Source organism: Panthera uncia, chromosome X (genome assembly GCF_023721935.1).
Source record: "Panthera uncia isolate 11264 chromosome X, Puncia_PCG_1.0, whole genome shotgun sequence".
In the NCBI taxonomy this organism is placed as follows: domain Eukaryota; kingdom Metazoa; phylum Chordata; class Mammalia; order Carnivora; family Felidae; genus Panthera; species Panthera uncia.
The window spans coordinates 103,171,057-103,315,235 of record NC_064817.1 but is presented as its reverse complement, the minus strand read 5'-3'; the positions used below and the strand labels follow the sequence as shown (position 1 = coordinate 103,315,235).

Below are 144,179 nucleotides of genomic sequence, written 5' to 3'. Positions count from 1 at the left end.
TTCTTCTCTTTTTTTTTGTTAATGTGATGTATCACGTTGATCGATTTGCGAATGTTGAACCAGCCCTGCATCCCAGGAATGAATCCCACTTGATCATGGTGAATAATTCTTTTTATATGCTGTTGAATTCGATTTGCTAGTATCTTATTAAGAATTTTTGCATCCATATTCATCAGGGATATTGGCCTGTAGTTCTCTTTTTTTACTGGGTCTCTGGTTTAGGAATCAAAGTAATACTGGCTTCATAGAATGAGTCTGGAAGTTTTCCTTCCCTTTCTATTTCTTGGAATAGCTTGAGAAGGATAGGTATTATCTCTGCTTTAAATGTCTGGCAGAACTCCCCTGGGAAGCCATCTGGTCCTGGACTCTTATTTGTTGGGAGATTTTTGATAACCGATTCAATTTCTTCGCTGGTTATGGGTCTGTTCAAGCTTTCTATTTCCTCCTGATTGAGTTTTGGAAGAGTGTGGGTGTTTAGAAATTTGTCCATTTCTTCCAGGTTGTCCAATTTGCTGGCATATAATTTTTCATAGTATTCCCTGATAATTGTTTGTATCTCTGAGGGATTGGTTGTAATCATTCCATTTTCATTCATGATTTTATCTATTTGGGTCATCTCCCTTTTCTTTTGGAGAAGCCTGGCTAGAGGTTTGTCAATTTTGTTTATTTTTTCAAAAAACCAACTCTTGGTTTCGTTGATCTGCTCTACAGTTTTTTTAGATTCTATATTGTTTATTTCTGCTCTGATCTTTATTATTTCTCTTCTTCTGCTGGGTTTAGGCTGCCTTTGCTGTTCTGCTTCTATTTCCTTTAGGTGTGCTGTTAGATTTTGTATTTGGGATTTTTCTTGTTTCTTGAGATAGGCCTGGATTGCAATGTATTTTCCTCTCAGGACGGCCTTCGCTGCATCCCAAAGCGTTTGGATTGTTGTATTTTCATTTTCGTTTGTTTCCATGTATATTTTAATTTCTTCTCTAATTGCCTGGTTGACCCACTCATTCGTTAGTAGGGTGTTCTTTAACCTCCATGCTTTTGGAGGTTTTCCAGACTTTTTCCTGTGGTTGATTTCAAGCTTCATAGCATTGTGGTCTGAAAGTATGCATGGTATAATTTCAATTCTTGTAAACTTATGAAGGGCTGTTTTGTGACCCAGTATATGATCTATCTTGGAGAATGTTCCATGTGCACTCGAGAAGAAAGTATATTCTGTTGCTTTGGGATGCAGAGTTCTAAATATATCTGTCAAGTCCATCTGATCCAATGTATCATTCAGGGCCCTTGTTTCTTTATTGACCGTGTGTCTAGATGATCTATCCATTTCTGTAAGTGGGGTGTTAAAGTCCCCTGCAATGACCACATTCTTATCAATAAGGTTGCTTATGTTTATGAGTAATTGTTTTATATATCTGGGGGCTCGGGTATTTGGCGCATAGACATTTATAATAGTTAGCTCTTCCTGGTGGATAGACCCTGTGGTTATTATATAATGCCCTTCTTCATCTCTTGTTACAGCCTTTAATTTAAAGTCTAGTTTGTCTGATATAAGTATGGCTACTCCAGCTTTCTTTTGGCTTCCAGGAGCATGATAAATAGTTCTCCATCCCCTCACTCTCAATCTAAAGGTGTCCTCAGATCTAAAATGAGTCTCTTGTAGACAGCAAATAGATGGGTCTTGTTTTTTTATCCATTCTGATACCCTATGTCTTTTAGTTGGCGCATTTAATCCATTTACATTCAGTGTTATTATAGAAAGATATGGGTTTAGAGTCATTGTGATGTCTGTATGTTTTATGCTTGTAGTGATGTCTCTGGTACTTTGTCTCACAGGATCCCCCTTAGGATCTCTTGTAGGGCTGGTTTCGTGGTGACAAATTCCTTCAGTTTTTGTTTGTTTGGGAAGACCTTTATCTCTCCTTCTATTCTAAATGACAGACTTGCTGGATAAAGGATTCTCGGCTGCATATTTTTTCTGTTTAGCACACTGTAGATATCGTGCCAAGCCTTTCTGGCCTGCCAAGTTTCAAAGGAGAGATCAGTCACGAGTCTTATAGGTCTCCCTTTATAAGTGAGGGCACGTTTATCCCTTGCTGCTTTCAGAATTTTCTCTTTATCCTTGTATTTTGCCAGTTTCACTATGATATGTCGTGCAGAAGATCGATTCAAGTTACGTCTGAAGGGAGTTCTCTGTGCCTCTTGGATTTCAATGCCTTTTTCCTTCCCCAGTTCAGGGAAGTTCTCAGCTATAATTTGTTCAAGTACCCCTTCAGCACCTTTCCCTCTCTCTTCCTCCTCTGGGATACCAATTATGCGTATATTATTTTTTTTTAGTGTATCACTTAGTTCTCTAATTTTCCCCTCATACTCCTGGATTTTTTTATCTCTCTTTCTTTCAGCTTCCTCTTTCTCCATAACTTTATCTTCTAGTTCACCTATTCTCTCCTCTGCCTCTTCAAGCCGAGCCATCGTGGATTCCATTTTGTTTTGCATTTCGTTTAAAGCGTTTTTCAACTCCTCGTGACTGTTCCTTAGTCCCTCGATCTTTGTGGCAAGAGATTCTCTGCTGTCCTGTATACTGTTTTCAAGCCCAGCGATTAATTTTATGACTATTATTCTAAATTCACTTTCTGTTATATTATTTAAATCCTTTTTGATCAGTTCATTAGCTGTTGTTATTTCCTGGAGATTCTTCTGAGGGGAATTCTTCCGTTTGGTCATTTTGGAGAGTCCCTTGCGTGGTGAGGACCTGCAGTGCACTTCCCCTGTGCTGTGGTGTATAACTGGAGTTAGTGGGCGGGGCCGCAGTCCGACCCGATGTCTGCCCCCAGCCCACTGCTGGGGCCACAGTCAGACTGGTGTGTGCCTTCTCTTCCCCTCTCCTAGGGGCAGGATTCACTGTGGGGTGGCGTGGCCCGTCTGGGCTACTTGCACACTGCCAGGCTTGTGTTGCTGGGGATCTGGCGTATTAGCTGGGGTGGGTAGGCAAGGTGCACGGGGGGTGGAGGGGCAGGCTTAGCTCGCTTCTCCTTAGGTGATCCACTCCAGGAGGAGCCCTGTGGCAGCGGGAGGGAGTCAGATCCGCTGCCGGAGGTTTGGCTCCGCAGAAGCACAGAGTTGGGTGTTTGCGCGGAGCGAGCAAGTTCCCTGGCAGGAACTGGTTCCCTTTGGGGTTTTGGCTGGGGGATGGGCGGGGGAGATGGCGCTGGCGCCTTTGTTCCCCGCCAAGCTGAGCTCTGCCGTCCGGGGCTCAGCAGCTCTCCCTCCCTTTGTCCTCCAGCCTTCCCGCTTTCCGAGCAGAGCTGTTAACTTATGACCTCCCAGACGCTAAGTCGTGCTTGCTGTCGGAACACAGTCCGTCCGGCCCCTCCGCTTTTGCCAGCCAGACTCGGGGGCTCTGCTTGGCCGGCGAGCCGCCCCTCCGCCCCGGCTCCCTCCCGCCAGTCCGTGGAGCGCGCACCGCCTCGCCGCCCTTCCTACCCTCTTCCGTGGGCCTCTAGTCTGCGCTTGACTCCGGAGACTCCCTTCTGCTAATCCTTTGGCGGTTTTCTGGGTTCTTTAGGCAGGTGTAGGTGGAATCTAAGTGATCGGCAGGACGCGTTGTGAGCCCCGCGTCCTCCTACGCCGCCATCTTCCGGAACCTCCCCCCCTGCCTAGTCTTGAACAAATAAGTTGACATCCCTGAGTGTTGATTCCCTTTAAGATAAGTGGTTTGGAGTTATAGTCTCTAAACATTCTCTGAACTCTGATATGCCATGATTTTGTTCGAGAAAAGCAAACTAAAAAATCAAATTAAATCCAATTCTTGGTGGTTGGGATATAGCACTTGATTTAGCATACTCTCCAGTCTTGAACGCCACCATCAGGGTTATGCTGGGTAAAGAGAGGAAATGAAAAGAAAGGAACGAAAATGAAAAGAGAAAAGGAAAGGAAAGGAAAGGAAAGGAAAGGAAAGGAAAAAGGAAAGGGAAGGGAAGGAAGGCAAAGGAAAGGAAAGGAAGGAAAACAAAAGGAAGGGAAAGGAAAGGGTAAAAGAAAGAGGTGGAAGATGGACAATGATTTTTTCAAAGGTAACCTTTATATCAACCATCACAAAGCCCTGGAGCAGCCCACACAAAGAGCCATACAGAGCATAATGTAAGGGTTGCTGGAAGGAGACTTGTGCCACACAGTGAGGAAGACACAGAGCCTTCTAAGGAGTAATGGGAAATGTGGTCTTGTTGCACTAATTAGGTCAGGTACACTGGAAACATTTGACTATTTGGCCACATTGATGCAAAATGGCTTAATTATGAGGAATCCTTAAACCCTTTGGGATCCAATGCTATTTCTCCTTCTTCCCCATTCTGTATTCTATTTTCTAAGCAACTGGAAAGGGAGCAGTTAATTGTTGAGCAAAATTCAGGCTCTGTTCTAAACTATTTACACACATTATCTCATTTTTTAAAACCCTATGTAATAGGTATTAAAATAATGATCAGTATTTATTGACTGCTCACTTGATATTGAGCTTGGCACTTTATATGTATAATTTATTCCTTCAAACAATACTGCAAAGTAAAAAATACTGTGAAGCACAATGTTTCCCATCATATAAACAAGGAATCTTTGGCTCAGAGAAGTGAGATAATTTGCCCAAGTTCACACAGCTAGTAAATGGCAGAACTGGACTATCTGATTTTCAAGCCTCGGCTCCTTATATTTTACCATGCTAATACCCCATTTACAGATGAGGAGATACTGAGGGAGAAGGATGAGGAAGGCAGGGAGGGAGGGAGAGAGAACATGATCCATAGACCATTAAAATTAGTCTTCTGTTATTAGAAGAGACAATGATAAGGACAAAAAGAAGGAAAAGTGATGCTACACACTGATGGAGGAAAATAAAACAGTCTTCTACAGAAGTGATTCACAGATCATTCTTATCAATTCAATTCTAAGTGACCATGAGGATTAGAGGGATTGTTGGAGAATGAGACGAGCTGAAGAAGGAAGACTAGCCATGAGAGACAGCTAATTAACAACAGATGCAGCAAATGAGATTGTGTGATGTGTGTGTGTGTGTGTGTGTGTGTGTGTGTGTGTGTTTGATTAGAAAATCAAGGCAAAATCAGCAGCAGATGCTGAAGTGATACTCTCCCTTCGGAGGAAGGGAAGTTGAGATAGGACATGCAGCTATAAGACAAAAGCAAAAACATCCCAAGGAGACTGTTATTGTTGATACTTATTATCCCATGGAAATGACCTTCAATCAGGATGCATAATCACCGTATTGCATCCAATTACAAGTTGAAGATGAGACATGATTGCTGGTGTCATCTAATCAGAAGTTGGGAGACAATTATGGTAATAAGCCAGGCGGGAGCCTATATCAGGAGGAGATATACCTGGCTTACAGACTCACCTCTTCTCTGCAAGAGAAGATTAGAGGTGAACTGGGGATCTACAGCCATGACAGCTAAAGGATACTAGGGAGTCTCAGACTATGCAAGGATTTGCACTGTGGAATGCTCAGGAGTACCACTGGGGTAGGGACAGGATGGATGTCACTAACCCATGGTTTTCAAAGTCTGGCTTTTGGATCCTTGCATCTCAATCACTTGTGGTGCTTCTGATTCCTGGGCCCCATTCCAACCCTCCTGAACTGGAACCTCTGAGAACAGAGGTCCAAGAGACTAAAGTTTACAGAATATCCAGGTGCCAATTCTTGTGATGCATTTAAAAACTGATGGAGCAAAGAGAAATAAAATACTGCATGCCTCAGCTAATACCAAATATAGGCCCCATGGGTCTCATCACTTGATACATTAAAAAATGTATCGTTACCAATAGTAATAGTGATGTTATAAATTATGGGTGACAAACACAGAAGTTCATTGTAGTCTTGAGTTTTGAGGATTTTAGGAAGGGCAGATTATTGCACCCTTCTTGTAACTTAGTTTAAAATCTTAATTTTGAAACCCTTGGGTGCAAAGAAAATTGACATGTGGGTATATATTTCTTACCCCTCTACCCTCACATTTATGCTTTCCTTTTCAAAACGCCTTTAATCAGGTCAAATAAAACGAATCAACCCTCAAAGTACACACACGTCCAGTTAATTACATATTTGCTTTAAATGGGTATTATTGTCAACATTAAACAACTATAATGTAATGGGCACCTACTGTGTATTAGGCACTGGGCTAACCACTCCAAATGCATTACTTCACTGAACACACTCAACAGTCCTCATAGGTAAGTCCCATTATTATCTCCATCTTACATATGAGGAACTGAAGTTCAGAGGAGTTAAGTAATCTAGCCAAGGTCACACAGCTGGTCACTGGGGAAGCCAGCATAGTAATAAACTCTTGAGTGCTTTGCCCTGCAGGAAAGAAGGCAAGCAGCAAAACAGATGATATGAAACAATAGAAAATTCGCAAGCCCTTCAGATTTGGCTTTGGAATGCAGTAGGTGATTTTTGGCAGAACAGTGTCCCTAATTAAGTTTGTTTAGGCCACTATTAAAATTAGTCTGAGTCTGCTGATGGTAAATTCTTGTCAGCTGGGGCCACTAAGGAAAAAGGTCTGACCTCATTTTAAAAGAACAAATGAATACTTCAAAGTTAACAGTATTTAAAAGAGTAAAAAGTGATAGATTAAGACGAAAGCAAGGAGTCTGAGCAGTGTGCTTGGTGTTCATATCTTAAATAGAAGCACTTGCTTTCACATTGAAATCTCCTACTTCTTCTAGCCAATTTATAGCTTTCATATTTGTGCTCCCCACAGATTTACTCTTTATAGTAATATCCATGTCATCTAATGACAAGATGCGATAACTAATGTGAGGTTGTGCCTGACCCCTAATATTCCCACACTGAAACTCTATTAGATTCCACATTGACAGCTCCTTGTGACTCCAATCTATGAGCTTCTCACTGAGCCAAAGAGTACAAGGTCCCTCAAGAGCAAAGCAATTTATTTAAATAACACAGTTAAGTAGATGGGAAAATGTGTTGCATTCAGAAAGCCAACATTCTCCTGCAGAAAGCAAAAAGCCCAGTGTGGCCACTCCTGATGTAGTGGTATAACTGGCAGACGTTCCTCTGCCCCCCACTTCAGTCCTTCTGTTGGGTCATTTCCCAGTTCATTTCAGTCAAACCAGCTAAATTACTTTCTGAAAGATGTATTTGCAAGAGGGCTGTAAGCTTTCTATGGGGAAAACCCAGACTTTGGCTTACTGTGCTCAATACCCAGGGACTTCAGCAACCCCCAGGAAGGACAGATACTGAGAAACTGACATGTCTTATCCAGATGACTGCAACAGAGCAAAAAACTTGAGCTTCCCACTGTTTAAAGAGTTGCCTGGATCCTTCCTATTCAGAAAGATTCAAGGGATCTTGCCTACTATCTCATGAGTAAGAACTTCTGGGACTCCCCCCTTAGAAAAGGTGAAAACACCTACTGTTTCTGAGGTCATGTTTATATCTTCCCCTGGCAGTGGTTGGGAACTCCTTGACAGTAAGACTGTAATATGTGTGAATGTGGAAATGCAAAGTCTACCCAAGCAGAACTTGAACTGCCATCGATTCCTTTCAACTGATAGAGATTTAATTGGTTGTGTAATGAGGCTGCTTAGGTGCTAAGAACAGCCTGCGCTCAGGGGAGAGCCATTTATACTGTCTTTGAAGCCCACCAGAAATTGTGTCAACTCACTACAAGAAGGGCTGAGCCAACTGCAGCTGTCAGGTTGTCTCTGACTAAAGCTGAAGAGAATCAATCAGGCCATAAATCTTTTGGAAGAAGCCTGGGTGATGGGCAGGCATTGAGAGGTGTGTTCTTAGCATTCTGCCAAGAGAGCAAGGCTCTATATGTAGGCATGAACAAATTTTTTGTTGCTCTTTCCTTTTCTTGTGACTCATTTTCTTCCTTGAAAATATTTCCTCTCATTTCTCTTTAGTCCTATGTTTGAAAAAGAATACAATGCTCCTTTCCAAGGAAAATCTTTCCACTAATTCCTATCTCAGCCCTCCCACTTCATGATCTCCTTGTACAAATTAACCAGTCTGTTGCTCTCCATAGGCCCCCTTCCTCTCTGCCTACAAAGATGCTCAACTCCATAAGCCTTCTATTCAGGCAGGTGATCCCTCATTTTCTAAGGCTCACTCAGCTTTCTTCCACTACCACACTCATCCCTTTATGCCTTTGAAATCTGGCTTCTACTCCCACCATTCTACCGCAAGTATTCTCTCTAGAGAGATCTTGAATGCATCGTGATAACCAAATATAGTGGCCTTTGCTTCATGCTCATTCTCTTGACCTCTCTCAAACTGTTGTTTTGTGAAAAAGCACTGGCCACCAATTATGCCATCAGAGCTGTCACAGGAAAGAAATCTATGTCATTATTCTGGTGCTCAAAAATCTTCAATGGGTCCCTAATTCCTGTTAAAGAAAGGGCAAACTCTGTACCCTGGCATTCCAGGCCATAATCCTCCCTCCCAGCCTCACTCCCAACTCCTCCCTGACATACTCCTTTTACTGTGGCCTAAACCACTTCCTGTTTCCAGTATATATTGTGACTATTTTAATTTATTGTGGTAAGAACACTTGATGTGATATCTACCCTCTTAAAATTCTTTAAGTGCACAATACAGTGTTAACTATAGGCATGGCATTATACAGCAGATCTCCAGAACTTATTCTTCTTGCTTCACTAAGACTTTTTGCTGATTGATTAGTGACTCTCCATTTCCCTCTCCCTGGCCACTTCCCAGGCCCTGCCACCACCATTCCACTCTTTGGTCCTATGAATTTGATTATTTAGCTACCTCGTATAAATGGAATCATGCAGTATTTGTCTTTCTGTGACTGGCTTATTTTGGTTAGCATCATGTTCTCAAGGTTCACCCATGTTATCACATATTGCAGAATTCCTTTCTTTTAAAATGCTGAACAGTATTCCATTTATGTATCAACCATATTTTCCTTATCCATTCATCCATCAATGGACATTTAGGTTGTTTCCACTTCTTGGCTATTGTGAATGGTGCTGCAATGAACATGGTGCAGATACCTCTTCGAGATCCTGACTTCAATTATTTTAGATAAATATACAGAAGTGGGATTGCTGGGTCATATAATAGTTCTATTATTTATTTCTCGAGCACCCTCCATACTGTCTCAATAGTGACTATACCATTTTGCATTCCCATCAACAGTGAGCAAATCTTCCAATTTCTCCACATCCTCGCCAACACTGGTTGCCTTTTGTTTTTGTTTTTGTTTTTGCTTTTTTGATAATATCCACCCTGACATTGTGACTATTCTTGCCTCCACAATATTGCTCACACAATTCCTTCCATTTACGATGCTCTTTGTCATATTTTATCTAACTCCACTTTAATAAATATTTCTTGAGCACCTATTTTGTGCCAGGGCCAGATCAAATATCACTTCCTTTGTGAAACACTGGATCCCCACAGATTTTTTTTAATTTTCCTTGTGGAAATTCAAACTCTACAAAGACTTTAAGGGTTGTTTTATCCCTCTATTAACTCATACGGACAGAGATCATGTCTTTGTATTTCTGCTGTATTCAGCACAACGTTTTCTTCATAACACACATTCAACAATTTTCTGTCAAATAAATTCAGACTGTGCAGTTAATAATTCCCACTCCCAATTCCAATAAATTCTGAGACATTTATCTAACTAAGTCCTCACTGTCCCCAAGTTCAGCAAGACAAATATGCCCCCTTCCCACCCCTCTGCTGGGCAAGAATAGTGAGGCTCTAGGAACACCATATGCCAGCAGTACTAAACAGGGCATATGTGAACAATACCTAAAAGGGCATGCTATTTCGAAAAAAAAAAAAAAAAGCAACACCAAAGCTGCGGAGATTGTCAGATGCCAGAACCAGCAATGCCATATGCCAAAAAACTGAAGCCAAAGGTGTGAGTGCAGCATCACATAGGAGAGGAGGAAAGCATATAGGTCTTCTGAAAATGTAATGTTTTGAATTTCCTATACACACCAAGCCCAGCACTAGCATCATTGTCACAAAGATATTGAGACTCCAGAAAATCCTTAGACCTGAGGCCATTGTGTATGGGGTGGCAGTAATCTACCTGAAAATAAAAAGCTGCCAGAAAGTGGATGCTTAGCAGGAGATGGAAAGGCTGAAACATCAGAAACACCTTTGTTTCATGGAAATAACACTAATTTAGTGAAAAGGGGAAGCGGGCTTTGGAGAAGAAAAAATATAGTTCTATCAAACTGTAGGTAACAAATAGCTCCTTTTCTCGTGCGTTGAAAGCGAGTGAAATGAGCAGCCAGGGTAGCTCAAGGGCTAAGTAACATGTATGGGGCTTGTTATTGCTATTATTTTGAGGTGTGCTTCTCATTTCTGGGAAACATCGTGAAGTGGCAGAAAGATCACAGGCTTTGGGGCAGATCAATCTTAGTTCAAATTCTAGCCTTGTGCTTATTAATTGTACCTTGGGCAAGCTATTTAAGCCCTCTAAGTCTCAACTCTCTTGACTATAAAATGGAAGTAATTCTACCTATTTTGCAGGTGACAGAAAAGCTAATGATAATAGCAACAACATTCACCAGGTAGCAGGCACTCCAAGGTTACTTCATGCATATTATTATCCCACATGTGTCATCACATGAGCATCTAAGCTAAGTTCTTTTAGCTCCCTGATCTTATCTATGAGGAAACTGAGACTCAGAAGAGTTAAGTGATTTATTCCAGGTCATAGAGCTAGGGAACGACACAGCCAGGACTAAAACCTAAATCTGGGTGTGCTCTTATTCACTACAGTAGTCAGCCTTGCTAAAGTCCACCTTCAAAAGTAGTCACACTTTCTCCCAAGGGCTAAGACTGGGGACAGTTGTTAGCCTATTCCTTACTCCTTCTGTTGCTTCCAGACATTGTTCCTCTGCCATATCCCAAGAACCTTGTACTATCCTATACCCAGCCATCTTGCTATATCTAGCAAGAATTTTGGTTACTAGATGCTGAACTTTACTTTTTCAGGGCTATTGGATGTGTCTTATTCTAGTAACTCATAGTAGTAGTGGCAGAGATAGTGGTAGTGACAGTAGTAGTAACAATAACAGGAATAATAGCCTACTGTTATTGACAGCTTGCTATATATCAGGCACTGCACCAAACACTTCATATACATGAGCTTGTTCAACCTTCACAACAGTCCTGTGGGGGTGGGCACTATTTAAGTAACATAATGTATGTTAAATCCCTGGAACAGAGTAAACTCAATGATTTCTCATTCTTATTATTCAATAGGTCTGCAAAATACAAAGCACCCACAGAAGGGATGGACCATCATTTTTCCATTAAGAGCAACTGTCCCAAAGGAGGCAAAAAACAACTTGAAAGAAATTAACTATGTTAGGTTTCTTTAAGAATGTTTTTTTTGAGAGAGAGGCAGAAAGAGAGGGAGACAGAGGATCTGAAGTGGGCTCTATGCTGAGAGTGGAGAGCCCAATGTGGGACTCAGACAACGTGGGGCTCACGAGCTGTGAGATCATGACCTGAGCCGACGTCAGATGCTTAATGGACTGAGCCACCCAAGTGCCCCAACTAGGTTAGGTTTTATGGGCAAGAAATAGAAGAAATCCCATTCATTTGTTTTTACAATAAAAAGTAAAACTCTGTTCAATAAATAAAAGTGAATAAAGAAAATTTTGCTTCCATTTTATGTGTAAATAAGGGAGAGAGGAACTAAGGAAAAGAAAAGACTCAAAGGGGAGATTTCAAAGAAAAGGGGTCTAAAGGTGCATATCAAGAGATCTTGTATTACATGGGAGGCAGAACAGAGAGAAGTCCCTCTTGGTCTTTTGGGGGTTCTGGATCTGGGCAACTCAGAGAAGCTTACACAAACTACAAACACTTCCCTTCACTGAAATTTCAAGGAGCTCATAGCCTCTCTGAAGCCCATCCTTCACACTCTCTGTCCCAGGAGGAACAGGGAGAGAGAATGAAATCAAGTCAGCAAGAACAGGAGAAGAGAAACAAATTTCTTTTAAACAGCCAGCATGCTCTACTTGCTGTTTCAGAAGCCTTTACCCCTATAATCCTTCCAGCTTTGCCACCTTAATATCACCTCTGGTTATCACTCAGCAAACTTGACATACCCAAGATCATCAACCCCTCACCTTCACTTTCTCTCAAACTTAATCATGCTCAGCTCAAAGGTGGTGCAGACTCCATCACTTTTGTTGCTATCATCCACCCAACTCTTCCCCTGGAAAACTAGCGCCTCTCCTTCTCAAAGGCCATTTCAGGGTATTGGGGACTGCATTTTAACACTCAGAGGCCTCTTTTGAATTCTTGCAACATTCACGTTGGACTTGACTTGAAGAAATTGTCTGTATATGTGTGTGGGTTCACGTGTTAAGAACTCAGAAAACTGCTTCAAGTTGTTCTAAGTCAAGCCGAAGGTCACACCCAAATGATAGGTCAAAGGTTTGTATATCTTTACACTATGGCATAAAAATAGTTTCTCCTTGCTCTTGACTCTTCCCTATGGCAGTGTAAGTAGAATTATTTTCCCCAGACAATTTCTATTTTTAGTCCAAGGCTTTTTTGCACTAACTTACTATACTTCTCTGAGAAAGCCTGATATTATGATGCATTATAAGACTGCCAGGGACTCTAGGGGTGCCTGGGTGGCTCAGTCGGTTGAGCATCTGACTTCAGCTCAGGTCATGATCTAACAGTTCGTGGGTTCCAGCCCCACATTGGGCTCTGTGCTGACAGCTCAGAGCCTGGAGCCTGCTTCAGATTCTATGTATCCTTTTCTCTCTACCCCTTCCCTGCTCATGCTCTGTCTCTCTCAAAAATAAGTAAACATTTTTTAAAAAGACTTCCAGGGACCCTAAGCACTAGAACTCAAGTGTTCTTATAGTTCACTGTTGGAGAATGGAAACAGGTGGATATTTATCATCTGTATGTGAACAATGAATATTAGTGATAGAAGATAGAGGTAATAAACTACTGTATGGAAAGCCATTAATTTATTTTTTTTAAAGATTTTATTTTTTTAAGTAACCTCTACATCCAACCTGGGGTTTGAAATCATGACTCATAGATCAAGCATTGCACGCGCCACAGACTGAGCCAGCCAGGTGCCTCAAGGAAAGCCATTACTTCAAAATGTTGTGCCAGTGCAGTATTCATGATAAAAGGTGAAACTTTTTTTAAAATAAAATTTCTATTTCAGTCAGAAGGAGCATCTGCTGGGTGAGTAATTTTCTGGAAGGAATGGAATTTTACACCTGTCACAGAGACCATTCCCTATTAGGCCTTTTAAAAATTAGAAAAGGTTAATTATTTCAGGTCTGGTTATAACGACTTCATCAAGGTTTCTTGTGAAATCTGATTAGAAGGCAAATATCTGATTGTTGGCCTGATAGAGATTACCACTATGTCTTCTGCAGATGGTCAGTATGCCTAAGCTGAGAGAGCACATGTGGTGTTTGGTAATGAAGAGTAGGAGTTAACATTATAGAGTTTAGAGACTTGGCATTAATCAGACATACATTACTGTGGCCTATTCTTTGAGTCTAAGGAATTTACAAAGTAAAAAGCTTGGCATTTTCCAATGTTATGCATGATATAAATCAATCTTATTTTGACCATATCAGGACTTTTTCTTTGTTTTGCAACACAGTAATTTAACATTTGAAGTTAAAAGGATACAAGGCTCTAAGTATTGCTTCAGTTTCCAAAATTATATGAATTTTGGTACACTGTTGCAGATGATGTGGCTCCCATTGCCCATCAATGTTGGCATGTTCTTCATTTTCCTGCCCCCTTGCCAGCTGCTCAGTTGGCCACTACATTCAACTTTGGCCTTGTGTCTACAACGTACATGAATGGGCCTCCCTTCAAGGGCTTTGTTAATAGCTTTCAGCATCTGCTTACATTCCAAGCATCAAGTACTAAATCCAGAGAGAGACTAGCATATGGCTGCATTGTTCTAGTTGTAGAAAATGAAAAACATAGAAATGTACCCTCAACTACCAAACTTTAAACTCCCAACCACTGCTAGCTTAAAACAAACAACTTAAAGAGCCCCTTTTGTGTATGTATGTATGTATTTGTGCATGTGCGTACATGCACATGTGTGCACACATTTGTAGAAAAGGATCTGAAATGTATTCACAACAAATATACATCAATATGTTAATGGTTTCCCACAAGGACTGGGATTGGGGGTGAGGCTGTAAGGAACTTTCTCTCTTTATAATACATAGATGTTTCTGTATTATTTGAATTTTTGCATAACAGTTACACAATCCTTTTATTAAAAACAAAAACTAAAATACATGTAAGCATAGAAAAAAAGTTGCTTAGAGCCCACATCAAAGTGCTTAGAATTGTTACCTCTGGAGGGTAGGATTAGAGAGTAGGACTTTTACCTCTTTATAGATTGTATATACTTATAAATTGTAAATGGTTGAATTATGGGCATGTTTTCTTTTTTATATGTAACACTATGGTGTTTTTAAATTAAAGTTTTAAATTACATTAAAAAGAATCATGGTTACAGAAAAGTGTTCTAGACCCCATGAATTGTTAATATCCATTACTTGCAATTGCTCGTTTGGCATTTCCATGTGCTAGTGGTATGATTTTAAGTCTAACAATTTCCATTTTGTTTTCCTATCATCATAGAAGGATTTGTAGCTATAAACAATCATAGTTATAGGAGTCTTGGCCTGACTGGATAAAGTTGAGGAGTGAAGCATAAACTTTCTGTGCATTCTGTAGAATGTAAGTTTCATAAACTCAGGAATATTGCCTGCTTTGTTCACAACTACATCCCCAATGGCTAGCATTTTTGCCTGACATATAGCACATATTCAATAAATATTTGTTGAATGACTAGATGAATAAATGTTCAAATCAAACAACAAAGTGAGCCAGTCAGATGTCTTTATGGTGAAAGAGCAGGGAATATGCCATGTAGATGGTAAGAGAAGAGAGGAGCATTGTTTAATGAAAAAAAAAAAAAAAAACACTGAAATGGGGAGTCAAGAGATCTGGATCTAACTGCTGGATGAGTGACCTTGGACAGGTCTTTTCCTGCCTCTGGAACTCAATGTCTTCATTTGTTAACTTAGAGAATTAAAATAAATTTATAGTATTCAAATTGTTTATAACAATGGGCCTATATTATTTAAAAGAAACCCAATAGCATGTAAAATAGTTACAAAAGTAAAAATTCATACAGTCATCTGAGATAATGTTCACCTAGTGTTAATGACTGTTATTTGTAGAGGTTTATTTTCATTTTGGTTTACTCAATTACTTCAATATTTTAGAATGATCATGTGTCATTTTTACCAAAACAAACATCATTGCATATTTTAAAGTGATGGTCAGCCTATGAAAATAAACAAAGAAACAAACAAAAAACTATTGCAATTACCCAACACGATTGAAAGGAAGGACTGAGGGCTACAATCCCTATGGGTAAGATCAAGACTCTTCCAGACTTGACACCTCTCTGGAGAAGGTCAAGGGGGTCCCCAATGTTCTACATGCTCCTGTTGAGACCACCGCTCCACCTCCCCCTATAATCTCCATTATCAATTGCTATGCACTGAATAAGGCATCAGTCCCAAGAAGAGGCTACATTTAAAACTGATGATCTGCTCCCCAGCCAAGAGATCATTGGGACTCTTCATGCTTTAAATGCCTATTTACCTCAGTCATTACAAAAAGTTCAAACCACCTAGATCATCCATTATCACTCACCTTCTTTTCCACATGAAAATGAATTCCTACACCCACTAATCAGACTCAGTCTACCACCCCTCCCCAAACCTCCTCAACCCTTCTGTGCGGTTCTCTGCAGAATCCCTGACATCCTCAATTTCTCTAAAATTTCCCTTGAACTTCATGCTTTATCAAAAAGTGGCTCCCTTGGGGCGCCTGGGTGGCTCAGTCGGTTAAGCGTCCAACTTCAGCTCAGGTCAGGATCTCGCGGTCCGTGAGTTCGAGCCCCACGTTGGGCTCTGGGCTGATGGCTCAGAGCCTGGAGCCTGCTTCCGATTCTGTGTCTCCCTCTCTCTGCCCCTCCCCCGTTCATGCTCTGTCTCTCTCTGTCTCAAAAATAAATAAACTTTAAAAAAAAAAGTGGCTCCCTTCTGAAGACACTGCTTCCTATACAGCCTTCTCAAATGATGGCTATTTTTTCTCATACCTAATGTACCAGTGGGCAAGAAGCAGGGTATACTCTTCCTGGGTACTTTCTGTTCATGGGTCCTCCCTAAACCCTCTGGCCCAACTCCTTTTAATCACTTTTCTATCAGACTATATCACCTAGTATACTTCCTTACTGCGGCCATCTATTCTTCTGTTCAATCTCCCTTATTCAATGATGATTTTAGCTCATGGTTCACTCTTTCTCACAATTGCTCATGTCATCATTCTTGGAGATTTCAATATCCATGTGGAGTCTACATACATACATACATACATACATTGTCTACATTGTAAATAATCCATGCAATACACTGGCCTCTCAGTTGCTTGACTTCCAATCCAAAGATCTTGTCCTCTTACCAACCTCAGCCACCCATTCTGACACTCATTTCTTAGACCTTGTCATTTGCAAATTACAACACCTCAAAAATCTCAATTTTAGTCATCACTCTCATCTCTTTCTAGTTTCTTCCAATACATCCACTCCACCAATCTTCCTACTCCTAAACTCTTATTTTTTGCTCTCCATTACCTCCCTCATATCATCATTTCCATGTTTATCCAACTTAGATCCTATGGTCTATTATAATCACTCTGTGGCATCCATTCAAAACTCTCCAAATCCCTTCCCCACCATCACACTTACCTGGAAAAACCTGAACCAAGGTTTAATTGGGCTCTCCATCTTCTTTATATCTGCATTCCAGCAACTGATCCTATATGGAGTAACTTTCAATGTAAGCTTCATGACCTCAGATCATAAGTGAGCACTCATGCCCCTGAGAAATCACTCCCAAATTTTTGTCTCTAGCTCTGAATCCTTTCCTGAATTCCAGGCTCATATAGCTAACTGCTTGCAGTACTGGACATCTGCACTTGAATGTCTACTTGGCATCTCAAATTTAATTTGTCCAAAATCAAACTGTAATTTTCCCCCTAAATCAACTCTTCTTCTTTCTACATTTACTATCTCAGTTCTTGCTGATTTCATCCTTCCAGTTCCTCAACCCAGATGCCTTGGAGTCATCTTGCATTCATCCCTTTATCTTAGGCCTCACTCTCTATCAGCAAAGCTTTTTCTCTCTACCTTCATCATATATTCATAAACATATCGCCTCTCTCTATTGCTGCCACTGTGGCCTAAGCTCCCCTTATCTCTTGCCAGGATTACTGCAACATCCTCTTGTTTGGGGTTAAATGTGTTCCCCAAAAAGGTATGTTGAAGTCCTAACCCCCAATATCTCAGAATGCTACCTTAGTTGGAAAAAGTCATTGCAGATGTAATTAGATAAGTTAAAGTCATACCAGAGTAGTATGGGCCCTTAATCCAATATGACTGCTGTCCTTATAAGAAGAGGAGAGGAACACAGAGAGGAGATGCCCATGTGAAGATAGATGCATAGGGAGAAAGCTACATGACAACACAGGCACAGATTGAAGCACTGCAGATGTAAGTCAGGGAATTCTAAGGATCAACAACCAACGGGAAGAGGCATAGATGGGTTCTACCCTGATTATCAGAGGGAGGATGGCCCCTCTGATGATACCTTGATTTCAGACTTCTAGCTTCCAGATCTATGAGAAAATAAATTTCTATTGTTTTAAAGCCACCCAGTTTGTGGTACTTTGTTATGGTCCTAAAACACTGATATACCACCTTACTGGTTTCCTGGTTTCTACCCTTGACTACTGTCTAGTTTTAACACGGCAGCCAGAATGATCCTGCTAAACCTCTGAGCAAGATCCTCTCTTGCTTCTGTTCAAATCCTGCAATGGCTCCACTTTTCATTCTGAATACAAGCCTTACAAAGGTCTCTAAATTCCCATAAAATCTCTTCCCCTTTTATGAATCTGGTCACTTCTATTACTCTCTGCCTCATTCACTCTATTCTAGTCACACTGACCTACTTTGCTGTCGCTCAAACTTCCACACAGACTTCTGTCATTTCTTCTCATTTGATGTTCTCTGTCATGACAATAACAGAGAATTTGACCACACTTGCTTAGCTTTAACCTGAGTGTGGCCTATATGTGCCTTGTGGCTTATACTTTACATATAAACAAATGCATATAGGCTGTAATTGGGGTGGAGGGAAGAATAGTGTTACAAACTACCTATTGGGAAAGGCCATATAGTTTAATGGCTAAGTAAATAAGACTTAGGGAGTCTGAAAGACTTAAGTGATCAAATTACTTAATAGTGAAAAAGGGAAAATGACCTATCCAATTTTTACTCTAAAAATCACCCTGGGGCTTCTGTTCCCTCATCTGTAAAATTAGAAAATGAAAGTTAATGCACTATTAAATCAGATGATGCACGCAAGGTGCTTGCCACATGGCAAGCATTCAGTAACTATCAGCTATTCTTATTACTAATCAATGAAATTCAAAAGGAGTTTAAATATGAGTCCTGAGATACCAAGGATAATTATTTTGATGTCTACCAAAAAATAAGCTAAGCAAGCATTTGAGTGGACACATTTTCCTTTAGGACAAGTTTGGGCTTAAAAACTTCCTAACAAAATTCATATCAGACATTTGTGGAACCCTAGGATTTCACCAAGTATAGACACAAAATGATGTTGTTTGTTTAGATCTCTCTCAGCGTTGACACTTTCTGTGTCCAAATGATGTATTCATCACAGCACCTGTGAACAGGCACAACCCTGGGTCTTGCAATGGGCTTGCTTCATGGTCATAGTTCCCCCAGACAATATTGCCACCCCTAAACACCTCCTCAGTTAAACCCAGCTTCCACCACCATCCCTTGTCTTTTGAAGGAAGAAAATATCCTTTACCTTTTTCTCAAAAACTATCAAACTCACAAAAGAAAACTTTTAATCTATAAAAACCAGTCTCATAGCTCCAAAGGGAGAGTGACCTATTAGGACAGGACCACTGACAGGATATATGTGACAATTCCACCCTTGTGGAAATGTGAGAAAATTTTAGTGAGAATCTACAGAACCTCAAGAGGGTTCCTGCTACTTACTACCTTGGGCAGAGAGGTAGAATTAGACTTAAATAGAAAACCCAGTATTTGGACAACCACAATGACGACAGACTACATCTACTCATTCTAAAAGTAAAGTAAGTGGAGTAAGATAAATGGAAAGGATACCAGGATACCATGCTGGTGTTTCAAAATATGGATGAAGGTTAATTTGAATGTTTTGTTAGATTTCAAAAAATGAGACGGTATTTTATTTTCGGAACTTTGCATGGTCTTTGATGAGAGTGCGCCCTCTGGTGGCTCCAGCAATGACTTGTAAGCGAACGGGCACCTTAACTCTAACACACTTTACCTTGAGCAACTTCAACTTCTCTAAAGGTGGAAAAAGGAAAATGACCTCTCTAATTTTAACATAAAAAAATCACCTGCCCTTCAAAAGCTTATACCATTGAGTTCAATTTACTTTAATCTTTTTTCAACATAAAGGAAAGGTACCCAGTGTTCACTTTGTCTTTGGGTGATGAGTTCGTGTTTGCTTTCTTTTTTTCCATAATAAGCATGACTTACCTTTCATTTTCAAATATTTTTATTTTGAAATGTTAAAATCAGATAGAAAACTGTGAGCATCTGTGAATATACCACCCATGTCTCTAGAATTATAATATTTTTCCAGATTTGTTTCAGAGTTTCCAATTGTTTTCTATTTTGAAACCTATAGAAAAGTTACAAGTACAATTCAGAGCTTTTTTCCAGTTGCTGATTTGATGCCCAAATACTTTAGTATTTAATATAAGCAAAGACATTTTCCTACATAACCACAATGTAACCATGAAAATTTTCAGACCACAAGTGCTGCCAATTATCTAAATTATGTCCCATTGTGGCTCTGATAACCCATACCAGGCTGTCCACACAGAATCAGTCACCCTCCTCACCTTGCTGGAACTCCAACACTCCAAGCTAGGTTGCCCCTCGTACATGGATGCCTTTCTCAGGCTCTGGCAACCTCTACCAGACTCCAGACTCATCCCCTTCTGCCCGCATATAAAGCACAGCCTTGCTCACCCTGTTCAGGTTCAGAAACCTGACACACCTCTCATAGATGCTATCCTCATCCAGCTTCAGCTCATACCCTCTCACCAGGCTTTTTTCCCTCATATATGCCCTGCTCACACTGTTCAGGGTCTGACACCCCACACCACGCCACTCACATGTATGGATGCCTTCCTTACTTTGCCCCAGCTCTGATTCCCCATGCCAGACAGCCCACACAAAAAAAGAATCTCAACCTTCTTTAAGCTCTGTTATGGGTTGAGTTGTGTACCCCCTAAAAAGATATATTGAAGTCCTAACCCATGTACCTCAGTATGCTGCAGATGTCATTAGTGAAGATGAAGTCATACTTAAGTAGGATGGGCCTCTAATGCAATATAACTGGTGTCCTTATAAGAAGATGTCCCATCTGAAGACAGAGACATACAGAGAGAATGTCACATGACAATGAAAGCAAAGATTGGAATTATGCAGTTGAAAGCCAAGGAATACTAAAGATTGATGGCAAATCACTAGATGCTAGGAAGAGGCAAACCTGAAACAGGTTTCAGAGCCTGGCCTTGCTGACACCATGATTTCATACTTCCAGCCTCCAGAACTGAAAATAAATTTCTGTAGTTTTAAGCCATCCAGTTTGTGGTACTTTCTTGCTCTAGAAAATGAATATAGGTTTTGGTATTGAGAAGTGGGGTGCTATAAGGCTATAACAAACCTAACAATATGGTTTTGGAATTAGTAAGAGGTAGGGGATGGAAGAATTTTAAGGTTCATGATAGAAGAAACCTAGATTGCCTTGAAGAGAATATTGCTTGAAATATGAACATTAAAGGTGTTTTTGGTGAGGTCCCAGACAGAAATAGCAAGCAAGTTGTTGGACACTGGAAAATAGCTAATCCTCATTATAAAGTGGCAGAAAACTTGGCCAAATTATTTTCTACTATTGGGAGGAAAGTGAAACTTGTAAGTGATGAACTTACCTAGTGGGCTAAGGAAATTTCCAAGCAAAGTATGGAAAGCATGGTCTGGTTCCTCCTTACTGCTTATAGTAAGGTGATAGAGAAAAGAGATAGAGAACAAATTGTTAAGCAGAAAGGAACCAGAATTTAAAGATTTGGAATATTCTTGGTCTAACCACATTACGAAAAAATGGGAAAGCATACTCTGGAGAGAACAAAAAGGTGTGGCTGAACAATCTTTGATAAAGAGATTATGAGGGTGACTCAAGGATCCAATCAACCATCTCAGCAGAAGCTAGGAATAGAAATGCAGTTATCCAGTAAAGATCTGTGGACAACTCTCTTTTCTGATGGCTTGTCTTGGATTCCTGTGAATTGTTTGGGAGGCTGGCAAAGTTTTTGAGAGTTTTATTCCTCAGAAACACTACCAGTATGGACTAGAAGGAACAGAGAGGAACAAAATGAAGAACGAATGACTGGAAGAGTCATCGTTGCAGGCACCTGGGTAAACTAGGATTCCTGGGTTCCAGAGGGCAGAGCCACCAGTTCCTTCTAGAGGACAGAGCCACGCCTAGGAATGAGATGGTGGGGCCACCATCTAGGATGAATGGGTGGAACTACTACTTAGGACAAGGGTGAGGAGGTGGGTTCAGCAGGGGGGAGGGTGCAATAATGGGACTGGTCATGTCCTGGATTCCAGAGATCTGGACTCCTTTCTGGGTTCAGGGACTGGGGCCTCTGCCCAGGGCGAAGAAGGTCAGGTAACCTCCTTGTTTCCACAGGGAGGAGCCACCTCCTCAGCTATAGAGGGCAGGGTAGCTGCCCAGGACTAAGGGGGTGGGACCTCCACCCAGGGCCCAGGGGCAGTGCTATTGTCCAGGGGTGAGGGTCAGGGAGGCCACCTAGAGACAGCATCCAAGTAATCTCTTCTTTCCAGATGGTGGGTTACCACCCAGAGCTGAGGAGGTAGACTCAGTGAACAGAGCCACAGAGAATTATTTTAAAGCTATAAATCCTAATGGAAATGCCCTGTTGTGTTGCAAACTGCTTTAAACCAGTGATACCTTTTTTTCTTCCAATTTCTCCCTTTTGGATGGAAATGTTTGTCCTATGCCTGTCCTACCACTGTATCTTGGAAGCAGATAACTTGTTTCTACAGTTCACAGATCCACAGCTAGAGAGGAATTTTGCCCCAGGATGAACCGTACCCTGAGTCTTACCTACTTTAAATGATATTTAGATAAGATTTTGCACTTAGACTTGATGCTGAAATAGGTGAAGTCTTTTGAGGCTGGAGGAATGGGGAAAATTATATGTGGGAAGGCCATGAATTTGGGGAGAGGGGGCAAAGGGCAGACTATTATTGGTTGAATGGTGTCTCCAGAAAAGGACACATTGAAGTACTCACCCCAGTGTCTCAGAATGTGACGTTATTTGGTAATAGGGTCATTGTAGATACAATTAGCTAAGTTAAAATGAGATCACACTGGATATTTAGGGAAGATGGAGGCGTAGGAGGACAATGGGCTCACCGCGTCCTGCTGATCACTTAGATTCCACTCATATTGGCCTAAATAACCCAGAAAAATGCCAGAAGCCTAGCAAAATGGACTCTCCAGAGCCAAGCGTAGACGAAAGGCCCACAGAAGAGGGTAGGAAGGGCGGAGAGGTGATGCGTGCTAAACGGACTGGCGGCAGGGAGCCGGGGTGGTGTAGGGGCAGCCCACCCGGCAAGGTGGAATCACCGAGTCTGGCTTGCAAAAGCAGAGGGGCCAGATGGAGTGTGTTCTGACAGCCAGCGGGCCTTAACATCTGGAATGTTAAAAGTCAACAGCTCTGCTCGGAGAGCAGGAGGGCACGAGGACACCGGGAGGGAGAGATGTTGAGCCCCAGAAGACAGAGCTCAGCTTGGTGGGGAACAAAGGCGCTGGGAAGCGCCATTTCCCTCGCCCATCCCCCAGCCAAAATCCCAAAGGGAACCAGTTCCCGTCAGGGAACTTGCTTGCACCCCGCAAACACCCAATGCCGTGCTTCTGTGGATCCATCCTTCTGACGGGTCTGCCTCCCTCCTGGTGCGGCAGGGCCCCTCCGGAAGTGGACCACCAAAGGCAAAGCGAGCTGAGCCTACCCCTCCTGCCCCTGCGCACCTTGCAGATCCACCCCAGCTAATAGGCCAGATCCCATCCAAGCAGCACGACAAGCCTGGCAGTGTGCAAGTAACCCAGACAGAGGGCACACCACTCCACAGTGAGTCCTGCCTCTGGGAGAGGGGAAGATAAGGTACACACCAGTCTGACTGTGGCCCCAGCGGTGGGCTGGGGGCAGACATCAGGTGTGACTGCGGCCCCGCCCACCAACGCAAGTTACTCCAGACAGCACAGGGGAAGAGCCCTGCAATTCCGCACCACTCCAGGGACTATCCAAAAGGACGAAACGGAAGAATTCTCCTCAAAAGAAACTCCAGGAAGTAGCAACAGCTAACAAACTGATCAAAAACGATTTAAGCAATGTAACAGAAAATGAATTTAAAATAATGGTCATAAAATTAATCGCTGGGCTTGAAAAAAGTATACAGGACAGCAGAGAATCTATTACTACAGAGAACAAGGGACTAAGAAACAGTCAGGAGGAGCTAAAAAATGCTATAAATGAGCTACAAAATAAAATGGAGGCAACCATAGCTTGGATTGAAGAGGCAGAGGAGAGAATAGGTGAATTAGAAGATAAAATTATGGAAAAAGAGGAAGCTGAGAAAAAAGAGAGATAAAAAAAATCCAGGAGTATGAGGGGAGAATTAGAGAACTAAGTGACACAATTAAATGTAATAACATACGCATAATTGGGATTCCAGAGGAGGAAGAGAGAGGGAAAGGTGCTGAAGGGGTACTTGAAGAAATCATAGCTGAGAACTTCCCTGATCTGGGGAAGGAAAAGTCATTGAAATCCAAGAGACACAGAGAACTCCCTTCAGACGTAACCTGAATCGATCTTCTGCATGACATAGCATAGTCAAACTGGCAAAATACAAGGATAAAGAGAAAATTCTGAAAGCAGCTAGGGATAAACATGCTCTAACATATAAAGGGAGACCGATAAGACTAGTGACAGATCTCTCTACTGAAACTTGGCAGGCCAGAAAGGAATAGCAGGAAATCTTCAATGTGATGAACAGAAAAAAATATGCAGCCCAGAATCCTTTATCCAGCAAATCTATCATTTAGAATAGAAGGAGAGATAAAGGTCTTCCCAAACAAAAACTGAAGGAATTCATCACCACTAAAGCAGCCCTACAAGAGATCCTAAGGGGGATCCTGTGAGACAAAGTACCAGAGACATCACTACAAGCATGAAACATACAGACATCACAATGACTCTAAACCCATATCTTTCTATAATAACACTGAATGTAAATGGCTAAATGCTCCAACCAAAAGACATAGGGTATCATAATGAATAAAAAAAAAAAGACCCATCTATTTTCTGTCTATAAGAGACTCATTGTAGACCTGAGGACACCTTCAGATTGAAAGTGAGGGGATGGAGAACTATCTATCATGCTACTGGAAGTCAAAAGAAAGCTGGAGTAGCCATACTTATATCAGACAAACTAGACTTTAAATTAAAGGCTGTAACAAGAGATGAAGAAGGGCATATATAATAATTACAGGGTCTATCCATCAGGAAGAGCTAACAATTATAAATGTCTATGCGCCGAATACGGGAGCCCCCAAATATATAAAACAATTACTCACAAACATAAGCAACCTTATTGATAAGAATGTGGTAATTGCAGGGGACTTTAATACTCCACTTACAACAATGGATAGATCATCTAGACACAGGATCAATAAAGAAACAGGGGCCCTGGATGATACATTGGATCAGATGGACTTGACAGATACATTTAGAACTCTGCATCCCAAAGCAACAGAATATACTTTCTTTTCGAGTGCACATGGAACATTCTCCAAGATAGATCACATACTGGGTCACAAAACAGCCTTTCATAAGTATATAAGAATTGAGATCATACCATGCACACTTTCAGACCACAATGCTATGAAGCTTGAAATCAACCACAGGAAAAAGTCTGGAACACATCCAAAAGCATGGAGGTTAAAGAACACCCTACTAAAGAATGAAAGGGTCAACCAGGCAATTAGAGAAGAAATTTAAAAATATATGCAAACAAATGAAAATGAAAAGACAACAATCCAAATGCTTTGGGATGCAGCGAAGGCAGTCCTGAGAGGAAAATACATTGCAATCCAGGCCTATCTCAAGAAACAAGAAAAATCCCAAATACAAAATCTAACAGCACACCTAAAGGAAAGAGAAGCAGAACAGCAAAGACACCCCAAACCCAGCAGAAGAAGAGAAAGAATAAAGATCAGAGCAGAAATAAACAATATAGAATCTAAAAAAACTGTAGAGCAGATCAACAAAACCAAGAGTTGGTTTTTTGAAAAAATAAACAAAACTTATAAACCTCTAGCCAGGCTTCTCAAAAAGAAAAGAGAGGGGACCCAAATAGATAAAATCATGAATGAAAATGGAATTATTACAACCAATCCCTCAGAGATACAAGCAATTATCAGGGAATACTATGAAAAATTATATGCCAACAAACTGGACAACCTGGAAGAAATGGACAAATTCCTAAGCACCCACACACTTCCAAAACTCAAACAGGAAGAAATAGAAAGCTTGAACAGACTCATAACCAGTGAAGAAATTGAATCAATTATCAAAAATCTCCCAACAAATAAGAGTCCAGGACCAGATGGCTTCCCAGGGGAATTCTACCAGACATTTAAAGCAGAGATAATACCTATCCTTTCAAGCTATTCCAAAAAGTACAAAGGGAAGGAAAACTTCCAGATTCATTCTATGAGGCTAGCATTACTTTGATTCCTAAACCAGAGACCCAGTAAAAAAAGAGAACTACAGGCCAATATCCCTGATGAATATGGATGCAAAAATTCTCAATAAGATACTAGCAAATCGAATTCAACAGCACATAAAAAGAATTATTCACCATGACCAAGTGGGATTCATTCCTGGGATGCAGGGCTGGTTCAACATTCACAAATCAATCAATGTGATACATCACATTAATAAAAGAAAAGATAAGAACCATATGATCCTGTCAATCGATGCAGAAAAAGCATTTGACAAAATTCGGCATCGTTTCTTAATAAAAACCCTCGAGAAAGTCAGGATAGAAGGAACATACTTAAACATCATAAAAGCCATTTATGAAAAGCCCACAGCTAATATCATCCTCAACTGGGAAAAACTGAGAGCTTTCTCCCTGAGATCAGGAACACGACAGGGATGTCCACTCTCACCGCTGTTGTTTAACATAGTGTTGGAAGTTCTAGCATCAGCAATAAGACAACAAAAGGAAATCAAAGGCATCAAAATTGGCAAAGATGAAGTTAAGCTTTCACTTTTTGCAGATGACATGATATTATACATGGAAAATCCGATAGACTCCACCAAAAGTCTGCTAGAACTGATACATGAATTCAGCAAAGTCGCAGGATACAAAAATCAATGTACAGAAATCAGTTGCATTCTTATACACTAATAATGAAGCAACAGAAAGACAAATAAAGAAACTGATTCCATTCATGAGTGCACCAAGAAGCATAAAATACCTAGGAATAAACCTAACCAAAGATGTAAAAGATATGTATGCTGAAAACTATAGAAAGCTTATGAAGGAAATTGAAGAAGATATAAAGAAATGGAAAAACATTCCGTGCTCATGGATTGGAAGAATAAATATCATTAAAATGTCAATACGACGCAAAGCTATCTACACATTCAATGCAATCCCAATCAAAATTGCACCAGCATTCTTCTCGAAGCTAGAACAAGCAATCCTAAAATTCATATGGAACCACAAAAGGCCCCGAATAGCCAAAGTAATTTTGAAGAAGAAGACCAAAGTAGGAGGCATCACAATCCCAGACTTTAGCCTCTACTACAAAGCTGTAATCATCAAGACAGCATGGTATTGGCACAAAAACAGACACATAGACCAATGGAATAGAATAGAAACCCCAGAACTAGACCTACAAAAGTATGGCCAACTAATCATTGACAAAGCAGGAAAGAATATCCAACGGAAAAAAGACAGTCTCTTTAACAAATGGTGTTGGGAGAACTGGACAGCAACATGCAGAAGGGTGAAACTAGACCACTTTCTGACACCATTCACAAAAACAAACTCAAAATGGATAAAGGACCTGAATGTGAGACAGGAAACCATCAAAACACTAGAGGAGAAAGCAGGGAAAAAACCTCTCTGACCTCAGCCGCAGCAATTTCTTACTTGACACATCCCCAAAGGCAAGGGAATTAAAAGCAAAAATGAACTACTGGGACCTCATGAAGATAAAAAGCTTCTGCACAGCAAAGGAAACAATCAACAAAACTAAAAGGCAACCAACGGAATGGGAAAAGATATTTGCAAATGACATATAGGACAAAGGGCTAGTATCCAAAATCTATAAAGAGCTCACCAAACTCCACACCTGAAAAACAAATAATCCAGTGAAGAAATGGGCAGAAAGCATGAATAGACACTTCTCCAAAGAAGACATCCAGATGGCCAACAGGCCCATGAAAAGATGCTCAACGTCGCTCTTCATCAGGGAAGTACAAATCAAAACCACACTGAGATACCACCTCACGCCAGTCAGAGTGGCTAAAATGAACAAATCAGGAGACTATAGATGCTGGCGAGGATGTGGAGAAACGGGAAACCTCTTGCACTGTTGGTGGGAATGCAAACTGGTGCAGCCGCTCTGGAAAACAGTGTGGAGATTCCTCAAAAAATTAAAAATAGAATTATCATACAACCCAGTAATTCCACTTCTGGGTAGATAGCCAAATAATTTTGAAGTAGGGTTTCAAAGACACATTTTCACACCCATGTTCATAGTAGCACTATTCACAATAACCAACAGGTGGAAGCAACCTAAATGTTCATTGATGGTTGCACAGATAGAGAAAACGTGGTGTATACATACAATGTGATATTATTCAGCCTTAAAAAGAAAAAAAAATCCTACTACATGCTAGTAGCATGAAAAAACCTTGAGGACATTATGCTAGGTGAAATAAGCCAATCACAAAAAGACATGTGATTCCACTTATACCACTTATATAAAGTATCTAAAGTAGTTAAATTTATAGAAACAGAAAGTAAAATGGTGGTTACCAGCGGCTGAGGTGAAGGGAAGAAAGGGGACTTGTTTAATGGGTATAGAGTTTCAATTTTGGAAAATGAAAAACTTCTGGAGATCTGTCGTACAACAACGTGAATGTACTTAGCAGTACTGAACTGTAGATTTCAAAATGATTAAGATCGTAAATGTTATGTTATGCCAGTTTTTTTATCACAGTAAAAAGATGCATAAAAACCATGGACACAAAGTACAAACTCCTGACACATCAAGAGCAGTCTCAGCCCTTAATGTATTTGCCGTCTAGTGAGCTCCTAGGCAGCATGGACTATGTTTTACTTACTGGTGTGTCCTCAGCACCCTGTAGTGTCTGGCATAGAGCAGGCACTCAAGAATTGTTGGCTAGGATGGGGCGCCAGTGTGATTCAGTCGGTTAAACAACTAACTTAGGCTCAGGTCATGATCTCACAGTTGGTGAGTCAAGCCCTGCTTTGGGTGAGGTCGAGCCCCACTTCGGGCTCCACGCTGACAGTTGGGACCCTGCGTGGGATTCTCTCTCTCCCTGACTCTCTGCCCTTTGCTCATTCATGCCCTCTCTCTCAAAAATAAGTAAATAAAACAACTATATATAAAGAAATGTTGGCTAAACGAATGAGAAGGTAGATAGAAAGAAATAGGAAAAAGGGAGAGAAAGAGAGAGAGGAGGCCAGAGAAATGAAGAGCCCTAAGGCAAAAAAAAAAAATTATTGTGCTCTATGTGGGACCTGGAGAGGTGGTATGCCTAGGGCAAGGGGGGTGGCGTGGTCATGGTGTCATATAAAGGTGGCAAATGTGGAAAGCCAAACCTCTGGCCCTAGTGTATACTACCCAATTACTTGTGGCATGTGTTGAACAGAATCATAGCTTGTTGGAGGGCCAGGAAGAATTGTAAAAATTACAGCCAGCTACCCACTGACAAAGCTTGATACATTCTGATTTAGTTTAAATGAGGGGTGTTGCTTTCAGAGAGAAACGTAATCTCCACCCCGCCCTGTTACACCAGACTTCCGAACCACTCCCAAACGCTGAGGCTCTTAAACCTGCGCATGCGCCAAAAGTTGGGGCAGCAGAGCGAGTGGTGAGTGGTCCCGCTCCTCTTCCCCCCCCCACCACCCGCCGAGAGCTATGCCAGTTGGGGAGGACAATGCGGCAGCGTGGGACGCAACACAGTGAGGGGCGTGGCCTGGAGGACGCATTACCCTAGCGACCACCACCGTGGCGGCGCAGACTTGATCTAATCGTAGAGCGGGAAAGGTGTGAGTGAAGAGGTGAAACGAAGAGGGCTTGCTGCCCCAGCCCCCCGGCACTCTGGGGGCTGACGGGCGGCCATGGATCTGTATCTCAGCAACTGCTATAAGGCTGCCGAAGCCTCCACCACTAAGGCGGCCGCCAGCAGCCTAACTGCCGCCAGAGAGCAGTGCGGCACCGTGAGTGGTGGCTAGTGCGGTGTAGTCGTCGTCCTCCTAGCTCCTGGGCAGAGTCTAGGGTCGGCGGGCGGACGGAAGGGGCGGAGACCTCAGCGGAGCCAGCGGGGGAAAGGGGCGGGTGCCTGAAGACTCAGCTTCAGGCTCCCAGGCGGGGCAGCCGGTAGTGGGGAGTGCTGCCAGTGGCCGCGACCAGCGTTGGGTGGGGTCCAGAGAGATGGCTGGCAACTCGTGGAAGCTGGGAGGTTTTCCCGGGCGTCAGCAGAGCGGGCTCTTTCAACCCTGAGTGGATGGTTCTTTGGTTTATGTGGAAGTATTAGCCCATTGAAATGTGTGTGAGTAGATTGATCTAAACTAAAAGAATAGGTCTTAAAAAAAAAAAAAAAGAGAGACTTTCTCATTGTATCTGACAGGGCTCACAAAAAGAACCCATTCCAGAGGTCGGAGCAGCTAATCTATTGGATCTTCCTCTTGGGGTCAAGCTGCCTGTTATCCCAGGAAGCAACAATGTATTCTACACTACAAATATAAGTGAAAAGGTAAACTGAGTTTTAATAGTGCTTAAGTGATTTTCTTTACTCTTTTTAACTTGCTATTAAACTTGAAATACTTGCTATGATTTTGCTTTGAGTCAACTTCAATTTCACACACAAAGTGAAGGTAAAAGAGTTCAAATGTGTAGTGTCTGAACTTCACTTTAATGATGGAAGGACCCATGATATACCTCAGCCACCAGTTCATCCTTAGTTCCAAACCAAAGCCTGCGCTCCCAAAGGTCGGGGTCTTTTCTGCCTACCTAAACATATCATGCTAATTCTTACTTCCGTGCCTTTGTCCATCTGGCTCCTGCAACCTGGCATGCACTTTTCTCCCCTCCTTCTTGACCTTCAATTTGAGCCGTCTTTTAAGAGCTACCGTAAGAAGCCTTTTCACAAGTGTCACAACACAGAGCTAAGCTTTCCTTAGAATTTACATACCATTGGTCTGCACTATCTTAGTTATCACTGAATCAGCACTTTTAGTGATTCAGTGTGCTGCACTTACATTGTTACACATTTTAAGTCCTCTGCCTCTGTCCTTAATTTAGGCCAAGCCTGAAGGAGGTTCAGAACTTTCTAGCTGAGGGTGTGCTTTCATCACAATAGCAAAAGGTTTTACAGGAATAATCCTGACATCCTTATTCTTGCACGGTCTAGTATGTCATCAAGGATGAGTAGGGGCTTCTTGGTATTTCGGATACTTTTCTAATATATAGGATTTTTTTAGGTTTTACTGGTAGAAAACAACAGAGTTTTTCTTTTGAAAACGCATAATGTTCTACTAAATATATGTCAATCTCACAGAAATTGACTGAGTCACACTCCCACAAATTAGCTTTCCTAAAACATATTCAAACCCTATTTCAATACTAGTAGTAACATTCCATTTTAGTTTATAACTGTAGCCCTATCTGTTGGTTTTTTTCCTCAGTTATCTTCTATTTGTTATATTTCTATACTGTTCCTGCTGTTCACTTGTTAGCTACTTCTTATTTCCAGGGTTTTTTCCTATACTCAATTACACTGATTATCTCTGTATTATATTGATTACCCCCAAAATATATGCATTTAATCATGATCAAGCACTGCATTCAACTCCCCCGAAGACTAACTTTGTGGGATCTTTGTCTTTTAACAGGATCTCCTCAAGAAAGTAAGACTTTATATTTACACCATTAGGTGTTTTTTTTTAACTCATTTTACCCTCATCACCACCTTATAAGGTGAAGCTATGATTTATCTAAGGTCCCAGGTAGATAGTAGCAGAGTTCAGACCAGAACCACCATCTCCTGACTCAGGGCACAGTTCTTCACCTGACCTTTCAGCTTCCTCAACTGCAGACCACTTAAGCACATCACTACAGAAACAGGGAATTTAAAGGTCTTTCATGTTTTTTTGAAAGCAAATGGAAGGCAAAATTATAGTATCCAACTGTCTTGTTTTCAATCAGATTAAAATGTAACAATGTAACCTACATATCTTTAGCTATGCACTAATCCAAACCTGACAAGTGATCCTATACTTCCAACATTTTGATACCAAACTTATTCTCAAGTAATTTGTTTATAAATTAATTTGCTTATTAGTATACTAAGATAGCAACTGTTCACAAACTCCTTAAGTTGCCTTTGTTGTAAAGTTAATAGTAAAAACTTTGCCAATTATCTTAGACATTCTGCTTTCAAGAAAAGATAACCTGTTAAAAGAACAATTTCCATACTTTTAAAATTTTTCCCTGTGACCTCCCACTGGCAGGTAGTGATGTTATAATAGATTCTTCAGTTCAGGGAAACCAATCATTTTAATTGACAATAGAAAACTTAACCCTGGCTTCAACAAATGGATTTGATTCTTTCTTTCTTGATAGGTCAGTAGCCCAGGGTTGGTCAACATATGTCTGTTACCAACAAAAGTCAACATCTAAAAGAAGAAGCTATAACCAATCTGCTAATTGCAGCATTGTTTCAACTGCCATCAACTGCTGATCATTTCTTTTCTAGAAAAGATGTGGGCTTCTTATCTAGTCCCACTGTAAATTAAATCATTGCCCAGAAGGATGTCTTTCTTTGCCTTTGTAAGGAAACATTGGTAGTCAGTGAATCCAGTTTCCTGATATAGGTCCCTTAAGAAAGAGAAGAGGCTAGCACAATCAAGCAGTCAGAAACTTACAAAGGAAGCTTTTAAATCTAAAAAGAAAGCTAGAACTCTATCATTCCCCTCTTGTCTTACCCCCTGCCCACATATGAAGCATCCTACCTGCCTTGCAGGAACTCTTAGGGCGACACATCACTGTTCATTAATTGGACAGAGGTTGAGGCTATCACCTACCTCCAGCCTAAAGACAGCTTTGGTAGAGAAGAGAGAAAGAGAAAGGCAGTGAGATTAACCTAAATCAACCCCCTGTCCACATTCCCTCACTTCAGGTTCTGCTTGCATGCTTTATTTTCACTGAACAACGTAGTCAGTTCAACAAATTGAGGTTTAAAAGTGCAATTTCATCCATTTTACATATGTAATACTTTTGAATCTGTGTGTTTGCAGCTTTACCAGCCTTCTTACGACTTTAACCTGACTGATCCTTATTGCCGACTTTTGGAAACCAGCTATAAAAGTCTGCATGATCCACATTTAAAAGCATACTATAAGCGAAAAGATATCCTAAAGAGATTAAAGAAGGGCGGCTACATCACCAACAATAATAAAGTAGGTTGAAGCCTACTTCCTTTTAACTAGCAGAAGTCTAGGGACTTGATAGACACTTGGTTCTGTTCTTCACTAGGAGCTTGTATCAACTTTGGATAGACAGTAAAGAATATTTATTAGAGAATTCAATTACTCAGTATTTGGATTTCCAAATAAGACTACTTGTTCCTACTTGACCTTTTTTCTTTGATAACAGCAAAAGACAAGCACCAAATGATTCAAATATGTAAAGACATCCATACACACATATTTATTTGTGTATTTTCTCCCAGCTGTATTGTAGTGCCTTTCCTCTTGTTCTAAAAGTAATAATGGCACAGTATACCTATCAAGGAATATTTCATATACCTTTTGAGAAGACTAGAGACAAAAACCTAGCAGAAAACAGCATAATGAAATAAATTGGGGGGAGGATATTAAATGTCATTATTATACTGGTGTTTTAATAACAAATTCATTGGGAATAATAAATTTCTGATTATGATGTGAACCATATTATTGAAATAATATTATTTAGATAGATATTTCCTGGTGATACAGCAGTTTTAGATACCACTTTCCAAATTACTACCAAAATGTGCTGTTATTACCCTTGATCCCAAAATTGTTACTAAAATGAATGTTCTTATGACACTTTTCTCTGTAAAGCTTTATGACTGTCACAATTTTCTGTTTATACATTTGGTTTTCGGTTTTGTTTTTATAGGTCATATGTACTTTGAAAGAATTGAATAAGTACAGGCAGTATCTTACTACTTTAAAATTAGACTTTGAAAGAAACTATATAAAAGAACAAGTAAGTTAATACTTAAATTTGTTTTATTTGGGGCCTGTAAAGATAGTTTTTATGTAGGATTTAGGAGAAAGGTTTGGTCCTCTGCAGAATATCTACTTACAATAGCCTGACCTAAAATTATTAAGGTAACAAATCAAATAAGATCTCTAGAGATCTATAAGAAATAAAGATGAGACTTTTGCCTTTAATTTACAGAGAGAAATTTTCACTTATCTTGAATGGAGCCACATTAGACTGAAATGCAGGTTAACAGAATTAACCATTTGTAAAGTACAGGAGGTTTACTAAGCCCTAAACTCAAGAAGGCATACCAAAGGACAGGTTTATTTCCAGCCAGTATAAAGACCTTAATTTTTTTTCTCTCTCAGAAAATCATTGAAAAACAAGTAAATAAATTGAATGAAACCAAGAAAGCCTATGACAGTTATGGAAACGCACAATTCCAAGAATGGCTGTTACAGGAAGGTACACACACAACTCCAGACCAAGAGCTGGTAATAAAACACAGGTACGACTGAAGTTAATGCATATTTCATGGACATACTATAGACCCCAGGAAGTTGTAAAACTACCAGAAATCATTGAAAGCAGGATAAAAAAAAAAAAGTATTAGACACTATTTAACCCCCTATAGTTTTCAACATGGAGAAAAAGGAAAAGGAGATTAAGAGGTAACAGGTTTGGGGAACCCTGGTGCCAAAGCTTGGGAGGAGAGTTTCTTCCTGAGAAACTGGAGCCACCAGAAACCCAAGAGGTGGGCAAAACTGATATTTGAAGAAATCTAAAGTACAAATCCCTAAGCCTGGGAAACCCACGTCCATAGTAGCAGAGAGAGAGATGTGTTCAGCATGTTTCTAAATTACATTTAAGGAAAGTACTTCAGGGTCAAAAAGGGAAAGTTCCTATAACTTCAGCTGATGCTAATACAAACAGGTGTTGTTCCCCCACCAACCGTGTGTGTTCATTCAGCTATTACCCACACATGTGCACTATTACCATTCAGCGGCCAAACCCATGCCCTAGGAGGCAGAGATGAGTTCTAGTTCTTTCTCTTTGTCCTTTGCCAGGGGTGAGGGCCAGTCACCCTTCCCTTGCCTCTTAAATTCCATGGATTCGTGTCATGATATGCTAGAATACGTGCTGATCTACCAAAGTCCCAGACTGGTAATCTGCAGATCTCTCTATACATGGAAGGTCATTCAAGGACTTGGAAATTACAGAGAGACCAGTAACCACTTATTTTTTTTGTAATTTTTTAAAGTTTGTTTGTTTGTTTGTTTATTTACTTAGAGCATACAAGTGGAGGGGCAGAGAGAGAGAGAGGGAGAGAGAATCCCAAGCAGGCTCCATGCTCAGCATGGAGCCCAACACAGGGCTCGATCTCACAACCTCGAGATCATGACCTGAGCTGAAATCAAGATTTGGACACTTAACCAACTGAGCCACCCAGGCACCCTTTACCCACTTATTTTTAAAGGAAATTCAAATTGACTTATGTTTTGAAGTTAGTCTTTAAGCTGATTTCAGCTGCCTTTGGAAATTCATGTTCCTCAAACTGCTGAGCTATAAATAATCTCTGTGTAAAATGTTTTTAATCACTCTGTTCCATATTTTGCCATTGTCCCAGCCACAATAAGAGACTTGTATAACAGAGTCTGGTAAAATTAGTATAGCATGGTGAGTTAGTGGCTCAGGTGAGCTTAAAGGTCCCTGAAAAACTCTACATTTCCTGTATTTAAGAAACAAAAACAACCCAGAAGGTGGTTTGGGAATATCAAAATAGATAATATCATCATAAGGAAAACACCCAATTTACTTTAACTTATATTTGCACTTTTACTTAGATATTTAGATATGATTAGTAAGGAATTAGACAAGGTTGAGCACACGGCAGAAAAGCAGAGCACATTCCGGATGAAGGAAGAAGAACTACAACATCAGGACCACATTAGAAGAAAACTTAGTCTCCGTAGACAAATTGAAGAGGTGAGGAAAACCAAATTTTAAACATTGAAGGGGAAATTTCATATGTTTGTTTCGTTGGTAAACATTTTTTAGCAATCCCACCATATTACCTGAAGCTATTTCAGGTCTAAAAAATAAACCACTATTAAAAATAACAATAATTTAAGGAATAAACCACTGTTTTTTATCAGTTATAATGGACAAGATTTCACTTAACATAGTGAGATTGACACCACAAATTATATATCCATTGCATTTCTAGTCACTTTCTGCTCTGAAAGTTTTAGATATTAACTCTAGTGAAAAATTATCATGCCTGTATTCTCTCGAAGTTCAGACAAGCCTATTTATTTCTCTGTCAAAATATATTTAAGAGCAACCAATTACATATGATATACCCCTTAGTCAATAAGAGAAAACCCTCTTGTCAACATCTTTTTAGACCCATCTTTGGAGCCAGGCTTATACTTGAATTAAGTTTCCAATAGCAAAATAATTATCTTCCTTTTGCCATTCAATTGCATTCGCCAACATATTCCCAATGAAAAGTGGTAAAAGAAGCCCATTCTAAAGCCAATGTAAGATTTTTATTATGGTTGACTCGATTTCTGTAAGGCCCTTGACTTGATCTAATTTGCTTATTGACAAAATACAAAAAAAGAAAAAGATAATGAAAGAAAACCCTCTGCTAACTACCATAATATTGTGTTCCTTAGGGATGGAAGACAAAAGAAATGCTTCTTCTAACCAAGATTGGAGAAGAAGTAAAAAGAGAAGCCCGAATTGAGGAACAACGTCATAAACTCTGGGAGGAAGCCCACCGGAAGGTAGAGTGAGCTTTTACCAGTAACTTGGGCTATTTGAGAAAAAGCTTTTGCCGATTTTGATAATTAAAGTGTGAATTATCAAAAGTGGCCTAAACTCATGAGGATAGCTATTGATGGAGAGACCCAGTCTGGTCTGAACCTGGACTTCAAGGGTTGGTCTGAAATGGGACCAGTGTCCAGAAAGTGGGCAATGAGTTAAATTGGATCTAGTTGTTACAATATATTCTTCATGTTGGACAACAAAAGGAAACTCACCCTTACTGCCTTCCTAGCTTTGTACTCATTGTGACTTCAGAAATCTCAAAATAGGAATGAGGGCACCCTTCAAGTAGACCATCATATTTGAAATATCTGTTTTGCATTTCCAGTGGCAAGTTGCTGTTCAATTTTTAAATGTTAAATGTATTTTTTAATATTTAGAAACAAGCACTTCTAGAGAAAAAAATCGCTTATCATTTACAAAAAATGCAAAAGGATGACCTTAAGAGAGAAGAACCAGGGGGAAGTATAAATGAAAACAAAGGACAAGACAAAAGAGAAGGTGAGAGAGAAACAATAAATGATAAAGTTGCTAAGTGGAAGATGCATATCTATATATTAAATATGGTGGCTTTATAAAAAAAAATCTCTATGTGCTTATACAGAGAGGTCACAGGCCCCTTGCAAAGGGAAATCCTAGAAGCCCACACTACCTGTGCCAAGCACTATGCAAGGCACCTCCTAGTTACAGCTCAAGTTGTAAAGAATCTACATACACACACAATATTATTATATATATATAAAAAAATTCAACGCTTCTATAAAGTGATTCAGTAGACAACACTGCCTGCACTACAGGTTTAAAAAGGAGCCAGTAAAAGGAGACAGTATAAAAAAATACAACACAGAAGGAGAAAGATACATATATATATAGACAGAGAGAGAGAGACAGAGAAAAGGAGCAGTAAACGAAAACATTACCAAAAAAGAGAGAGAAACAGAGAGGGAGACAAAAATATTTTTATTTATTTTTTAAATGTTTATTATTTTTTAGAGAGAGATGCAGAGCATGAGCAGGGGGAGGGGCAGAGAGAGGGGGAGACCCAGAATCTCAAGCAGGCTCCAGACTCTGAGCCGTCAGCACAGAGCCTGACGTGGGGCTCAAACCTGCAAATTGCGAGATCATGACCTGAGCCAAAGTCAAGCATTTAACCGACTGAGCCATCCAGGCGCCCCAAGAAAAATATTTATAAAAATGGAAGAAAACATTTCAACTCAGGACCAGTAAGATTATACAAAACAGTAAGAGAGCAAACTAGTAAGAGAAAGAGAGGGGGAAAAAGGATTTTTCATTTCCAATTTTTATTTTTTTAGGTTTTTTTAAAGGAGACAAAAGAAGAGACATTTAAAATATACCAAGCACAAAACAGAAATAGATAAAAAGTAAGAACCAAAGGTTAAAAAGGAAGAGGCAGTAAGAAAAAAATGGTACAAAAAGAAAAAAATGAAATGAAGAAGAGAAGGAAAGAATGAATAGGAGAGAAAAAGAAAGAAAACTGAACAAAATAAACCAGTAAGAAAACACACACACACACACACACACACACACACACACACACACTAGATGAGGTGGGTGGGAGGAAAACAAAAGCAAAGAAACAAAACAAAAAGACTAGAAGGAGAAAGACAAACAGGCAAAGAAAAAAGAGTGAAAGAAAGAAGAAACAGATATACAGGGGGAAAATACAGAAACAAAGAGGGAGAAAGAAAGGAAGATGGAGAGGAAAGAAGTTTAAAAAGGATAATTCAGTGGGACAAAGCAGAATAAAAATAGAGTGAGAGACACAGAGTCTCTCACAGAGACAAAGGAGTTTGACACAGAGAGTCTAGTGAGAGACAAAGGAGTTTGAGTCATCTAAAAAAGTCAGTTCAGAGGCGCCTGCCTGGCTCAGTCGGTAGAGCACATGATTTGATCTTGGGGTCATAAGTTCAAGCCCCACGTTGGGCATAGAGCTTACTTAAAAAAATTTTTTTAAAGAAGTTGGGGTGCCTGATTGGCTCAATTGGTTAAGCCTCCAACTCTTGATTTCAGGTCAGGTCATGATCTCATGGTTTCATGAGTTCGAGCCCCACGTCAGGCTTTGTGCTGGTGGTGTGGAACCACCATTTAAATATTTTAAAATAAATAATAAGTCAATTTAAAAATACATTAAAATTAGGGGCACCTGGGTGGCTCAGTCGGTTTAGTGTCTGACTCTTGATCACAGCTCAGGTGATGATCTCACGGTTCGTGAGATAAAATAAACTTTAAAAAAATTTTTTTAAATACTTTAAAATTAGATGGATGGATCAATCAATTCATATATACTTAAATACATACATTCATATACAATTAATTCATATATCCTTACATAAATTCATATACAGATACATAGAACTGATTTTTTAAAATATTTTTAATGCTTATTTTTGAGAGAGAAAGAACAAATGGGGAAGGGGCAAGAGAGAGAAGGAGACACAGAATATGAAGCAGGCTCCAGGCTCTGAGCTGTCAGCACAGGGCCTGATGTGGGGCTCAAACTCACAAACCTTGAGATCATGACCTGAGCCGAAGTCAGACACTTAACTGACTGAGCCACCCAGGTTTCCCAATAGAACTGATTTTTTAAAAAGAGAGGCCAGTAATAAAGACAGGACACAAAATAGAGGGAAAAGGGAAGAATAATTTACAGTAGTGAATATAATGAGAGTAAAACAAATAGGGGACTGAAGCGGGGTGGGATTAAGAGAAGGAAGGGACAGGAAGTAAATATATCTATTAAAAGGGAAGAGTCTGGGAAAAGGAGTAACAAAGAGTGTGAACATGAAAGACAGCATGAGGATGCTGAAAAGGAGAAGCTAGTGAGAAAATTAAGTACAATCATGGACAGGAGGAGGAAATCAAGGTCTAAAAAGAAGAAATTAGTTAACAAATACAGTCAAATAAAATAGATACAGAGATACATAGATATAGAAAAGACTGGACTTTAAAAGTACAGTCCACTAAAAAAAGGAGTGTAAGAAAAGATAAATAGGAAGACATTATAGGAAGCAGTTATGACAGCTTAAGATGGGAAGAAAAGATGGAAGGGAGGGAAGGAAAAGGAAAGCAAAGAATTTTGAAAGGGATGAGGCTAGGAAACTTGGTAAAAAAAATAACAAGATATAAGAGTAAGAGACACAGGAGTTTAAAAGCAGAAGCTACAGTGAAAATAAGTACAATTGAGGAAGGCAGGGAGAGGGAAAAATGTAAAAAGACGTCACTTAAAATAGAGTAAAATAAAGATAGGTAAACTGATGAGACAGTTCAGCAGTAGTGGGGGGGGGATGGATGGATGGACAGACAGACAGGATTTCAAATAGAAAAAACCAGTAGTAAGACTGGACAAAAAGAAAAAAAAATGAGAGAGAAGGAAAGAAATTGTTATAAGGAGCCACTAAAAAGAGAAAGGAAGGGAGGGAGCAAGAAAAAGGAAAGAAGGAAGTAAAGTTTGTATAGGATGAGTCAGTAGGGAAAAGTTATTTGCAAGAGACAGATGTGAGAGTATCAAGGAAGACCAGTAAAATAATCAAGTACAGAGGTGCCTGGGTGGCTCAGTGGGTTAAGCATCTGACTCTTGATTTCGGCTAAGGTCATTATCTCAAGGTTTGTGAGTTCGAGCCCTGCATTGGGCTCTGCACTGACAGTGTAGAGCCTGCTTGGGATTCTCTCTCTCTCTCTCTCTCTCTCTCTCTCTCTCTCTCTCTCTGTCTCTCTCTGCCCTTCCCCCACTTGCACTGTCTCTGTCTCTCAGAGATTAATTAATTAATTAATTAATTTAAAAAAATTAAGTACAATTGTGTAGTGTGCAAGAGATTTAAAAAGTAGAAGACAGTAAAAGAAAGAATGTAAAATAAAGATACAGGGAATTGATAGCCAGATCGATGGCCAGCCAGCTAGGCAGGTGTATAGGTAGAAAGACCTGATTTTAAATAGGAGGAAGCAGCAGTGAAGACAGGACAAAGATGTATAAAGAAAGAGGGGAAAGGGGAAAAAAGTTTAAAAAGAGGAGTAGTAAAAAGAGAGTAGAAGAATGGCAGGAAGAAAAGAAAAAGAGGAAAGAGGGGGAAGGAGAAAGAAAAGAGGAATGAACACAGGAAGGTGGGAAAACCAAATGAAGGAACACAGACGGGAAATAGAGAGTGAGTGCGTGAGTGGTTGGGTGGAGATAACAAAGGAAATAGGAGGAAGGAAGAAAGAAATGAGGGAAGGAAGGATGAAAAGGCAGGAGGGGAAAGGAAGGAAAGAAAAGAAAGAAAAAGGCAGTGAAAGAAATGGAGTGAGTAAAGATCTGAAGAAAGGAGGGAAGGCGGAGGAAGTGAAGAATGGAGGGTAGAGAGATCTAAAGAGAAGTCAGGTAAAAATAAATGTGGTTAGATAGATGGAAACCAGGTATATAGGCAGACAGGATTTTATGAGGAGGACCTCATACAAAAGACAATATTAAAAGATAACAGGAGAACGGGCACCTGGGTGGCTCAGTCGGTTAAGCGTCCGACTTCAACTCAGGTCATGATCTCCTAGTTCTTGAGTTCAAGCCCCATGCCAGGCCCTGTGCTGACAGCTCAGAGCCTGGAGCCTGCTTTGGATTTTGTGTCTCCCTCTCTCTCTGCCCCTCCCCCACTTGTGCTCTGTCTCTCTGTATTTAAAAAATAAATAAATATTTAAAAAAATTTTTAAGATAACAGGAGAGAGTATGAAGGGAAACAAAGTTTATTCATTTTTTAATGTTTTTATTTATTTTTGAAGGAGAGAGACACAGAGCATGAGTGGGGGAGGGGCAGATAGAGAGAGAGACACACACAGAATCTGAAGCAGGCTCCAGGCTCTGAGCTGTCAGCACAAAGCCCGGAACCCATAAACCATGAGATCATGACCTGAGCCAAAGTCAGACGCTCAACCAACTGAGCTACCTAGGCTCCCTGAAGGGGAAAAAAAAAAAAAAGTTTACAAGGAGAACCAGTAAAAAAGGAGTATATGAAGAATGGAGGGAAGGAGGGAGTAAAGCAGCAGGAAAAAAGAGAAGAAAGGAAGTGAGGTGGGGATATGAGGAGAGAGGGAAGGCAGGGAAGTAGGGGTGGGGACGGAGGGAGGGAAGGAGGAGAGAAGGCAGGGGTGCAGGTTCACCAAAAGAAGGCAAAGCAATCCAGAGGAGGACAGCAAAAGGAGTAAGAAAGAGACCTAGAGACAGTTGATGAAGATCTAAAGGTAGAAGGGAGGGAGGGGGTGTGGAGAGGGAGAGAAGGAAGGCAAGAAAGAGAGGAATATTCTAAAATGGGGTGAGACTAGGAAAATAGTAAAACAAAAAGAAGAAAGAGTATTAGAGAGACAGAGAAGTTGAAAAGGAGGAGCTAGTAAAACATGATGTACAGAGTAGAGGACAGAGAGAAAGAGATCTAACAAAAGTCAGATAAAAATAAAAATAAAGATGGAAGGAAGACAGCTAGATGATAGGTAGGTAAATGGTAGATAGATAATAAAAGGTAGAAGACACCAGAGGAGAATATGTGAAAAAGGTAGGATGAGAGAGAAAGAGAGGAGAGAAGAAAAGGAAAAAGGTCTGGAAGTGGAACCAGTGCAAAGTGAATAAAGGAAGAATGGGAAGAAGGAAGGAATGAAGGAAGGGGTAAAAAGGTAAGAGGGAGGTAGTGCAGGGAAAATGGGGGCAGTGGGAAGGAGGGAGGGAGAAATGAAGACAGGAAGGACAGAGGGTGGGGATGAGGATAGAGATACAAAAGGAATGTAGCAAAGAGAAGGGAGGGAGGGTGAAAGGAAGGAAGACAGAGCAGAAGTAGGAAATAAGGGAAAAAAGACAAGTTTATGAGCAATGAGTCAGTAGGGGAAAGTGTTAAAGGAGAGAGGGAGACAATGGGAGGGGGAGGAGCCAATAAGTAAAGCAAGTGCATTGTGAATGATGGGGGATTTACAAAGTAGTAGTCAAGTGTATGTCAACTATACTTCAATAAAACACATAAAAGTCAATAAAATACAATGTAATAAATATGGATAGATATCTAGGTAGGTAAAGGGATGGGTGGGTAGGTGGGTGGATGGATAGATGGGATATACATTGATAGAAAGATAGATACCTAGATAGATAAAACTGATTAGAAAAAGGAGAAACCAATAAAAAGAGTACATAAAAGAGTTAGAAAGGGAAAGAAAAGAAATGGAAAACTTTTTGGACATGGGCCAGTAAATAGAGAGTAAAAGAAAGAAGATGGATGGACAGGATAAGATAGAATAGGGCAGGGGAAGATAGGATAGAGCAGGATAGAATAGGATGAGGCAAAATAGGATATAGGATAAGTTAGGGCAGGATAGGATAGGATGGGATGGGATGGGATGGGATGGGATGGGATGGGATGGGATAGGATAGGATGGGACAGGATAGGATGGGATAGGGCAGGATGGGATAGGGCAGGATAGGATAGGGCAGGATAGGATAGGGCAGGATAGGATAGGATAGGATAGGATAGGGCAGGGCAGGATAAGATAGGGCAAGAGAGGATAGATAGAGCAGGATAGGAGGATGGGCAGGATAGGATAGGGCAGGGAAGAGGAGGGAAAGGAAGCAGAAGGGAGAAGGAAAAGGAATAGAGAGAAAAGAAGTTTTAAAAGGAGAACAAAATAAAGGGATTTTTTAAAAAAAAAATGATAGAGGAAATATGTGCAAGAGGAAGTTTTTAAAGGATGAGCCAGTAAGAATAGACAATGTGAGAGGAAAGAAAGAATGAAAGTTTATGAAAGGAGAGTCAGTAAGAAAAGCTCATAATTTAGCCCAGTGAAGCAATGAGGTGGTAACACCTGCCTCTGGGATAAAAAAAAAAAAAAAATCACTTCAGCAGCTATATTGCTTCCTCCATCTTAAACGGTTAGCTTCTAATTACAGTAGGAAGTTTCAGGTAGGCATCTTTTTTAAATGTTTATTTATTTTTGAGAGAAAGACCAAGCAGGGGAGGGTCTAAGAGAGAGAGGGAGTGAGAGAATCCCGAATAGGTGGTGCACTCTCAGCATGGAGCCTGACGTAGGGCTCGAACTCATGAACCTTATGATCATGACTTGAGGCGGAATCAAGAGTCGAATGCTAGGGATGCTTGGGTGGCTCAGTCAGTTGGGCGTCCAACTCTTAATTTCAGCTCAGGTCATGATCTTACAGTTCCGTGAATTCGAGCCCCACATGAGGCTCTGTGCTGACAGGGCAGAGCCTGCTTGGGATTCTGTCTCCCTCTCTGTTCCTCCCCTGCTTGCTCACTCTCTCAAAAATAAACTTTAAAAAAATCTCATAAAGAACGAGTCTAATGCTTAACCAACTGAGCCACTGAGGCACCCCTAAGGTAGGCATCTTAAACAGTGGCCACCTCAAATGGTTTTTAAAAAGGAAAATATTTTTAAAAATATGCTCACAATATCACATAGGTGACAGAAGAATGAAGAGATCTATTTCACATATGAAATAGACTTATACCACTATAATAAGGCCATCATCTTCTATCACATAGACACAAAGGGATGCATATCTTAAAGCTCTAGTGAAAATGCAATCAGCACACATAGTTTGGAATCCTTTTGTCTATCTGAATGATTAGAAACAGTAACTGTAGTCATCTCTTTCACAGCTGAGGTATATGTATACTGTCACTTGCCCCTGCCAAGCTCTGAGGCACAGCCAAGGAAGATCATGAGCATTCTCACAGCATCTCCAGCATAGTTGTTTGTGCTGTCGTGCATCCCCACACAGAGAAAAGGCCATGTTCTCACTGGGCAGGATGGAGGGATGGAGTTTTTTCCCTTCTCCCAGAAGACAACTCTGCCCAAGTATAGCTTTAACTACACAAGATAATACTGTAAAAGGGATTGCCTTGCCTCCCCATCACATCTGTCTTCTGGTTTCTCAACCTTGCCACTATTGACATTTTGGGCTGGATAATTCTTTGTTGTGGGGGCTGTCCTTTGCATTGTAGAATGTTTAGCAGCATCCCAGGCCTCCACCCCCTAGATGCCAGGAGTGACCCTCCTCTGCCACATTTGTAACAATCACAATGTCTCCAGACATTTCCAAATGTCCACTAAGGGAAAAAATTGCCTCCCATTGAGAACCACTACTTATCCTCTGCAGTTCCTCCTTACAGCCCCATATGTATATTAGCATATAGCTCTCCTTTTATTGGGCATGAAAGAATAAATAGAATCTATCTTGGATAACTGTCATGTGCACTATTAAAAACAAATATTTTCTTGTGTTTCTTTAAGCTCCTTCCCCAGAGATAAAGAAAACAAGTGATAGTACCAGTGGCCAGAAATTACACCAAGGACAAAAACGTAATTGAAATTATTTGATTAGAAGTACTAAACTAGTAATTTGTAGAAAGACGGGATTTGGTACTGACCGCATCTGCTTACAATGCAGATAAATCCTCTATCCTATGTTATAAATGATGGATTTTGAGTAATATTTGCCAACAGTGCTACAGCCTCTCTTGCTTTCTGGATTAGACTCCCTAATTACTCACTCAGTTCATGTCACTGCCACCACATGCCCGTGAGCAGGACCGCGCATATTTTGCAGCTGACAAGTCTGCAAGCCCAGTTGAGAGCCCTGCTTCTCCATGGACCCTGCTCCTGATCTCATTTCTGTATTTTTCCATTACCAACAAGATCCCAAGGCATTGTTTTTTAACCTGTTCCCCACTGGCTCCTACCGCTACTACTGCCAGTCTTCACTCAGCAAGCAGTTCTGCCTCCTAGGGAAGCTTTTCCCTGCATCTCATTTGTTTCATTCACCTGGAGAGTCATCCTTGCAGATTGCTGACTGGAGGTGCTACTGATGTTTCTGAAGCCAGCAGCCCTAGGGACCTAGTGAGGACCGAGACTCCAACCAACACTCTTTCTCAAAACCCTGCCCTTCCTTAGACTTTGGAATTTTCAGGCCTGAAGTAACTTCTGTCACTTCACTGGCAGTAGAAATATTTTATTCTGCCACTTATTTTTCCTCAGCAGTGGAGCATGCCCTCAGTGTTGCCCACTCTTATTCCCCTGTTCCTTTTAGAACAGCCTGACGGAGTAGCAGTTGTTGTCATTCTCAAATTTCAACCTATTTCTTGAATAGGCTTCTCTAATACATATATGGCTAGCACATTTTGCCAGTGCCTTCCTTCCTTTTGCTTTTGGGCTCAGTCATTGATTTTTCTAACATATTGCCTTTGTGGGGCCCCCATAATGGCCCTGAATTTCATGTAGCCTCCCCCATCTTTCTGCTTCTTTGCAAAAGATGATGTCCAAATGTCTGGGGTAAGAGGTGTGGCTAATGTTCTTATTTCTCTGTGTGGCAGCAATATGGGCATCACCTAAACAACTTATTAGAAATGCAGATTCTCAGGCTTTACCCTGGACCTACCGAATTGGAATCTACATTTTCACAAGATCCCCGTGCTTTATGTGCACATTGAAGCCTGGGGAACAGTGGCATCTGTGACTCCATGGAGGTGAAATAAAGCCATGGTGCTTAGATGAAATGTCTTCTGCCTCTGGTCTCCAGAGAGAGAGATGTTCTTATCTCTTCTGACATAGTGCTTGACCTGTTGACATTCACAGTGGAAGTCAGCCACCAGGGCAGTGACTCATGGTTCAGTCTCACTGAACGTAGAGCCCTCTGGCTTTCCCATTCCACCTCAATTCTGGCTGGCTGATCCATAAAACTCAGGGTGGGGCCCTCTCACCTCCACCACAGTGACTGCCCTTGGAAAGCTTCCCAGCCAAGAGTGGCTTAAGAAAGCAAAATCTCAAGGGGAAATAGGAAGAGATTGGTAAACAGATACAAACTTTTAGCTATAAGATGAATAAAGTCTAAAGGTCTAATGGAAAACATGATGACTATAGTTGATTGCACTGTATATAATTGAAATTTGCTAAGAGAGCAGAACTTAAGATGTTTTCAACAACAACAAAATATAAATATGTGAGGTGATGGATGTGTTAATTAAATGGGGGGATCCTTTCACAATATATACATATATCACATCACCATGATGTGTACTTTAGCTATCTTACAATTTTGTATGCCAATTATATATGTCACCAAAGCTGAAGTTAAAAACAAAGAAAGAGAGGGAAAGAAGGAAGGGAAGGGAAAGGATACCAACGTCAGAGAAAGGCTTGCTCTGCTTGACCACACTATATTATAGTTTGTGGCCCATGTCCCAGGTGAGGAGAAGGTGGCAGCAGTGGGGGATAGTCTAAGAGATTCCTTCCTAGAACCGTAAGTGGGGAGCAGAGCAATAGTTCTTTTCTCTCTATGCTAACTTCACTTGTCTGAAGCAACAAAGACCCAAAGTAAGAAAAACGTAAGAGCCTCTTCTGATTTCTTTGCTCTCCAGCTTCTCCCACCAACCTTTCACTTTCCCACCATCTCTAAGCTGCTAAAGGAATAGACTTCCCCCACGCAACTTTCCTCAAGTCATATCTTCCTTCTTTCTGAGCCCAGATAGCTCTTCCTGGAGGGCTAGGGTATCTCCCTCCAGTACACTAAAGGAGAGTTATCTGAGCTAAGTATTCCAGTCTGTTGCTATACAAAAATGAAGGTTAAATTCAGGCAAATTCTCGAGACAGTTGCATGGCTTGCAAAGCATACTGTCTTGGCTATGTCATCCTATTTTTGAATGACAGGTGCTGAATATTACTTGGGTCTATATTGTGGCATTCCTCCTGTTAAAAATTCTAACCTCCTCTCCCCTAGTTCCACCCCCAAGCAGGTGGAGTACAAAACTAGGGCAGAGGTCTTGTACTTAGGGAGTCAAAAATGAGAAAATAATATAAAATTTTGAAACAGTAGCCCTGTTGTATAATGGCTGTTTCATACCTGTCAAGCCCCAAAAGGAAACACAACAAGAGATGGGTCTTCAGACATACATCTGGAAAGTATGCTTACTGTAAAAAAAATGTAAAATATAGAAAAATATGTAATATATAGAATGTAACACCACAATAAATATGGGAAAAAGGCACATTTTACTGAAGACATACAGATGGCGAATAAGCACATGAAAGAGTTGCTTCATATTATTAGTCATTAGGGAAATACAAAGTAAAGCACAATGAGATACCACTATATACCCAGTAAAATAGTTACAATTTAAATAATTGAATTTACGTAAGTGTTTGCAAGGACTTGAATCAGCCAGGACTCTGACACTACAGGTTGGAATGGAAAATGGTAGCTAATGTAAGTTAAACTACCATATGATCCCAGCCATCCCTGTCTTAGATATGTGCCCAAAAGAAGTGAAAATATATGTCCACATAGAGACTCATAGCAGCATTATTCATAATAGCCAAAAAAACTGGAAACAACCTAAATGCCCATCAGTGGGGAAATGGATGAAGTGTAGTATGGAATACTATGTAGTAATAAAAAGGAATAAACCATTGTTACAGGCAACAATATTGATGAATCTCAAAATAAATATGCTAAATGAAGGAAGCCAGTCTGAGAAAAAAAAAAAGAAAAGGAGAGAATACATCCTATATGATTCCATTCGTAGCAAACTCTAGAAAATGCAAACAATTACAGTGTCAGCAGATCAGTAGGTTGTCTGGAAGACGGGTAGAGAGAGGGATGAACTATACGGGGAAACAAAGAAACTTGGGGGTGGTGGAAATGTTTGTGGTGATGGTTTCAATAGCTTGTATATGTGTCAAAACTGGACAAATGGTGTGTTTTAAATATATGTGGTTTATTATACTTCAATTGCATTTGGATAAAATTATTTAAAATTATATGATTTCTCTTTCATTTACTTTTAGGACCAGGTCACCATTCTCTGAGTTTTGTAAAGGTTCCTGCCAAAAACTCATCAGTCTTCATATCTTCTCAGCATGATGTACAGAAAAACAAAGCAGAACAAAAGGTAGAAAGTTGTATGTCTCCGACGCTTTGTATTGATCATTAATTTATCCTGTTAACTATTATTTTTATGGGATATTGTCTTCACTGCCATGGTACTGACTGGTCAGAGATAATGGAGTCCTACACAGAACAGAAGGTTCTGAGTCAGCATCATGTTAAATGTACCATATGGTTTTGCAGAAACTGACTTAAAAATTTGCTGATACTGATAATAGCTAATGTTTACTGAGAATTTGCTGTGGGCCTGGGCCTGTGTTAAACTAGAAGGAGGGGAAAAGGGGGAAAACAATTGACATGATACACAGATATGGAAAAGACATCATCACTACTCATGAGGACTCACTATCCAAGGATTAGACACATATAAACAAAAGTCCTTACCATAAAATAAGACGAGAGTTTTGATTTGTACAAAATGTTTTGATTTGTACAAAATGTAGTGGGAATACAGAAGATTTAGAGACTGGTCCTGCCTAGAGAAGCCTTCAAAGGCTTTATTAAAGGAGGGCTTCATTGTATTAGGTCTTGCGATATGAGTGGGATGCTTCCAGATGAATGAGGATATAGTGAGGCAGTATTATGCACTGATGTTAAAGTGTTAAGTGAGAGCATGATAGTGCAAGCCTGCAAACCTGGGGCAGCGCCAGAGAGGAGACTGAAAGGTAGGTTGCGGCCATTGTTTTGTACACCTCGTGGAGAATGGATTTATTGTCTCAGTAGTAGAGAACAATTGCAGGTTTTTGAGAAGAGATGTGAAATAAGAATGAGATGGGGTTTAAAAAGATATTCTGGGGGCACCTGGCCGGCTCAGTTGGAAAGGCATGCAACTCTTGATCTCCCAGGTCATGAGTTCAAGCCCCACATTGAGTGTAGAGATTACTTAAGTACCTACATTTTTTTTTCCAATATATGAAATTTATTGTCAAATTGGTTTCCATACAACACCCAGTGCTCATTCCAAAAGGTGCCCTCCTCAATACCCATCACCCACCCTGCCCTCCCTCCCACCCCCCATCAACCCTCAGTTTGTTCTCAGTTTTTAACAGTCTCTTATGCTTTGGCTCTTTCCCACTCTAACCTCTTTTTTTTTTTCCTTCCCCTCCCCCATGGGTTCCTGTTAAGTTTCTCAGGATCCACATAAGAGTGAAACCATATGGTATCTGTCTTTCTCTGTATGGCTTATTTCACTTAGCATCACACTCTCCAGTTCCATCCACGTTGCTACAAAAGGCCATATTTCATTCTTTCTCATTGCCACGTAGTATTCCATTGTGTATATAAACCACAATTTCTTTATCCATTCATCAGTTGATGGACATTTAGGCTCTTTCCATAATTTGGCTATTGTTGAGAGTGCTTCTATAAACATTGGGGTACAAGTGCCCCTATGCATCAGTACTCCTGTATCCCCTTGGATGGCCAGTAAGTACATACATTTAAAAAGAGAGAGAGAAGTCTTTTTTTAAAACTAAAAAACAAATAAAAATATAATCTAGTTGAAGTGTGTGAGATAGATGCAGTGTTTGAGTGAGAGGAGATTAGAGGGAATATCGTTTTGAGTCTACTGTGATGGTCCAGATAAAAATGATAAGGCCCAAACTAAGGCAGTGGCAGTGAGGGTAAACCAGAGGCTACAGATTTAACACGTTTCAGAGTCAGACTGTGTCAGGATTTGGTGACTCAATAGATGTGTAGATCCAGAGAGAGGGAGAGGATGATGATGATGGTGATGATGATGATGATGATAATGAGGATTTAATTTTTGTATATAGGTTCTCTTGAAGTAGGATGTCTTTTCTCTGTGCTCCCATAGTGCTCAGGCTTACCTCTATGTCAGAAATCACTATACTGTGTCATCTTTTTCTGTCTGTTCGACTGTAAGATGACAAACTTAAGGTTAGGAATTGCATACCTTATTTTAATTCCAAGCAATGTGTTCAGTCCATTGGATTGGTCCTATCTGAAATAAATGGAGTAACTCTAAGCTTTCTAGTATGGGTCACTGGATGGATAGTTATACCTTTTTTTAAAAGTTTATTTATTTTGAGAGAGAGAGCACATGGGTGGGGCAGAGAGACAAGGAGAGAGAGAAAATCCCAAGCAGGCCCCGCACTGTCAGTGTAGATCCTGACGCGGGGCTTGAACTCACAAACCATGAGATCATGACCTGAGCCCAAATCAAGAGTTGGATGCTTAACCAACTGAGCCAACCATGTGCCCCTGGGTTGTTACATGTTTAACCAAAATATGGAAGACAAAGGAGGAAAAAGTTTGGAAAGATGGGAGTACATGGGCACATGATAAGGTTCATTTGAAGTAGTTAGTTTGGGTACCTATGAGAGATATTCATTAAAGAGGTTGATACTGTGTAGTAGCATTGAGACCAGAGCTTAGGAGACACGTAGGGGATGGGAAAAAAAGGGGACATACTATATTAATGTGATTGCTCTAGAGCAAGCAAGTCTCTTTTAGAAGCTTAATTACTAATGAATGCTTTTTTCTTGAATATTAAACCATACAGAAACATAAAGAAATGACTAAAACATCACATATTTTAAATGAAGGTAAGAAAATGAACAATATTTATAATTGCTCTGTTGTCTTTCAGTTAAATAGTTTTGTTGTATAGTTTTCTAAATTATGCGTTTTTACCCCTTATTATAAAATCTGTGATTATTTTGATTAAGGAAGATATAAAAATTATTCATGGTTGTAAATGTTAGTATCGAACATTTTTGAGTGATTGCTGGGTGAATAGGCACTTTGGAATCTGCAAACCATGGGGAAGTTAGAATCTCTGCTGTGGCTGCCTATACTGATAGGTAGAGTAAGTTTCTGAAGTACTGTGATTTGTGCAGATAATTCTCCCTAGGAGAAGGTCTCTATCCTCTAATGCCATCCTTTCTCCCCAGACATAAAAATACATCCAATTTCCCATCTTCTGGCTGAACTAGAGGTTCACTAAGTCTCTGATAGTCTCAGCAAAAGATTCCCATGAATATTCTACACACACACACACACACACACACACACACACACACACCAAGAACACTACAACATCATCATCTGGGTGGCCAATTAGCACCTTGAATCCAGCATGCACAAAACCAAATTCATGATCTTCTAGTCACCCCCAAACCTGTTTCTGTTCCTCCTTTTTTTCAGACACAAAGCTGGAGTCACCTTTGACCCTTTCCTATTGCTCATATTCTACATCCAAAAGTTGTCATTTTGTCCAATTTACAGCCTTTAACTATCTCATAATCTTTCCCTCCTTTCCATTCACAATACCCCTGCCCTTAACAACTGTAATAATTTGCCTCAGTCTCTTTTTCCTCTTGTTAATCTCTCCTACAGTTTGTTGTGAGTGTAATATTCTCAAAATACAGTTTCGAACATATAATTACTCAAAAGTCCTCGGTGGTTCCCCCTTGCCTACTGAATAAAGTGCAAAGCAGTTCATTCTGAGGCAGGGGGAGTAATGGGAGATTAAGCTTGGCAAAGTAATTTAGGAACAGAAGTTAGGGAATTCAGGCTTGTCCCTGATGGTGGTGGTGAAACACTGGAAGGCATCTTGTATGTGGAGATACTGTCTTTATTTGCATAAATAAATACATCCCTGACTGTGGTAATTCTAGACATTATGGCAGTTCAGCAAGAACTGTATCATTTTTTTTTCATATTTAAAGGTACCTTTTCTTTCCCCCAGGAATCAAAAGTAGCTCACTTCAAGTTCCAGGTGTTTCTGCTAAAACAAATGGCCCCAGACATTCTGTGCAGGCTATTTTGAAACAAGAGGCAAGTAACATTCCATTTGTCCCAGATACAGACAGAAAAAATGAAGTGGAATTATTATCAAGATTGGTGTAATATAATTTCATTCATTAAAAGACAATTAACCACCCTATAGTAAGATTTTATAAAAATTGAAATGCAAACCCACAGTAATAATGCTCTGCTACTTCAGACTTCCAAAGCTCATAGCTGTCAATTACACTAGTGTTATCATACTGTAAGTATAGGGAATATCAGTAACAAGTTGTAAGCTACCAAAAGTGATAAGACCAAGACTTTAAATGTGTTAAAAAGATCCAAAATTTGAATGTTATATTTACCTCAATTTTTATAGAGATTTACCAGGAGCAACTTGAATGTTCCCACTTAGCCCTTAGCTTATAGGCTTCCTAAATGATGAGCTTCAAAAACTTCAAAGTACATACCTGTGCCCTACAGAGAAAGCAATGAATTGGGCTTTGAGAGTCATTTTCTCCCAGTGCTGATGGGTTGTGCAGAGATAGCCATGCTGCCTCACCCTGTCCCCTTTGTGACCAGGGGTCACGTATCTGATGGTGGGAAGTTGGCGGCAGACATTCAGGGTGCAGCCTCTGGTCACAGCATAGATTGCCTTTGCAGACTTCCATATTGTCATTTTAAAAATAAAATCCACATTGGCTCTGTTAGCCCTGTATTAACTGGCTCAGCTGTTCTAAACAGTTAACATGGTTTAAAAGAGATGTCAGCAAGCAGGAAATTCACTAAAGTCTTCCCAAAAGTCTGCCTTCACAACTAAAATAGCAAGTGCCATCATTTGCAGTGTCCTATGTTAAATGCATAGTAAGCAACAGACTCAAATATATAGCTGCTCAAATGTAGCATGTTAGCCACAATATGCTTCTCTCTATAAACAAATATTTATTAAACACCTGCTGTGTACAGGGCACTGTATCACTGTATCAACATCCATAATTAGTATGCTTACTTTCTGAAAAAAAGAAACTTAACTACTCTAAGATAGTTTAGTAGTTGTACATTAGGAATTACTTTTCATTAGTCTCACTATGGAGCCATAAAAAAAGTATCCCCTGAGTGTAACATGGACAGTAAACTTAATACTACATACTTTGCCAAAAAAAGTCGATAAACACATTTAGACTATCAGTTTTTAAAGTAGGCTTTAAAAAAAATATATATATATATATATGAACATTATGAATACATCAAATGGTCACAAAAACCTAATTTACTTTGAGAAATAGCATGACCACTTTTATTACAATAGAATATAATACTATTTTCCAACTTTTTTGCCCATTCCATCAGTGTCAGGAAATATACTTCTGGTGGCCTGTGTTTAGCTCTCAGACCTGGGAAAAAATAAAGTCTACTCGGTTGGATTTATCTTTCTGTATAAATATCTAAACAGGTGGAGCTCTTGGCCAAATTAAAGAGTCATATCCTATACATGCAGAAAACCTTTCTGCCTCCCAGCTTTCTAAAATCATGTCCCCTATAGTTTGTTTAAAAACCACACATAATATTTTTATCTGTTCAATTGATTACCTTCCATGCTGATCAGTGCACTCCTCAGTTAATTTCAGAATACCAATGAATTCTACAAACCTGTAAATTCTGTAATATATAAACCAAATAAAACTTGCATTTTTATTATAAATGGACTTTTAACATTGTTTTCCTAAATTTCTGTATTTTAAATGTGAGAAATAGCTGACGTTCAAATTCTTTTAAAACCCCCTTGATGAATTTCATTGTTTTTTTTTTCTTGTGGCATATATAGGTGAAATATGCTGATTTTAATGAAGAAAAGGCCAAGAAATCAAGCATTAGCTCTAAGTCAGGTAAACATTAGCAACAGTTATTAAGTAAGTCCTAAAATCTATTAACCTATTCATTCAACTAACATTTATTGAGCTTCTGCTATATGATAAGCATTGTGCTAATTATTACATACATACAAAGTAGAAACTATACAAAGTAGAAAAGCCATGGTCCCTCCCCTGGATTTTACAGTTTAGTGGGGAACACTTATGCCAATAACCACAACCCATTACGATAAGTGTAATAATGGAGGTATGTACATAGTTCAGTGGAAGCATAGGGAAGCCAGGGAAACTTTTATAGAAGCCACAGTTGGGCTGAGACATGAAGGATAAGAAAAATTTTCTAAGCAGACAAATAGAAGGAGAACCTTCCAGGAAAAGGGAATACATTTACTAACATATAGACATTAGAGCCTAGTACGTTTTTGGAAATAGAAATTTTCTCAGAATTGCTTTATCTAAAAGTTCAAGTTAGAGAATTTCAGGAAATGAAGCTTGACTGGTAGATAAGGGTTAGATCATTGTCTCTGGTAGGCCAGGCAAAGAAATCTACCTTTTATCCTGTTATTCAAGTGCAACTATTGAAGAATATTGGCAGGGTCATAATATAATCAGAATTTGCCTTTTCTAAAAAGGGGGAAAAGAGGGGCGCCTGGGTGGTGGCTCAGTTGGTTGAGCGTCCGACTCTTGATTTCAGCTCAGGTCATGATCCCAGAGTTGTGGGATTGAGCCCTGCATGTGGAGCCTGCTCAAGATTCTCTCTCTCTCTCCCTTTCCCTCCCTCTTTCTGACCCTCTCCTCCACTCACATACTCTCTTAGATAGATAGATAGATAGATAGATAAAGGGATAAAAGAATTAGAGGTGAAGAGACTAGAGGAAATGAGACAATAAAAATAATAGCATTTACTATATGCCAGTTACTATGCTAAATTTGTTATATCCTCTCATTTAGTCCTCCCACCAATTTAATGAGGACAGAAACATTTTTATCTACCATTTTACATATAAGTAAACTAAGTCTCAGAGTGGTAAACTATATTGCCCAAGGTTTCACAGTGTATGTGAAAGGTCTGTCTTACTCAACCAATTGTAGCCACAATGCCATACTGTCTCTTACTACAATTCAAGAGACTATTACAATAGTCCAGGCTAGAAATGAGTCCTGAACAAGGTCAGTGGCAGTGAGGATGAAGAGCTGGGTACATATTTGACTCAAACTAAGGAGGTTGAATGGATGAGATTTGGTTACTGATTGAATACGGGAGATGAAGGAGTTGAAGACAACTCCCAGATTTCTAGACTGGGCAACTAAATGAGTAGTGAATAGTGGTGCCATTCAGTAGACAGGCAGTACAGAAGGATGAACAAGTTTGGAGGAGAAAAAAATTAGTTCAACTTTTTTAGGTAGATTATACTTTCTCCTTTTAATTCCCTCTTTGATTTGAGAGTTATCCATGTTTCTTAATTATCAAGAAATTAATATTTTGGGCCACAGTTCTTTTAATTAAATTCAGAGAATATAGCCTGTAAATCTTGTAACAGGTTGAAGTTGTTACGGTTTTCTTTGTGGCCAAATATGTGATTGCTATTTGAAAGTGCTCCATGGACATACCAAAAAAATGTGTATTCTGTATTTGCAGGATGTAAGGCTCTAAATGAATATTAAATTACATTTATTGATTGTATGTCTTTACTAATTTTTTTGTCTACTAGACTTTTTTTTTCTTATTGTCTACTAGATGTGTCCAGCCATTAAAGAGGTGTTTTGAAGCTCTACACTATAATTGTATTTTTATCAAATTCCCGTTGCATTTCTAATATGTTTCACATAGGCTCTTCAGGACATTTAATCCACCATATTCATAGAAACCATAGAAGACTTGCTTATTTTTTGTAACAGTCACATTAGTTATCTATTGCTAAGTTTAAAAATCACCCCAAAGCTCAGTGGCTTAAAAAAACAATCAATATTATCCTACAGTTTCTGTGGTTAAGAATACAGGAACAACTTAGCTGTGTGGTTCTGACTCAGGGTCTCTCATAAGGTTATGATCAAGATGTCATCCAGGGCTGTTGCAGTCATTTAAAGGCTTGACTGGAACTGGAGGATTCACTTCCAAGATGGCTCACTCACATAGCTGTTGTCAGGAGGTCTCAGTGCCTCACCTTGTGGGCCTCTCCATAGGGCTTCTAGAATATCATGATATGGCATCTGGCTTCCCCCAGAGTGGGTGATCCAAGATAGAGGGGCTGAAACCACAGTATATTTTATAACCTAGTTTCAGTAAGTTATACACCATCATTTCTACCCTGTAGTGTTCATTAGAACCAAGTCACTAAGTCCAATGTACACTCAAGGGGAAGAGAGTTAACCTCCACTTTTTGGAGGGAGTATTAACAAGGAACTTATAGACATACTTTAAAACTACCACAACAGGGGCGCCTGGGTAGCTTATTTGGTTAAGCATCTGACTCTTGGTTTTAGCTCAGGTCATGATCTCACAGTGAGATGGAGCCCCATATTGGGCTCTGCACTAACAGCATGGAGCCTTCCTGGGATTCTTTCTCACTCTCCCTCTCTCTCTCTCTCTGCCGCTCCCCTGCTCACACTCTCTTACTCTCTAAATAAATAAATAAATAAATATTTTAAAAAATAAAAGGACTACAACAGTATTATCTTCACACTTAATTTTTCAGGTTTATGCACTATTAATTCTAGCTCCTTCCTTTCCAAAACTGTACACATGCAAAAACATACTCATATACAAAGAAACTCAAGAAGGCACATAGAATTTTAAGTAAACCTTTTAAAACAGATCATTGGAATTTACTGGTTATTCACAATACACTTTATATTTATTAGGAGAAAGATAAATAGTAATTCACCTTGACTTTGAACTGGCTCTAATTGGTAATACTACTTTCTATTAATCAGAGCCTTGCTTGTCTAAGACTATTTAGTCATGTATGCATATAAGTGACATACACCATTCCAGTATTCCTATGAATATATTCTACATGAAGACTTGCTTTAGGTATAATTATTCAGAAATATTTTCTAAATCCCACTTCTGCAATTTTGCTAGATGTCATGCAAAGACAGTATTTGAGTGGAAAGAGATTATGACTGTTAGACTAATAAACAAACATTGATCCAACATCTATGTTAAAGAATTGATTCAATAAATAAGTATTATTGAGTGTTTACTATATGCCAGGCACTGTAAACCATAGCATAGTAAGTCCTATAAGAGAAGGAAGTATAGGGTGCTTCAGGAGCATTGAAGGAGGATGCCTGTCTATCTAGGCAGATTTCAAGGAAGGCTCTCTGAAAGAGGTGACACAAGCTGAGTGAATCCTAAAAGATGAAGAATTTAAGAGAGGGATACTAGAGTTATAAAGGAAATAGGGCACAGGCAAAGGGAATTGCATGTTGTTCAGTGTCTCTGGAGCAAAGAGTACATGTGCAACGGTGACCAGAGATGAGGCTGGTGAGGTAGGCAATCGCCCCAGATCTTAAAGTATATTTTATGCCTTCCTGGGAGTCGATGGAGGGTTTAAACACAGCAGTGACAGCAGGGAATAAAGACATATTAGTACATGTTTATTACCATTTTACAATCTACACCATTACTTGTGAAAGATACCAACAAGTAATAATTTTCTTTCTCTCTCTCTCTGAAAATTCACCTGTAGCTCAAGGAGTCTTTGCTTCTCATGATTCACCAATTAAGTAAGTATCTAATAAAACTTAATAAAGTAATGTGTTATTTTAAATTAACACTTTAATAATTACACAGGAGTGCTGCTTGAGGGCGGATGTTCCCATGGACACCTCAGTTATTGCAGTTCTGCCTGCATTCATTTTTTGCGACCTCTTGGAACTAAGCTAAAATTGTAAAGTTGGCAAAGTTATGTATGTTCTTTTACCTTCTCTCTAGTCACACTTTTGTTCTATGTTCCCCTAACACACAGGGTCTTCATTCCCCTTTCAGGTAATACTACCTCTTCTTTCCAGGTAGCTTTCCAGGATCTAGATCTATTCTTTTCCCCTCTCCACATTCAAACATACATTACTTGTGTCTTTTGAGGTTATTGGTTTTCTAATGACGATGAATTAGTTTGTCATATAGTATTAATGACTTAATCTGTCACCCCATCTTTAGGATATTTGTACTGTAACCTAAAGTAATGAATCTCTAATGAGGCAAAATCAAGGACAGTGGAGAAAGGTGTTTCTTTGGGGGCCTAGGTGCCTTTCAGCCCTCCAACCTTGTGGCCACCTATTCTGCTAAAGTGCTGCTCCCCTCAAACTTGAATATTTTGTGCATATAAAATAACTCCTGATGGAACACAAATATCCAACACCATCATGTTTTAAACACTCAAACCAAATGAGGTCCAGGATAGGTTTTATAAATTCCAAATTCTGATGAAAATGGTTGGGTAAGGTGAAGCAGCGTGTGGTGGTAAATGGTGTTGACATTCAGAGCAAGCTTCCTAGAAAAAGGATTTTGAGCTTAGGAGTGATGAAGTCAGTTTGTCTGACTTACTGAGAACTCATAAGATGTAAAGATGCTGAAGGAAGGAAACTGACTAGCCCACTGTTAGGACAGTTTAAAGAAATAAAGGTGAGGAATAGTGATTATGTAGTTTTAGAAAGTATTCATCCCTGTTCTCATCTTCCTCCTGCCATCCACTATACTAGACTACAGAACTACAGAATCACATGAGTCTTTTCAAAAGCAAATGCTCTGGGTACCCTTTTGCTAAAAATCTTAGCTCGGCTAAAGGGAAGAAGTTTGCTCATGACCTGGAGCTTCTTCCCCATTCTTCTCAAATAGACGGTGTTAAAATACTTTTAGCTATCCCTAGGACAATTCCAGGCCAGAGCACACCAAAACATAGCTAATGACACCATCTGGTCTGGCTCTGCCCATTGCACCCATGTCACATTCCCTTACCTTACAGAGAGGAACACAGGTTCAGGGGCTTGAGCTTAGTCCTCTTTGATGCATCTCATTGCTTCACAAAGCTCAATGCATCAACAGATGCATCACATCTGTTCCACCACTTACCTCTCTCCCTTCTCTTCCTCTCAAATCCTCATTTCTCTGTTTTTCCTAATGCTTAACCAAGGGCCATACACAGGAGCCTTAGAATAGAATTAGAAACCAAAGAAATCAGGACAAGAGGAGGGCAATGTGATAAGATCGTGGTGAGGTAGACAGTTGTAATAATTAAGCTTTGCATTTAGATATTGAGCATGTTCTTATGATTGGGATGGAAGGTGACAGGGAAACACAGTAAAGAAGGCAGTGAGTCTTTCACCCTGAAGATTATGCTCAGAAGTCTGTATTTCATTCACTGAATGACAGTCTAATGGCTTTCAGGAGGACTGTGATATTATCAAGTCAGTAACTCTGCTGAACAACTGTGACAGCAGCATGTAGGACAAATAGAAGACACTTAAATCGGTGCCCATTACTGAAGTCTATTAATGATTTGTGGCCTGCACAATGGCCTTCCTTTTGGAGTAGAGACAAGTATGCATCCAAAACATGTTAAATGGGAATTTATGTGCCAAACTTTCTTGGGAGCCTACTATGTTCAGAGTATAGTTCTGGGTATTGGGATACAACGATAAATAAAGCACTACCTCTGACCTCAGTTGTTCTTTACAAAACATCAGGACAAAAGACAGGGAGACTTGAGGAATGCCAGAGAGTGAACTGAGGGAAGGGCAGTGGATAAAATGTCAGGAAAAGGGAAGGCCACCCATGGAACCACCCAGTTTTGGCTTTCAGATTAAACCACTGATGTTAGGATACAGAAGTGATGCTTTTAATTCCCACTTAGCCACTGGAATGAGTAAATGGATTTGGCAATAGAATGGACTGTGCATGTGGATGATCAAGAGGTGTAAGCCATCACCTCAAAGCTATGAGTCTGAGATATAAACAGAAGACCACCAATTAGATTAAAAATTAGGTATTCAGAGGACTAGGCAGACTAAATTTTAGGTTTGTCACATTAATCCTCAAGGGGTGGCTGGCCAACCACGTGAAGATATCTTTAAGTTATCTTCTGGACTAAAGCGAGGTTGTACAGAGGAGAAGATCAGAAGCAGAGAGGTATATTTATAGCTTTGTGAAATGGCAAGTTAAACGGTGAAAAAGTGTGCCTTCTCTTTGGGGCTTCTGAAATAATGGTCATTAAATATCGCTGCCCTCTTTATTTAAGAAGTAGAAAGTGAGCAGTACAAATGACCTAAACTTTAGACACTTTAATGGCATCAATCTATCAGGGAAAACCACCGAAGACTAGGGAAAAGTAGATGAAATATCATGTCACTCCTGAAATTGTGATGGAACTTTCCAATATGACAGCAGGTTCATTTGCATGCTTCTGTTCATTTGACGCCAGTGAGAATCTGATAATTTATTGCAGATTGTAGATTGCATCTGATATTACAACTATTTTTTAGTGACCTTCTACGAGGCTTCCTCATTTATCTGGTTAGTTTTGTTCTCAGATATTTGCCATTTCCTCTTATCTAAATGCATGCCTTTGGGACAGAAAGCCTGTGGGGACAGAGAGCAACAAATACGCAGGACTCACCGGGTTCCACTTGCTGTATATGGTGTGAGGCAGAGAAAGCAGAAAAGAGTCTGGATGCATTAGGTTGCAGAGGACCTACAAGAAGGAAATTGTGCTGGAGTTGGCCTAAGAAACTGAGTATCGGAAAAATAAATGAAGCCAAAGGATAGGAACTGTGTCACTGACATCCACATTCATGTTCTAGTTCCATATTGCAAAACGCTCCAAGTCTGAGGATGGGCTATTGCTACCTAACCCTAGCTGAGACCTGTAAGTTTTTCTTTTCCCACTAGGAGTCAGGTTGTAATTTCAGAGACTGGCTGTATTTCTCAAAATTGAATTGTAGGCTTTGGAGAAAAAAGTAATTTTGATAACATAAGGGCAAGCCAAGTAAAAATGTAGAGTGCCATTTTTCCTTTAAGGAGGTCAGGAAGAAGAGAGGCAAATGATCCATGTAGGCAGGAAAATATAATATAAATCAAAATTACAGTCTTAGGCCTTGTTTTTTTAAACTTTTTTAGTATTCTATAGTTTATATGATTGTGTGGTTCTCTTGCTACAATTTAGTAAAATATATTTTTGGTTCCATGTAGTAGGTGATAATAACGAATTCTGCTGAAAACATAGAATAGATTGCAACAACATGGATGGACCTAGAAAGTATAATTCCAAGTGAAAGAAGGCAGTAAGAGATAGATAAAAACCATATGATTTAACTCATGTAGAATTTAAGAATCAAAACAAATGAGCAAAGGGAAAAAAGGCAAACCAAGAAACAGACTCTTAACTAGAGAGAACTGATGTTACCAGAAGAGAGATGAAACAGGTGATGGGGATTAAGGAGTGTGCTTGTTGTGGTGAGCACAGGGTGATTAAAATAAAAACTTTAAAAAAAGAGAAAAAAGCACAGGATAGAATATTATGATACTTAGAAAAGGGCTACATCTAATTTGGTATTGCATGTGATCAGAAACCCATTATTTTAATCCATCATTATCAATAATCATCCATGGGTCTTTTTCTACTGTAGTGTGAAGGGGAGGAGACTAGGAGTTTTGAGGAGGTGGGCAGAAAGTGAATTATCTGGAAGCTCTGATCAAGCAGAGCAGGCAGAAAGGACTAGCCCACCCCCTCTCTCTCCAACCCCATACTCTTCCCAACTCACTACGAAACAAACTTGGCTAAGGTGGTTCATGAGTAGTAACTTCAGACAGATGTTAGTTTATGCAGCAGCTGTTTATTATTCTACTGTTTATGCAGCAATTATTCTGCTCCAGAGTAATGGAGCATGTCCTATACCCACAGGCCAATATCTAAGTAGGAGGCTAAATAGGGGGATTAGACAAAAAATAAAACTTACTCTTTTTTGTGAGTTGCTATGGAGAAAAAAAAATCTCCAAGTACAAAGGAGAAAATCTGATTCACTGATTAGGAATTGGGGGGAAAGTTACATAAATTATAAATCAGAAGTAATAAAATCAATCTCTCTTTACTTTTCAGACAACAAAACTATCATAACTGCCGTCAAGGAAAAGTATGTACAATGAAATTCACTGATAAAGCAACATGTTAAGGATATTTTGTAATATGAGATTAGAGAAAAATCTGTGAATCAGACAATGAGCAAAATCATCTGTTGACGTTAGTCAGTTTCCCTCTTTGTCTTCTTCTCTTCCTTGACTTTCACTCTCAGTTAATCTTGAGTTTTGCCGGGGTCCAAAGTTACTGTTATTGGCCCTTTGGGCAGAGGGGCTCAGGAGGATATATTGAAGGAGCATTAGGAGCTTTAGTCACCAGGTGAAAAGCATCAAATACCACAAACCCACTCCATAATGGGAAGCCATTAAGGGAAATGTCTTTGCATACTATTAAGATCTGGCTTAGGGCTGAGCATCCTGTCCCTTGGGCATGTGAACCAGGATGCCTAGATCTGTCTCTTAATTTTCCTAGGAGTAAGGAAAATCTTAGGGTCATACTCCATCAAAAGAAATACCTGGTCACTTGAGAACTGCAACTTGGACCAGGCCAAGATCAGAGGGTGAATTTGATGAGCCCCAACTCTAGGGCTAGACAGAGGAATCGTGAACATGAGAGAGGTTCAGGGGAGTAGCACACACACACTTTTCACACATACACCTGCTCAATTCAGAAAACAAGCAACAAACACAAAGACATAGACATACTGGCACCAAAAGGATATTTCTTGGTTTAATAGTATAGTGAGAATAAGGTGAAAATCAGATTCTATTTATCACAGTTCACTTCATTATAAGAATGCCCCTATTTTATATACCAAGATTGGAAATGCCTCTTCTCTGCTACCTTATGAGTAATAATGTAGGACGTCTGTACATTTTCTCTGGTATTAAGAAAATAATACATATTGAAATTCTTGGCTCATATGTATTGGAACAGATTTGGACCAATTTAGATCAAGAAGGTAAGTAACTTACCTGTTAATGGTTAGATGTTAGAAGTGTTTGATTTCAGCCATGTTTATGTAAAACAAGTGTTTTTCAACCATATGTTATCATCCCAGACTATGTTTTTCAAACTCAATAGCCATTTTCTAGTGCAAGCAGTAGGTGACAAAGAACGCATTAAGAGAACTAGATAGCGGTGATGTTTGCACGGCATTATGAGTGTGCTTAATGCCACTGAACTGTACACTTTAAAATGGTAAAATGGTACATTTTATGTTATGTGTACTTTATCACAATAAAAAAGCATTAAAATATTTGGGAATTGGGGTGGAAAAACTGGCTTTTCCCTGTAGTGGCTTTCAAACCTCTAACGGATCATGAGAGATATGCTACCTACAACAAGGTGCTAACTTTTCATTGAATGTTGGCCTAAACCTGAACAATCTGGAAGGTAACTTTGGAGGTAATTGGGAGGCAACAACCACATTATAGGGAATCTGGTGCCCAAATGCCAGGATATCAAACAATGCATAGCCAGAATGCCAGGCATCCAGCCTTTGCTGCTGCTGACTTTTAAGCACAGCTTTGAAAAATAAGAGTTTCTGTGGAATGTATGCATTCTTGGTCTAGATGTCTTGAGGGTAACAATAACTTCAAAACAAATACTATTTTATTATAGGCAGGAGGATTTTTATGTTCCCAAAATATATCTTCAATAAGTAGAAGTACCTAAACAAATAGAGTTTTTCAGGTGCAATTTGCATCTGGCCCCAGTCCAGTCTTAGGTGTGACAGTGAGTACAATTAACCATTGAGGAAAATGTCATTCAGTTCTGGTCCTTGGGTTCTACTTCAGCTCATACTGAAGGACCCCCAACTTCCTCCTACTGCTCAGCCTTCTGGCCCTTTGAGTCTCAGGTGTATCTCAGCCTTTTGGACCTAAATGAATGTGTTTCCTTACTTCTGAGCCATCCTCTGTCTCCCTATCCAAGACAGTTTGCACTGAGAATTCTTTTGTTGCACCCAAACCCTGTTCACTTCCCCTAAATCATCAGTACTAATACTTGACCATTAATTAAGCCTTAACAAGTAGCGGTAGTCATCAGCATATATAAAAGCACAGTGAACTTTCAGAGGAAGGCAACAACAGGCAGGCCACAGAGCCCACAGGCTGACCACTCCACTGTGGTGCTTTTTCACTATTGCCTCATAGCTGAATAGATGCCTACATAAAAAGAGGCTACCTCTGCAAAGGCATATAAATGTTTTGGAGGCAAATTTGTTTTCTGAAATAGTTTGTTAGAGGTAATCTGGTTTGTATTTTTAAGAATTATTTCATGGATCATAAACACAGTCTGTCTTTTTGCCAGAGCATTGGTTTTCTATGAGTTTAGACACCCACCTGGCTATTTTTAAATTTATGTATTTAAATTCAAGTTACTTAACATACAGTGTTGTACTATTTTCAGAAGTAGGAACCAGTGACTCATCACTTCCGTATAACACCCAGTGCTCATACCAGCAAGTGCCCTCCTTAATGCCCATTACCCACTTAGCCCATACCCCCACCCGCCTCCCCTCTAGCCACCCTTTTTTTTCTCTGAATTTAAGACTCTCTTATGGTTTGCCTCCCTCTCTATTTTATTTTTCCTTCCCTTCCCTTATGTTTAGCTGTTTTGATTCTTAAATTCCACATGAGTGAAATCATAATGATATTTGTCTTTTTCTGACTGACTTATTTCACTTAGCATAATACACTCTAGTTCCAACTCATAAATATGGAGAACAAACTGAGGGTTACGGGAGGGATTGTGGGAGGGGGATTGGGCTAAATGGGTAAGGGGCACTAAGGAATCTATTCCTGAAATCATTGTTGCACTATATGCTAACTAATTTGGATGTAAATTTTTAAAAATAAAAAATAAAATTAAAAAAATAGTAGTAAAAATAAAATAAAATAAAATAAAATAAAATAATACACTCTAGTTCTATCCATGTTGTTGCAAATCGCAAGATTTCATTCTTTTTGATCACCAAGTAGAATTCCATTGTATATATATACCACATCTTCTTTATCCATTCATCAGTCGATAGACATTTGGGTTCTTTCCATAATTTGGTTATTGTTAATAGCACTGCTATAAACATTGGGGTGCTTGTGCCCCTTCGAATCAGCATTTTTATATACTTTAGATAAATACCTAGTAGTGCAACTGCTGTGTTGTACCTGTATTTTTAATTCTTTGAGGAATATCCCTCAAAAAAATACTGTTTTCCAGAGTGGCTGCACCAGTTTGCATTCCCACCAGCAGTGCAAAAGGGTTCCCCTTTCTCCACATCCTTGCCAACAGCTGTTGTTGCCTGAGTTGTTAATGTTAGCCATTCTGACAGGTGTGAGGTGGTATCTCATTGTCATTTTGATTTGTATTTCTCTGATGATGAGTTATGTTGAGCATATTTTCATGTATCTGTTAGCCATCTGGATGTCTTCTTTGGAAGAGTGTCTATTCATAGCTTCTGCCCATTTCTTCACTGGATTATTTGTGTTTTTGGGTGTTGAGTTTGATAAGTTCTTTATAGATTTTGGATACTTACCCTTTCTCTGATATGTCATTTGCAAATGTCTTTTCCCATTCTATAAGTTGCCTTTTAGTTTTGTTGATTGTTTCCTTCACTGTGCAGAAGCTTGTAATCTTGATGAGGCCAATAGTTCATTTTTTCTTTTATTTCCCTTGCCTCCAGAGACATGTCTAGTAAGATGTTGCTGTGGCCAAAATCAAAGAGGTTGCTGTCTGTTTTCTCCTCTAGGATTTTGATGGCTTCCTGTCTTACATTTAGGCCTTTTATCCATTTTGAGTTTATTTTTGTGTATGGTGTAAGAAAGTGGTCCAGGTTCATTTTCTGCGTGTCGCTGTCCAGCTTTCCCAGCACCATTTTCTGAAGAGACTTTTTTCCCATTGGATACTCTTTTCTGTTTTGTTGAAGATTAGTTGGCCATACAATTGTGGGTCTGTTTCTGGGTTCTTTATTCTGTTCCATTGATCTGTGTGTCTGTTTTTGTGCCAGTACCATACTGTCTTGATGACTACATACAGCTTGAAGTCTGGAATTGTGATGCCTCTAGCTTTGGTTTTCTTTGTCAACATTACTTTGGCTATTCCGGGTCTTTTCTGGTTCCATACAAATTTTAGGATTGTTTGTTCTAGCTTTGTGAAGAATGCTGGTGTTATTTTGATAGGGATTGCATTAAATCTGTAGATTGCTTTGGGTAGTATAGACATTTTAACAACATTTGTTCTAATCCATGAGCATGGTATATTTTTCCATTTCTTTGTGTCTTCTTCAATTTCTTTCATAAGCTTTCTGTAGTTTTCAACATACAAATCTTTTACATCTTTGCTTAGGTTTATTCCTAGGTATCTTATGGGTTTTCATGCAATTGTAAATGGAATAGATTCCTTGATTTCTCTTTCAGCTGCTTCATTATTGGTGTATAGAAATGCAACCAATTTCTGTACATTGATTTTATATCCTGCGACTGAATTCACATATCACTTCTAGAAGTATTTTGGTGGAGTCTTTCAGGTTTTCCATGTAGAGCATCATGTCATCTGTGAAAAGTGAAAGTTTGAAAGTTTGAAAGTTTGACTTCTTCTTTGCCAATTTGTATGCCTTTTATTTCTTTTTATTGTCTGATTGCTGAGGCTAGGACATCCAGTACTATGTGGAACAACAGTGGTGATAGTGAACATTCATGTCGTGTTCCTGACCTTAGGGGAAAAGCTCTCAGTTTTTCCCCATTGAGGATGATATTAGCTATGGGTCTTTCATATATGGCTTTTATAATGTTAAGGTATGTTACTTCTATCCCTACGTTCTTGAGGGTATTTATCAAGAAAGGATGCTGTATTTTTTTCAAATGCTTTTTCTTCATTTATGAAAAGTATCATATGGTTCTTATCCTTTCTTCTATTAATGTGGTTTATCACATTGATTGATTTGCAAATATTGGACCAGCCCTGCCTGCAGCCCAGGAATAAAGCCCACTTGATCATGATGAATAATCCTTTTAATGTACTATTGAATTTGCTAGTATCTTGTTAAGAATTTTTGCATCCAGGTTCATTAGGGATATTGGCCTGTAATTCTCCTTTTAGGTGGGGTCTTTGTCTGGTTTTAGAATCAAGGTAATGTGGCCTCATAGGATGAGTTTGGAAGCTTTCCTTACATTTCTGTTTTTTGGAACAGTTTTGAGAAGAATAGGTATTAACTCTTCTTTGTCTGGTAGAATTCCCCTTGTTTGTTGGGAGGAAATACAAGGCCTCTTATTTGTTGGGAGATTTTTGATAACTGATTCGATTTCTATGCCAGTTATGGGCCTGTTCAAATTTCCTATTTCTTCCTGTTTCAGTTTTGGTAGTGTGTGAGTTTCTAGGAATTTGTCCATTTCTTCAAGATAGCCCAATATGTTGGCATATAATTTGTCATAGTATTCTCTTATTATTGTTTTTATTTCTGTGTATTTGCTTGTGATCTCTCCTCTTTAATTCATGATTTATCTATTTGGGTTCTCTCTCTTTCCTTTTTGATAAGTCTGGCTAGGGGTTTATCAATTTTGTTTATTCTTTCAAAAAACCAGCTTTTAGTTTCATTGATCTGTTCTACTGGGGGTTTTTTCCTATGTCTTTTTTTTTTTCAAAAATTTTTTCAATGTTTTTTTATTTTTGAGAGAGAGAGTGAGAGACAGAGCATGAGTGGGGGAGGGGCAGAGAGAGAGGGAGACACAGAATATAAAGTAGGCTCCAGGCTCTGAGCTGTCAGCACAAAGCCCAACGCAGGGCTTGGGCTCATGAACCAAGATCATGACCTGAGCCAAAGTCAGACACTCAACTGACTGAGCCATGCATGTACCCCGCCTATGTCGTTTATTTCTACTCTAATCTTTATTATCTCCCTTCTTCTGCTGGCTTTAGGCTTTATTTTCTGCTCCATTTGTAGCTCCTTTAGATGTAATGTTAGGTTGTGTATTTGGGACCTTTTTTGCTTCTTGAGATAGGCCTGAATTGCAATGTACTTTCCTCTTAGGACGACTGCCTTTGCTCTATCCCAAAGGGTTCGGACTGTTGTGTTTTCATTTTCATTTCATTACATGTATTTTTTATTTCTTCTTTAATTTACTGGTTAACCCATTCATTCTTAATTTTTTTATGTTTATTTATTTTTGAGAGAGATAGAAACAGAGTGTGAATGGGTTAGGTGCAGAGAGAGGGGGACACAGAATCTGAAGCAGGATTCAGGTTCTGACTGTCAGCACAGAGCCCAATGCAGGGCTAGAACTCACAAACTGCAAGATTATAACCTGAGCTGAAGTCAGACGCCCACCTGACTGAGCCACCCAGATGCCCCACCCATTCATTCTTTAGTAGGATGTTTTTTAGCCTCCATGTATTTTGAGGGCTTTCCAAATTTTTTCTTGTGGTTGATTTGAAGTTTCATAGCATTATGATCTCAAAATATGCATGGTATGAACTTCCTCTTTTTGTATCTGTTGAGGGCTGATTTGTGACCCAGTATGTGATCTATTCTGGAGAATGTCCCATGTGCACTTGAGAAGAATGTGTATTCTGCTGCTTTAGGATGAAATGTTCTGAATATATCTGTTAAGGCCATCTGTCCCAGCCACTTGGCTATTTTTTTAACCAGGAAGCCATTTATGCTCAGCAATAAATGCTGAAAATCAAAGTTCCAAGTGATTTTGAATCAAAGGGAATCTTATTCAAAGAATAGATCGCAGCCACAGAGAATAAACCAACTTGAAATTAGATATTCTAAATAGATGTTTTGCTGTGTTCATTCTATACACCATTGCTGGATTCTAGCTATGCATTCTTTGATACAAGGAATTAAAGGTAGCACCTGTCCCTAAAAGAAATTCATATATGATTTCCCTTGTGTCCTGCTTACCTCCTTTCCAGGTAACTTCAGAAGAAATGAACAATATAATTCATAATATAATGACCTGGGTTGTGGCTGCAGTGACCAGTATATTATACCCAGCCATCACAAAATATGAAGAAAGGTTGCAAAATACTACATACCCATCGTCTGATGACTCTACCCTCTCTTCAAATAGTGCGAGTTGCTGTAGCACATGCAGTGAAATGCTTCTATATGAACTAAGTAAGGCATTTCAGGCAGAGGTCTGTACAGACACAGCTGACAGGTCACTACAGCAACCAGCAGCACCTGTAAGACCATCTTCTGCCCACAAAGAAAGAACAGTTATGGGAAAAACTCATCACAGGAAAAGACAACATAAAACCTCTGGACCACTGAGACCTCTGGATAATGAGACCACTGAATCCCCCAAGATTAAGACCTGCAAATATGATAGTCACCTTTCTGCACTGATTGAAACAGGCACAAAGGAATCTAAAGATGGCTCAGAACACCCACTGTCTACTGATGAAAAAGCAAAAGTTGTAAAGGAGATGCAGGAGTTAAAGAATGTTTTTGATAACTTTAAATATCATCTAAAAGAGGAAACTGAGCTGATTTTAGAAAATACATTTCATGAAATGGTGTCTGAATTAACCCAAACCATCCCCATTCTTTCTTCTGTTACAGCCAAAGCTCTGGTTGACCAAACTGACACTGACAAAGGAGACTTACTCTCCAATGCCAATATCTCCTCAGCAGCTGCTGAAATTATGGAAAGCGTGCTTGAGAAGTTACAGTCTGCAGTTGAGAAAAAATGTATTGAAGTATTTGCACAAGAAAATTTGTCAGTTCACTTTAAATCAGACTTACCATCCAGTGGAGAACATTGCATTTCTCCAGAAGAAAAAACTCCAAAAGCTTCACTGCCTTATACTGTGGAGAACATGAGTGATATTGCAGAGGATATGGTTCATGTGATTTTAGAAAAGCTGAGGGCTCTTGCATCTTCTAAGCAAAATGAACTTGCTCATCTTGAAATCACAACTGAATTGGCTTATCAACAACACAGGGAAGATCCAATATATGTGTCCCTTCAAAGAGCCAGTAAAAGGAAATCCAGTGCTGAACCTGATGCAGCCAATTTGATTGGCCAAGAAGAAATACAAAATATAGTGTCAAATATTTTTTCCCAGTCCTCTCTGGTTGGTTATATACAGGAAGCAATCAGTACTATATTAAATTATATACGAATTGGACTTAATAATGAAAGGCTCATTGCAACTAAAGAAACAATGATCATCCTTCAGCTACTTGATGATATCTTGGCTCAGCTACATCAGAAACCACCAAAAACAGTTTTCCAAAAGAGAAGACACCCCAACCTAAGTAGTCCTTCTGGTACTGAAGAAGAGCACAGACTCACCAGCACTAGAGTAACTAATGATCCTAGATATGGATGCCTGTTTCCACCTATTAATGTTCTTGGCATGGTTCTTTATTCTGAAGATGAAGATAAAGAAATAGATAAGATTGTGGAAAATGTGATTTCATCTATCAAAGGTGAAAAAGCAAAATTACAAGAACAGCTTCCTGATCACTGGTTAACAAGGGAAAATCCTGATTTAAAGTACAAAAGAAATATGAACTTACCTACAAAGTCTGCTTCTCAAGGCAAAGTAGCATTTCCCGACTGGGGATTAAAGACCGACCTTCCAGTTTTTGATAATAGGGACGTTTTTAATGATAATCCATGTTTGAATAATGACCTTTTGCTTCTCGGCCAACATGTAAAGCATCAAACACAAAAAGCCTCAGAAAATATAATTACAAGTATTTTAGCAGAGATGCTCAAAGACATATCTTCTGGGCCCTCTGGTCACCTAGATTATAAAAATGATAAGGAAGCTTCAGTTCTTACCTCAGGAAGCCCACAAGATCGGTCCTTTCAAGACTGGATGAACCAGATGTTCTCTGTGTCAGAAATCCAAAGAGTATCTCAAGAAATTGTAGATGCTGTATTAAAAATACTTTACATAGCTTGTAGTCACATTATCAGTCATTACTCATCAGTACATGAAAATTCTCTAGATAATGCTGACATACCAAATAAAGAGCCATTAGAAATATGGTTTGAGAGTAAAAGGAAGATGAAATTTTTATCTTTACTTGGCATAGACCCTACAAGAGATCCCTGGTTAGAACCTGAAGAAAGTGAATCAACACCTGAACCTATAGTTCACATTAGTGATAAGATCATCTATACAATTTTTAAGAAGCTAAAATCATTTATGTGTCCAAAATTGCAAAACTGCTTTAAACTAGAAAGCCATGCTGATCTTTCAAAGCCTGCACCTGACAGGAAACCATTTCAATCTCACCTTGGTACTTACACAACTAAAGTGGTAAAAATTGTTTTGGATGTAATACAGAAAGAACTGAAATATAATAAGAAAAATCTAAATCTTGGGAAGAGTGGCTCTCCCAAGGACTTTATAGATACAGGAGTTTTTGCTGACTATGAAAAGAAATTAGACTCTGTTGTCACAAGGCTAAATACTGACATTATGATAAATTCATTAGCAACTTGTATTTGTGAGTTGTTAAGTGGAAATACAGGTAAAAGCAATGTTATGCTCCCTTCAGATAAGCTAAGGTCTAAAATCTCACATGAAACTGCTGACATTGATCAACAATGTCATTGTCCTTGTATGCAAGAAGAAGTTGACAAATGTACCAGATTGCAAGTGTTAGATAGAATCGGGGATACCTTATATGACATGTTACATGAGCTCATAGGAGACCATCCATGTTCTCCCCCATCTGATGAACAAAATAGAGACTGGATCAATGAGAATTTGAGGACAACCACTGCACTGCAGTCTAATATTCAGCTCATTTCTCATACAATTCTAGAAGATATCATTAGAAAATTATGTAGTGTTGAAATGGATCACAGTTTCACAAATTCAGAATTTAAAGCTATCTCAGAGCATATTGATACTGACAGCCTATCATTTTCTTTGCTTATTGAGGAAATGAGCAGATGCTTTGACATAATCTCCAGCATGGTGTCCAGTATGATCCAGCCAGGTAGCAAAGAGGTGACTAACAACAAGGAAAATACAACTGCCCACAAAACACAGACCACAAAAGTAAAGCATCAAGATAAACTGGAAGTCATGGCTTCAGAGATCTTTGAAATGGTTTTTGCTAAATTGAAAGGGTTTGCCAATAGAAATTTAGAAATTCTGGGCACTACAATCAGTGGAAATAAAAAGAGCAACAAGAGGTACCGGGAAAGTGAAAGTATCAACATTTGTACAAACACACATGAAAGACAATTGCAGTCTGCTTTATATGTGCATGCAAAGAAAGTATCAAGTACTATTTTGAAGGCTATGCAAACGGAATTAAATGTGAGCTTGCCAAATTTTGAAACAGGTATGACCAAGCCACTACAGGAGAAAGAAATGCTTAAGAATCTAGTCAATTTAATTTTAGATGCAGGGCATCCACATAAGTTTAATGAAACTGAACCAGAAGAGCAAGGCATTGAAAATTACAGATACAGGCCAACCTATGGAAATTTTCTTCCTGGAGGAGCTGACCCAGAATCTCATCTAGAAGATCTTGCAGATATAGAGAAAGAAAGTGCTGGAGAGGAAAGACCATCAGAAGAAACTAAATCAGAATCTCTTAAGCAATGGTACCTAGAAAGAACATTTAAAAAAAATTGAAGTAGAACTCAAAGTGCCAGGAAAGTCCCCAGTTGTGCCCATTATAAGAAATATTTTGAATGAAATTTTTCAGAATCACTTAATTGATCAATTAAATGTGCTTACTCTCTCCCAGTCTCATTTATGGGACATTCCTCATGCTGGCAGTAAGCCATTTGCTCAAAAATCAATTCAGTCTGTGGATAAAAGAATGGATCTTTTAGTGTCTGAAGCAGATGTAACTGTTGTTGTAGCTAATATTGTTATAACCATACTTAAAAAACTTTATTCTGCAGCCATGACAGATAGAAATGCAAATGAAAATAGACATAACACTATCACCTGCTTGGCAAATATCTCTTTTCCTGAACATTACAGTGGGGAAAAGGCCTCTGCTCATTCTACCACACTGGACAGAAATCCAGGTACATTTCAGTCCACACTCAGTAGTGGTAAAATAACCAAAATGAATGTAGTTGAAGATATTATACAGTCAGTATTAACAAATCTAGAAATGTTTGCTACTTCCAAAGTAAAAGCTCTCTTTTGTCCTCATATCAATCTCACAGTTCCAATAGCTTTGCCTCTACAGCACGATGAGACTGCTTTAAGCCAACCATGGCTATCTACCAAAGATTCATATTCTGATGATCAATGTTCCTGTTGCTCAGTGGATCATAACAAGTCTGGAGAGACCACCTCAATATGTCACCCGACTGCCTGTAAATTAAATAGATATGCAACAGAAGTGGCTAGACTAATTTTACAAGGAATCAAACAGAAGTTAGATAAAGAAATGGAAAATCCATTCTTAGCTCATAATATTGCGGTTTCTGACAGGAACCCAAGTCAGACTGTCAACACAGTGTTAAGTATTATGTCTACTAAAGGTAAATATGAAAAAAACACATTTGACAGAGCGATTGATCTAAGTTGGCCAGAAGATATTGTTGAAAGGCTGTTCAATAAAAGCGATTATCGAAAAAAACTTCAACTTCAAATACTAGATACCATTGAGGGTATCTTAAGTGACATTTGTGAGAAAACACTAGATGAGAATAATGTCCTACTTGCTGAATCCACTCTTAATAAATGTAATACAAGTGGGAAACATTTAGAAGCAAACTCTGAAGCAAACGCCAAGTGTGCAAATAAGGCTGTTCCAATGCTTTTAGTTCCTAAGTCTTGTGTCGCTATGATTTCCAGTGATATGGTGAATATTGTTCTTCAAAGTCTCACTTCTGCTATCATGCTTGGTGTAAATGCAAAGGATTCTATTTCTCCAAAATTGCCCCTGATGTTTTCTGGTGTATGTCCCAAATCAGAGCATCAACAATCTCCTGTTATGGACCCAGTGAATGAAGGGAAAAGGGAGATACATCCATTTGCAAGAAAGGGAAGATATGTACAGCTGAAATCAGTCTACTCTGATGATAATCAGACAACTGTACTTAAGAAACAAGATGCCAAGAAATATGCTTCTGACCCATGTGAAGAAAATGCTCACTTCATTACTAAAACCATTTTGAATAGATTAAAATCTTTTGCCACAGAAAGAATAGATTTTCTACTTACTCTTGATAGTCAGACTAGAGAAAAACCATATGTTTTCCCAGAACTTACAAATTATAAACAAAACGACAGTCTATTTCTTGAAGCAAACCAAATGCCATCAGATGTGAGTATCCCAAAAATCTCAACAGCCAGAACCATTCTTGGCCAAGATGTCACAGATTACACATTTGCTAAATATAGGGAAAAACATAGACCTTCAATTCATATATCACAAGGTAGTCTTAGGGAATATGCTGACATAATTGCAAGTACCATTTTGATGCTTATAAAAAATGACATAGATTTAGAAATCCAAAAGATGTATTCATATCCAAACAATACCTCATTCCAAGAAAACATAATTGTGAGTGAAACTGTCAACAACATCTTCAATAGTTTACATGATAAAATATCTTTAAAGGCAAATAGGCTTTACTCACAGCAGAACCCTAATCTATTTACACAACTAGCTGTACAAAATGAAATATTGCCTGGTCAAAGAAAGATGGAAGACAACACTGAACTATCTCTTTTTTCAAAATACCCACATCAAAACCAAACTCTATCAGAAGCAGAAAACCTGAGAAGGGTTTTGGAAGAGATATTTAAAAATGGAGAATCTAGACAGGAAAAAACTGCTTTGTTAAATGCAATTAATGAAATTTTAAAGAAGGTATATCAGAGGGTAATGGAAGACATAGGCCATTGCCCTCCATGTAATGAACTCCCCCACTTTACATCTGATTCTAAAATTAAAACATCAATAGCAGCACACAAAAAACCCTTGCAGTCATATATAAGCAGTGTTGCAAATGACATAGTAGAAAGTGTTTTTGGAAAAATGTTCTCAATAGTTATGACATCCTTATATGAAAACAATAAGGTCAGGGGAGAACTGGAAGCATCTGGCAGTGATGAATTACTGGTGAATCCATCATACTTTCAAGACTTGAAACAAGCAGAAAGAAGTGTTCCCCCCGAACATGTGATACTGCAAGTTTGCCCTTCTACAGGCATTAGAAGCATGACTTCTTTGGAAAACACCTTACTGCAAACTTCTCCATTGCAAGTGGGTGAAGAATTGGCCCAAAAGGTTCTCAAAAAGATCACAAATTTTGTTTTACAAAACCTAGAAGAGAATTTGTCCCCTAAAGATCAATCTGATGAAATGCAATCTCTGAGGCCATGCAGTTCTAAAGCTAGTTCCAAAGGCAGCCCTAATGCGAGTTTTAAAACACACTTTAAAGCAAAATCAAAAGTTCTCTCTTTGCCTAAATTTGGAACAAAACCACACCTAGAACCTAGTGGTGCTAAAGCCAAAAACAAGACCAAGTTAAGTCCTAGAGAGAAGACTTTAAGAGGCAGTCAGTCCAATACTGGCATTGGTCTGCCATACCTGCTATCAACAGGGGATGCTAAAAACTCCTTAGTGAGAAAAAAACTCCCCACTGCGGAACTAAAAATGTATGCCAAGGATATAGTAAGCAATATTCTGGAAACAATTGTAAGTGAATTTCAAAAGATGAGGCAAAATAGGCTAATGGTAAATATAAACACTTTAACTTCTGATCAAATCTTGACAGCAAGCAAAATAGTTAATGCAGTTTTGCAAGGATTATATGCTACAAAGAACAACAAGTTGGCCAGCCAAACAAAAGGCTCATACTCGCATGATCTCAAACTTTCACAGACAAATTTTAGGGCAATCTCTCTTGCAAATCCAGAAGCCCATTTGTCTTTGGAGAATGTTTCTTCGCAGCTAGAGAAAGTCTTTTCTAAAGAAGATATTTTTAAACAAATGCTTGATAAATGGCAAACAGAATCAAATGACATAGAAAATGAAAAATATAAGCTATTGATGATAGCTGAGACTGTTTTGAATGAAATTTCAATGAAAACAAAAGAATTAGAACAATCTGTTTCACTTTTAAATTTGTCACTTCTTGATGCTTGTGAAAGCAGGTACAACTTTAAAAAAGCTGCCTTTAGAACTGCGGGTTCCCAAGTACAAATTAACATATTTGGTCAGGAAATTGTTAAAAAGCTATTTGAAAAATTAGAGGTGTACTTCATGACTCAGATGTTCATAACAGATGGTGAAGAGATGCTAGAAAGCAAGAAAGAAACTACTACTAGAAATCAAGGTGGCTCCTTAACAACAAACATCCTCAACAGTGTACCAACATATAACACAAAGTTGAAAGACAAAATATTTGGGGGTTCTAGCCACCAAATTGCTCAAGAGATCATGGAAGGGGTTCTGAACACCTTAGAATCATTTGCAGACCTACAGTTTAAACATATCTCTACATATGCTTTTTCTGAAATTGTGAAAATACCTATTGAAAACTTTGTTGCTGCCCAACAGAAGCCATTAATGAAAACGATATTGCCCAAGTTACAACAACTGAATATGTTTCCTGATGAATCTAAATCAAGTAGTATGATCTCCCAGGAGAACATGAAGACGACCCTTCGACAGCTTCACTCATTCCATTCAGAACTGCTTACTTATACTGCTAATACTGTCAATAACATGCTTGGTGTAATTAAGAACAAGCTAGACAAAGAAAAATGCCAAATGGAACCATCTTCAAGTCAGATCATCAGCACACTGATGGACCAGTGTACTCATTTCTATGAATCTATGATAAAAAGCCATCCAAAGGAAAATCTGCTCCAATTAGCTGAAAATGCCAACACTGCCAATTGGCACAAGTTTGTAACTGGGATGGGAATGTTCACTTCAAAGTCAAAGGGAGTTAGCTGTGGGGATGATCTTCCACAAATCCTTGGCTTGTATTTTTATTCAGAGGAAGATAGAAAAGTAAAGGATAAGATTTCCTCAAATCTATCTTCATATGTCAGATACTCTGCAGGTGATACACCTAAATCCAGAAAGCCATTGGAAGGGCTTGAATCAGAACTTAAACCATTATATTCTAGAAGTGAAGGCCAAGGCCTCAGCCATTTTGATCAAGCCACGAAAGGAAACAGCTCTCTCCCAGAAGGCAGCATCTTACAAAAACCATCTCAGAAATCTGGTGACTCTGTGCAAGCAGCACCAGAGCACTCCACATCCTTCATAGAAATGGAAGAAGGTGAAAATCAAAGAGTTCATCACTGTGAGTTCCCAAAACCAGTTGTTAAGCTAAACCAAAAACAGACAACCATTTCTCCACCCAAAATATGTGTAGCTGAAGAAAATATTGTCAATATGATGCTGTTGAGTTATGGCCTCTCAAGTCAAACCCCACAAACTAATGAAAGTATAGAAACAATGAAGCCATTTTTTGTATCAAAGGAAAAGCCTTTGTCTCTAATGTCTGAAGAACAAAAGGATAATAAAAGCTTGCTTAAAATATGGGAAAAAAGAATCAGCTCTAAAACCAAAGAAGAAAACAGAAGCCTTATAGCAAGTGTAGACAATTTTACTTTACTGGAAAAATGGAAAGATAAGTACCAAATATTAGAAAAAATAGCACCTCTTGAAGAGGCTGAAGTCATTGCTTTTGCAGATCAAGAACTGGGACCACAGGAAATCCATTTAGTAGCAAGATATGTTACTACAGCTGTGGTCACACATTTCAAGAACTTTGAAGCCAGAGGTGAGTGAGGAATGACTTATAAAGAATTGGCATCATTTTAGAAAAAAAAAATCCATGAGTTTTGTTTCACCTCTCACATCCAAGAAGCTGCATCCATTGCTTCTCTGAAAGTAATCTTGGATTTGGGGTGGCTGATTGTGTGTTTTTCAACTGGTCAGTATGCTAAAAGGAAAAAAAATGTTGATACATTTACATAAGTTTTATTTGGAGGAGTGTTGTGCAGTTTTCACTATCAACAGATGAAACTAAATGGGCATAATTTAAAGTGATATATTTTGTTCGGCATGAGGTATCACTAGGACACGATGAAACCAGTTGTCTTTCTTGGGATATACAGTTGCTCTAAAGGCAAATTCCCAAACATAAGTTCAAAGAGGATTTTTCTTTTTATGTGTTTTTTTAAAAGAATGATTTCTTAAATTATAGTCAGACTTTCCATACATAGACTGTAATGATCCAACTTATTTTTGATATATACAGTTAGTCTTTGCAATTATTGATGATAGAGTTTACAAGAACAGTGGCATCAAGCTTGTTCTGTTCATGTGCCACTATTCTGACTTAAGCTCTTTTTTAAGTACAATACTCTAAACCCATGCTTACAAATAGGATATATGCACTCCCTTTTTATGAATGCTTACATGCATATTTTTGGGTTGAACCGTATAAAATAGCCATTTTTGTGTGTCAAAAACTGTCAAATATCAGCAGTTTCATTCAGTTCAATTTACTGTATACTATAGAGTCACAAACTGGATAATTAGCTAAACAGCTGAAAATGTTTTCAAGAATAATATGAGGTCTCTAGTTATCACTGGAATCACTCTAGGGCATTGCACCTAAAGTTGAAAATCATTTCTCTGCCCCAAGATTTCCAAAAGCTAGAAATATGTTTATACAAGAAAGAAACAAACACTTACAGATCTGAATTCTGTTTGGCCATTTTCTTAACGTCCTGGTGGAAGTAAAGTCCCACATGTGGGAAATAGAGATTTGAATAAAACTCAGTTCCTTCCTTGACTAGGTTTTTCTATTTCTTGACTGAGGTACCCCCAAGGTAAAATTCGTGTATAAAATATTGTTAGTATTTTGAATGCTCAACATTTTCCCTTAATGCATGTTAAAAATAGTAACGTTTTCTATTTTAAGGTCCTCTTGATGAAAAAGTATCTATTGTTTCCACACCGTTAAGGAAAAAATATGAATCAAAGCAGCCTCTAAAAGACATTAACTATGATTCTTCACTTTATCAATTTTGTGAACATCTCACTGAACTGGTTATTTCCTATATAATTTCAAGCATTTATGACTGTACTGAAGATGGTGAAACAAAGCAGAAATTACTGGAAAACCAAGATGCAGCATTTAGCAAGGTTATTCTAGTTCATTCACAAGTGTTTGCAAGTTGGTCAATTTCTGTCAGAGGACTTGCTTTAAACATTTCTGAAATCATTATTCAAATCCTTATTAATAGTGACATTTTAAAGGAAGACATTACGCAACAAGTGGTTTCTGTGAAAACAAAATATATTTACTGCCCAAGAGTAGCTGCGGCTGACTTCGGTGATCTCTTTCAGGATCTCTTAATAGGAGTGATCCATGTTCTGTCCAAAGAAATAGGAATAAAGCATCAGCATGGCAGCAGAGGAAGAAACAAGCCACTCTCCATGCTTAAAAGCCATAGTTTGCCCATTTGCAACAAAACCAAAACTATGAAAAGACAGACAGGCCCCAGAGGTTGGGAGTCAACTCCTACTCAACAAATTAATCAGCTAGTACAGAAAAATAAACTAAACTCACTGGCATGTAAGTTAGGCACTCTGGCTGGTAGCCTAAAAACTCATGGATCCAAGGAGGTAGTCAATAAAATTTTCAATATTGTTTTCAATTTGTTTTTGCCAGATGAATGCCCAAATTGGGACATGAATTCCAATAAAATACCAAGAAAAATGTTCCTATCTTCAAATAATCAGCAAACCCTTAGAATACCTAGAAATAACCCAGGACTCTCCCCCAAATCAGCTTTTCTTCTGAATGTTGTATGTGAGAAACTTATTAGAATACTTTTGGAAGAATGTACAGCCAACAACTTCCTTACAGATAGCCCCCCTTCTGATGAAATTTCAGTAGAAGGTCAACTGTTCAACATACTACAAAATGTAGAGGATTATTGCAGGGAAACTATGGACTCTGGTTCACCATTTGAAGAATATGACATGTCAGACCTTTTGGAAGATCTGGCAGAAATAAATCAAGAATCTATGCTTAGTATTACTTCCCATACCTTGGTAAAATCCTTAATAGAAAAACTGTCATGTGGTATACATCAACCTCCCAGAAGTCCACTTTTTACAAGCAAGAATTTAACGTATAGTACTAGAGAAAGACTCCCTAGCTTCCCCAAAGGAAAAAGGCCAGAATTAAAAGAATCAAGACTGGGTAAACACTCTGTAAGATTCATGAGTTATGACAGCAAGCCTTTGACAGAACCACTGAATAATCCCAGGGTGGTACATTCCAAAACACAAGTCCAATTTTGTAAGCAATTTTCAGGAAAATTCCCTCCTCTACCTCCTCTTCAAAGACCAGGTAAAAAAGAATTGAATGCAACAGCCATTCTTAACATGAAACATCCAGAATGCATGTACACAGGGGTTTACTCTGCCACATTTCTGGAGGAAATAATTGCAGACATTTTCCTTAATCTCTCTACCTCATTGCAGGGCAAAAATGTAAACATCACTGAAGCTCAGCTCAATGAGATAAATATATTAGATGTCAACTCTGTAGTGAATGAATTTAACAATGCTCGAATCACTGTTTTACGGGATGTTGAAGAAAGGATATGTTTTCCATCAATCAATAAAGAAACTGTTAGAAAGATTGTTGACTCAGTTAATAATGATGTTTCATGGGAATATGCATTACAAGTTACCAGTGGCCATCATCTGACACATGCTACCACCTCAATAGCAGAACAGATAACTAATGGCATATTGAAAAAGAGTGTAGACTACCAGCTCCCATTGTGCTTTGTAGGAAAGATCATGCTTAATTCATATTACCCTCTTAAAGCTGAAAATATATTGCAGAAACTTCAAAACAACCTGAGAGAACTTAATTACCAAGGTCAACATTCAGCGGGCTATACTACCATATTATCACACTCATTTTTAGAAGATGTCATCAGAAAGTTATTATTTCAGCTCATTTCTCCACCCTGCAAGGCTTCTTGCTTTGGAAAGAAGTATTTAATGACTTCAGATTTTAATGAGATGCCCACCTGTATAATAAATAAGGTTTTGTTAGCCATTTCAAAGCATAAGATTTGGCTCACTAAATATAATTGTCAGCATCTATATACAGAAAAAAACCTTCAAAATATGGTGGAGTCTGTTTATAATAATGTTTTACAAATATCTGACTCTCTTGTGTCAATACAGAAAAGTATAGTAAGCCAAAGCCCAGTTATGCTTGACCGAATGGCCAGTCTCATTATTCAAGAGATTATTGACAATCATCTTCAACCCTTCTTGTGTGGAGAGAGCTTACCTTGTTCAATGACTCCATTGGATGAAATATCAAATATGGTTAAAGGGGTTCTCAGTGAGGTCACAGAGTCACATAGACCTCTGAAGCCATCATCACTAGGTATGGACTTTTATCCTAATGCATTTGTAGAAGATATTGTTGCCAGACTATTATCAAAGGTCTTTAATCCAAAATATAACACTGAATATGAACTGGATAAAATGACCCAAAAAGTAGTAAACTCAATAAATAACCATTTTAACCAAGCTAAAATCTGCATTCTTCGTGATGACCAAAAACAGTCTTTCCCCACTGTAGATACAGACACTGTGGATAAACTCATCAATTCAGTTTATGGGGACGTTCTGAAACATCATGGGCTAGCCCCTGAGGTTGACAATGAAGAACTCAAAAGCAGTGATATTTTTGCAGAAAATGTTGCCAATTTAATTGTGGATGCTATTTCTGATTATCTTTTTCACCCACTGTTTTCTGGGGATTTGTCAGCTTCCTCCTATGCTACTTTAACAGCAGAGAACATTATTCAGAACATCTTTAGTGACAGCAGTGAAACTACCAAGTCAAGCCAGCATCTATCTCCATCTAACACCTTGCTGCCATACACATTTTTAGAAGCCATAATTAGAGTACTGTTATCTAGAATCTTTCCTTCTACATCTAACATGGTTCCATGCAGTGAAACCCCAAAAGGTAGATTAGGAATTAATTGCAGTGAAATCTCTTCAAAGCTAATCAGTGATATTAGGATGAAAATTTCCCAACATGAAATTCGATTTTCAAAAGATGAAGAAACCAAATCTACTTATTCAGAGGATGATGCTCAGCATCTTGCTGATTCTGTATTAAGAAATATCTTGCAAAATTCTGGATCTAAAGAAGCAGTTGAGCATGATATCACAAACAGTAACAATGTTCTTATTGACAGATTAGCAGGTTATATCATTAAAAATATCTGTCAGCAGCATCTCCATCCATTTGTGTATGAAAAGTCATTACTTCCTCCATCATATACACATTTTGATGATATGAGAAAGCAGCATATTTTTGTTGGTGTTTACTCCTCAGCCTTTTTGGAAGATGTAATCACTGGGGTTTTAAGCAAAATATTCCACAGGGTGTTAGGTATTGTGCAAACAAACTCAATAAGAGATTCAGGAAAAGAACTGTTGGCAACAGCTGAAAAACTCATATATTTGATAACGGAAGAATTCTCAAAAGCTCAAGTTAGCATCCTAGAAAATGCAAAGGAACAATTGTGTTTGCCACCAGTACACAGAGACATAGTGATCAAAGTCATTGACACAGCATATAGCAAAGTTTTACAAGAATATGAACTGGGACCTGATAAAGGCTTTCTTGAGGATACAAAAACATTGGCTGAAAGGGTAACTAAAATTATACTGGCTGAAGTTTTTGATTTCCAAATTCATCCAGATTTTATAGCAAAGCTGCCTTTTAAATCATATTCAAGACTCAATGCTGATGTTTTGATAAAGAGAGTTCATTATGCTATTAGTAAATCAAGACCCCGAAGACAGACCTATACAACATATACCACTGTATTATCACATACACATTTGGAAAAAATAGTCACTCAGGTTTTATCTCAGATAAGTCCATTGAACTGCAGTGCAGAAGACCCGGATTTTTTGCAGTCAGACTTCAGCAATGCATTTGTGAGGCTGATTGGTGAAACTATGTCAATAATTTCTAAACATGCAATATGCATTATTAAACATGGAAATGAAAAACAAAATGTGGCTTCAAAGAAAGACATCCAGGCTATGGTTGAGGCCATTTACACTGATATTTCTCATTCAAGTCTATACCAATCTCTTACAAAAGATAAAGAAGGCATGAATAATATACCTATTACAAAAATAGCAAGTTATATAATAAAAGAAATATTTAACCATCATTTTGAGTCATTTTTATCTGGAGATGAAACTTTTCCTTCAGGTACAGTGGGTCAAACTTATCAACAGAGAGCAACAGATCCTGAACAAAGAGAATTATTGTTTATTGTGAATTCAGCTGTCTTTTTAGAGGATGTAATTTCTGAGCTTTTATGCAGAATCCTCTATGTATTCTCACATAATGTCTTGGCTGCTGAGAACCCATGTAAAGCAAAAGCCAACATAACTAACGTTGTTACAACATTAGTAAAATCAATTGTGCTGGAATTCACCATGTCAGAAATTTTAGTTGCAGATCACTTGGATGAAAAACTGTATTTTTCAGAAGGATATAAAGAAATGGTTAAAAAAACTGTCAGCCTAATTTACAAAAAAATATTAGATGATTATAAATCTCTGATTCATATTTATAGAGCTATACAAAGTGATGCTGTTAGTTTTGGGGAAAAAATAGGTTATTTGCTATTAGAAGAAATTTATGATTATCAAGTTGAGTCATTAGTTTTGGGAGAATTAGCAGCTTATTCCTATTCCTCCCTCCAAGATGAGAACATCATCAGAAATGTGCTTGACACCATCAACAATGATAGCCATGTTGTGCCATCATGTATGACTGTATTTCCATGTTCCCTTTTAGAAGATATTATTTACAAGCTTCTAGCACATATATTCCCTTCATTTGAGACTGAAACTGAACTAAATGAGAAAGAGGTGCCACCAGATTATGAGTTTGTGAATGCAGCTTCAAAACTGACTGATGAAATTATAACAGAAATTTCTGAACATGAAATTAGACTTGCCACAGCAGAGGAGCATGTGGAAAGTATGAAGTTAGGGGCAACTGAGAACTTTACTGACTCCATATGTAATAATATTATGAAAAAAATTAAATTAGAAGATGAAACACAGAGCAATACATGCAAAAAGGGAGACTCATTCCTCAAGAGAATAGCTGGTTTTATTATGAAAGAAATTGTGGACCACCATCTGCAGCCATTTTTACATGATGAAGAATCACCTCCCTATGACTTACCCAAAAATGACCACATCATTGAACTCTTAGAACTTGATAAAGAAAACAAACAGCCCTTCCCACAGGCTTCTGTGTATTCTGCTACATTTTTGGAAGATGTCATAATTGACCTTGTTCACAAATTTTATACTCTCCCAAGTATTGCTGAAAACCCTAAGGACAAAGAGATATCAGAAGAAGACCTCATGGGCATGGCTATAAAATTTGCAAATGCCCTGATTGGGGAATTTCGGAAAAGTAAGATTAAAGTCCTAGCAAATGCTGGAGAAATGTTTTCTTTTCCACCAATAGATAAAGAGACAGTCAATAAAGTATCTGATTCTGTATACAGTGAGGTCATGGAAATGTATGGATCTAACGATGTTCAGAAAGATGATGGAAGTAACATTGTTATAGAGATGATAGCTGCTTTAGCCAAAAAGGCAATCTCTGCTTTCAAGATTCAACCCCTTTTTTCAGGAGACTGGTCTTCCACCTTCTTTTCATTTCTAAATGTGGATAACATCATCCAAAGAGTTCAACACCTACCATATAATAACTTTACAAAAATAAACAGAAGCTTGAAGAACCACCCAGTTTCTTCACTAGAACAGTTATCTACACTTACTTCTCTGACTTCAGGCCTGAAAGATGTAATGGACACTTTGGAAATAGGTAGAGGAGCACTTCATGGAAAGGGGAATTTCAAAAAGGAGGACACATCTATGAAAATAGGCAGCATCCATGAGCCAACCTGTATCACTATACCTAGCATTATGAAGGGTGAATTAACTACCCTAGCATCAGGGTTAGTTGGAGGTGTGGCAAATAAAAAGAAAGGGGTTCTAAGAAAATCCCCAAACCCCCTACATGATAAAGCAGCATATGTAACTCAAGAGGATGGCAAAAATTTTGCCCAGCCTGCCTTAACAAATTCAGCTAAAGAGAATGTTCCTGCAAAAGAGGAAGAGAATGAGAAAACTAAAGATAAAGAGATTGAAAGTAAACCAGACAGTCCATCAGAAAATAACCCCAGGTTTTTTCCTGCTAACTTTTTAGAAAATGTTATCTCTGAAATAGTTAACAGATTGATTTTTAATTCCTCACTGGGTACAGATGCTGCATGTCAAAACGTAACCAATAATGTAAATCAAGCTGAGGTCTATGACACAGCTATGAAACTCATTGATTCTCTGTTAAAAGAGTTTTCAGATGCTCAAATTAAAGTGTTAAGCCCAGGTCAGGTTGGTCAGTTCCTCCCACCTGCAGATAAAGTTTCATCTGTTCACAATGTACCTCTCAGGCAAAAAGAGCCATCTGTGGATAAAGCACCTCCCCAGAAAAAAATGGCACCTGCAACTAAAACACCTTTTTCAGATGAGGCACCTTCAATGGCTAACATACCATCAAGTGATAAAATGTTGGTCAATAAGATTGTTCACTCCTCTATATGCAATATTTTGCAGGAATATAGATCTCAAGACTCCATTTATAAGGACATAAATAGTAATGGTGAAAATTTAGTAAGAAAGCTAGCTAATGCAGTAATAGAAGAAATTTTGCAGCATCAGCTCAACTTGCTACTTTATGATGAGGTTCCAGCTGTAGCATGTTTGCCTCTAGAATCTAAGCAGGTTATGATAAAGGTCCATAACGTAGTCCAAACAGCCTGCAAAGAATGTCAAACATCATCACCATATACCATAATGCTACCTTGCAAATTTTTAGAAAGTATAATTTCTTCTCTCCTATCAAAAATTTTCTCAACAGTATCCAATGCTAAAACAGGAATATCTGAAGATAATTTGTACGCAGAACTGGATTTCCTTCAAATGAAGTTAGTAGGTACAATTATGGCAGAGATCTCCAAAGATGAAGATATGATTGTACATTATGTAGAATCCTTACATCCTAATGATGATGAAATTATTCAATTGGTTGTTCAGACAATTTATAATAATCTATTGCCACAGTTTGGATCTCAAGAGAGCATACAAAATTGTGTCAGCAGTGGTTGTAAAATCCTTTCAGAAACCATAGTTAATTTAGTTATACAGGAAGTGGCTGGCAACCAGTTGCAGAACTATTTTTCTGGAGAGCTAACACCACATCAATATATAGAAGTTGACAATGTTGTTGAAAATATCCTTAAAGATGTTATCCAAACCACTGAAGTTCCCCAGCCTCAGCCATCCTGGGCTTACAAACTGCCTTTTAACATAATAGAAGAGGTTGCTGTAATTTTTTTGTCAAAGCTTTTATCTATGTTTCCAAAAGTGGATAAGAAACAAAACAATTCTCTAAATGCTGAAATGCAAACAATAATCTCAAAAATCTTAAACTCATTCCAAGAACATCTCTCTAGAAGTCAAATTATTATAGTGCCACAGGCCAAAGAATCACCCACTGTATCTTTAGCAGATAGTACAACTATTGAAAAAGTGGTTACTTCTGTCTATAACAGTGTTTTAAGGCGCTCTGGCTCTCATATTTCAGTGTATAAAGATTTAATAGGTAAGAGCAATGTTCTCTCTGATATAATAGGATTTTTAATGGTGAAGGAAATTTCCAATTCAGAATTTCATCCTCAAGTAGAAGGAGAAACATCAAGTCCAGAGTTGGTTCTGGAAGCTGTCAAAATTATGGAAAAGGTGGTTAAGATTATTGATGGCCTCAAGTCAAGGAAAAAGCCTTCAACCAAAAAAGAGACTGTGTTAGATGCCAGGTTTTTAGAGGAAACCCTGGCCTTGTTCTTGGCTAAACTAATAAAGTTGCCAAGTGCCTCAAGCAAAAATGCTAAAGAATTATCAAAGTCTGAGGTAAATAAAATTGCATCTCAATTGACAAAATCTGTGACAGCTGAAATTTCCATAAATAATATTAGTGTTGTAGCTACTAATCCTGAAGAAAACTTTTTAAATCCAGAAAGTATAGAAATTATTTCTCAGATGGTCGATTCTATTTATAATCATGTACTACAACAATCTGGAACACATGAAGAACTTTATTATGACATGAAAGGTACAAACAATGTCTTCTCTAAACAGGTAGCTTCTTTAATCATCAGTAAAGTTTCCAGTTGTCCATTAGAAACAATTAGCCCACAAGATTCACAGGCTGATCTCTTTGGCGATTTGGATGTTGGTCGAATTGTTGAAAAGGTGCATGACCATGGTGTTAAAAGAGGGCCTGAGCTAGAGCAAAAAGAATTAGGTCAAGATTTAAGCAAAGAGGAACTTCCAATTAAAATAATTCCTCACCGTGGGAAACAACCAATCAATATTGATCCAGACATTGTTGCAGAACACTTAGGAGTCATTTCTATAAAAACACAACCTCTTGAGAGACTGCAGATGGAGTGTTTAACTAGAACTGGACATAGCATTGAAGCACTGAGAAGAATGGCAATAAGTGGGAGGAGTCACTCAGTGGACACACCTGATGCAGGAAAGGGAAAGAAAGAAAGACGCGTCTCATTGGATGAAGGGGGACGACTGAATATAAAGCCATTAGAGGTAAGTGCTAAACACAATGGTGAAAAGAAATGAGTAGTTACTGAGACCTACTTGTCTTGTGATTTCCTTCCTCAGGTAGGTCTATGGGAATGCATTTGTAAAATACGGTCAATTTTCTCTTGTCCAGCCCAGTAGAATTGGACATTGATTCATCCAATTCCCTGCTTCCCTGGGACTCACCCCATCAGCAGTGTGGCTCAGTGTAAAGGTGGCAGGCTATTTTCCATTAGCCAGTCAGACTAAACTGCCATTTCTTGAAGAATGGGAATACGGGGAAATACCCTTAACAGTAAACAGGACTGACTGGAATTGTAGTCCTCATTTGGCAACTCGGAAGAAACGTGATTTTTATAATCCCCACAATTCTTTTTTTATGGATGTGCATTATCATAGTACTGTATGGGTCCAAAAGGGCCAGTTAGAATAACAGGTAAACCTTGTTAAAGATTGAAATCTTCAAACTTAAGGCTTCACAGTAGTATTGATTTTACTTAGAAACTTTCATCAACAAACATCAGGCTGCAAGCTCTTTAAAGTTTATTTGTTTCTTCTCATTTTGTGTTCATTACATAACATTTTCCCAGTTTCCTATATTCATACACACTTAGGAGGTGCCCAGTTTCTTTCCTATTGTACCCTTGTTCTAGACACAGTTGTCTTCATGCTTCTGGTTTTATGAACTAGTTTTTCTGAAGTCCTATATTTGGGCTCTGAATATACTTAAAAGGGGCTTGAAATGTGAAAACACTGTCCTTGGTACAATATGACTATTGAAAAACAGAGAGGGAGGGAGGCAAACCATAAGAGACTCTTAAATACAGAGAAAAAACTGAGGGTTTATGGGAGTGGGGGAGAGGGGAAAGTGGGTGATGGGCATTGAGGAGGGCACTCGTTGGGATGAGCACTGGGTGTTGTATGGAAGCCAATCTGACAATAAATTATATTTAAAAAAACAATATAACTATTGAAAAAATAGTTCTGTTTACAGATCTTAGGGCACTAGGGCATAGGAATTGTCTTTCCAGATGGAGTTACACTGATCCAGCTCCCACGTTCCCATGTAATGAATACCAAAGCCCCTCTGTATAAATGAGCCTCTTGCAAGGATGATGGTGTGCACTCACACTCAGGATGTGGCCTGTGATTTACAAACCGCACAAAGTTCTATAGAACCAGCCTGCCTGGAGCATAAGCCTAGGAGCAGATTTTCCTTAGCATTATTTTACAACCCACTGAACTAAGTCTCAGAGCTGGTGAATACATTATGGGTACGTTTTTTGTTTCAAGTACTGAGATTGTCATAGACACCGATGGAGTCTCCTTGGTCCTTAGTTTCTTGGACCAGATGAAGGTCCTTTCCAGTATTAAAATGTCCTTTTCTCTCTGGGTTCTCAAAATTACATTTACTTAGTAGCCTTAATGTATATATAAGTAATTCCTTGGGTACAAGATCTATGTGTCTAAACAAAGAACATTACTCCCGGGTCATTATCTCTTAATCATCTGCAGAAATATCTGTCAGTCTTGGTTACCTGCTTTCTTCTTTTACATCTTTTATCAGTACTTTAACTGTCTCTTTAATCCCACAGAAAGTTGGAAGAGATTAGCTAATCAAATCAACTACTGCTGCTACTCTTTTTTTTTTAATTTTTAATGTTTATTTCTTTTTGAGACAGAGAGAGACAGAGCATGAGCAGGGGAGGGGCAGAGAGAGCGAGACACAGAATCTGAAGTAGGCTCCAGGCTCTGAGCTGTCAGCACAGAGCCTGATGGGGGCTCGAATTCACGAACCGCGAGATCGTGACGTGAGCCGAAGTCAGACGCTTGACCGACTAAGCCAGCCAGGCGGCCCTCAACTACTGCTGCTACTCTTAAGGGAAGCAAAAGCTGTCTCAAGAAAAGCAAACAGATATAGATAGCTCAGTTAAGACAGATACTTTGCAGCTATCTGGATAGCAGTGCTGTCCATCCCCAACGTGGAGATGGAGGTTTCAGAAAGAACAGTACATCAGTTTGAGGAACCCAGACAACTCCCAGGCTAGTCTTCAGTCAGGAATCCTCAAGCAGTGTGCTTCATGTGCTATTTTGAGGTACCAAAAGTTTCCAACACACCAGCCACATGTCTATCAAAGACTCACACAGTGATATATTCCAGAGCCACATAGATGACTTGCGTTTTTGAACCATTATTTCCTTCCACCAACACAGATCATCAAAATTGATGGTGTTTCGGTTTCTTAGCAGCAGTTCTTCTTTCATTTTGTTTTGCACAAAAGGTATTACTGTAAGGGACCATTTCTCTGGAAATCTGGTTTGCAGTGTTACAGAGATGTAAGATTGATAATTCAAATTGATTTAAATGTTCTGTGGCATCATCAAAGGCTACAGAAATAGGAAAAGTCATTTATTTAATTATAACTGTCTTTTCCTTGATCTGTCTTTACCATTGCACAATGGAAAATGACAATTGACTAGGGAGGTGAGGAGAGATGAAGATTTACTCTTTGAAGCTCCTTTAGGAAAACATCTTCAAGGATTAGAATGTAGAGGGGTGACAAGTGAACATTCAAAGCCCTTCACAATCATTTTTTAGAATCCAGGTCAGCCAATATCTTGCCTCTTTTTTTCATGAAAATGTCTATATTTAGATTGCTCTATGATTAGTTCCCTCACTAAGTTTAGAAAAACATGTTGTCATGTCTAAATCTCTTAACAGAACTTTCCAGGTAAATAATGAAAACAGAATGTAATTAAAGTATTTGTGCATTTTGCATTTCTTGGCAAGAAAAAAGTAAAGTGTGAAGCAAAAGAAAAAACTTATGTAGGTTCCCTTCTTTGGACCAAATGACACTATTCTTGAATACAAAACAAAAAGATTGTTGAATGAACAAATATTGCTTATGATTTTTTTATTTATTTCTTCTTTAAATATGCCACTACTATACCAGTAAATGGCATTTGAGGATAATTTTACTAAATTGAAACTGACGACCATATGAAAATTGCTTTATTATTATATAACCACAAGAAAAAATGAGGCTGTTGTTTTTAATATTAATTGTCTCTTCAATTCCAGACTGCGAGTAGGAATTCATTTCAAAATTTAATAAAGCCTGACATCACCAAAGTGGAGCTTTTAAAAGACGTCCACAGCAAAAAAGATCTTATCATTCGTTTGGTAACTCATGATACTGATCCAAGAGTTTCAGAAAATAAAATAGAAGAGAGCTTAACTTCTGATGAAGATGAAGTTGTTTTACAAGAGGTTATGAAAGAACTTCCAGAAGTCCCATTTGAAGATCAAGTAAAAGAAGACATGAAGCCCATTACAAGCACAATGGCTTTTGCCAAGCCGCTGATGAGCAAGAGAAATCTGAAAAAATTTTTGTCACTAGGAAAATATTGTCATCCCAAATCCACTGCAACTACAACAAATACTGAAGCATCACCAACTCAACGGACAGAATCTGAGGAGACACAACAAAGAACTGTTTCTAAGCCTGATGTGACCAAGTCCAAATCCTCAACTGTCACAGATTCTTCCTTTTCGGAAAGAAAGACACAACTAAGTGTAAGTGACAAATGTGACTATCAATGACCAGGTTTCTATAGAAAAGGCACAGAGTTTCACAAACTTAGTCCAAGTAATTTACATTGGATAGGAAGAAAAGGTCATAAACTGGATCCAGGCAGTGTCTCCCAACTTTGATGATATTTACAACGAAAGGGAAGTGATTAACAGATGAAGCCAGAAGCGTCAATTGAAGAAAAATAGATCCTAGAAAGAGTCCTAAGTTAGTTAGAAGGACAAGAAAAAAAGAAAATGGAAACCAGTTAGGAGAAATGCATTCTAACTATTTAAAATCATTGATTTAATTCTTTTTTGTACTCAAACCTATAAATACTCGCTGGAAGTTCTGTGTGCAGAAACTTCATGCCAATGGGCAAGACCAGAAGACGGGCTGGAGGGGAGTAAAAAGATTCATGCAAATTCAGCCTATCTGGGTTTGAATTCTGGCTATGCCACTTAGTAGCCATGTGGCCTTGGGGCAAGTTACTTAACTTTTTTTTCTCAAAAATTACTTATCCAACTTGTTGCAACATAGCAAGTTAGTCAAAGTATGTTGAATATTCCTCAGCCCATAAGTCCCACTATCACTTTGATGCACATCTCCTGTCCCTGGTTCTGTATCCTAGTGATGCTCTGGGCCTCATTGTCCTCTTGGGTTAGCTGTACCAAAAAATTGTACCATAAATGTGTTTGAAGAATACACATCATTTAGGATTTCCTGGTGAGACAATATCCTGGATTATCCATTTGTAATAATTTCCAGGTTAACCCCAAAACTGCAGTGAACCAGAGAAAAGAAAACACAGAAGGACAACTCTGGCCAATTCAGAGAGCGCACCATGGACAATAGCCTCAACATAAACTCAGATCTATTTATTAGGATCTATTTATTAAATGGAAGCCATGTGAGATTTCAGGAGCAAACATAGTGTGCCTGGTTAGAAATGCTGGCTACATAGATAACTAAGGAAACATTATAGTATATTTTACTTGATTTATTACAAAATTTCCTTTTTGTAATTACCTGACTTGTACTTTTCCAGACAGAAGAAATGAAATCTAGTACTGAACCGGTACATTACTTCTTACATAGAATTATGAGTTCATCCTCGTACAATGAAGAGGATCTGCCTTCATTTTCTAGGTACAGTTAATTAAAGCAATACGAGTTGGCTAAGAAAATAGAAATGAAATGAAATTATGTTGGTGGGAAGCATGGGCCCTTCAAGTAAACCTGTGAGGAAGCCAGTGTCTTGCCCCTCAAACTCCCCTCAACTCCTTCCCCTCGTTCCCCTCTGTGGTTACTTCCTAGGCCTCCCCTTTCCATCTTCTCTCTCATTCCTATTTATCTGGTCTCTGCTTGCTTCTTTCTATTACAGTGGTCTACTTAGTATAGTTAGATTAAGTCTTAAATGTGTCAGACTGGAACCTAAGAGACAGGCCCTGGATCAACAATAGTTCCTGCACTAATGGCCCACAGAAAGGGCTTCCTACTTAGTTTCCTTATGTACCTAAACACTCAACAGTGAGGCACTATTACAGGGATCCCCAAAATGGAGGGGTTATGTAGGTTGGAGCATTCAGGGAAGAATTCTCAAAACCAGTAGAGTTTGAGTCGGGCCTTAAAGGATGGATGAGATTTAGATAAGTCCATCCAAGTTGGGGGAGACGGTGAGAGAAAGTCTGGACTATGCAATATTTATAGGAGACACTGTAGACTTGAAGTCTGGTTAACACTTTTTCTAGAGTAGTCCAAACATGCCTAAAATTGTTTTTATGTTTATAAAAATATTCACAAACTGGGAAGAGGAGCACTTTGCATCATGGGAGAAATAGGGTATAAGGAGAAAAATCTACCTGATGGCAACTATATTCTTTTCCACCTTGCACTATGAAATTAAGTTTCTTTTTAACCTGATGCCATTTTAGGGCAACTACCCCTGGCCCACCATTGATCCTCTCTCCCTTTATGATGGTTGTAACATACAGGTAATACAGTATGTTACATGCAGTATTGCCGGCAACTCTCAATTATTTGTGTCACTGAAGAAGAAAAGAGGGCACATACAAAACCAAACAAAAGTCGATGTAGCAATCATTTTCACTTGATTTGAAAACTCAGAGACATACCATTCCAGATTTACTATTATATGAATAATGATTTTGACAGATTTTTCTTTAATTTAGTCAGTATTCCTTCATATATTAAATACATAGAAAATGAAATTTCTTTATCTTTTTTTTTAGTGGTGGTGATCGTCCCTCAGATCCAAGTGCCATAGTATCAGAAGGTTGGATTCATTTTTTTTCTCAATTTAGATACTATTTAAAAAGACTTTGTTCAGCATTGATAAATTTCCTATTGTGAAACATGAAGTTAATGCTGGAATTTCTAGTAGGTTGACCTACTTTGGGGGTGTAGTTAACATAAGCTGACTAGTTTGCTTTTCTTCTCTTCTCTTCTTCTCTTCTCTTCTCTTCTCTTCTCTTCTCTTCTCTTCTCTTTAGAGAGTAAGAGCAGGGGAGAGGGACAGAGGGAGAGACAGAATCTTAAGTAGGCTCCACACTCAGCACAGAGCCTGATGCAGGGCTCGATCCCACGACCCTGGAATCATGACCTGAGCCAAAACCAAGAGTCACACGCTCAACCCACTTAGCCACCCAGGCACCCCTAGTTTGCTTTTACTGAATCACTAAGATTTCATTAATAATTCTGGTATAAAGTACATGGTGTGATATTAAGAGTTTAAAATTGCCATGCTCCTGTAGGAAATATGAGTTTATCACATCTGTACGTGGACTAGAGCTCATGCTACTAGGATTTAATCATCTCCTTAAGAATGTATGCTTGCATTGCATAACTAGCTTAGCCCCAGTAAAATGTATAAAAAAGCTTTTAAAGCTACAAATTAAACCTAAATTTATCTGTTCATGTTAAAATCTTGCTAGGGTAGATTCCATTTTATCTTTTGTCTCTGTTAGAACTGACTCACTAAAATATTTACAATTCGAGTTTTTGGTCACCTATTCTTTTTTTTTAACATTTATTTTGAGAGAGACAGCGTGTGTGGGAGTCAGGGAGGGGCACAGAGAAAGGGAGAGAGAGAATCCCGAGCATGCTCTCTGTGGGTTTCGATCCCACAAACCATGAGATCATGATATGAGCGGAAATCAAGAGTTGGATGCTTAACCAAATGACCAGGCATCCCTGGTCCCCTGTTCTTTCAAACTGTAAAGGATCAATGTGGTTCTCACAGTGACAGCACTGGCCTAGAGGGGGGCGTGTAATGTTTACTATAAAAGTGGCCTTGAAAGTCAAACTACAGGGCTGGAGTTGACCTTAATTATTTCAAGCCTGCAGCCCACTCAAAAAGTTACTCAAGAAAGCTATCCTCTCCACTTTTAAGTGGAAATAAAACTTATTAAATGATGAACCATAGAGTATTGTTAAGTTGACCAGAATTCCATGAGCAGGTCATAGTCAGAAGATGATGTAATGTACCACTGGTGTGTACCCTGCAGTATGGAATCATCATAGGATATTAGAGCCAGAAAGAAGCCATCTAATGTAACTTTACTTTAAAGATGAAGAATCTGGGGCACCCAGGTGGTTCAGTTGGTCAAGTGACTGACTCTTGATTTCAGCTTAGGTCATGATTTCACACTCGTGAGTTCGAGCTCCGTGTTGGGCTCTGCACTGGGCATGGAGCCTGCTTGGGATTCTCTCTCTCCCTCCCTCTCTGCACCTCCCCTACTCATTCTCTGTCTCTCTCAAAATAAATAAATAAACTTTAAAAAAATATTTAAAAAAATAAAGATGAAGAGCCTGAGGTTCATGGTGGGGAAGTGACTTGTCCAAGGTCATACACTGAGTCAGAGTATAGATCCCAAGTCTCCTAAACCTGAATCCCATTGTATTGTTTTCCTCAATTTCATTGCACTGTATTATGCTTAGTTCCTACATCCTTCGGTAATACTGCACCGCTCGAGTTTATTCGTTCAATCACATTCAACAGAGATTCTCTGAGCACTTTCCCTGTGCTAGACACTGTTCTAAGTTCTAGAGATAAAGCCCTGAGTAAGAGAAACAAAGTCCTTACCCTCATTCTAACTTGGGATTCAGGGGGCAACATAAACACAATCAATCTAGATAAGAATAAGTACCCCCCATCTCACGTAGGGTAAAAGCCAGAGTCTTTACAGCGGCTTACAAGGCCCCACATGGTCTGGACAGCTCTCCCTGCTCCCCACGACCTCTCTGACCACCTCTTCTTAGGATCCCTCTTAAGCACTCTACTCCAGCCACACACGCTCTTATACATGCCAGGCATTCTCCTTTCTCAGAACATTTGCACTTGCTGAGCTGCCTGAAACATTCTTCTCTCAGAGATCTGCATAGCTCACTCCTCACTTTCTTTAGATCTTTGCTTAGGTATCATCTTCTAAGTAAAGCCTCCTCTGAGCACCTTCTTTGAAATTGTAACCCCAGGGGTGCCTGGGTAGCTCAGTCGGTTGAGCGTCTGACTTTGGCTCAGGTCATGATCTTGCGGTCCATGGGTTCGAGCCCCGCATCGGGCTCTGTGCTGACAGCTTGGAGCCTGGAGCCTGCTTCAGATTCTGTGTCTCCCTCTCTCTGCCCCTCCCCCACTCATGCTCTGTCTCTCTCTCTCTCTCTCTCTCTCTCTCTGTCAAAATAAATAAACATCAAAAAAGATTTTTAAATTGCAACCCCAGCACTTACTACCATCCCACACTCGCTATCCTCCTTCCCTGCTTTAACTTTTTTCCTAGCATTTATACCACCTGATAGATTGTATGTTTTTACTTGTTTGTTGGCTATCTCCCTCCCCTAGAATTTAGCTCCATGAGGACAGGGATTTTTGTCTCTTTGCTATATCCCCACATGCCTAGAAAGAAGGCACATAGTAGGCACTAGGTAAATATTTGTGGAATTCATGAATGAATATGACAAAAAGAAAGAAGAGCCAACATGATAGAGAGTGGCTGGCTAGATTAGTTTGGTCCAAGAAGTCCAGAAACATCAGACCTCAATGACAAAAGGAAGCAGCTACAGGAAGATCTGGAAGCAGAGGATCCCAGGTACAGGGTCCAGTAAGTGCAAAGACCTTAGGATGGTATGAGCTTGGCATGTTAGAGGAAAAGAATAAAGGCCAGTAACAGGAGCCCAATGAGAAGAAAAGTGGTATGAGATGGGGTTAAAGAGATAGCTAGGGGTCAGATCACATTAGGGCTTGTTATAGACAATGGAAAGGAGTGTGGATTACTTTTTGGGTTGCAGCAAGAATCCTGCAGATTACTTTTTGGTTGCAGGGAAGTGATACAATCTAATTTATGAATTAAAAAAAAATCCCTATGGCTACTATTTGGAGAGTGAGCTGAGTAAGGATAGGGTTAAAGCAGGAAGACTGGTTAGGCGGCTTTAACAATAATCCAGCCAAGAAATGACAGTGACTTGGACTAGGGGTATAGCAGTGGAGATGGTAAAAAGTGAACAGATTCAGAGTGTATTTTGAAAGTAGAATCAGCAGGACCTGCTAATGGAGTGGATGTTGGAAGTGAGGAAAATAGAAAAAATCAAGGATGGGTCCTACAATTTTGGCTTGAACAACTAAGTGCCTTGTGGTACCAGATGGTGAGATGGTTGGGCAGTGGGTAGCAAGAGTGGAGAGGGGACAGGGAACAAGAATTCTGTTTGAAGTGTGTGAGAATGGGACCATTAGATACTCAAGTGGAGAGATCACATGAGCAGTTGGATAGTTTAGAATTCAGTGGGGAGGTGAGGGCTGCAATACAGATTCTTAGTTTCACAGACAATAAAATCTAAACTTGACTCTATCTGGAACTCTCAAGTACCTGCAATTTGTCCGTCCCCTTTTTATCAAAACAACTTCTTAGATATATCCAGAAGGGTTGCTATGCACTTAGACTAGACGTTTAAAAAATTATATTGGAATGATGGCCCGGACAAACCCAAATGGCCCCAATCATTAAAAAAAAAAAAAAATCAGTTCAAATATGTATAGTACACAAGACTTCCTAAGGCAGGAAAGTACATTTAGATACCTTAGAATAACTAGCAATTGATAATAAAATTTATTGGATATTCTGGTTAACCAGTTTCATTAGATAATTCAACTATGGGATCTCCTCATATTCAAAGTATCTGAAGTTTTAGTATATTTTTTCTAGAGCCCTTGGCCCAAAGGGTAATCCAGAGAGAATCTTTTCATCTTGGTCCTTTATGATTACATGTGTATAAAATATATATTCAAATACATACACATTATTTCATCTGGTCCTCTTGTGAGAAAGTAGTCACATCCCCATTGTACATATGAGGAAACAGAGTCAGAGAAGTTACAGAACTCACCACTGTTCGCTGAGCTCCATAATGAAGCTAAGATTCAAACACAGTTTTTCTGACTCCAAACACGTCCATTGTTCTACTGTTCTCTCCCTCCCTAACTGTGGGTCCTTTTGAAACTTCCCTCTTGGTATCATCTCTACCTCCTAAGGCCAAATGTCAGTGGTGTCTGTCAATCACTGATGTCTCCTGGAATTCAAGATAATGCCCCAGTGCTCCCCTGATCTTCATGGGAAGCAACCATTTCCTAAGAGCAGCACCGTCCTTTCCAGCCTTCCTCTAGCTGGCAGCCCCATCCAGTTCTTTTCAACTCCCTGCAACCAGAGAGCTATAGGGGTCCTTAGAAATCATCCACAGCCTAATTTCCCATTTTACAGATGAACGAAGAAGCCCACAGAGTTTGAGTGGCTGTGCAAGATGCGCAGCTAGCTGCAAAGCCTGCCTTTCCTGATGTGCTGCCTGGTGTTCCTACCACATTACCCACTGTCTTCCCCAGTTGGGGAGTGAAGGACCAAGACTTGTGCCCATAATTCTAGGGGTCTTACCTCTTTTCAGCTTTTTCTGTTTGCCTAATTTCTGTGATCCTTTGTTAAATTGTTGAGATTATTTTTGTGCCAAAATTTGTACATGTCTCTGAAATAATTGTTTTTCCAATATTGTATTTTGATCACAGAAAGTCTTGAACGTCCAGATCTGGAAAGGGCAAGCACAATTAAGGTAAATATTTTTCACTGGCCCCTCATTGTGAGCTAGTGAAGCCCTGATAGAAATAAGGGACTGCCTTCAAGTGAGGGACTGTATTGTGTGTTCTGAAGTCCATCAGGAAGCACTCCCTTGTCCACACCCCCAATAGTGCCTTAAAATAATCCCGCACAGTTTGGTTCCTGTAGCCTCTAGAGAAAAGCTGAACAGGAGTGAGTCCCAGTGCACTCCCAGGTAGACAAGACAAGGGACCTGGTGGGGGCAGAGAGGGAACGGGTGCTTCAAAGAGGAAGGGGCACTGCTTGAGGGAAATGAGTGCTCATTCCAGCTACTTCCCATTATCCCTGAGCACTGACCCTTCATAGACAGCTTTCCAAATGTCTGAGCAACTCCTCAGTGTGATCCCAAGAAATTTCCCTTCCCTAAGGCCCTCTTGGGAAGTTTCCAATAATGGCTGACGCCACAGATCCTCCTGGACCCTCTTCTCTGTTTTGTATCACTTTTGCTTCTCTCCATGATTGCTTTAACCTCTCTCCCCAGCATGTACACACATGCACACGCATGAGTGTGCATACACACACACACACACACACACCCCACATCAGTTTTCCAGGCACTTCTCATTTAGCAATGCTAACATCTATTTGACAACATCAAGCATCACTTAGAAGCCATGGTTTCCAAGAAAACATTAAGAGGAGAGGTAGAATCTCCAGTGTGGAGGTCTACTGATAGACTTTTCCATTGCCAAGCTGATTCCCTGACTCATCCTGACTCTTTTTGCTGATTGTCCATCTCACTTGCTGAGTTTTTTGCCATTGTAAAATTAAAGACATGATCCATTAAGATATTCAGCATTCCTTATTGAGTAGCAAAGAAATTCCTGCTTGCATTCAGCTCCAGAAAAACATCAGTCACTATATACATGAATGCATACACTCTCCATTGTCAGACACAAAAAAGAAGCCATTATATTTCCCTTAATGCCTAAGTCCTTACTATAGTCTAAACACCCCTGTATGAGCTGCCCACCATCTCTCTGCGCAACCCCCATTACCTCTGTGTGACACTCTGTTACCCTTCTGTCCACTCATTGTCACTCCTCTGGATACACTGGCCTCCTTACTGCTCCCCTAAAATGCCAAGCATGCTCTTACCTCAGGGCCTTTGCACTTGCTCTTCCTTTGCCAGGAACACTCTATCCCCAGATAGCTGTGTCTTGCTCCCCCATCTCCTTTCAGTCTTTGCTCAAAAGTCACCTTCTCTGTGAGGCCTTCCCTGACTACCACCATGTAAAATGGAAACACACACACACAGTATCCTCCCCTATCCTGCTTTATTTTTTGTCATAACACTTAAGTCATTATTCAATCATTCATTTATTTAACAATTTTTTATCAAGCGCCTACTATGTGCCACGCACTGGAGATTCAACAATAAACAAAGCAGACAAACATTCCTGCCTTAATCCTCTGGTAGACTCTCTATTCACTTGAATATAAGCTTCATGATGGCAAGGGCTTTGTTTTGTTCATAACTGTATGCCCAGCACCTAACACAGGGCTGAAATATAGTAGATGCCCAATTAACATTTGTTGAAAGAACAGCCTCAGCCATCAGAGCCAAATTTAATCTCTGTGTTAGGAGTTCCCCAGCTTTCTCCCCGTTAGTCTGATGTAAAGCCATAATTGGAAACTACTACACAGAGCAGAAGTTCTCAACCGTGGCTACACCTGGAATCATCTGGCAAACTTTAAAAACTGATTCCCAGGCCTCACCTCCAGAGATTCTGATTAGTCTGGGTTGCAGCTGGGGCCTTGAGAGTTCTAAAGCCTACCCTTGAGAGTTCTAAAGGCTGGCTACTTTAATGTGTAGCCAGCACTACAAACCATTGACTTCACCTACTCATGTCAGGCCATTTGGGGGCATCTGCCCCACCCGACCCCACCTTCCTTTAGATCAGAAGTGCTCAGCCTGGCTGCACGTAGAGTCAACTGGGCAACTTAGAAAACAAAGAAATGCTTGCCCCACCCTCAGGGGTTCCTGTTCAATTTGGGGTGGGGCTCAAGCATGCCTATTTTTAATATTTCTCCAGATGGTTCTACTGTGCTGCTACTGCTGAGAACCATTTCTTTAGATTGTCCCTGTCCCAGATTATCCCTTTAAATATCCTCTTTTGCAATGTCTTATGTCCATAAGCTGCCTCAAATCCTCTTGGAAGAATTAGAATCAAGCTTCTATGATAATACTCTGCCCTCCTCACCATCAACACCAAACACACTTCTCTCATCTTGCATGTGTTTATGCCTTAGTTTATTGATTTGCCACTTCCTTTTTAACTGCCACCATCACAGAATGGCTACCCTGCAGCCTGGCCATCTCCCCCAGCCTATTTTGTGCCCTTATAGGATCATGCTGCTTCTGCATTCCAGGAGGGGATAAAAGTCCACAGAGCAAAGCCAGCATCTGAGCCACTATCCCTGCCCTACCACCTCCATGCTCCCACAACCCCACACTGCCACTTACTCGCTCCAGACCTCACAACTGTTACGAATTATTTAAAGGGAGATTGGAGTAGTAAAATGGACATCCCTTTTCCCCCTTCTCCCCTTGAGACCCCCCCATGATTATCTTCTCTCAGAGAAGGATCTAAAAATGTTATTTATTCTAAGCTCCAGGAGGGAGGGGGCAGGCATGGCTGACATTTTTTTGCAACACTTGAGCCCTTGAAATTATCCTATAGGGGCAGCCCATGTCCAAGCCTGAGGCCAATCCTGGGTGTCACAACAGGCAAGAATTACGAGAAGTCATGCCTAGGAATGGCCAAAATCCCGGAGAATAATTGAGACTGCAGAGCACCAAGATTACAGTGTATAATGCCACACAGTTGTGCTTTGTCCCTTGAGGGTTTCTACGTACTTCTGGTATTCACTGTCCAACAAAGGACAGGGGGCTTAAGCTAGTATTTCACCTCTGTCTTGGCAGTTTATCACCCTCTATCAACGTGAAAGTGGTCTGGGAAGCCTTTATTCTTCAAGTGATGGCATTTCAGGTACAACATATTTATCATTTTATAATGAAGCTCTCAAATATGTCATTCTATAGAAGTTTTGATTATTCATTCCCCCCTTGCAGTGAGTGGTTCCTGTCTTGCAGCAGCCTTACCCACCACCAATATGGGGCTGAAATAATATTACGAACAGTGTATCTAGATTGTTATTTGCAAGTTATAATGCAGTTCTCTGAGTTGAACCTCACAGCAAAGGGGTGACATTTACTGGAAGTAACATTTATTAGGTATCAGCTATGCACCAGGCATTCTGCTAAGTATTTTTCTCACATCCACCCTGGGAAGCATCATACCCATTGTACTGATGTGGAAACAGAGTCACTGAAGTGAAATAACTTACCATGCCATGTTGCCTCTGCAAGTCTTAAAGTCCTGTTATACAGAAGAGAAAATGGAAGCAAATGACCTGCCTGATGTTGCAAAGCCAGAAAGTGGTAGAGCCAGGGCTCTAACCTCACAGTTCCTGTGACTTTTATCCCACATTCTTTCTTCCTACCAGCCAGGGGCTACATCCAGTTGCCACTGCATCTCAGAATGGGTAGTGACCAAGGAAAGCCTGCAGCATTGAGTGGCAAGTAGGAAAGGAAAGATCCCACCTAGGTTTTTGACTGCATGTCCAATCAAATAGGAAAATCATATTCTTCTGGACCTTTAGTTTGACCAGGACACCTCCCCCCCAACCCCTGCATTCTGCACATTAGAGGAACTCACTGGCAGCACCTCTGAATTCAAATAACACATTTTTTCTCTGATAACGGCTTTTGAAGGGAGAAATGCATAAATGGCCAACGTTGTGCTCAAAATAGTAAAAAGGCCCACCAAGGAGAATTTATTAGAAATTACAGTGAAGTCTGTTTATGAAAACCCATAAGGAAAAGGAGACTTCTCTAGGCCAACACATGCCCATTATGGCTTATAATGTGTTTTTGTTTTTGTTTTTGTTATTTTACAAAATACGGTTTTATCGGGAGTCTAAATCAGTTCATAGTGTGAAGTGACATACTATAGTACTTGGCGTGCATTGTGGCAAATTCAATTTGGCCATAAACACATCTCTTTTCTCATAGCAACCAGTGTCAACCAAGTGAACCCCACTACACTGCTCACAAGCTGATCAAAGCAGCATCAGGGTATCTTGAAAGAGAGTTGGTCTCACCATGCTGGCTTCATTTTGACATAATACCTAACTCCTACTTCCAGCATGCTGTGAATGTCACACCCAGTGATTGATTTCTCTTTCCAGAAGTTTGGCTTTGAAAGGAGTAGGAATTGTTAGCCAGAGGTTTCACTGTGCCCCTAGGGATGAGCTTTGTGTATGCTCTTATTCTAGCCAGTGCCAGTCTTTAAATAATATGCAGCATCCACTAGAGCAGTGGCCCAAAGTGTTGTCCAGTGACAGCTTGCATCAGGATCACCCAGGATGCTTATTAACAATTCAGAATCCTGGCCCCTCCCCAGAGCGTCCCAGTTAGTGTCTCTGGGAAATGGGATCCAGGCATCTGCTTTCTTAACAAGATCCTCAAATTGCAAAAATAAAGTTTCATTTTTCCCCTCCAGTGAGATTTTCAGAATATGGCCTTGCAGCATATGCCTCCATCCTGTAACTGAAAGTCTTTTGTCTTGCTTTTTTAGACTGTAGGTCTCTCCATTCAAGCCTTTGTCTTTGCCTCTGCAAATTTTGACTTTTTCCTTATTTCTAGGTTGTTCTTATTTTATCAACTACTAGCACATTCCAGGACTGCATTATTAATTGGAAAAGCTAAACTTCTCCCCCTTATTTGGGAGTAAATTTTCTATCTGCTACTTTACTTTTAAGCATAGATTCTTGAGATTCCCAAGGTTATATTGCTGGCGAAGATCAAAAGCTAGGTAACTGCAAAAGTTATAGAAGAACATTGTCGTTTACTGGAAACAAGAAAGTATGTGGTTTATTGCCCTGTTGTCATTTCATGACATCCTGTCATGATGCATCAGCAGCACAGATAAATGCTCATTTCTGTCCTTACAGATACAATAATCATTCTGTTAACATAAATTATGATAGACTTTAAGAGCCCTTTGCACAAAACAACTGGTGCAGAAAAAATGGATCCAAATGGAGACTTATTGGCCACACAAGTCCTTTATAGCTCACACAACAAACAGATCACTTGGGGTCAGTCAACTGAAAATTTACCCAAAGCAAGTGAGAAACGATAACCTTTTTTAATGCACTGCTGCTTTTACCTGGACATTCTGAAATGGACGGAAGTAACATTTTCATGTGGAATTAGCTCCTCAGGCTGTTTTGGATAGTTACCTGATGGCATGAGGGAGACACGTACTGCTGAGCTGGCTCAAGAAGCATCAGGGTGCAGGCAGTACAAAGCTGGCCTGCACGTCAAAGCCTGGGCTCTAATGCCAACTTGGCCACCTTCCTACCTCATCCAAAGTCATTAAGGTCATCTCAGATGAGGCATCCGATCTTACTGAATGTTTCTGGTTTCCTTCCCAAGAGTGTCAGAAGGAGCAACTAAAGATTCCTTGTGTTATCATAATGAGCACTGAGAAATGTATAGAATTTTTGAATCACTATATTGTACACCTAAACTAATATACCACTGTCTGTTACCCATACTGGAATGAAAATTTAAAACTTTAAAATAAGACTCTTTGTGAAAGCACTTTAAAACACAAAAGTTTGAGGCGCCCTGGGTGGCTCAGTCAGTTAAGCGTCCGACTTCAGCTCAGGTCATGATCTTGCGATTTGTGAGTACAAGTCCCCAGTTGGGCTCTGTGCTGACAGCTCAGAGCCTGGAGCCTGCTTCAGATTCTGTGTCTCCCTCTGTCTCTGCCCCTCCCAAACTCTCACTCTGTCTCTCTCTCTCAAAAAATAAACATTAAAAAAATTTTTTAAAAACCTCAGAAGTTATTATATAAATGATTCTTTCTGAATCCTAAATTATCAGTCCCCTAGCCTGACAGGCTCAGTTAGAAAGCCCAATAAATGACCAGATTTATCTTTTGGTTTGTTTACAGATGCTGATAAGCCCAGTACTTCCAAACAGCGGTCTGAAATGTTGAAGAAGGCATCATCAGTTCTGTCCAAAGTGTTTTCAAGATCCAAGGCCAATGTTTCCAGATCTTCCTCAACCTCACCCCCTCACCAGGACAGAAGCTGAGGCTGCTGCTACACCTAACATCAATAATGGTGCTAGCCTTCCTCAAAAAATAAATGGTTTTGAAACATGACATTGTGTACCACGTGCTGATTCTTATAAATACTTTTAAATTCTTATAAACAGTAAGAGCAAAGAATGTACAAAAAGGCAGCTAGAGAAAAGAAGGGGTTAACAAATGCTTCTGATTTTGGCATGAAAAGAGGGACTGTCCCTCCCAGAGGGATGTATCTGCCAGGCAGCGTGGGATTCAATCTCTGCTCTTGAGGGCCCTGAAGCCTTTGCTGGCAAAATAAGACTAACTTAAAAGTGAAAGTGTGACACCAACAAGAGTGAGTCATCATGTATTTTGTGTGCTCTAGGAGTTCAAAGAAGGGAGTCATGGTTGTGAGCTGCAGTGGTCAGGATAAGTTTCCTGGAGGAACTGGAATTGAGGTAATCCTCAAAGGACAGGTAGGACCAGGTAGGCCTGGAAAGTACCAGGAAGGCTTTCACCTCTGGTCACAGAGCTGCATACAATGCCGCCATGTCTGAATGATCTAATTCAGTGCTGTCCAATTATATATATATATATTTTTTTTCATTCCAGTACAGTAGCCACTAGCCCCACAAAGCTATTTAGTCACTAGTATTATTGAACAACTGAATTTTTCACTTTATTTCCATTTAAATAGCTATGTAGAGCTAGTGGCTCCCTTACTGGATAGGACCAGTCTAGTTAGTACATGGCCTCATGTACAGTAGCCCAATTCAGATTAGGTTGAAGAATTCCCTGAAAGCTCATTTCCAAAGTCTATCCCCAAACACCAGTGCAACTATCTGACTCCTCAGAGGGGCTCTGGAAGCCTCCAGGCATCCTCTTGGCCCCTTCAAGACACATGAACCACCAATGTGGCCAGAGGGAGCTTTCCAGTCATATCTGTGCTCCTGCACTTGCCAAAACTCAATTGATGGACAAAAGATAGGCCCCTTCTAGAACACCAAATTCAAGGCATCACAAAGAGCAAATCAGAACCTGTTCCTGCCAGCTGGCCTCAAACATAGTGTTTGGCTAGAAACTGCTTCCACAGGACAGAAACACCACTCTGGTACTGAAACCACCACTCTGGCCTCCCTCTATCCACTCAGTATACAGGAAGATGATCAATCAACTAGTCATTCTCATACTTTATCCAAAAAGTTAGGTCAGAGGAAGGTTCCAACCTTATCCAAAACTCCCCAGGGAAATATTTCTAGGCAAGTAAATTTCCTTTATGCTGTACTGATAGTCCATAAATGTTAACTGAACTTTTGCAAATAAAACGGCAGGCAGTTCTGCCCAAAAATCACCTATCCCCCAAATTTGGCTGCCTTCATCTATTCACTCATTCCTGCCCTTACATACTGAAATTCACCACATGCAGCAGCCTAAGTTTTAAAGTCATTTTTTAAAGGTTCACAATGACAAATACTAATCTTACATATGGATTTAATTTGTTTTTATTAATAAGTAATATAAATCCAGTTTGGAATTCAAAAGTACAAACGGTGTGGTGAAAAGCCTCTTCACCTCTCCTCTCCCAGATGCTACCTGGTTCATTCCAGAAGCAATCTCTTTTACCACTGAATCGAGTGTCCTTCCCGATATACTCTATGAGTAACAAGTGTGTTAATGTATGGCTTTAGAAGGAAGTCTAATTGAATATCTTCCCTCAAAAAGGCAGAAAACAGAGAGGAAAAGATGGAGGGAGAGGAGAATGGAAGGAGAGACAGAGAATGCAAGCATGCTATTTGACAGACACTATTTCCTGGAACCAGTGATTTGGTCAGTTTCTATGGTTGCATTTGTAGCTTCAAATAAACTCAGTCCTCATTTTAAACATGCTTTTTGTTGGGGCGCCTGGGTGGCTCAGTCGGTTAAGCGTCCGACTTCGGCTCAGGTCATGATCTCACGGTTTGTGGGTTTAAGCCCCACGTCAGGCTCTGTGCTGACAGCCCAGAGCCTGGAGCCCGCTTTGGATTCTGTCTCCCTTTCTCTCTGCTCCTCCCCTGCTCACACTGTTTCTCTCTCCCTCTTCTTCAAAAATAAACATTCAAAAAAAAAATTTAAACAATGCTTTTTGTCAAATTAATGTCAATGCTAAATGTCAAAAGGTGAGCACCACCATGGGAGGAAAGGTCCTTACCATAGTGGTTCAAAGCCTGCTGGCCAAAATACATAAGAATGCTTGAGCTAGTAGCTATAGTCCTTGGAGATGGAACCATCTAAATAGATTTAAGTACTAAAAGTAAAAATGCACTGCCTCACTTGCAATGAAAGAAAATGCAAATTAGAATAACCTGAAGGTATCACAATATACCTTCCAGAAAAGAAACAAGAAATAAAATGAAAAAAGCCAGTGTTGTCCAGAATGTAGAGGGAAAATTACATTTGCACTCTACAGTGCTGATCGTTCCACAAATTTGATCTTTCTGAAAAGCAATCTACCTACCAATAAGTAAGACAACCGATTGTTCTGTCTGTACTTTTGGATCTGATAACTCCACTTTGGGGAATGTGGTCCAAGGGAATAATACAAAAAGAAAAATTTAAAAGGGACTCTGTATAAAAATGTTCATAACGGTACTATTGATCATGATGAAAAATTATAACAATCCAAGTGGGGGAAATGGTGCGGTGTGTTAACAAGAAACAATGCCATACAGACACTGAAAATGACAAGTTCCATACAGACACTGAAAATGACAAGGATAGTGATAACATAAATACAAGTGTACATTTGAAAAAAACAAAATCAGCTTGCAAAATAAGATGTGTACTCTGATAACAATCACAGAGTATATTTTATGATTTGGCAATCATATGACATACTAATAAAAAATCCAAATAAGTTAGAGATTTAATTTAATAATCATGAGGGGTTTTTGCTGTTATTAGCTACTTGCTAATAAATGCCTTTCTCTTGAAGAAACATCATCATAATCACCATCACTTCTCAAGTCATTTCTAACCCTATCCCAAGCCAAATGGAATATCTAATACCTCAGTTTCTCGTGAGGCATGAGAAAAAAGAAAACATCAGTTCAGACTTTTTAAAATGGCTTCTTTAAAGAGGTTAGGTCATCTCTAATCATCCCCAAAGTACTCTTCTAAACCCTAAGCTGGCAAAACGTATTCAAATTTTTGACTGAAGTTCATTGTGGAGAGTATACTGGCCTTAAATATAAAATTACAACAGCCATGTATTTGTGTGATACACATACACTTCAGAGTAACTTAATTAACATAGGTCATACGGCTTTGCCCCTTTATAGGACCCAACATATTAAGTTCAGTATTTTTAATGATTTGTCTAGGGACCAATATATCTTTGATGACATACTATTGGTCATACTTAATTTATAGAATACCAAATGCTTATCGCAAATGTAATTATAGATTATTTCCTACTGAAAAATATGACCTGCTCTTATCTATTTTATGACACAGTTTCCAGTAACACTTGTAGAAATCAGGAGCCACTTATTTAGTAAAGGAAGAACTCTAAGTTAAATCCTAGTGCAAATAATTACACCCAAAATATGTCTTCTAAGTTGACAATTTCAGATAAAATAAAAGACATCATGAAACACTTAACTTTATTCTTTGGTCCTGACAGCACAGCACTGAGCACTTTATACTTCACTAGAATACCACTTAGACAATGACCAAGTTATTCCTTTCAAAGAGCTTCAAAACATGTTTACAGAAGGTATGCCCTGTACCAGATAAGGATTATTTCCATTTTAGGATTCAATGAGTTTATAAATTGCTGAGACAGATACTTATCCGGCCCAAAAGGTTAGAGGAAGCAAAAAGGGACTGACAGACTAGGATGTTAATTAGGCTACATGAAAGAAATATTGATATGGCAAAAAACATTCTTAATTGAGCACTTCATTCAATGTGGCTGTTTAGCCTTGAGATCACTGGGAATTTGTCCACCAATGAATTCCAACTGTCTTCTGTGAAGTGAATCCATGAAAGGAACATTCACTGTACCCAAAGATCAACTAACACCAATTGCTAGCTGGTTGCTTCAGGCTTGGCCTAGTGCAGGGTGCATACGCGCCTCTCAGATTTCTGACTACAGGGAGCATAAGTGACAAATGGCCACAGCTGCTGAGCCCTGAAATCCAGTGCTGTGTAGCTGAAATCCATTATCCCTGCATGTTCACCAAGGCCAAACTTCCCACAAGCTGTTCTCCGCCAATGACTGAATGTGGCAGAGATATTAAGACAAGCCGTTCCTGTGAGACACAGGACTCCCTTAACAGGTGACTTGGAGTCAGGGATGCTGCCAGGGAAGAACTCCAGCCTGACAAAGGATAGCAAGGACTGGCTCTGACACTACTTCACAGATGTAGAAAGTAGACAGGGAGACTTAATGAGTTAGAACAAGACAGTTTATTACAGCACAGCAAATGGCATCAGCATGAGTATCAGTGAAGCTTTGCAAGCTCCCCTGTCCCAAATCCTACAGAACAATGTAATGGGCTCAGATGGGGCACTACCCATGCAGTGGGTTGCATCGCAGCTGAGGAACCCAAGGTCAAGGGCCCAGGACTTCTTGAGCAATGAGCAAACAAACCAGTGCCCCTCCCCTGGGAAGCAAGCAGTTCAATGATAGTCACATTGTGGTCACCTTGCCCTGCACAAGTGGCTCAGTATTAGGGAGACCAATGAGCCTTGCTTCAAAAAGCCTCACCAAGAATGTGCAAGGATGCTCACGACCCACAGTGGACTGCCTCTCCCAACAGACGCACTTGTTTTGCCAAAATGTTCTTAGAACTGCACCACATAGTCCAAGATCTTTCCTACCCAACACCCTTCCTTCCTTCCCTCTCTCTTCCACAGAATTTAGACCTGCATCTAGTCTGTCCATCAGCTCTCCTGGACTTCTCTATCTCCCACTCATTTTCCCTCACAGGCGTTTTCCCTAGTAAATCTCTTACATGCCAATCTCACCTTGGCATCTGCTTCTCAGAGAATTCAAACTAGCACAAATGGTGCCAGTGGTGGTCCAAGAAAACAGGCTGTGATAAGATGGGGTTCCAGGACTGCCTCAGTCATTGGCTGGTGGACAAAATGGACACTGTCCTGATGGGGGTGTAGGGCACAGACAGTCCCAGGCACAAGATGGCAGCCCAAGTGCTAAACAGTTCTCTGGAGATGACCTGGGAAAACTGGGAGAATGGCCTTGCAGATGTGGTGATTCAGACTTTTGAAATATATGAGAGGAATATGGCCTACAGAGACAGTGGAGATGGCTGAATACTGTCAAGTTGTACTGACGCCCTGCAGCAGAGTAATGAGAAATGGATGACAGTTAATAAGTAGCTAAAGATTAAGTGTGAGAGCCAGAGACTCTCTGTGGAGCTTACAAAGAAGTCCTTTTCTCCCGCAGTGGAGGAGCAGACCAAAGAAGAACATACGGGAGTGGCAGAACTCAAGAGAGACTAAATACTCAATATTTAATACATGGTGGGTCTGCTCTGCTGAAGTCAGGGCCACATGACTCCATGTAGTTGGAAAATCCTGAGACCCTGAGACATGGAGTGGGAACATCTAGCCAGACACTCCTCAGGGTGTTGGCTCTGCAGACATCCCCTCCCAGACTTTACCTTGCAGAGGGGACCACTCTTCCCTAATGAGAGCTAGCATTTTCCCTTCACCGGAAGATGCTGCAGAGCCTGCTCCCTCAAGGCAACTCGTATCCCCCTCCAAGGAGCTGTGTCCAGCCCCTCTCCTGGTTCCTAAACTGAAAACTAGGATTAAATCCCACATTTAATCCAGCATAACCTGGCTAGGTCAGTCCTGAGCCTAGTAAAGAGAAGAAAGAATAACACCAAAGAGCTGCAAGAATTAGCTGACAGGCACTGACAGGAGCCAAGGAAGAATTGGGTTTGGATTTTGAGGGTGCTATATCAAGAGGAACAGAAAAGCAAAAATTCACTGATTTGAGAGGACATTCTCAAAATACAGATTTAATCCCCTGGCAAGGACCTGCAGGAGATACAAAGTCTCTACTAAGGTGGCTCTTAGAGGCTTGGAGAAAGTGATGGCTACCACTGAACAAAATTGAAATGCCTGAGCTGTCCTGACAAATGGCAAAAGAAGGAATGAAAAGGCAGAGGGAAGTGGACGTGCTACAGTGGAAAAACCCCATGAGACGGTAGTGTTCCATGGGGCGGGGGCAGGGAGGTGCAGGAACACCTCATTTACCAAGGCCATCAGGAAGGCACTGATAAAAGGGGCACCAGCATCACTAAGTTCAGAGGTGACCTCCTCTACTGGCCAGGGATGGCAGTAAGAGACCATCACAGAGCTGAGGCCCTAGAGTAATAGTGACCAGGTAGAGGTGCTACCTTCCAAAAGCCAGAAGGTTGCAAACACCAAAATGAACCACAAGGCCTGAAGGACAGCCAAGAGAGCCTTACCCACAGGGAGTCGCAGAGATGGCGGATGGACTGTGGTGTCCCTAGGAATAATACAGATGGACAGCGAGCAAGGGTATCGGGATCTACAAGCTGAAAAAGACAACAGTAGAGGAGCAGGGGTTTCAGGGAGGTTTCCCCAATAAAAATTCTGAATTCCTTGCTCAGTTTCCAAACTTCAGCTGTTTGCAGACCTGGAAGAGGTAGCTTGGTCCGTAGAAGGAAGGACAGGGATGAATACCCCCTCAGTACTTCCCTTAAAGGGACTTATAGCCACTTGCTTCAATGTATGAACACTGAGGAAAGAATAGCCAGAGATTTGAGGAATACTGGATTCAAGATCAAAGTTGACATTTGTACCTAGAGACCTGAAGCATGATCACAGCCCTATTAGACTGGAGGTTTCAGGGCTGAATAATAACTGAAGGCCTGGCCTATAACAAGGCTCATAGGGGGCTTGCAGACCTGCCTAGTGGTCATTTCCCACTCCCCAAATGTGTGACTGGAACCGAGTTGCTGCTTGAGAGTAATCCCCACGTGGGTCCTTAGCCTAATGGGTAAGAGCTGTCACATGAGGAAAGTCAAGTGGAAACCTCTGAAACTGTTCCCCTCCTCCATGGACCAGAATAAACTGGGATGGTTACTTTTCTGTGTCAACTTGCCTCAGGCTGTAGGGGGGTTGTCAATCAATTAATCAAACATCAATCTAAATGCTGCTGTGAAAGCATTTTATAGATGTGATTAACATCTACAATCAGTTGATTTTAAGTAAAGGAGATTATCCTCATTCAGGGTGGGACTTATCTAATCAGTTGGAAGAACTTAATAGCAAAACTGAGATTTCCCTGAAGAAATTCTGCCTGTGGACTGCAGTGTCAGCTCCTGCCCAAGCATTTCCAGCCTCATAAATTTCAGACTTAAATATTCTGCCCTATAAATTTCAGACTTGCCTAGCCAGCTCCAACAACTGCATAATTCAATTCCTTACCACACACACACACACACACACACACACACACACCCCTCAGAGCTATCAGGGGTTCAGTTCCAGACTACAATAAAGCGAGTATCACAATAACACGTTAATGTATCTTTTCATTTCCCACTGCATATAAAACTTATGTTTACACTATACTGTAGTCTAAAGTGTGCAATAAATAGCATTATGCATAAAAAAACCAACGTACATACCTTAATTGAAAAATACTTTATTGCTAAAAATGCTAACCATCATCTGAGCTTTCAGTGAGTCATAACCACTGGTCACAGATCACCATAACAAATGTAATAATAATGAAAAAGTTTGAAATATGGCAATTACCAAAATCTGACAGGGACACGAAGCAAATGGTGTGAGGAAAAATGACACCAAGAGTTCGACACAGGGTTGCCACAGTCCCTTAATTTATAAAAAAAGTTATCTGTAAAGCACAATTAAGCAAAGTAGAAGACAAGGTATGCCTGTATGTTTTCTCATTAGGAACTGGCTTACAGCAGGATACATATATTCTACTGGTTGTTTCCCTGGCAGAACCCTAAACAATACATAAAATAATAATAGAGCTCAGGGGAGACAGAGTAGATCAGTGTTACTATTAAAAACCTAAAAGACGCAGAGAATGGTAGCCCTTGTATCTTTGCACCTATAGCAAAATGGGGGTTCCAGGATGACCAGCTGGGGCAGAAAACAATTTGAGCTTGGTGGGTCATCACAAAATGAAGATGAATGTTATCTGCATTACAGCCACATTCAGGGGAGGAGAAAGAAAATTTTTCCAATGGACAGAACCTCAAGCAGTGCACTTGACTTGGTGCAAAAGAAGTGGCCAAAATTGAGAATATTTATTGCATATATACCAACTCCTAGGCTGTGGTCAATGGCCTATCTAGTTGGGATACTGGAAGGAAAAGAGCTGAAGATTAGAGACAAGGTCTGGTGTAAATGCTGTGGACTGACATGTGGGAGTAGGCAAACTGTGAATATTTCTGTATCACATGTTAACATCCATCAGAGCATCCATCACAGAAGAGGCACTGAACTGCCAAGCACACAAAAGGACTCAGCCAGGTACACTGGCCTTTATCAATGGATACCACACAACTGGCACAATGGACACATAAGCAGAGTGGCCACAAGGGCCAACGGAGGTCCAACAGCAAGGACTCCTGCTTACCAAAGCTGATCTAATAGGAACTCCTCTGACAGATGACTTTGGCTCAAGAACTCACCACTGGTCTTGCTGAAACATTCTCAGAACACCACAGTAGTATAAGACTTTTCCTACTCAAACTTCCTTCTTCCCCCCCCCCCCCGGCTTCTCCAGAGATTAGACCTCTATCAGAGTCTGACTGCTTTTCCAGATTCCTCTTGCCTCCTTCCCCATTTTCTTTCATGGGCATTTTCCCCTAAAAAAACTCTCTTGTGCATCTAATCTTGGACCCAAAATAACATACCAGGTAAACTAAATGTGCCCACTATTAAAAATGTATTCCTCTACTACTTGGCAATGAGAAAGAATGAAATCTGGCCATTTGTAGCAACGTGGGTGGAACTGGAGGGTATTATGCTAAGTGAAATCAGTCAGAGAAAGACAGATATCATATATTTTCACTCATATGGGGAACTTGAGAAACTTACCAGAAGACCATGGGGGGAGGGGAAGGGGAAAAAAAAAGTTACAGAGAGGGAGGGAGGAAAACCATAAGAGACTCTTTAAATACCAAGGACAAGCTGAGGGTTGATGCGGTGGGGAGAGAGGGGAAAGTGGGTGATGCGCATTGAGGAGGGCATTTGTTGGGATGAGTACTAGGTGTCGTATGGAAACCAATTTGACAATAAATTATATTTAAAAATGTATTCCTCTGTTTTACAAGATCAGAAGTTCAATTTTAATAATTCAGCAGGGATATTAAGGTCCTGGGAACTAATTCCTACCAAAGTCATAAGGGACTGATTGATAAAATAAAAGGGCAAGATTCTCAAGATGAGAAAAAACTGCCAAGGAGACCAGATGGATATGCGATGGAGCTGACAGTATTCCCATCTCAGCAAGAACAGCTAATTAAAAAGGAAACTAGGCCCACAAGTGGCCTGGTATGTCTGAAACGTGGAAAATGAGTGGCTAGCCAAGAGGTAGAAACCCAAATGTCCATCCACTGATGAATAGATAAACAAAATGTGGTATATCCATACGATGGGATATTATTCAGCCATTAAAAGGAACAAAGTACTGATTCATGCTACAACACAGATGAACCTCAAAAACATACTAAGTGAAAGACACTAGACACAAAAGGCCACATATTGTACAATTCCACTTACATGAAATGTCCAGAATAGGTATTCCACAGAAATGGAAAGCAGACTGGTAGCTGACAGGGACAAGGAGGAGGGAATGGAGAGTAACTGTTTAATGGGGACAGGGTTTCATTTGGGAGTGATGAAAATGTTTTAGGACTAGACAGTGGTGGTGGTTTTATAACACCGTGATTGTACCAAATGCCAGTGAATTATCCCTTTAAAATTGTTAATTTCATGTTATGTGAATTTCACCTCAATATAAATACATACATACGTAAATAAATAGATAGCAAGGAAAAAAAGTGGAGACATATCAACCAAAAAAACAAAATGCGAAAAAAAAGATGTTTATAAAAAATTTTTTTAAAGGAGGGTGGGGTGCAGAGGGAGCGGGCTGGTGTTAGGAATCAATATCACATTCACATCAAGCTGTCCGAACCTAGTTAAACCACACTTCTCTATTCTATGGCTATACCTGCCAACTGGAAAGGGCACCTAAACATCCAGCACAAAGACCAGAATTCTAGAATTGCCTGATATTTCCCCTTTCCTGGCAATTTTGTCATAAATTGGGGTCATAAATTCAAGGGCCATGTTTATGAAACCAAATTTAGGATACCTCCTCCAGTAGGTACCGAGCATATTCCCAGGAACAATGGATTTCACTTAAAAATCCAGGATATTTGGCTGTTAAAACTACAGCTGTCTATGACTCTAATACTCAAGGGATTAAAAGAATTCAGCCTCAGAGATTTTACTTATAGTAATAGTAAAAGCATAACTGAATATGATTGCATTTTAAAGGCCTAGTTCATTTGCAACTCTACCAGGCAGTCACATGCTGCAGTTTCAGTGATGCCTGCGGTCACTGGGGTTAGAGGACTCCCTGTCCCGGGAGTGTCGGGCCCTTTTATGTCTGTGGGATTTATCTCGGCTCCTACTTCTACTTCTCTGACTATGTCCCTCAGAACGTCCATTGTGCCGGCCGGAATGTGTGTCTGAGCTTCGACATCTATCTCTATCCCTGTTCTTTTCTTCTCTTTCTTCCCTCCTGGTTGAGGACCTATGTTCATGCTTAGCCTTCTCCTTCTTCGGCTCCCTCTCTCTGTCTTCTGCTCCACTGCGGCAGATGGTCCTGACCTCAGGAGAGCTGGGATAGTGCCTCCGCACCTCTCTGGACTCTGACTTCTGACCCCTCTCTGAGTTCTTGCTGCTGTGCTTTTTAGAGCCAGGGTCATCCTTTTCCTTTACCGCCTTGCTTCTGGGTGATGAAGAGGAGGCTGGCTGCTCTGCCTGTACCTCCCGGTCAGTCTTCTCTTTGTCTTTCTTTCTTCTCTTTTTTTCCTTTTTGTCTGGAGGAAAAAAGGGGCGCAACCAATAAGGAAAGGAAGATGGAGGAGAGGGAGGGTATAAGCAAAAGGAAAGCACCATGGGCAGCACTGTGTGTGAAGCAGTCATAATCTATACTTCCAGAAAGTGTCTCTGAGAAGCCAAGTTGGATGTCTGTCAGCCTTGATATGTCAAGATGCTGTATAAGGCAGTTCTCACCCTTAATTACCTTTCTAAAAACCCTAACTACAAATACACTCACATTCTGAGGTACTAGAGGATTAGGACTTTAATGTATGAATTTTAGGAGACAGAACTCAGCCCATAATATTTGTCTTCCACTGATACCTCTCTTTTCCCAATTAAAGCAAGGTTTCCCAAACACCTTTCCCCTTCACACTTAAGAACTGATTATCAACTCTCAGTGAACACTAAGAAGAATAAACACTTAGACTACCCAGAATCTTCTCTCGGGACTTAACACTTTACCTTTTTTGTGTTTTTTTGTGGGTTTGTCATCTTCAGAACCCTCAGATGAACTCTCTGAGGGGGTAAAAGCCCCACAGCCCTTCTCCTGGAGTTCTTTGGTCATATCATCCATTTCTTCTGAGTCCTTAGGAGCCCGATAGTTAGACACATGATCCACTCGGATAGTTCTTCCTTTGATCTAAGACAGACAGGCAATGCTTCAGCAAAGATGGCCCTCCTATCAAACTATTTGAACCCAGCTGCAGAAAGCCATGGTTTGAACCACACCCCTTACCTTCCTGCTAATTCTATTTCTGGGGAAATCACTAAAGCAGACCTGCCCAACTGGTGTGTAACAGCACATACACCCAGATTATAACTTGCTCAGCACTTGGGGCATCCAGGTAGGGCCAGGGGCAGCTGGAGTTCCTGAGGCAGTCATACTAGACAGCCTTGTCACTTTACTCCAGTGTACCACACAATAACCTTCATGTTCTACACTTGCATTAAGTGAAAAAAGCCTGGCTGGTACTGTCCAAAGCACAAGCAGCAGAGGAAACTGTGAGAATTCACATGCACAATTACCCTCAATCTGTAACATTAATTTACAGTAAAACATACCATGGTCTGGCAGCTAGAAAGAATTCCTGAAATCAAGTGCAATGCTACAGCTGTTTTCTTGATACAGCAAGTAGGATGAGGCCAAGGCAGAACAACAGTTGGGAAGGGGGAAGGAATCTTTTTTCTTCAGCCCTCATACCTTGCTCTACCCTCACCATAGTGGAACAACTGGCTCACACTGATACTTTTGTTGTCAATCACAACTCTCTGGGTGAACAACAAAAAATTAACCCCTCACTTAAAAACATTCGGGCAGATACAGACTTATTCTATAGGCAAAACAATCCAAAATTTGAAAAGTCTGGCTTTTATTGTTCCCACATAAGAGCAGATTTTTATTCTTACCTTTAAGTCTGAGTAGCTTCTGTCATCTATCCTATTCCCCTTTTCAAAAACATTTTTGAAAACCTCCCTTTCATGGTGACTCCATTTGACTGCTGACCCTTAAAAATCAAGCCTAGAACCTTATTCCATCATGTCCTATAGTCTCCAGCTGCTCCATACTGGTGCAATCAGTGACAAACTCTCCAAGTCAAAAGTCACCCCCCCAACCTATGACAATGTTCATACAACTGCTAAATAAGCATAGGAATTGGGTGGAGCATAGATAAACCTGACTTGTCCCATCACTTTCTCTCAGCCCCAGGGTGAACTGAGAGGAAACAGAGGAGAAAAAACTTCAGAAGGAGTGATTTTTGTAGAATTTGTCATCAGACTTTAACTAGAGAATTTCCAGGGCCCAGTAATGCTAAGTGACTGGAGACATATGACAGACATACAAAGCCATGTCTCAGAGCATGAAGCCATGACACAGCCCCAAATCCCCTGACAGAGGATAGCATGAAAGAGCAATATTTGAGAGTCTCTTTGCTGCCCAATACGTCAGAGGTGAGAGTGGGGTGTGAGGATGGAAAGGTGAGAAACAAGAGGCTTGGTTTGGGGCGTGGTGCATGGTACCCATGCTCCTGGGAAGATGAACATGAGGAAAAGGAACAATTGTTAGTAGGGTCATAAGCCAAAGAAATCATTTCCTGGGATCATTTCCTGGTCAGTATGTCCCCACACCTCTGCAACCCTCTCACACACCCAGCTGACCAATACTGTCCTTGAACCTGTGGCGAAATTAAACCAAACCCCTACATACAGGAAAAGTCCAGCCAAATCCTGCTTAGTGAACACACTCACCTTGATCCCATTAAAATTGTCAACAGCAAGAACTGTGCTCCTCTGGTCTTCATAGCAGAGGAAACAGAATCCTTTGGATTTCCCAGTCTTCTTGTCCCGCACCAGATTAATGTTAACAATCTCCCCATATCTATTTATTTTATAAAAGAGTAAGACACTATTGATTTAAAATGCAAAAACTTTCAACTGAATGACAAAACAAAATTCAAATAATATAGTCTGTACAGGAGACATATCTAGAACAAGATGACACAAAAGTTAAAAATAAAAATTAGATGATATAGCATGAACACTCAATTAAAAAATGGGTGGTAATATTAAGACTGAAGATGAATTCAAGGCCAAAAAAATATTTAAATGGGACTAAAAGAGCTCTTTTACACTGAAAAAGATCCTAATATATTACAAAGATATATCATGAAACTTTATGTATAAATTAACAAATCAAAAATTTTAATTAAGAAAACTATGAGAAATACAAAGAAAAACTAATAACAAAAGTTATGAGAGATTTTAACATACCACTTTAAGTTTATAACATATAATGTTGACAAAATTAAGGTCAGAGAAATATCAATATATAATTATGTAATACAAATAAACATAATTAATAATATAACAATTATGTTAAATATTAATGTCAAACTAGTGGATATATAGATATATTTAAATCTCACAAAAAGAGGACAATTTCTTCTAAAGAGTCTAAAATCGACTATAACCTCCAAAAACCTCAATAACCTCCAAAAATAGAACAGACCATGTCCTCCAATCACAATGTTATACAGCCGAAAATAATATTTTAAATAAAAAAATACCCTAGGGGCGCCTGGGTGGCTCAGTCAGTTAAGCATCCGACTTTGGCTCGGGTCATGATCTCGCAGTACATGAGTTCAAGCCCCGTGTTGGGCTCTGTGCTGACAGCTCAGAGCCTGGAGCCTGCTTCCAATTCTGTGTCTCCCTCTCTCTCGGCCCCTCCCCCACTCTGCTCTGTCTCTCTCTGTCTCTCAAAAATGAATAAATGTTAACTAATGTTAACTAAATGTTAACCCTATTAACTAAAACTTGAAACCTACTCTCCTAGCTAACAACTGGATCAAAGAAAAAGTGAAATAAAATGAAGAAAAACATCAATGGCAGAGTACTTCAAAAAAAAAAAAAATGAGAAGCATATATACCAAAACTTACAGGATAGGGCAAAAACCATACTCAGGAAAATCTGTAACCTTAAAGAGTTTTACGTCAAAAAGACTGAATATAAAAGAAAACAAACTTAAGGAAAGCAGATGGGAATTAATACAGATAAAAGCAGAAATTAATTAAATAGAAACTAGAAAATTCTACATTATTCCTTGTACAAAGTTAAATTCCAGCTAAGTTAAAGATTCCTAAGTTAAAAAGTAAAGTCGTAAAAATAAAATAGGAATTGGGCGCCTGGGTGGCTCAGTCAGTTAAGGGTCCGACTTCAGCTCAGGTCATGATTTCACAGTTCATGAGTTTGAGCCCTGCATCAGGCTCTCTGCTGTCAGCACAGAGCCCACTTCGGATCCTCTGCCCCACCTCTCTGCCCCTCCCCAGCTTGTGTTCTCTCTCTCTCTCTCAAAATAAATAAATAAACTTATTTTTAAAATAGCTATTGATTGATACTTAGTAACATGATCATATACATACATCCCAGCCAGGTATGTAGCATCTTACCAAATAGAAAATACAGGCTACTCGTCCAATGTTTACTTTATGTCACTTTGCTTTTACAAAAGACCTATATTAGTACCTGTTTTCACTAAGAAATCTGAAGAGGATTTTTGCTTTTATGAAATGGTAATTGCTTTTCCACCTTATGCCATTTCAGCTTAGAAAAAGCTTTTACAGAACACTACCTTCGGCTAGCAGGGGAAACCTGTACCTGGGCCAATTCAACTGAGGCCAGGAACTATTTAACACTATTTAATATTGTAGGTATTGGACAATGCAATTACACAGGAGAAAACATGTAAAAAATGAAAAAGAAGTAGTAACACTATCTCTGAAGATTATATAGGATAGTCTGTATAGAAAACCCAAGAGAAACAATGAAAAAAACAGTGTAACAATTCAGTAATAGGATACAAAGTTAAAAAAATAAATCAGTCTCTTACATACAAACAATAATCAGTTAGAAGACATAATTAAAGATAAACCCCATTTTTAACAGTAACAAAAAGATAAAATACTTAAAAATAAACTTAACAAGCAATGCACAAAGTCTATATAAAGAAAACTTTTAAAAACTGAAACACACACACAGATTTGAACAAATATGAAGACATCCCTTGTTTTTGGATAGGATGACTCAACATCATAAAGACAGCAACATCTTCCCCTAACAAGTTAATACTTAAATTTAATGTAGTATAAGTTGTGTTTTATTTAGCTGAAGAAGTTGATTCTAATGTTCTCACGGGAAAATGAACATGTAAGAATAGATGGAAAAACTTCAAAAAAGAACAAGGAGAGGGAGCAACTCTCCTAGATTTTAAACACACTGAAAACTTCTATGATTAATTAGTGTGGTACTGGAACGTGAAGAGACAGACCAACAAAAGAGAACAGAAAGCCAATAAAGAGGGATGCCTCGGTCCCTCAGTCAGTTAAGCATCTGACTCTTGATTTCAGCTCAGGTCAGTCAGGAGATCAAGCCCTGCTCAGTGGGGAGCCTGCTTGGGGTTCTCGCTCTCCTTCTCTGCCCCTCCCCTACTTATGCATGCATTCTCTCTCTCTCTCCCTCTCCCTCTCTCCTTCCCTCTCTCTCTCTCAAAATAAATAAACTTTATAAAAACATTTAGAAAAAAGAAAGCCAATAAAGAGACTCAAGTATATATGGTAAAGTAACATGGTAAAGGTAACATCTTAATTTGCTTGGGAAAATATGGACTTTTTTATAAATGTGGGAACTGAACAACCATTGAAAAAAACATGAAAGTGAATCTGTATCTCACACTATCAAAATAACCCTAAATGGATCAGACTTCAATGCATAAAACTGAAACTATACAAGTACTAGAAGAGAATACAGATGGGTGGAGTGGAGAGAAATACTGTCTAATTATGACTCAAAATCCAGGATCAATAAAAAAAAGACTGATAAATTTGATCATATAAAACACTAGAGCATGAGACTATAAAGGGACAGCACAAAGGAGTTTTTGGGGTGATGGAATTGTTCTTTATCCTAATTGTGGGGTAACTACACAAATCTATACACGCATTAAAGCTCACAGGACTGTACACCCCCTAAAAAGTCAATTTTACCACATGATAATTTAAATACACGGACGAATAAAAAATTTTTTTTAATTCTGCATAGCAAAAAAAAAAAATCACAAAGTCAAAAGACAAATGACAAATTAGGAGAAAATATTTACAATTTATACCACAGATAAAGGACCAGAAAGTAATTGTTTTTCCTATTTCTGTAAAGAATCTTAGCAGGACAACTGGTAAAGCTGAATAAAGCCTATGATTAGGCTTAATACAATACTATTGTATCAGTGTTAACTTCTTGAATTGATCACCATACCGAGGTTAAACAAGAGAATGCCCTTGTTTGGGGGAAAATACACATTGAAGAATTTAGGGATAAATGGGCACCATGTCTGTAACTGACGCTCAAATTATTCAGAAAAAAAATAATAGGTATACATAGGGAGAAATAATGACAAGGCAAATGTGGTAAAATGTTAACATTTAAGAAAAAGGGAAATAGGTATTCCTTATACTACTTTATAACTTTCATAATTTAAGTCTGAGATTATTTCAACATAAAAAGTAAAAGAAAAAATATAGGAACTCATTTAAACGGACTCCTATAGGCCAAACTGGTACAATTTGTGCATCAAGATATAATGATGATGGCAATGTAGTAGAACACATCAAATTAAGTACAATAAGCCCACAGTAACACAGTACATGACAAAATGTTATAACAAAGAGTTAACATCAATTAAGAGCTTTTGTAAAATCACTAAGAAAATGAGGAACACACCAACAGCAAAAAACAAGCAAGGGATATGAATAGACACTTAAAAAATAATAATGGCATGTAAATCTATGAAAAGAAGTTCAACCTCACTGATGATTAAATAAAGGCAAAATAAAATAATAATGAGAAGCCATACAACAAATATTTTTTAAAATTACCACGGTTGATTAGGATTCACAAAAATGGGCATTCTAGTGAGAGTAGAAATTGGTACAACCTTTCAAAGAGCAATTTGATCATATTTATAAAACATCTTAAAAACGCTAACATATTGATCCAGTAATTTCACTACGGAAGGTATGAATCCATACAGAGATGTATATACTACCATGTATGCTGCAATACAATTTATAATGGCAAAATATTAGAAATAATGCCCAACATTAAATAAAAAATAAATACACCAAAATGTTGTTTTTCCTTAAAGTACATTCTATTTCCTTCTTTATGCTTTTTCTTTTTGCCAAATGATTATGCATTACAATGATTATACATTACCTTGATAATCAGAAAACAAAACATTTTTTGAAAACCACTGTTATCAATGGCAACAGCAATCTTCATGGAGAGCAATGTGTGTAGCCAGACTTGAGAATTAGAATAAACAAACACTAGCTGATCATCACTCAATGCAAATAAGACAAGAACAGCCCCTAAATGGAGGGCTGGACCAGGCAGAGGTATCCTAAGGGGTGGAAGCTGCACCTGCTGCGAACTTCCAGCTGCCCAGAATTTGGAGGAAGCAGCCTCTGTTCCTCTCAGGGCACTCTGCCAGTGTGGGATGCCAAGGCCCTCTACCACGGCCTTCTTCTCATGTGTACTGCCCAATTTCCTTCCCATGGCCCTCTGTCCCAAATGCTGCCCAACCACTCATCCAGGGTCTCCTTCCTATGGGATGGTCCAATCATCTACTGCCATGGCAATGTCTCTGCCATGGTGTGCTGGCTGTGTTTGCTTGCCCAAACCCTTTTGCCACTGTCTTCTGCCTATTCATGCAGCTTCCCTCCAACAGTCCTCTGCCCTCAGGGCCCCTCTGGCCCTACAGACTGTCTAACCACTCTGTGTCACTCTGGGTTGTGCCCAGTCCCTCTCCTACCAGCTGTCACTACCAGTGCGAGCTGCCAAATCGCTCTCCCACCCCAGTACTGCTGCTTTCATCTCATAGCAGAATGAAAAGTATAAGGTTCACCTACTCATTCTTGTTCCTCACCAGCCTGTAATTCTCAGCTTCTGGATAAAGAGACTGGCTCTGCTCACTAACCTCATGCTCATCTAGAAACAAAGAAAACAAACTGCTACCTAAACCTTTTGCTTTTTTCCCCCACTCCTCTGTGCTTTGCCCTAATCCTACAACACCACACAGGTGTGTGCCAGAAGGGCCCTGGGACCATGGGTTACCCTTAGTTTGTAGGAGTCCAAGGAGCTCCACATAGTAGCTTCTTGTGAGTTCCACTCTGTTTGCGTGTAGGCCGAGGCTGGACAAGCCTCAGTGAAAGAGCAGTAAAAATAGACCATAATCCCTAAGATGGCTTCCTAAATTATCCAACTTCTTGGATTTTCCATATTGGGAGACTTCTATAACCATGTCCTGGGGCTGATCTAGACTAGAGCAGATGCTCTAGCCTTCCCCATGCAGGGAGACCAATCAGCCTAGAATTAAAATAAATGGATTTTATGATGCCACAAAATGCTTTATGGTAGCACACTCTGATGACCCAGAAGGCAGGAAATGAAAAAAGACTTACTGTGAGAACACACAAATGATGTCCCCTTCAGTCAGTTCATAAGGAAGTCCTCCTAGAAGAAAAAAAACACATTTCAATTCCACAAACATTTACCAAGTGTATATTACATACCATGCACTAGGCCTGGCACTGGGGGTGCAAAGAAAAGTAAGCCACAGGACCTGCCCTCAAAGAATTCAGTCTGGGGCCCCTGGGTGGCTCAGTCGGTTAGGCATCCGACTGTGGCTCAGGTCATTATCTCATGGTTAGTGAGTTCAAGCCCTGCATCAGGCTCTGCTGTCAGCACAGAGCCTGCTTCGGATCCTCTGTCTCCCTCTCTCTCTCTCTCTCAAAAATAAATAAACCTTCAAAAAAAGAAAAAAGAACTCACAGTCTGATGATATGATAGAAGCATATATAAGGTGCAGCAGTAGGGCAGGAAAAGGAGTGATTAACTTTGACTGAAAGGTTGTGTGTCAGCACTAACCAAATACTCCTCACACCCAAAAGCTTATGGACAAAGCAGATAGTTTCCAACATAAAACTCTACTTCCACAAACATATCTTGAACTCACCTGTTCTTTTACCCGCAAATTCACAACTAAGTTCCAAAATCAGTTTAAGTTAGAAAATTTTAACCCCACCTCACATAGACTAAGGATTATAAAGACAACTGTTGAGCATTCCATAGGAAAGAAATTCCTCTGCAAATCATTCTTTCCTCATCTGTAAAATGGGAATATTAGTACTTACCCCCACAGAACTGTTGTGAGAATTAAATAAAACAATGGATATAAAATGCTTAGCACAGTATCTGGTGCAATAACCCCTTTGAACAAACTGTCACATTACTGGATGTGACACAAAGTGAACGCAGAGATGATCATATGGCCATGGAGAGAAGGCAGGAGCTAATTAGATGAGGAAAGTTAATTCTGAGGGAAGGGGAAAGAGGGGCTAGCAGTAATACAGGATTGTGGCTAAGACCATGAGTTCTAGAATCCCACAGTTCTGGTTGCTCCACATACTAGCTATGTGACCTTAAGTCCATTAACTTCTCTGCACCTCAGTTTCCTCAGCTGTGTAATGGGAGAGGGGACACGGTATGGTAACAACTGTCTCTGACAAACCCAGTGGCAAGACTCTTACCACAGTGAATGGCAAAGGGTAACTATCGTGGGCACTGATTTGGCAGGGGGAGCAACTAGAAATGGGGGAGAGAGAGATATGAAAAAAGGATTTAAGGGGCAGACAGCAGAAGGAAATAAGTGTGATGAATGCTGGGAAGAATGAAAGGCGGGAATGCTGAAATATTAAAAAGCAGGCCAGGACAGAATGACGAGTAGTGCGGGAGAAAGATGTGGACCTCACCCAGGAAGATCCAGGCGCTGTCCTTGTACTCGGAGTGCCAGGACACCTTATCTGCCACCCCAAGCTGGACCTCACGCTCATTCAGCTCGTTGATCAGCTTCACTTTAGTTAAAGGGCTGCAGAGACAGGCGGACGTTAAGTGCGGCCTGGCCAGATGTAAGGGAGAGCACAACTAGGGGGGTAATTTTTCAGTCTCCGCGCCTCTCCCGCCCCTCGGCCCGGCAGACGCTCTACCACCCCAGCCCTGGTGGGCCACCTCCCGCGGCCGGTCCCTACTTCCCCAAAGAGAAGCTGAGGCCTTACTTCATCTCCGCGGGTCCACGCTCAGCAGCTAGACATTGACTTCCGGGCGAGCCTGCAACGCGCATGCGCAGCCCTGACGCCTCGCGCCCATTGGCTTCTGCGGTGCTCGCCCCGCGCCGGAAGAGCTGGACAGCGCCAGGGCGTGGCGCTTGCGCACTAGCGCGGAAAAGGACTTACCTTGCTCCGTAGGTTTCGCAGTACCGGAGAATTTTTGTCTAGTCCGTCGCGTCCTCCCTATGTGAAATGGGGCGTGAATGTGAGCCGGGTTTATTGCCGGACTCTCAGCTCCTGGACGACGCTTCACACTGATTGGGCTACCTATAAATGCTGAATAAAGACTGGAAAAGGTGCCTGTTATGGCAACTTTAGTCTCAGCCTTTGCTCTCAGTGCAAATCCCTACTCGGGCTTCCACTCCCAGCTAATCTTAGCTCACATACACCCATCAAAGCATCTCTGTCCAGGAATTACAGCAGAAAAGTGAAGAAGATATGTGAAAGCATAAACCTTTTTTCTTCCTCAAATCCAAATGCATAGGCGACTGACCAGCGTGCCTCTATAAGCTGAATTGAATACCCAGATTTGTGTGAAAGCTGCTATCCTCACCCTTTTCCATAGTCTCGCTACTACTTGAGCAGGAGGCAGAAATAGTTAAAAAGCTAATAAGTTAGCAGATGCTAGTTTGTGTGCTAAGCAATTTACATGTATTGGCCTTCCATTCTCACAACTACTCCATAAACCCTATAGATAAAATTACCCTCTTCATTTTATAGAGGGAGAAACTGAGATTCAAAGGAGTTAACTAGTTGTTTCAAAGGAGGTACTCTGCCTCTACTTATCAGGTCCGGTTGATTTAATCCATCCTTACTGAGCATCTATGTTTGTCCTGTACAGCAAATCTGTAGACAGGAATATTAAGTTTAGGTTCTCTTCCCTCAGGAGCTAATAATATCATTGAGGAGACAAGATATATTTGCCTGGTAGATTTCACTACAGAATAACTAGGAACCCATAGAAGAGATGGTGGCAGACAATGTGTGATTTAAGCCATATTGAAGTTCTGAATCCATCTTGCATGTGTCTACGTCAATGACTGTGAGAACATGCATGGTTTAGAAGTGAAGTTCCAGAGCTGTGTAGTTCTCTGCATAGGCCTAACTCAGAGCCCCAGAAGTTAGTCACTTCAGAAAAGTACTTTGATGATAATGATGATGATGACGATGATGACGACAACTATAACTTCAATGACTCACCATGTACCCAATGTCCTGACAAAAAGCAGAAGGGAGACTACCCACCAATGACAGTTTCTCTTCATTCATTCTGTTTGTGTCCCTCCCCCACTCCAACCCAGCTATTCATTAACTTTGTAGAATTATCTTGGCAGTGAAAACTAAACAGTGACAGATTGCATACAGGTTTTATCTGCTCCTGGGAATCTTAAGTTGCTTAGTTGTAGGGTTGAAGTAGCCACTGCAAAGTGATAAACCAGCATGTAGCATTATCTGGCTGGATTCTTCAAGCAACTGTGAAATGAAAGAAATGGGGCTACACCTGGGTCTTGGATATCAGGGTGCAAAAGGAAGCTGAAGCAAAAGAGAAGACCAACCAAAGGGAAGGACAATTCAGTTGGAGGAGGACATGAGAAGACTGCTACTATCAAGCTAGTGGGTTCAGCAGAGATATTCTGAACCTGGGAGAACTGAAAAACATCCCAGTTTGCCTGGGACATCCCCATCGATGTGCTTCCAATTGGTAGGAATTGGTAGGTGACACGATGCCTAGAGATTTCCACAAGTCTTGGTGGAAAGGGAATGAGGATCCAGAGGACCCTCTGATCTGAGGCTCTGAGAAGAGAACCAGGGTTTGCTATTCAAGGTGGCTATTAGTGATCTCCACCAGTAACATCCATTTAGCACCCACTGTATGGAAAGCTCATGTCTAGGTTCTATGGGCAATGCTGAGTAAGCCATAGGCAGTCCTTACATTCAAGCGAAGGCTGAACAATATGTCCAGCCAAATTCATCTCTTCACTTCCCACCACACCACATCCCAAAACAGCTTTCCCTCCTAACTTCCTAATTTCAAGAAATGTTATCAACATTTGCCTGGTTGCCCAGGTACAAAAACAGGGGTTTTATATTTCAGTCTTCCCTATTCTTCACCCAAAGATATCTATCCAATCACCAAGTCCTAATAACTGCGCTACTGCAGTGTCTATAAATTGCATCTCATCCAGTCACGGTTCTGTTTCATTATTGCATGGCTCCTAGTTCTTTCAGTACTTGTATAAGTGCCTCAGCCCCTATTCTCCAGTCTTTTCTCCCACTGCTCCCCAACACAAAGCCTCAATTTCAGCCAGCTTTCACTTCTATCCGTTCCCTCAGGGGTTCCTTTCATTATCCAGCCTAGACACCCTGCTGGGAGACCCCTATACCCCTGGGCCACTCCTCTCTCTCTCTGAAACCCACCCAAGCTCTAAACTCCCATCAGGGCATCTCTCAAGTAGGAAACCTTTCCTGACCTCACTAGTCTACAGTGATGGTTCCCACTTCTGAACTCTGCAGCATATCACAACTCTTTTATGTCATCTCCCCAGGGAGGCTGTAAGATCCTGGAAAATACAGGCTCTTCCTTTCTAAGCCCTCAGCACCTCAAACCTCGAACACTTTTCTGCACATATAGCAAGCAACCAATACAACTGCTGGTTAATGAAGTTGCAAACACACAGAGATATGGTTACCTTTAGGGAAACAGATGAGGATAGGAGAGAGGATTTTATTTTCCCTATGTTTCTTTCTATACTGTTAGAATTTTCTTCCCTTTATCCAAAGATCACTTACATTTTTTTATTGCCGTGTTATCTTGGCAGAGAGATCGTGACCTTTATTTTCTCACTTTTGTCTTTTGTTCATTTATTCAACAAATATTTATTGAGCAACTACTATATGCTAGACACTGTTCTAGGTGCAAGGGTTATAACAGTAAACAAGGCAAGGAGAGTTCCTGTCTTCACGGAGTTTACATTCTTGTTGGGGAAGAAGGCAAATAAACATATAAACATACATCCAATGTTGAGAAGTGCTATGAAGGGTAAGGGGACAGAGAGTTACGAAGTGTTGCTATTTTAAAAGGGTGATGGGTCAAAGAAGGCCTCCCTGATAAAAATGACACGGAGGCAGAGACCTGCAAGAAGATGAGGAGCAAGTCATGCAACATCTGGGGGAAGAGTATTCAGGGAGAGTGAACATTAAGTGCCAAGGTCCTGAGACAGGAATGTGTTTGAGAAACAATAAGGAGGCCAGAGTAGCTGGAGAGGAGCAGGCAAGGAAGAGAATAACATATTTTTGTTTATTTAACAAAATCTGATTTAGTACCCACCACATACCAGGTACTGTTCTAGGTACCTTACATACATTAACTCATTTACTTTTCGCAACAATCCTATGTGGTAGATACTATTATCCCCATTTTGCAGATGATGAAACTGGGGCACAGAGAGGTTAAGTCACTTGCCCTATGTCACACAGCTGGCCAGTGGTAGAGCCAGGATTTAGATCCAGGTAGTATGGCTCCAACGTCTGCACCCTTAGCCAACATGCATAGGATAAGTGGAGATGAGGGGAACAGATCAGGCAGGGACATGTTGGGTAGCAACTTTAGATTTTACTCAGTGTGAGGTGAGAAGCCAACAAAGGATTTTAGTCTGGCTTACATTTTAGCAGGATCACCTTGGCTGCAAACTGTGGGGTTGAGGAGAGTGCCTAGGGTAGAGTCAAGGAGACTAGGAAGCTTTGCAATAACTCAGGCAGGAGATGATGGTGGTTTGCCTCAGGGAGATAGCAAGGGAGAGGGTGTCCCATGCTGATATTTTTTTTAACGAAAAAATCTTTTATTATTTTTTATTTTTTTAATGTTTACTTATTTTTGAGAGAGAGACACACAGAGTGCAAGACACACACAGAGTGCAAGTTGAGAAGGGGCAGAGAGACTCAGAATCCGAAGCAGGTTCCAGGGCCTGAGCTGTCTGCTCAGAGCCTGATGTGGGGCTCGAACTCACAAACCATGAGATCATGACCTGAGCTGAACTCAGACACTTAACCTACTGAGCCACCCAGGCGCCCCAGAGAAAATACTTTTAAAAAGTAAAGAACACACATGACACCAATGTAAAGGCATATTCTATGTTTCTGAGTGCTGGGATGCTGGGCTAGATGCTGGGGATACTACAGTAAACAAGACCATAAGACCCAGTCCCTGCTCCTGAATAGCTCAAAATGTTGCCAGATATTTACATATATGAATAAATATAATACAAAGGGATGAGGGTCAAAATGAAGGTATGAATGAAATGTCACTGGAACAAGTTGAGGAATCAATTAATTCTGACTACCAGGGGTCAAAGGGAGCTGGGATTGGGAAGGAGATTGTCAGGGAAAGCTATGGTGAGGCAGAGGACAGTTGAGCTGCACCTTGACGGCAGTCACCATGAAGATGGAAGACAGGATGGATGCCATGCAGAGAGAGCATTTCAAGCAGAAGAATCACAAGAGACAAATGCATCAAAGTGTGAAAAGTGTACGGTGTGACCAGGAGATGGGATGGGGCAGGGCATCCCATGAAGATGGAAGGTTTCAGGCCATTTTATGAAAGGCCTTGCAGATGCAGCCAAGAAGGTTAGATTCCAGCCTGCAGGCAATGAGAAGTGATCATATGGCTTAATCAGTCAGCCATTCAACTAGCAAACAAGCCAGCCACTAGTTGAGGACCTGCCATATGCAAACACTGTATTAGGTGCTGAGAATACAAAAGATAAGATGCTAAGTCTAGAGAGAAAATTACATGTCAGGAAAAAATACAATGCAAGTATTGTCCCTTGACCCTGGGGATAAAATGGTCAATTTTATTTCAGATCACCTTGGAACAAGTATGGAGGATGGATTAAAGGCATGCAAGTCTTGATTCTGGGGCACCAGTTGGCTGTGATGGGAAGAACCAAAGTCAACAGATTTCAGTGGCACATGTTGCCTAAAGTAGACATGGGCGGTGAGGAAACATCTCAGGATGGCACTTAGGTTTCTGGTTGAGAGACTAGATGAGTAATGACTAGTCTCTACAGTAAGAAAGGCAGGGAGGAAGGCTGGTTTGGGAGAAAACTGATGAATTCATACGGCAAACTGTTGAAGCTAAAGTATCCAAGGAGCCAACAAAGGAGACCAAGGAGGAGAAGGATGGCTGAAGGTGAAGCAGCAGGATTCCAGAAGATAGTGAAAGGTGACCAATGTTGTCAAACACCACAGGAAAGTTCTCTTGGCAGAAGGACCTTTAAGCTTTCAGTGTTTTGCCCATTTATTTCAATTGGTCCAAAGCAATGTCACTATCAAGAAAGTTGACTTGAGAGGACCCAAAAATCCAACGGCATGCCATCCTGTACTTACCTGCTCCAACACTGGAGACTTAGGGGCAATGCTGCCTGATGGAAGCAAAACAGAAGCCTGAGAGCGTGGATACAGGCCACACTTCCATGAGGTAAAGAAAGCTGTTAAATATACTTGTTTAAGGGGTCTGTTCCTTAATTATAGGTTGCCTGGAGGAATAGAGAATAAGAAATGATGTGTTGTGTTAACAGGAGATCTTACCATCTCTTCCAAGGATATTAACCTGAATCCATACATGGGCTCCAGGGAGTCTATAAGGACCCTGCGTTTGCTTGTATGATGTGTATGTAACATGAACATGTGCATTTTTAAAGAAACGGTCCATAGCTTCCAACAGATTCCAAAATAGTTCCATGGTTCAGAAAACAACAGCTAAGGACTACTGCACTAGAGCGTCTAAGGATTATCTATGAATACTGTCATCCACAGATAATTCAGAGCAGTTTACAAAGCTTAGAAGCTGTTGCAGGAGAACTGGCATGAGTTATGTGCATCAGATATTGATACATTGGAAGCACAACCGCACCCTCCACTGGCTCCACCCAGGCTCGGCACAACTGCTCGCTCTCAGCAGTCTGACTCTCAGGTATAATCTTGAGGAGCTAGATAGAGAATCCCAAACTCTGGAGAAAGAGGAGGACAAATCACTTCCAGGGGTGAGTATGCCTTCTAGAAGGTACATGACAGATGTCCTTTTATCACCTGCTCATTGTTGTTCAGCTTTTCTCCAGTGCCCAGGCCAAAGCAGATTTCCAAACCTCAAGCAGCACAAATTTTAGAAGTGGCTAAGATTTCTTTTTTTTTTAATTTTTAATGTTTATTTATTTTTGAGAGAGAGAGAGAAACAGAGTGTGAGTGGGGGAGGGGCAGAGAGCGAGAGAGGGAGACACAGAATCCAAAGCAGCCTCCAGGCTCCGAGCTGTCAGCACAGAGCCCGACGCAGGGCTCGAACTCACAGACTGTGAAACCATGACCTGCACCAAAGTCAGACGTTCAACCAACTGAGCCATCAGGTGCCCCTAGAAGAGGTTAAGGTTTCTGATGAGCTGACTTTAAAAGCAGAATCCAGTTTCAGGGCATAAAGGGAGAGAATGAAGAAGAAATTGCTAGGGCATTAGATAGCTCTGATCCAAGCAGAGCCCACCTGTGATCATGAATCACATTTACTCTAAATTCATGATGTTAAGTCCCCTTCGGTATATAGGTCTAAGGAGCATGCATGCAGAATTGAACTGCATCGGATCATCAGACCAGGTGGGATGAGTAGAGGTGGGCCAATTGAACTGGGGCTGAATGGAAAAGAATTTTTGAGGGATGTCAGGAACCTGCCTAGAGCAGGAGTTCCTAAAAGGTCATCACATTTGCACTTAAGCAGGTCAATCTCCAAGCCAATGACTAAGTGCCCTACCCTCTAGTCTCCAAAATACTCCTTGCATTATCAGCCTTTACCCTCCTGTCAGTCATTCTCATTATTTCTGGAGTGTTCTGTTGCCAATCCATACCATAAAATGACATATTGAGACAAAGGGGAAGAAGCCAGTTAGCAGGAGAGCCTGGTGAAACACTGATCCAGAGAGTAGGAGACAATCTGCATATTAGGGAAAGGAGTAGGTGGCCGTGGGGCAGAGAAGCCAGACAAGTGAGACACATTATTGTGAGGACTAGAACAGCTGGGTGATCAGAAAGACAAACTGAGAAGCAAGCAAAGCCCTCAGAGATGAAACACAGGGCAGGTCTGCCTTGGCTCAAGGCCCAGGGATGCATTCTTGTGCGCGGTGGACGCTGACATCCATCATGAGGCTGGGCATGAGTTTTCAAAGCCATAGGATGATGCCACACAGCTTTCACTGCCTCTGGTCAGCAACTTTTTTCTGTAACAACATTATAGTTCTGGAGAGACCAGGTGGCATCGTTATATGAATGCAGATGCGGAGACTTGGCAGACCTGGGTTCAAATCCGAGTTCTACCATCTGCTGGCTGTGGAACTCTGGGCAACTTAATTAGCCTGAATTAACTTCTGATAATATCACCTCACAGGCATATTGTGAGGATTAAATGAGATCATGCATTGTCAAGTGTGTGTGATAAGAAAGACTTTCAATGAAAAAAGAAATGTGAATTGAATGTATATTTTCTCCCTTCACCCCACCCCCATTGCACAAGCCATGGCAATTAAGCAAAAGTATTTGTGCCTTATTACCCAATTCCTAATCTTCAGGGCAAGGAAGGATTTCCACGCACTAGTCCCAACAATATGAATACATAAAAGGAGCAAGAAATTTCTGAGCCCTGGGTGGCAAATGAAAACGTCTTTGTACTCACCGCGCTCCTCTGGCCTGCATGAAGGCATAACTAAGATGCAACACAATCAGAGCAACCTGCATGTGCCTAGAAGGATCTTTCTTCCTTTTAAAGACCCTTCCTATTTATATGGAAAACAGGAGCAAAGCCTTTCCAAGGATTGCTTTCTCCCTGAAGAGTGTCTGCCCTCTGCTGGGCTTCATGGCCATTGGCATTTGGCATCGCAGAGCAAGCTGCTCTTTCCTGGGTAAGTAGAAATCTTTGTAGTATTACAACCAAATGTCTCTTGGGCAGCAGGCACTGCCAAGCAGCAATATAAACAGTACCCAGTGTTTTAATTGCCTCCTCATATTAACCCTTTAGTTCAATGTATTAGTTTCCTGCTGTTGCTGCAACAAATTCCCACAAACCTAGCGCTTAAAACACCACCAATGTAGTATCTTACAGTTCTCGACATCGGAAATCTGAGATCAGTTTCACATCAAAGCGTCAGCACGCCTGGTTCCTTCTGGAGGCTCTAGGGGAGAATCTGTCTCCTTGCCTTTTCTAGCTTCTAGAGGCCTCTTGCAATTTTTGGCTCATGACCCCTTCCTTGCATCACTCCCACCTTGTGCTTCCATCATCACACCCCTTAATACTGCTTGCTGATCTCCTGCCTCCCTCTAACAAGGACCCTTGGGATTATATCATTGGGTCCACCCATAATATCCAGGATAATCACCCCATCTCAAGATTTTTACTTAATCCCATCAGCAAAGTCCCTTTTGCCGCATAAGGCAAGACATTGACAGGTTCCAGGGATTCAAAAGTGGACATCTTTGGGAGCTATTACTCAGCCTACCACACCCAGGCTTCTGCAACATGGAGTAGAAAAAAGCTATTGGACAAGGAGTGATAAGACTTGGATGCCAATCCCTGCTCTGCCACTGCTTCCTAGCTGGGTAACCTTGGACAGGCCCTTTTGCCTCTCCAAGCCTCAGCATCTTCACTTTTAAGGTGGGGAGAAAAATAACACCTATCTCATAAGGTGTTACTTGAATGTCCAAAAAGCTCTGAGCATAGTAACGATCACAGATCAGGCACTCCATCAACATGCTGGAAGGGGATGTTGACAGGGGAGAAAGACAGGACAAGCAGTTAGAAGGCTATAATAGTGCAGATGAAAGATAAGAAAAGTGCTAAAAGGGAGAGGCACTAGCAATAATGGAAAGCAGGAGTGGGAAGATAAGTGGAGAGGTATACATGAGTCCAGAGTCATATATTTCCTTGGACTCACAGTAAGAAAAAAAAAAAATTCTCGTCCACAATTACTGGGCTTTAGTGACCCAACAAGGGGGAAGGGTCTTCTATTTAATTTGAGCTCAAGCACCTGTAAAAAAACCCAAAGCATAAAAGTGTCAGCATTAAGGTCGAGGTAATAAGATGTGCAAAGGCACAGAGTCACAAACTGCCAAAACAAAAAGGGGGGGCGGTGGTCTCTATGGTTGATAAGAGGACAAATTCTTGGTGGCTGTTCCACACAAGCTTCTGGCCTGAGAATTTCCAACACCTGCTGCTTGTATGAGCTGTGTGGCCTTGGACAAATAAGTCACCCTCTGCATGCCTTGGTTTGCCCATCTGTAAAATTGGAATATTAACAGTACCTACCTTATAGAATTTTTGTAAGGATTAAAGAATATGTTGTACATTTAGCACGGTACTCAGCATTTTAAAGGCCCCATAAATATTAGCTGGTATCACTGTTGCACGACTGCTCAGAAGCCCCAGAAGTCTAGGGCTGTTTCTTCAAAGTGCCTCCCACTGTAAGAAGTGACTAAAGCCTCAAATACTGATCCACCCACCCCATTTTGCCCTGCCATTTCTCGCCATACACACACACACAACCTCTTTCTACAACTGTAGCACTGGCAGGTAACAAAGTGTAAGCAAAAGCAAGTGTAAAACTATGTGTATACATAATGTACGTGTGTGCACAGAGGCATTTGGCTGTGGTCTGCAAAGGGCCTTTGCAAAGTGGTGCCTGAGCTGAAATGGGGAGAAGGGGGTTGTTATTGAGGAGGTTTTATTTTAAGTTTGTTTATTTATTTATTTATTTATTTATTTATTTATTGACAGAAAGAGAGGGAGGGGGGGAGAGAGAGAGAGAGAGAGAGAGAGAGAGAGAGAGAGAGAGAGGATGCCAAACAGGCTCCACACTGTCAGTGCAGACCCCGATGTGGGGCTCAAACTCACAAACTGTGAGATCGTGACCTGAGCTCAAGTCGGATGCTTAACCAGGCGCCCCTTTCTTTTGAAATTACATGAACACATCCTCACTGTGAAAATACATAACAAGTCAGTATTCCAAGTAAATTGTGACAGTCGCTTTCCATCCCGGCTTCTCACTCCCCTCCTTAAAGCTATTCACTCTCTGTTAACATGTATTTATGGTGATCTCTGTGCACTTCTACACACATAAAGCTGGGGTTTGGGATTTTACTTTTGTAAGTGGGTCCAGATGCTACATACTGATGTGTGACTTGATTTATCAGTCAACAATAAGGCTTGGAGGGCTGCATCAGGACATATAAGCCTATCCCATTCTTTTCACACCACTGCGTAATATTTAACAGCAATGGATGTATGGTCTAGTCATTCACAGAGGGATATTAAATGTCACTGCTGCTTTTGTCCCTGGGCAAGATGCAGCTAAATCATACAGGCAGATGGCTGGTCTACGCACTACAAGTAATCAGGCATCACTTGTCTTGGATATCTTCCTAGAGCTCCTCTCCCAGGGGCCTGGCTCCAAAGGCGGGCTCTTTTGAAGCCTGGCTTCTCCTCCACACTCATTCCAGTTGAAACCTCTGGTCCTTGGTCCCATGCCCTCAGGGTGCACAAAGCACCCCATTGCATCCTTAGCCCACTACAACCAGCATTTAATGCTTTGGTTATGGGATAGTTTGACCAGAGAATAAGCTCTCTCGTCCTTTACCTTCCTCCCCTTTGTCAACCCCAACTTGTTTACCTTGTCAATCAACGCTCCACTCTAGAGACTCTGAGAACCCTCAGCCTTAGGACCATAAGGACTAACCACTGGCCTTCCAGGAAGGAACCACATTCTCTGTGGTCTTGACCTCACAGCATGGGCAAAGCCAAAGGACACACAGCTGAGTCTGTGTGGTAGTGTGAGAAAGGGAACAGAAAAAGCCAAGGAGGACACAGAGGTGGGGACAACAAAGAAAGAAGGGAGGGAGCTGAGGAACGGAAGACTCCCAGGGGCCCATCAATAATAGGTTGCATAGGGACTGAAAGACAACGCAACGGGAATAACGATGTTTTGCAGATGTTTTGCACTGCTGCAGGAATTATCTCTAAGGCCTTCCCGACAGGTGAGCATTCAGGCTCTGCTTGCATATTTCCAGTGACAGGGAGCCCACTCTTTTCCAAAGCTTCCTAGATTAGATTAAATCACCTTGTGGATGCCTAAGGAGATAAGACAGAAAACAAGAGAGTGTTGATGGGTAAAAGAAATAAATGTCTAGGACATGAGCAAAGGAAGATTACACTGAGAAGAGCATCTTTAGGGGATGGAGAGAGAAGATGTGGGCAGCAGAGAACACTGGTATGGTAGGCACAAAAATGCCCCCCTCCAAAGACGTGCATGTCCTAATCCCCAGAACCTGTGAATATTTTACCTTACCCAGCAAAAAGCACTTTGAAAATGTGACATGGGGAGGATATCATTGATTATCCAGGTAGACTCAATATAATCACAAGAGTCCTTAAAAGAGGGAGGCAGGAGGGTCAGAGTCAGAGAAGATGTGACTACAGAAGCAGAGGTTGGAATGATGTGTCATGAGCCAAGGAATGCAGGCAGCCTCTAAAAGCTGAAAAAGACAAGGAAATTATTTTCCCCTAGAGCCTCCCAAAGGAACCCAGCCCTGATAACGCCTTAATTGGAGCCCTGTGAAACATGTTTCGGACTTCTGACCTCAAGAAGGGTAAAATAATACATCTATGTTGTTTAAGCCACTAAGCTTGTAGCAGTTTGCCACAGCAGCAAAATAAACCAACATAACCAGGCACCCGAGAGTAGGTGCTGGGAAAGGACACCTTTAATGTGCATACGGATCACCTGGAGATCTTGTTCCAGTGCACACTCTGCTTCAGGAAGTCTTGGGAAGGGCCTAAGATTCTGCATTTCTACCAAGCTCACAGGTCCTACCAATGCTCCTGATCTGATACACACTTTGATTAACAAGAGACTAGAAGACACTCGATAAAAGTACCTGTGTAATATTTTATAGTTCATGAAGCCTTTTAATATCCATCATACCTCGTTCTGTCATCCCCACAACCTTGTGACATAGGAATTATTGTCCCCATGGGACACACGAGGAAGCCACAGCTGAGTCAGAGAGGTGAATTCATTTCTCCAAGAAAAATCACAGAGATAGTGTCCTGACTCCAGAGCCTGTGTTTCTACCAATGAACAGTGGTTCTCACCGCTGGCTGAGTATTATAATCACATGAGGAGCTTTCAAAACTCCGGATGCATAGGTCACACCCCAAACTAATGGTATCAGAATCTCTTGGTGTGTGACCCAAAACATCAGTATTTTTGGTCACCAAGTAACTCCACAGCACGGCTAAGGTTAAGAACCATTTCAAAAAAAAAAAAAAAAAGAACCATTTCACTAGAGCACTGGTTCTCAAATGGGGTCCCTGAATCAGCATCACCTGGGAACTTGTTAGAAATGCAGATTCTCAGGCCCACCCCAGACATAAATAATCTAAAACTCAGGGTGAGGCTCAAGAATCTGTGTGTTAACAAGCCTTCCAAGTTTGAGCATGGGCTTCAAAAGGACCATCTTGACTCCTAGACAAGAGCTAGGGAAACTAGAGCACACCTTAGATCCAGGCATAAAACAGGCCAGGTACTAAGCAACCTGAAGTCAGCTTCCTAATGGAGGTACCAAAGCATAAGAACTGTTCTCAGACTGGCAGCTGGAGTACCAAGTCCCCATGCCACAGCCTTTGTGATCATTTGTAGGAGAGACCTCTGTCAACAGCCCTCTCCGACTGTCAAAACATCCTGGATATAATATTTGCCTCCAACTCTGCACCTTGCTCTCCACTCCCTCACTTAAAACACTAACCTTTCCCATTTGTGCTCTCACCTGAACTGAGTAAATAAGCTTCAAACCACTCTTCTCCCCACCCCTCTCTTCTTGGTATCCAAGAGTAGCAGGCAAAAGGTTAGTTCTAATGTACCCGAACAAATGGATATACAACTTAAAATGGGAGTGACCTACACAGCGGCGGCCCTGCCTGAGCCCATCTCACCTGCCTCGGCAACACTGCCACCCTTCAGCCTAACACGATCCATAGTGGAAATGGAAAATTCCACAACCAAATATTACAGCAGACACTTTCCAGAATGCAGCTCGCCTCCTCTTCTCCTGTCCCAGAGAGACCTCGGGGCTACAGGATCAAGAAAGGCAAGGCTGGCAACCACGACTTCTGACCAGAGACACGTTTTCAGTGAGTATACCCAACAAACAGCAGCTTTAGACAGGGAGTGGGTTCTGGTCGAAACTGAATTAACAACTGTTAACAATTACCTGCTTTCATTTTCCTGCCTTTCTGAATCAGCCAAGATCTGAGGGATGAAAAAGAGGGGGATGGCACCCCCTATTTTAGAGAATTAGACTCTGAGGTGTTAGGAAGCAAAAGATAGCTTAAATGCGTGGTAGCTCCCCTGAAAGTATGCTGGGCCTTTAAATAGTCTGCCCGCCCTCACTTCCCACTTCAACTGATTATGATCATCTTGCTTGATTGAAAGCAGTAATAGTAGTAACTGAGAATTTGTTATTAAGCAAATGCTTAATTAAGCTGAGATCAGTTGTTAAGCTAGTACTTGAAGCTTGGGAAAAGAAGAAGTAGGAGTTTAATATCAAGCTATGGAGGAAGAAAAAGTGTGATTAGAGTCAATTATATCTTCTGCCAGACAGGAGATCAGATGAATGCCCCAGGCCCTCCAAAGAAAGTCCTTGAAGCATCAATGGAGGAAGAGACCCTGGCGAGACAGTATGCACAGGTACTTGGGAGTTGTCTAGTAACTTGGTAGTTGGAGGGGGAGGGACTAGCACAGCGGCCAGGGGGAGGGCTACACAGGGATTGCTGCCTTCAGAGAGCTGGAGAGGCAAGAGGCTGAGGACTGAAAGAGAAAGGGTGAGTGAATCTCATTGATCAGCAGGATCTGAAAGATGGCAAGCTGCCAGTCGTGGCCAGATCTCTGATGCCCCTCTGAACCCAGCCCTTTCTCTCCCAGCCCGTGAGAATTTGAGCTGGAGAGCCAGAATGCCCTGGTAAGTGGAAATCCTGCCACTTCAAGACATGGAGTCATCTTTTCCATTTGGAGTGACTCTTGCTGTCCTGGCCTCCCTCATTATTGCTGCCAATGCACTAGTGGCTGTGGCTGTGCTGTTGCTGATCCACAAGAATGATGGTGTTGGTCTCTGCTTCACCTTGAATCTGGCTGTAGCCGACACCTTGCTTGGTGTGGCCATCTCTGGCCTAGTCACAGACCAGCTCTCCAGCCCACCTCGGCCCACACAGAAGACCCTATGCAGCCTTCGGATGGCATTTGTTACTTCTTCCGCAGCTGCCTCTGTCCTCACAGTCATGCTGATTGCCTTTGACAGGTACCTTGCCATCAAGCAGCCCCTCCGCTACTTCCAGATAATGAACGGGCTCATGGCTGGGTCCTGCATTGCCGGGCTGTGGTTGGTGTCTTACCTTATTGGCTTCCTCCCACTTGGAGTCCCCATATTCCAGCAGACTACCTACCAGGGTCCCTGCAGCTTCTTCGCTGTGTTTCACCCACGCTTTGTGCTGACCCTCTCCTGCGTTGGCTTCTTCCCAGCCCTGCTCCTCTTTGTCTTCTTCTACTGTGATATGCTCAAGATTGCCTCCATGCACAGCCAGCAGATCCGAAAGGTGGAACAAGCAGGAGCCATGGCCGGAGCATACCGGCCTCCTCGGACTCCCAGCGACTTCAAGGCTGTCCGCACTGTGGCTGTTCTCATTGGGAGCTTCACTCTGTCCTGGACCCCATTCCTTATCACTGGCATTGTGCAGGTGGCCTGCCAGAAGTGCTACCTCTACCTGGTGCTGGAACGGTACCTGTGGCTGCTCGGTGTGGGCAACTCCCTGCTCAACCCACTCATCTATGCCTACTGGCAGAAGGAGGTGCGGCAGCAGCTCTACCAGATGGCCCTGGGAGTGAAGAAAGGGCTCACCTCATTCCTTCTTCTTCTCTCAGCCAGGGATGGTGGCCCAGAGGGGCCCAGGGAAAGTTCCTGTCCTATCACCACTATCTCCCACTCACAGCTTCATGGCGAAGATGGTGAGGGCAGAGAAGTTTCAGAGTGACTTCTCCCTCTCCTCTCTGGGCCCCAACTAGGAAATCAAAGCTAGGGGAATGAAAGTGCTTGCTTCAGACAGTTGACTGCCCCCACCCCAGACTGAGAGGAACTGAGGTAGGGTGCTGACTTTCTTCTGTAACCAATTTCTCATTTGCAAATCTCCATTCCTCCCTATGCTTCTTTTGCAATTAATCTGTCTCTCCTATACAGGTAGGTAGAAAGAAATGTACTACTGAAATAATGCTAAAAAATCAAATCCTATTCTTGAATACACTACAGCAGCAGTATCCAACATAAGTATAATGCAGGTCACATATAATTTTAAATGTTCTAGTAACCGTATTTAAAAGGTTTAAAAAAGGCAATGTTAATGTTTCATTTAACCCAGTATATCTAAAACATACTTTCAATATGTAATCAATATAAAAATTACTGCACTGTTTTTTTCATGCTAAATCTTTGCATCTGGTGTGTGTTTTACCTTTCAGAACCTCTAAATCCAAACTAGCCATATTTCAAATGCTCAACAGCCACATATGGCTAGTAGCTACCATATTGGACAGCACAGCACTAGAGACATGAGGTTGTTCCTCTCAACTCTTTACTATAGTGATGGCTTTGGTAAAGTGAGGAGTCCTGCCCTCCCTGATGTAAATCAGACATTTTAAGTAGTGAGTTTGCCTGAAATGTAGGAACCTGAATTAGATTCTACAGCTTGTCTTCTCTCGCACTTCATGGAGTTCAAAACACTGTTTCTTTGGAAATAGCCAATCTTGTGGTTATTTCTGCTACGACCCCTCCCACTCTACCACTAACTCTGTGGGGCCCCTTCCCCTCAGTTGGCTTATGGTCACTTGTAGCTACTTGATGAGAATGCTGAACCACAAATTCTGAGACCCTAGAAGTGAAGGAGGTGGAAAAAGGGTTAGGTACCAAGAAAGGCACTGCCAAGCTCTTAAACACTCTTAAATCTGCATTTTCCTAAGAAACTCAGTCACATAAGGGGATACCTCCAACATGTCCCAGGAGACCAGCTGAGGAACAGGTGTCTCATCTTGCTTTCTGTGGGTACAAAAAAAAAAAAATGGCTGTTGGCAGCCAGGAATTATGGCCAGGCTCCCTCTGGGCAACGCTGGCAGCAGAAATTCGAGAACAGACTGGGAAAGAAACCCAGGAGTTATGCTCAGTCTTCCTGAGCTTTCTTGTAACCCTTTCCTCAATCTCCTGGTCTCCACAGAGGATTCTTAGAAATTTGTCTCTTGAGGTCCTAAACTAGATTAACTCCCTAGAAAGCTGCTGAGTGGACAACCAAAGAAGGCAAGAAGAAACCAATACAGTATGGATTAAATTTGAATTTGGTGCCGAAACAACCATGGAAGGTTAACCCTTTGATATCTCTAAAATGATGGCCTGAGGATGCATTTGAGTCCAATGTGTAAAGGCTAATTCCAAGAGGCCCATGAACTTTTTCATTCACATCTGAAACTAAAATGTTCCAAACCAGGATGGAATCCGGCTGTCCTCCTCTCCACAGGATGGCACCACACCATGATGTTTTGCACTTGGGTTTTAATTTCCCTTCAGTCTTAGACTAACTCCCAGCTTGTATCCCTCAGTTGTTTGGAGGTGAATGTTCATCCCTTTCCACTTCTATACACTTGAAAATTCCCTTCTTCCTATTTTCACCCTCTACCTTCAGCACAAATGGCCTGTTTCTCGCTGATCTATTCTAATACACACCAACCCTCCTTTGGTAGACTATTTTGTGCAGTTGCTCTGTTTACCACAGTGGCCCAGAGGAGGACCATGCTTGCCTTCACCAGAGCAGGCTTTATGTTCCTACAACTGAAGAACTTTTTGGCTCTCAAGTGAATGATGGAACCCCAAGTGCCTTGAAGTGCTGAGCACGCAGCAAGTATCACTTATGCCAGCAATAGGCACCCTCTTGGATTGGGTTATGAGTTACTGGGAACTACGTAAAACACAAACAGTGACGGGGTTTGGGGACAAAATGGGAAGCAGGCTCAAATCAATGCCCTCCTTACTGGTGGTCCAAAGCTTAACTTCCTGGCCTTGCTGCAAAGGACTGATCTTGCCAAGGTAACACAAGCAAAGTGGAATGAAAATTATAGGAAAAAGGAACTGAGGGGAAGCTAAGTGAATGCTGTGGTGTTAGGCTCAGTCTAAAAAAACTCTGCTATTCCTGGGAGGCAGTATATTCAGTGGAAATCACAAACTTTGAAGTCCAATAGACCAGTGTCCAAATTACCATTCAGTTGTTTAATTGTCAAAGCTACAGCTTCCTCATTTGTAAAACTGGGGTAATAATGCCTACCTTATATTGTTATCAAAAGGATTAGCTCAAATAATGTATAGGAAAATGTCTAGTAAATGACAGCACATGGTTAGTGCTCAAGTAATGTTCTCTTCCTCATACTTAAAAATCCTAAAGAATAAAATATCCAGCTGGCCAATTTAAAGGAGTCTGTCATATCTGTAGATATTATGGCCTCCAGGACAAAGACAGTTAGGCTCCAAACTGTGAATTCCTCAACCCATGAATGTTTTTGAAAACAAGCGGTGAGAGACAACTCAGGTTGAAAGAGACAAACAGTAAATCTCAGGATCAAGGGACAGCAAATACAAACAAGGCCCTATTATCATACATTTGGGTTTAAGAGTAACCGCAAATAAGAACACTGTGTTTAATAAGCCACCAAGAGCAGAGATACAGAATAATATGCAAAAAGTCTAATGGCTTTCTTTGACACAAGCTCTGGCACAGATACGGGCATGCACTGGAGAGGAAACATTTAGATTTCATTCATACATCTAATGGTGTCTCCTGATGGCCTTGCAGAGAAGCCAGATCCTGTTCAGCAATTTGATCAAAATAGCCAAAAGAAATTAACACCGTGGAGGACAGAATGTAGATCAATCGGTCCCATTTATAATTTCCATAAAGAGCTTGTGAATTTGTTATAAAAACTGTGACATGACTAAGTGTTCTACTAATTCTTTGGGTAGCTAACATTATTCATAGCACAAATGTTTCAGAGAGGACTACTCACAAGAACATAAGAACACACAGCCCTCTGTATAGGGGAATTGTGAGTGGTGTCACAAGTGTTAGAGGCAGATTGCCCTTATCTACCAAACTCTCCTGCTTGTATAATAAGTCCAAGTCTGAGAGTTGGCCAGCCAGAGTTAGCCTTAGTATATCTTCTCCTCATATGGAAAAGTATTTAGTGATTCAAATGGAAAATGAACTT

General features: G+C 40.2%; 3 protein-coding genes and 1 long non-coding RNA gene across 4 annotated transcripts; 3 read left to right on the top strand and 1 right to left on the bottom strand.

Annotated features, from left to right (window-relative positions):
* Positions 1-29,543: 29,543 nt before the first annotated feature.
* On the top strand, positions 29,544-105,051 carry LOC125931395 (fibrous sheath-interacting protein 2-like). The gene is given in 21 exon segments (XM_049643291.1): positions 29,544-29,846; positions 30,257-30,382; positions 32,925-33,086; positions 33,793-33,882; positions 34,251-34,390; positions 35,727-35,868; positions 36,564-36,674; positions 37,095-37,215; positions 48,535-48,638; positions 51,159-51,201; positions 52,347-52,503; positions 67,460-67,466; positions 69,180-72,941; positions 72,943-78,097; positions 79,247-88,092; positions 91,169-91,663; positions 92,707-92,807; positions 93,911-93,954; positions 98,722-98,765; positions 101,736-101,802; positions 104,839-105,051. Coding segments are annotated over 21 exon segments (19,959 nt in total). The 5' UTR covers positions 29,544-29,747; the 3' UTR covers positions 104,982-105,051.
* LOC125931978 (uncharacterized) lies at positions 53,719-65,464 on the top strand. The gene is made up of 3 exons (XR_007460516.1): positions 53,719-54,273; positions 57,954-57,990; positions 62,358-65,464. It is a non-coding gene; the product is annotated as an uncharacterized LOC125931978 (long non-coding RNA).
* A 10,015-nt stretch (positions 105,052-115,066) lies between the features above and the next one.
* RBMX2 (RNA binding motif protein X-linked 2) lies at positions 115,067-125,915 on the bottom strand. Its single transcript, XM_049644287.1, has 6 exons — positions 125,758-125,915; positions 125,455-125,570; positions 124,105-124,156; positions 118,339-118,468; positions 116,554-116,731; positions 115,067-116,087 (listed from the first exon to the last, which is right to left on the bottom strand). Exons 1-6 carry the CDS (start codon positions 125,820-125,822, stop codon positions 115,585-115,587), a joined length of 1,044 nt encoding a protein of 347 aa, XP_049500244.1. The 5' UTR covers positions 125,823-125,915; the 3' UTR covers positions 115,067-115,584.
* A 13,961-nt stretch (positions 125,916-139,876) lies between these two features.
* On the top strand, positions 139,877-140,914 carry GPR119 (G protein-coupled receptor 119). Its single transcript, XM_049644286.1, has one exon. The coding sequence runs from the start codon at positions 139,877-139,879 to the stop codon at positions 140,912-140,914; it is 1,038 nt and encodes a 345-aa protein (XP_049500243.1).
* Positions 140,915-144,179: the final 3,265 nt, after the last annotated feature.

Excerpts from the sequence above, each read along its gene's own strand:
- RBMX2 (XM_049644287.1), bottom strand. The coding sequence starts at position 125,822 with ATGCGCGTTGCAGGCTCGCCCGGAAGTCAATGTCTAGCTGCTGAGCGT. Across the intron at positions 125,571-125,757 it reads CGTGGACCCGCGGAGATGAA|CCCTTTAACTAAAGTGAAGC; the intron begins GTAAGGCCTCAG and ends CTGTCTCTGCAG. Across the intron at positions 124,157-125,454 it reads CAGCGCCTGGATCTTCCTGG|GAGGACTTCCTTATGAACTG; the intron begins GTGAGGTCCACA and ends TTTTTCTTCTAG.
- GPR119 (XM_049644286.1), top strand. The coding sequence starts at position 139,877 with ATGGAGTCATCTTTTCCATTTGGAGTGACTCTTGCTGTCCTGGCCTCC.